At 47.4% G+C, this 135,742-nt stretch overlaps 2 protein-coding genes and 1 long non-coding RNA gene across 3 annotated transcripts in view; 1 reads left to right on the forward strand and 2 right to left on the reverse strand.

Moving 5' to 3' along the window:
* Window positions 1-37,734: 37,734 nt before the first annotated feature.
* Window positions 37,735-115,973, reverse strand: LOC137340475 (MICAL-like protein 2). The gene is made up of 15 exons (XM_068002932.1): window positions 115,461-115,973; window positions 102,900-102,948; window positions 89,189-89,330; window positions 81,840-81,967; window positions 79,374-79,516; window positions 75,397-76,349; window positions 67,622-67,721; window positions 54,227-54,705; window positions 50,928-51,025; window positions 49,622-49,748; window positions 47,850-47,940; window positions 46,565-46,638; window positions 45,756-45,870; window positions 41,521-41,567; window positions 37,735-40,971 (listed from the first exon to the last, which is right to left on the reverse strand). The coding sequence occupies exons 1-15, from the start codon at window positions 115,601-115,603 to the stop codon at window positions 40,871-40,873; spliced, it is 2,790 nt and encodes a 929-aa protein (XP_067859033.1). The 5' UTR covers window positions 115,604-115,973; the 3' UTR covers window positions 37,735-40,870.
* On the forward strand, window positions 86,226-108,708 carry LOC137340476 (uncharacterized). Its single transcript, XR_010966816.1, has 2 exons — window positions 86,226-87,363; window positions 108,550-108,708. It is a non-coding gene; the product is annotated as an uncharacterized lncRNA (long non-coding RNA).
* A 10,570-nt stretch (window positions 115,974-126,543) lies between the features above and the next one.
* The window catches only part of si:dkey-43p13.5 (paired mesoderm homeobox protein 1), a 17,053-nt gene continuing 7,854 nt past the window's right edge, over window positions 126,544-135,742 (reverse strand). Inside the window, exons 2-3 of the mRNA XM_068003737.1 lie at window positions 133,947-134,104; window positions 126,544-129,189 (exon numbers count right to left, since the gene is read on the reverse strand). Coding sequence (XP_067859838.1) covers window positions 128,773-129,189; window positions 133,947-134,104 — 575 coding nt within the window. The 3' untranslated portion in view covers window positions 126,544-128,772. The remainder of the gene's footprint in view (window positions 129,190-133,946; window positions 134,105-135,742) is intronic.

Here is a 135,742-nt window from a genome sequence, read left to right on the forward strand (position 1 = left end):
TACGGCTATCACCTTCCCCCGAACAATCACTGCCTTTACTTAAAGGAAAACTCCGTAAAATCCCACACAAGTTCCTTTTAAAGAAGCATTCTCTTTGAAACTATTCAACCAAAAAGAAAAGAGTGCAGTCTTAATTGTTTGAATTTCGATAACTTGCTTCCTACCATAGCTCAAAATCCTCGCTACTCGCATGTTCCGTGACGAAAAGAAAGAACCTGCATTTATATAGCACCTTTCACGGCATCCCAAAGTGCTTTACAGCCAATGAAGTACTTTCTGAAGTGCAGTCACTGTTGTAGCATATGGAAACACGACAGCCAATTTGCGCACAGCAAGATCCCACAAATGCTATTGCTAAGAAGAGCAGGGGACTCCTTGGTGTCCTGGGCCAATATTTATCCCTCAACCAACATCACTAAAATAGATTATCTGATCGTTATCACATTGCTGTTTGTGGGACCTTGCTGTGTGCAAATTGGCTGCCGTGTTTCCCTACATTACAACAGTGACTACACTTCAATAGTACTTCATTGGCTGTAAAGCGCTTTGGGACGCCCTGAGGTCGTGAAAGGCGCTATATAAATGCAAGTCATTCTTTCTTAAGGGACAAGTCAACTTGAACCTGACAGGATGTGAATCAAGCAAAGTGGGAACGAGCAAAACTGGTCAATTCACTCCACAACTAACAGCAAGCAAGTCGCCAATGTCCATAAATTAGCAATAGTAAAATGTATTTGGTAATAGATAAATTAATTAAAAATCTTTTAAAAAAATCCTCGGGAAGAACGTGCAATTATTAACACAGTCCCAGCTGCCTCAAAGCTCAATTAATCACATTCCATTCCGCGAAAGGCTCTGAAACTGTTCAACTGACACAGCCGGGGGCAACTGCAACAATGGCAGACTTCTCATGAACTTGACCCAGTCAGCTGATGGAGGACTGGTAGATCCAAAGATACTGTACTTGAGGTAACAGAGAGGTGCACCTTTAATATAGTAAAACATCCCAAGGTGCTTCACAGGAGCGATTATCAAACAAAATTTGACACCGAGCCACATAAGGAGATATTAGGACAGGCGACCAAAAGCTTGGTCAAAGAGATAGGTTTTATGGAGCATCTTAAAGGAGGAGAGACAGGTGGAGAGGTAGAGAGTTATAGGGAGGGAATTCCAGAGCTTAGGGCCTAGGCAGCTGAAGGCACGGCCGCCAATGTTAGAGCAAAGGAAATCGGGGATGCGCAAGAGGCCGGAATTGGAGGAGCGCAGAGATCTCATAGGGTTGTAGGGCTGGAGGAGGTTACAGAGATAGGGAGGGGCGAGGCCATGGAGGGATTTGAAAACAAGGATAACATTGTCTGCAAATGACAGTTAACTCTGATTTAGTCCGAAGAAATTAATTTTAAAATTGGGGGTATGGTGTGATGTTGGGCGGGGGGTGGGGGAGGTGGAATAATGCTGACTTGGTAAAGTAGGACTTTTATTTTTAAAGGGGGAAATGTGTCTCCAGGAAATTGTCTTATACATTCGGAAATGCAGTGCACACTGGGTTTGTTTGGGTTGGGAAAAGATGGGACCAGACTAGGCAGTGTCCTAGGCCCAACCATCTTCAGCTGCTTCATCAATGACCTTCCCTCCATCATAAGGTCAGAAATGGGAATGTTCGCTGATGATTGCACAGTGTTCAGTTCCATTCGCAACCCCTCAGATAATGAAGCAGTCCAAGCCCACATGCAGCAAGACTTGGACAACATCCAGGCTTGGGCTCATAAGTGGCAAGTAACATTTCCAACAAGAGAGAGTCTAACCACCTCCCCTTGACATTCAACAGCATTACCATCGCCGAATCCCCCACCATCAACATCCTGGGGGTTACCATTGACCAGAAACTTAACTGGATCAGCCATATAAATACTGTGGCAACATGAGCAGGTCAGAGGCTGGGTATTCTGTGGCGAGTGACTCACCTCCTGACTCCCCAAAGCCTTTCCACCATCTACAAGGCACAAGTCAGGAATGTGATGGAATACTCTCCACTTGCCTGAATGAGTGCAGCTCCAACAACACTCAAGAAACTCGACACCATCCAGGACAAAGCAGCCCGCTTGATTGGCACCCCATCCACCACCCTAAACATTCACTCCCTTCACCACCGGCGCACAGTGGCTGCAGTGTGTACCATCCACAGGATGCACTGCAGCAACTCGCCAAGGCTTCTTCAAAAGCACCTCCCAAACCCGCGACCTATACCTCCTAGAAGGACAAGGGCAGCAGGCACATGGGAACAACACCACCTGCACGTTCCCCTCCAAGTCACACACCATCCTGACTTGGAAATATATCGCCGTTCCTTCATCGTCACTGGGTCAAAATCCTGGAACTCCCTTCCTAACAGCACTGTGGGAGAACCTTCACCACACGGACTGCAGCGGTTCATGAAGGCGGCTCACCACCACCTTCTCAAGGGCAATTAGGGATGAGCAATAAATACCGGCCTCGCCAGCGACGCCCACATCCCATGAACGAATAAAAAAAAGCAGGAATATACAGAAAGATACAGAGAACCTATGGATGATGAGGGGAATGTCATGGTGTCACTCACAACCCCACAAGGGACAGAATTCTGGTGTCGGAGATGCTGTCTTTCGAATAAGACATTAAACCGACACCCCGTCTACCCTCTCAGGTGGACATAAAAGATCCCATGGCACTATTTAAAGAAGAGCAGGGGGAGTTCTCGCCAATGTCCTGGCCAATATTTATCCCTCAACCGACACCACTAATAAACAGATTATCTGATTCGTACTTGTGGGATCTTGCTGTGCGCAAAAATTGGCTGCAGCGTTTCCTACATTACAACAGTGAGTACACTTCAAAAGTACTTCATTGGCTGTAGAGCGCTGCGGGACATCCTACCCTGGCAGATGACAGCTGAACTGCGAGTGAAGCGGCAGAGATCTGGTTACACCCGTTCTCAGCCGTTTCCAGGAGTTTCCTTGACCAAACTCCCTAAAGCTGGGAGTTCCCACTCCTGCTTCGCAGCTGGGACTCTGCGCAGCAGAGGCAGCCGGCACACTGGGGGATCTTCCTGTGCGCAAATTGGCTGTCACGTTTTCTGCATTACAACAGTGACTGCACTTCAAAAATACTTCATTGGCTGTAAAGCGCTTTGGGACATCCTGAGTCGTGAAAGGCGCTATAGAAATGCAAATTTTTCTTTAACCAAGTGCCTGGCAAATGATAGCAATTATTCCAACATCTAGTAAGACAAGAAAACCACCTTCCGTTTATATAACATGCCACGCATTGAAGAAGGCCTCAAAGTGCTTTGAATGGGGGGGAGGAGGAGAAGAAGAACCCTGAGTAGGAGACAGGAAGGTTGGAAGTGGGGTGGGACTAAAAGTGCAGTTGAAGAGGCAGGTATCTAAGTGGTTTTCAAAGGATGGGAGAGAGGTAGCAAAAGAAGGTGGTTTTGGAGAGAGCTCCAAAGATCAGAGGCATAGAGGCCGAAAGATCCAGGCAGATCAAGCGAGGGATGAGCATTGATCCAGGGCCGAAGGAGTGGAGATTGTGGGCCAGAGAGAGGATATCTGATAGGGTGAGGGAAGGCATGGGAGAAATTGGGAAAAAGGATGCGGGCCTCGAAGTCAATGGGATGGGTGAGGAGGAGCCAGTGGAGCTAGGCAAAGGCGTGAATTACGGCTGTGTGGGTGTTAGGTGATGAATGTGGGAGACTCTGTACAAGAAAGACCTCAGGTCCTGGATTTCTGGATTTACTGGAGCTTGTAATATGGTGGAGGAGGGGATGCTGACAAGGAGTGGAATGAAGAACTCAATTCACAAGGTGATACACAGCAGTCGCCTGAATATCGTTTAAAGAAGAAGGCCCAAGCCTAGCTTTTGTGGGCAACTAGGGATTGGCAGTAAATGCGGCCTTGCCAGCGCTGTCCATATCCTGAAAACAACTTTTTTTCAAATGTTAGTTTGGGATGTGATTTGGATAGGAAGGAAGGAAGAAAGAAAGACAGACGGAAAGAAAGAAAAAAAGAAAGAAAGACAGACGGAAAGAAGGAAAGAAAGACTCACATTCATATGACGTCTTTCACAACCTCAGGACATCCCAAAGTGCTTTACAACCAATGAAGTACTTTTGAAGTGTCGTCACTGTTGTAGCATCTGAAGTTGATATCTATTGTCAGATTCTGAACATCTGGAATCCAGTTGTTACACTGAGCATTTATAACATTCTATCCTAGCATGTTATATGAAATTATCCATAGATCTTAACCCAGAATTTATCATTGAGTGTGGACTCCGGTTGCTATAACTCCTGGTTTCACCCACATGCAGTGCAATTGATTCTCGGAGAGTGATGTTTATACACTGCTGTGATTTTCCTCCCAAGGGCCGTGATATAATTCCTGCCAACGGATTCCCCTGACGGTGTCATCACCATTCGCTGCTCAAACAAAAACCAGCCCAAATCAAAATAATCAACAGAAAGGAGGGACGAGGATTGCCGAGAGTTGGGCACTGCCTTTTATTTTATCTCCAGAACATGCACCTCAGACTGGGATGAAAGTCTCCTGTGTCTGTTGGTTTTGAAGGTCTTAAGTGAAATGAGTTTAAGTGGATTCAATCCAATTCCTGGTGAGTGCGAACCTACGACGCAAAAAAAACCCCTCATAATTAGCACTAAAATACGGAGTCCACTAAAAAATAATTCGACAGTTACCATTGGTGGGGCCTCTTCGGTCCCATCGCCCCTGGAACTGATCAGAGTTTGCACAGTGTAGACTAAGACCAAAAATCTCATCTGGGTTCCTATTTATGTCATGGGACCCCTGTTTCCATATTAAAAGGGGCCTAACGCCTGAAATAAGCGGTTACCTTGGACACCCGGCGGTAGGCCACTTTCAAAATGGCGCCTGCCGCGTTACCGGTGGTAACAAAGGCGGTGAGGCTACCCACCCCATCTTGATGCCGTTATCAGCCCCATTAACCCCCAGCAGAAGGCAGTCAAAATCAACCCCAACAAGTCAACAAGGGCTTCAACGTGGCTGGTTTTGAACCAGACAGCAGGTTGTCTGAAACACAATGACGCCAGAGGTCTTGTTTTTAAATTAGGGACAGTTTGCTTTGAGATCGTATGATGTGGAGAGACTGGGCCTAAACCCTGGCAGCTGACAGCTGAACTGCGAGTGAAGTGGCAGAGATCTGGTTACGCCCGTTCTCAGCCGTTTCCAGGAGTTTCCTTGTCAGGGGGATCGCCGCTCGCCCCTTATAAGGCAATTAACAGGCGGTGGGGGGGTGGTTGAGCGAATTCCCTAAAGCTGGGAGTTCCCATTCCTGCTTCGCAGTTGGGACCCCGCGTTGTAGAGGCAGCCAGCACACTGGGGGATCTTGCTGTGCACAAATTGGCTGCTGCGTTTCTTACATTACAACAGTGACTACACTTCAAAAGTGCTTCATTGGCTGTAAAGCGCATTGGGACATCATGAGGTCACGAAAGACGCTATAGAAATGCAAATCTTTCTTTAAGGCTTTCAATTAATTCCCATTCACAACATAAAGTAAACATCAGAAGTCAGCCCTGATCCCACTGCCCTGCCCATATCCCACCGCCCCGTCCATATCCCACAGCCCCGCCCATAGCCCACCGCCCCATCCATAGCCCACCGGCCTGTCCATATCCCACCACCCTGACCATAACCCACTACCTTGCCCATATCCCACCACCCTGCCCATATCCCACTGCCCTGCCTGTATCCTACCATATCCCTCCACCTGGCCCATATCCGCCACCCTGCCCATATCACACTACCCATCTCATATCCCACTGACCTGTACTTATCCCACTGCCCTGCCCATATTTTGCCATTCACCCCATATCCCACCACCCTACCCATATCCCACCACCCAGCCCATATCCTGCCGCCCTGCCCACATCCCACCGCCCCTGCCCATAGACCACCGGCCCTGCCCATATCCCACCACCCTGCCCATATCCCACCACCCTACCCATATCCCACTGATGCCCATATCCCACCGTCCTGCCCATATCCTACCACCATGCCCATATCCCATCACCCAGCCCATAGACCACTGGCCCTGCCCATATCCCACCACCCTGCCCATATCCCACCACCCAGCCTATATCCCACTGATGTCCATATCCCACCACCCTGCTCATATCCTACCACCATGTCCATATCCCATCACCCAGCCCATATCCCACCGCCCTGCCCATATTCCACCACCCCGCCCATATCCCACTGCCCCGCCCATATCTCATTGTCCTGTCCAGTTCTGGAGGTGGGAAAAGAGAAGTCCAATATGTCCAACGCATCTTGTCCCAAAAAAAATCAGCATGAAACTGTTTCTGGAAAGTACTGAGATTCACCACGACTACATGAAGTATTATGGTCTATCCCCAATACAGCAGAGTGATTAATTCCGTTTATACACGCCAACTCGGAGAGTCTGGGAATATACTCCTGAACTAGCCCTTGCCTCCCCTCCCCCATCTATCTCCCTGTCATGTGACCTGTCACCTGATGAACGATATGACTCAGCCTGCAGCTGCCAGTCCCAAAAATAATGACAAAAACAATTAGCAATCCAAGCAGTAGCCTCTTCTTAATTATCTCCTTAGAGTTTAATTAACTAGCTAAATTATCAGCAGTAATGTAGGCATTAATTATGTCAAATTACAGTGTAAAAATCATGAAGTGTGGAAAATGTCAATTCAGCTGTGTTCACCTGCAGAGTGCAGGCGGTGACGTAACAAATAAAAATATTGGAACAAAAAAAATTGTTTCTTTTTTCCCCAGCAGGTAAATATTGTGGGGAGGGGAGGGTGGAATCATTGTTACCTGAGGTAAGAAGGTTTGCTGACTCGATGAATCGGGGAAGGCGAGGGGAAAAAAATGGGTGTCACAGCGCAGACCAGGCCCGATCTCACCTGGGACAAAAGCCCGTTCAGGAGGCTGAAATCCGTCAATCTGGAATATTGGCTCCTAAAAACAGGGGGGAAAGTGAAATGTATAAGTGCTCCCTCACCAGATGGACTCCGATGCTGAATTATTAAATTATGAATATTAATACAAATCAGACAAGAACGAGGTAATAATTTTGCTGCCCTACAGAAATAATTAACATAATTTTGATAAATTACATGATGGGAGCCTCTCAAAATTGAGGCAGATTTATCTTAATTAATATCTCGGACCTGTTCAAAAGGTAAATTGTTCCACTGGGGCTGGTGCTAGCTTCACGTGCTTCTGTCTGAGAATTTCAGACCTTTTTCCGTGTTTTGTCAGACAGCAGCACTCTGCGCAAAGAGCAGGAGATCTCCAGGTACACAATTAATTCCCCTCCAAGCAGCCAGCTTCATCCTACGGGGGTCAATTCGACTCCAAACAGGTAGGACCTCACCCAGGTTTATACCAAGCTTTTCGAAATCTTATCCGACCAACATTCCTCCCTCAAGTTTCACCACCAAAAAAAAAACACAGGTTAACTGGTCGTTCATCTTACTTGCTGTTCGTGGGATCTTCCTGTGCGCAAATTGGCCGTTGCGTTTGCCTAAAGGTGATTACATGCCGAAAGTAATTCATCGAACGTGAAGCAGTTTGAGCAGGTGATGATATTAATCCAATATCTTTCCATCGATCTATTTTGACCCTGTTTGAATTTCAGTAAAGGTGGTCTTGCTTACAATCCACCCTCGAGACTCAGCCCCTGCCCACAGTTTGTTGAGATTTCACACCACATTCGGTTGTGAATCGGCTGAATGGGGGTCACCCTCTACCCTGGCAATGCCTAATGCCAAGTGTTCCATATTCTCCCACCTCTAAATCTTGGTGCGAACGGAAATTCCACAATAAATGAGACCAATTGTGCACAGGGGTTTAACCAGCTAAAGCCACAGTGCTTACCAACAAAGAGCACTGTTAAGATTCCTGATACTTCTCCAGCCAGGACCACTCTACCCTTTGGAGCATTGGCTTGCAGGGTGATCTGGAGCCTAGTGAGAAGAATCCCAATTCCTCATAGCCGATCTACTCCTCCAGGTGCCACTAATGAGCCAAGTTGGCTTGTCCATCATCAGCAATACCCTGAAGTACCGACCTGGCTCAGGTATCAGATTCCCCAGTGTGCCAGAAAGGGTTGACTTGGTCTCAATCTTCCATCTCTGGGCATGTCACCCCGGGACTACCGTAACCCCAGAGAGACCCATTAACCTCTCCCCAAGGGAATATAATCACTAATTGGTCATTAGATAGCTACCAAGTGCAGGTTGAAGCCATCTCTATGAGGACAGTGGGCACCAGGAGCTCCTAATGAACTGCGTAGCAAGCAGCACAACTTACATTAAAATGGCACTGCCACCATCCTCCTGATCACAGCATTGAGGCGTACCATATCCCATTGAACAGTGGTACCATTAATTGGAGAGTTTCAGCAGCAGTTGCCTCTCTGCAACCCAGTCATGGTAGACACCAAGCCCTGGATATATCAGCATGTGTGCTCACATGTGCCCTCCAGATAATGCCTTCCAGCAGCTGTCTCATTCCTTGCATGCACCATCAAATTTTCTCTGATGAAAACAGCGGCCTGATCCCTCCACCAGTCCTCTCCTCCCCATTATCAACCCGGTCAAGGGCAACGGAGCTGGTATGAAAGGAGCTCCATCTTCCCTGCCCCAATCACCTTCCATCAGCCCAACCTTCTTGCAAAAGCACCAATCTGGCACTTCCATGTCCGTTCCGCATACCCACCAGTCTATGCCGCCTTTCTGAATGAAGCTGCTAGTTTTAGTGCCGCCTTTATGGGCAGTTTTATTTTTGGGGGGCACGGGTACCTACGCACTAACAACCGGGCTGTGCCAGCTGAAACTCACTTGGCCAAAGATCTTTACAGTCGGTCATCAGAAAGAGACAACCTTCATCTCCATCAATCTGAGTTCGATCAAACCCGGCTCCCGGGGGGGGTGATGGTGGAGGGGGTGGTGTGAAAGGCAGTTCGCTAACCAAATACACCACCCAGGCCCCAGTCAGTGCTCCTGCCTCTTACTCATCTTTGTGACAATTTAAGTGTTAATTAAAAATAATTCCTCCCTAATGCAAGGACAGCCGGACAACAGACAAGTGGGACAATGTTCTAAATTGGTAACATTGATAGAACGTTACAATTATTTCACTGGTACAGCACTCCAGGGAAATATACTTGGGCAGAAGATAGAAACTACTCACAGTTTCTTAACAACAGGCATTCAGTCAAGTAGAATTTTTAATAGTAGTGCAATTCTGCACTACCTGGGCTACAAATGACGTTTGTCCTCATGGGCTGGGTGATGATAATGATGGCACAGCTTAATTGTAAAGACGCACAGTTACAATTATCACCCACCGCCCCTCGCTCCGTCAACAGTGAAAGCGGGCAGATTGCAGGAACCCTATCACCCATATTAACAACTTATACTAAACAAAGCAGTAACCCAAATACGCAGCAAGATGATGGGATGCCAAAGCATGGAAAGCATGGGCTCTCGCTCAAATGAGCAACTCAATCCTCTTTCACTTTGTTTTTCACAAAGAAAACTTTTTTACAAAAGAGAAAACTTGCATTTATAAAGTGTCTTTCACCACCTCAGACATCCCAAAGCACTTTACAGCCAATGAAGTACTTTTGAAGTGTAGATGCTGTTTTAATGTAGGAAACACGGCAGCCAATTTGCGAACAGCAAGATCCCACAAACGGCAATGAGATAAATGACCAGATAATCTGTTTTAATGATGTTGGTTGAGGGATAAATATTGGCCAGGACACCAGGGAGAACTCCCTCGCTCTTTTTCAAAATAGTACCATGGGACCTTTTACATCCACCTGAGGGCAGACAGGGCCTTGGTTTAACATCTCATCCTAAAGATGGAAGAACTCCAACACTCCCTCAGTACTGTGCTTGGAGTGTCAGCCTAAATTTTGTGCTTAAGTCTTTGGAGTGGGACTTGAACCCACAACCTTCATGAGCTCAGGGATAAGAGTTTCACCCACTGAGCCACAGCTCATGCCAACATCCCTCTGCTCCCGATGGCATGTTTGGTGAAATCAGCCAGTGACTGAGATATGATGACCAGAAGGACCCAGAGCTGATCCCTGGTCTGTGCTGAGTTAGCCGTGTTGGTGATAGGGATGTTCCGAATTACTTCAGCACCTCTGAAAAAACAACACTATTCCCAAACCTGAGAGACTCCTGTCGGTAGGCACGTGTGTGTAGGTGTTACTTGAAAACAGAATTGGGCTCCATTGTGATGCGTCCACAGTTGAATAGCAATAGCACAGTCTCAGCTCACGTGTAAAGAAGGGCAACCAATGTCTGTGGAACCATACCCCAGAATGAGTCAGGAAGGGAGACGATCGGAGTTGGGGGAGGGGGTTAAAAAAGAGAATGGGTCTCCAATTAATCAACAATTAGCCTTAATTCCAACACCAGCTATATTTATTTAACCAACTTGCTACCATAAGCAGTAGTTGAGGTGAATAACATAGATGCATTTAAGGGGACGCTAGATAAACACATGAGGGAGAAAGGAATAGAAGGATATGCTAATAGGGTGAGATGAAGTAGGGAGGGAGGAAGCTTGTGTGGAACATAAACACCAGCATAGACCAGTTGGGCCGAATGGCCTGTTTCTGTGCTGTAAATTCTATGTAATTCTATACAATCAGCACTTTGCTAACATTGAAAGATTAAACATGAAGTCAAAGTGTTCCCAGGCAGCCCATCAGTTAAAAATTCAACAAAGGCAAAATACTGCGAATGCTGGAAATCTGAAATAAAAACAGAAATAGCTGGAAACACTCAGCAGGTCAGGCAGCGTCTGGGGAGAGAAAGAAACAAAGTTAATGTTTCAGGTCGATGACCTTTCATCAGAACTGGAAGACGTTTGAGATCTAACCGTTTTTAAGCAAGTACAGAGCCAGGGGAAGGTTGGGGGGAGAACAAAGTGGAAGGCCTATGATAGGGTGGAGGGGAGGAGTGATTAAATGACAAAAGGGACAATGGTGGAAAGCAAAAGGAGGGTGGTAATGGGGCAAACATAGAAACAAAAGATGGGTCTAGAGGAGGTGTACATGGTTACAGCAGAATAGCAAAGGGGGAGGGAATCCTGGAAAATCTGGCAAAGAGGAGAAGACCGACTGCCTAATCTTCCCAGTGCAATTCGGAGGTAATTCTGTCAGTGCCGATGGGGGTTGGAAATTGAAAAGCAACCCTGATCCGCCAGAATTAATCCCCATTCACAAAATGCCACAGCATTGTGATCGGAGGGGAGCGGGCAGGGGCACGTCCTCTGCCCCCACCCCACTTATGTTCTGTCAGCACTTTGGGGGCAGGTCTGGAGCATTGCGAGGCCCCACCAGGAATCCCGCCCCTGATAGGCCCAGCGACACCTATGCCTGCTGAGACCAGGCATAGGCGCCAATCTGCGCTGTAAGTGGGGCCCACCGCCAAAGCATCGATCGAACCGAAATCGTTTCCATCCAATTCAACAATAACTTGCATTTACATAGCACCTTTAATGTGGTAAAACGTCCCAAGGCGCTTCACAGGAGCGATTATCAAATAAATTTTGACACATAAGGAGATATTAGGACAGGTGACCAAAAGCTTGGTCAAAGAGGTAGGTTTTAAGGAGCATCTTAAAGGGGGAAGAGAGAGGTAGAGAGGTGGAGAGGTTTAGGGAGGGAATCCCAGAACTTAGGGCCTAGGCGGCTGAAGGCACGGCTGCCAATAATGGAGCGAAGGAAATCGCAAGAGGCAAGAATTGGAGGAGCACAGAGATCTTGGAGGGTTGTAGGGCTGGTGGAGGTTACCAGATAGGGAAGGGCGAGGCCATGGAGGGATTTGAAAACAAGGATGAGAATTTTAAAATCGTGGCATTCCCGGACTGGCAGCCAATGTAGGTCAGCGAGGACAGGGGTGATGGGAGAACGGAACTTGGTGCGAGTTAGGATACAGGCAGCAGAGTTTTGGATGAGCTCAAGTTTATGGAGGGTGGAAGATGGGAGGCTGGACCGGAGAGAATTGGAATAGTGTAGTCCAGAGGTAACAAAGGCATGGACAAGGGTTTCAGCAGCAGATGAGCTGAGGCAGGGCGGAGACGGGCAATGTTACGGAGGTGGAAGTAGGCGGTCATGGTGATGGAGCAGATATGGGGTCAGAAGCTCATTGCAAGGTCAGATAGGACGCCAAGGTTACGAATGGTCTGGTTCAGCCTCAGACAGTGGCCAGGGAGAGGGATGGAGTCGGTGGCTTGGGAACAGAGTTTGTGGTGGGGACCGAAGACAATGGCTTCGGTCTTCCCAATATTTAGTTGGAGGAAATTTTTGCTCATTCAGAGCCTTTCACCATTGGACATTCATCCAGACAGGTCCCATCAGCCTCCAGTCTTCGGCTGAATAGGCCTTACCGTTTCACCTTCAGAGCGATGGCGTTTCGCTCCAATATTCTGTGAGCAGCGCTGGCTGTCCCTGGGGCACCAATGCAGGCACAGGTGCCACCCCTTGTGTTTAAATAACCCCATCCCCAGAATTCGGGACGAGGTCACTGCCAGGTCAGAGCGGCAGATGGAACTTTCACCTTGCCCCACTTCCGATGACATAATGCCGCCATGGAATTGGTTCCCTTGAGTAGGGGTTGCCAACTTCGGCTGGATGTATTCCTGGAGATTTCATCACATGACTTCCTACCACTAACTGCCCCCACACGCTGGTCATTGGACACCCTAGAAGTCCATCCTCATGGCGCACCCCCTTCCCAAGCCCATTGTTACCCTATTGGGTGATTGTTGACTGTCAGTCAAACAAAATTATTTCCCTCTCCATCTCCAATATTTTTATAAATAATAAATGAAAATTATCAAACAAGATGAAAATAAACACAATACCCCTATGGTTTTACTCCCGGGTGTTTACTCGCAGGAGATTAATCTTCAATTCCTGGAGACTCCAGGGCAATCCTGGAGGGTTGGCAACCCTACCCTTGAGTCTTTACTAGTCTGGATGTTATAGCTGGTTGAACAGGGAGACTGGGGATATGGGCCTCATGCCAGGAACGCAGGGAGGTGAAAGCGGTTTGAACAGCTCTTCAGCACCATGGTTCCACTCCTCAGGAACCCTGGCAATGTATTCTGTGTGATACAACAGCTCAGGCACTGAATAGCGTAGATCGTGAGATGTAATCAATACCATAAAACTTTGCTCAATTAACTTAAGAGGACAGAAGGAAATGTGAGATCTTCCTGGAGCTCACCTTTCTCAGGTGATTAAGTTAGCTGGAATCTATGACAGTGCATACTGGTTATAGTCTGTTTAAAGGAGCAGGACAATGGATCAAATGGTCTTTTCATGTTTATAGTTCTTTTACATAGAATTACATAGAATGTACAGCACAGAAACAGGCCATTCGGCCCAATTGGTCTATGCCGGTGTTTATGCTCCACACGAGCCTCCTCCCATCCAACTTCATCTCACCCCTTCTATTCCTTTCTCCCTCACATGTTTATCGAGCTTCCCCTTAAATGCATCGATGCTATTCACCTCAACAACTCCATGTGGTAGCGAGTTCCACATTCTAACCACTCTCTGGGTAAAGAAGTTTCTCCTGAATTCCCTATTGGATTTATTGGTGACTATCTTATATTTATGGCCCCTAGTTTTGGACTCCCCCACAGGTGGGGGAACGTAAAATTGAGACATTGATAGATTAAGTGAGTGGGCAAAACAGTAGCAGGTGGATTTCAATGCAAGTATGTGTGAGGTCATCTATTTTGGACTAAAATAGAATAGATCCGAGTATTTTTTAAATGGTGAAAAGCTAGGAACAGTGGAGGTCAAAAGAGCTTTAAAGGTCCATGTACACAGATCACTAAAATGTAGCGGTCAGTTACAAAAAATAATCAAAAAGGCTAATGGAATGTTAGCCTTTATAACTAGCGGGCTAGAATATAAAGGGGAGGAAGTTTTGCTACAGCTATACAAAGCCCAGGTTAGACCACAACTGGAGTACTGTGCACAGTTCTAGGCACCACACCTTGGACAGGATATATTGGCCTTGGAAGGAGTGTTGCGCAGATTCACCAGAACATTCCCAGGGCTCCAATGGTTAGATTATGAGGAGAGATTACATAAACTGGGCTTGTGTTCCCTGGAATATAGAAGGTTAAGGGGTGATTTGATTGAGGTTTTTAGGATTTTGAAAGGAATTGATAAGGTAGAAAGAGAGAAACTTTTTCTGCTGATGGAGGAGTCTAGGGCAAGGGGACACAACCTTAAAATCAGAGCCAGGCCATTCATGCAAAGGGTGGTAGAAGTGTGGAACTCTCTCCCACAAAAAGCAGTAGATGCTAGCTCAATTAATCATTTTAAATCTGAGATTGATAGATTTTTGCTAGCCAAGGGTATTAAGGGATATGGAGCCACGGCAGTAAATGGAGTTAAGATACAGATCAGCCATGATCTCATTGAATGGCAGAATAGGCTGGAGGAGCTGAATGGCCTCCTCCTGTTCCTATAGTCTTATGTTCCTAAGTGGAAACATCTTCTCAACGTCTACCCTATCAAACATCTCTATCAGGTTGGGGAGGCGTGCATTTTGTAAGTGAGGGAGGGATTAAGAAAAAGACATCAACTCTGGCATCTACCCGACAAACTGGAAAATTACCCAGGTATGTCCTGTCCACAAAAAGCAGGACAAATCCAATCTGGCCAATTACCGCCCCATCAGTCTACTCTCAATCATCAGCAAAGTGATGGAAGGTGTCGTCGACAGTGCAATCAAGCGGCACTTTCTCACCAATAACCTGCTCACTAATGCTCAGTTTGGATTCCGTCAGGACCACTCGTCTCCAAACCTCATTACAATCATGGACAAAAAAGCTGAATTCCAGAGGTGAGGTGAGAGTGACTGCCCCTGTCGTTAAGACAGCATTTGACCGAGTGTGGCATCAAGGAGCCCTAGTAAAATTGAAGTCAATGGGAATCAGGGGGAAAACTCTCCAGTGGCTGGAGACATACCTAGCACAGAGGAAGATGGTAGTGGTTGTTGGAGGCCAATCATCTCAGCCCCAGGACACCACTGCAGGAGTTCCTCAGGGCAGTGTCCTAGGCCCAACCATCTTCAGCTGCTTCATCAATGACCTTCCCTCCATCATAAGGTCAGAAGTGGGGAATGTTGACTGATGTTTGCACAGTGTTCAGCTCCATTCGCAACCCCTCGGATAATGAAGCAGTCCGTGCCCTCTTGCAACAAGACCTGGACAACATCCAGGATTGGGCTGATAAGTGGCAAGTAACATTCACGCCAGGCAAATGCCAGGCAATGACCATCTCCAACAAGAGAGAGTCTAACCACCTCCCCTTGACATCCAACGGCATTACCATCACCAAATCTCCCACCATCAACATTCTGGGGTTCACCATTGATCAGAAACTTAACTGGACCAGCCACATAAATACTGTGGCTACAAGAGCAGGTCAGAGGCTGGGTATTCTGTGGTGAGTGACTCACCTCCTGACTCCCCAAAGCTTTTCCACCATCTACAAGGCACAAGTCAGGAGTGTGATGGAATACTCTCCACTTGCCTGGATAAGTGCAGCTCCAACAACACTCAAGAAGCTCGACACCATCCAGGACAAAGCAGCCCGCTTGATTGGCACCCCATCCAGCACCTTAAACATTCACTCCCTTCACCACCAGTGCCCCGTGGCTGCAGTGTGTACTATCTACAAGATGCACTGCAGCAACTCGCCAAGGTTTCTTCGACAGCACTTCCAAAACCCACGACCTCTACCATCTAGAAGGACAAGGACAGCAGACACATGGGAACACCATCACCTGCATGTTCCCCTCCAAGTCACACACCATCCTGACTTGGAAATATATCGCTGTTCCTTCATCGTCACTGGGTCAAAATCCTGGAACTCCCTACCTAACAGCACTGTGGGAGAACTTTCACCACACGGATTGCAATGGTTCAAGAAGGCGGCTCACCACCACCTTCTCAAAGACAATTAGGGATGGGCAATAAATGCTGGCCTCACCAGCGACGCCCACATCCCATGAATGAATAAAAAGTAACATTTATATCGTGCCTTATCACATCCAAATGTCTCAAAGCACTTCACATAATGGATTACTTTTAGACAGCAGCCAATCTGCCCCAGATATGTTTGACAGACAACAGTGAGATGAGTGACCCGCTGATGTGTCACTTTGTTGATATTGGTTGAGGGGGAAATGTTGGCCCACTCTCCTTCAAATAGTGCCGTGGGACCTTTAAAGCCCGCCTGAACAGTTCAACATCTCTTGGGTATATTACCGTGACAGAATAGAAAGCTGTTCTGTGCTCACCCAATAATGTAATGGGAAGAGTCACTGAATGGGGGTCGGACTGAGCCATACTGACCAGGAAAGACTCACTCTGTGTTGGGTTTGTGGATCTCAGTCTCAAAATAGCACACAAGAGGAATTTCTATCTTTTAATATAAACCAAAACAGGACCCGAGAGGTCCGTATTAGACAAAGCATCTGAGTAAATAAGTTTGATCAATCATTAGTGCCTCATCTACTCCATTACCCTGAGGTAGTTTATGAAGTTAAAAAATTGTTAACGAGGTTGACAAATTTTGGCCTAATTACCCCTGACACTGAAAGCAAATACTCAAATGGATAACTGTTAAATAATATATTATAACACTCCATGGTTCAATTCAGGAAGTCCTCAGAGGGAGAACCAAGTCTGTAATACAGGACCTTAGAGGAGAATGGGAGAGGAAATGCTTTAAATGTTAAATGTTAAATGTGCTCTTTTATACTGCTTTAAGAAAATACAAAGGGCTAATTTCTATTACACTTTACCTGTGTCTATGTATTTTGTATCTGCTTCACAAAAAATATTTGGTGTTCAATACCACAAATCAGCACAAAATACCCTGGTGGTTACATGTGTGCCTTTGCAGGATTTAAATGTTCAAATTATATTTTAATTAATCACATGGTGCCTGTCTGCATAAAATTGCCTATATTGACTTTCATATAACAATGGGATTACAACTCACGGTCTCTCTCCTCACCTCTCTTTTGTATCTTCTGTTCTTTCCTTTCTTGAGGTTGACCAGGTCAGACTGTTTACCAGAACTAAGTTAACCCCATGGACCTTCTGATGACCACAGAGATATCGAATCTTGGGATGTGAAGAGAGAAGATTGATCAGAATGGGCAATGGCAGGCCAGACCTCAGCCATTACATCGAAAGACCAGATTTAAGGAGGGACAGAATATCCCCCGGGAGTTAAAAGATAGGGTTGATGTGAAAGCAGATGAATGTTTCCATCTCAAGGTGAGCAAGGGAAGGTCAATAGAGGATGCGCAAAGAGTGGATCTGTACCGTGTAGAAAGGTGGTCAATTTGAGGACATGTTGGGAAAGGGTTACACTGGGATGTACCTGATATAGTAATGTACAGAAAGAGATGCTGTTTTGAAACGTATCTTGAGACAGTGTCGAAATTTACACTATACCAATGCATTAACACCCAAACCAGTAGTACAAAGAGAAACTTTATTGAGCCCAACTTGTATACAAGTGGAAGAGCACCTCAAAACAATGGTTGAAGGTACAACTTCCTCGAGTCAGTGAAACAGCTCATGTTTATACAATTCAGTGAAGAACGCCCATCTGTTACAGAATATGGGCGTACACATACATTCTTTATTGGCTCAGGTAGTTGGTCAATCAAGTAGTGAGCCTGCCCCCGAACATCCATAGCCATCTTATTACTTTTGCACGTGGTCCTGAGCATTCCCTTCCTCGGGTGGATACGGTAAGGATGTTCCCAAGGATGGGTGAAACTAGAACTAGGGGGCATAATCTTAGAATAAGGGGCTGCTCTTTCAAAACTGAGATGAGGAGAAACTTCTTCACTCAGAGGGTAGTAGGTCTGTGGAATTTGCTGCCCCAGGAAGTTGTGGAAGCTACATCATTAGATAAATTTAAAACAGAAATAGACAGTTTCCTAGAAGTAAAGGGAATTAGGGGTTACGGGGAGCGGGCAGGAAATTGGACATGAATTTAGATTTGAGGTTAGGATCAGATCAGCCATGATCTTATTGAATGGCGGAGCAGGCTCGAGGGGCCGATTGGCCTACTCCTGCTCCTATTTCTTATGTTCTTATGTTCCTCCCTACATTCCTGTCTCTTGTTATCAGTAGGGCTGAAGCTAGACTCAAGGCCACATGGCCATTCAAGAAACTGCATTATTATATTCTGTAGTCAGCTACACCCTTATCTTAAGAGAGGCCAGGCTGTACTAAGCACCTTTTCAACTAACTTAATTATCAACATACCAAGGCTTAAACGTAATTACACAATTGTGCTTCTATGTGTGCTGTAGCTAAACCTATTATGTGAGTTAAGTGAGTTAATAAAGAGTTAATATGGTCAAGTATCCCTTCATGCACTTCCACAACAGTCAATCTTGAGATACACAATAAAATCAACGTCAGGGAGCGGTTTGGTGTCAAGGATGAGAAGGAATGGCAATGGTCTTTGGATGGGCAGGTCAAAGACCAATAGACCAGAATTGGGGGACGGGTGCAGGGGTCGGATTATTATCAGAGTGGACAATAAGAAGAGGGCTTCAGGATGTGAGAAATGAGCCGGCATCTAAGGAGAAATGGCGATCCTGGGCCAAACCTAACTGGATGGGCAACAGAAGGCCTGATCTCCAAATGAACACTAAGAGGACCGACCTCACTAATTGGTGCTTTGTGCTGGTGACAGTTACAGCCAGTTAAACACCACCTGTTCTGGAAGGTGGGGTGGGAGAAGAAGAACTTGAGGTGGGGGTGGGTGATCGCGTGCTGGCTGTGGCCCTCAGGGGTGCTGTGGAGCTGTGAGGAGCCGGGCCCATGAGAAGGGACGTTAAAAAAACAAACGTACATTTAGGTGGCAGCTCCTTGTTAGTCCACAGCAATCCCACCTCAACTCGCCCACTCCACTCAGCACTGACCAATTCTGCTGAAGGGGCCTTTAAACCACAGCGGTTTAAGCACATAATCTAAGCTGACACTCCAGTGCAATACTGAGGGAGTGCTGCACTGTCGGAGGTGCCATTTTTTGGATGAGACATTAAACGGAGGCCTTGTCTGCCCTCCAAGGTCGACGTAAAAGATCCCATGGCACTATTTCAAAGAAGAGCAGGGGAATTCTGGCCAATATTCATCCCTCAACCAACATCACTAAAAACAGATTATCTGGTCATTATCACATTGCTGTTTGTGGGATCTTGCTGTGTGCAAATTGGCTGCCACATTTCCTACATTACAACAGTGACTACACTTCAAAAGTACTTCATTGGCTGTAAAATGCTTTGGGAGGTCCTGAGGTTGTGAAAGGCGCTATATAAATGCAAGTCTTTCTTTTAAACAGGTGTTAGGCCCCTCATTAGCATATGCAAGGCGCCTAATGCCTATTTAAGGCCACCTGGGATGCCTGAAAATCGTCCAAAGCCAATATAGCATCCAATGTATTCTGGGTGTCCTTGGGGTGCAGGGCCTGTGAAATTACTCATTTTTGACCCTGTTTTCCATCCCGATAACAAACACAATGAGGACCAATTTCCACCCTTTTGTGTTAAACCCTAATACATACCAATGCTGAGGCAGACAGGTCAGTCAGTGAACAGGGGTTGACTCTAATACCTTTCCTGTTCAAATCTACTCAATTTAATGGAATAATTAAGGCCTGTAAATTGGTTTTCAGTAATCCATAATGAAATATTATTATCTCAAATGTCATTCATTCAGAAGCGATCTACTTAACTCTTTTGATCTCAGAAGATTGGCAATGTCTTTAAATAATCGACAGTTACTTTTTAATGCGTCTAGTGTCGTCATCAAAGTGCTCACAAGTCAGGAATAGAAGTGGGGAGGGGGGGAAAGGGGATGATCCCAGTGCCAGAACAGGTAAGGATCGTTCCCTAATCCCAGTTTGCATACACTACTCAATTTCTACCACACTGTGCACATGAATGATAATTCTATATTCTGCCACTGTCTCCAGATGAGATATTTCAAGCTGCAAACCTACCTGGGTTACAAGAAAATGTATTGAAAGCAATGATCAAATACTCCATTGCACAATGATGATGCCTGAGCTACTGAGAGTAGAGATTGATCCTGCCATATGGTGGCAGGTTGACTTTTGTTTATTATGTAGAGCATTCAGAAGTGGGTAATTACATAAATATTTATGCGTAAATCTAGATTTTACCTAACAGGATGAATGGGATGGTTTGGGTTAATTGGGGTACCAAACCATGGGAGTAAGGTTAGCCCATAGGGATCTTATACACTGGGAGTGAACAGACAATGCTTTGATCAAGGGGTATTATGCCTCAGAGCCTTGTGTTCAATGCCTCTACAGGAGATGTTATACCTCAGTCGAGTGTGTTTGATGCCTGTATATGGGAGTTATACCTCAGTCGAGTGTGTTTGACGCCTGTATACGGGTGTTATACCTCAGTCGAGTGTGTTTGATGCCTGTATATGGGAGTTATACCTCAGTCGAGTGTGTTTGATGCCTGTATATGGGAGTTATACTTCAGTCGGGTGTGTTTGATGCCTGTATACGGGTGTTATACCTCAGTCGAGTGTGTTTGATGCCTGGATATGGGTGTTAGACCTCAGTCAGGTGTGTTTGAAGCCTGTATATGGGAGTTATACTTCAGTCAGGTGTGTTTGATGCCTGTATATGGGTATTATACCTCAGTCGAGTGTGTTTGATGCCTGTATACGGGTATTATAGCTCAGCCGAGTGTGTTTGATGCCTGTATACGGGTATTATACCTCAGCCGAGTGTGTTCGATGCCTGTATACGGGTGTTATACCTCAGTCGAGTGTGTTCGATGCCTGAATATGGGTATTATACCTCAGTCGATGTGTTTGACGCCTGTATATGGGTATTAGACCTCAGCCAAGTGTGTTTGATGCCTGTATACGGGTGTTATACCTCAGCCGAGTGTGTTTGATGCCTGTATATGGGTGTTATACCTCAGCCAAGTGTGTTTGATGCCTGTATACGGGTGTTATACCTCAGCCGAGTGTGTTTGATGCCTGTATACTGGTGTTATACTTCAGCCGAGTGTGTTTGATGCCTGTACATGGGAGTTATACCTCAGCCGAGTGTGTTTGATGCCTGTATACGGGTATTATACCTCAGTCGAGTGTGTTCGATGCCTGTATATGGGTGTTATACCTCAGTCAAGTGTGTTTGATGCCTGTATATGGGTATTATACCTCAGTCGATGTGTTTGACACCTGTATATGGGTATTATAGCTCAGCTGAGTGTGTTCGATGCCTGTATACGGGTGTTATACCTCAGTCGAGTGTGTTCGATGCCTGTATATGGGTGTTATACCTCAGTCAAGTGTGTTTGACGCCTGTATTTGGGTGTTATACCTCAGCCGAGTATGTTTGATGCCTGTATATGGGTGTTATACCTCAGTCGAGTGTGTTTGATGCCTGTATACAGGTGTTATACCTCAGTCGAGTGTGCTTGATGCCTGTATACGGGTGTTATACCTCAGTCGAGTGTGTTCGATGCCTGTATACGGGTGTTATACCTCAGTCGAGTGTGTTTGACGCCTGTATATGGGTGTTATACCTCAGCCGAGTGTGTTTGACGCCTGTATATGGGTGTTATACCTCAGTCGAGTGTGTTTGATGCCTGTATATGGGTGTTATACCTCAGTCGAGTGTGTTTGATGCCTGTATACAGGTGTTATACCTCAGTCGAGTGTGCTTGATGCCTGTATACGAGTGTTATACCTCAGTCGAGTGTGTTTGACGCCTGTATACGGGTGTTATACCTCAGCCGAGTGTGTTTGACGCCTGTATATGGGTGTTATACCTCAGTCGAGTGTGTTTGACGCCTGTATATGGGTGTTATACCTCAGTCGAGTGTGTTTGATGCCTGTATACGGGTGTTATTGCTCAGATCCATGTGTTCAACGTCCTCTACACCTCAGAGCTCTGCACCCATCCTTGACACCACATAGCCATTTGCTGTGCGCCGATTGCACCCCGAGTGCTGTGCATTAAATCCTTGCAGCACTCAGCAGTTCACTAGAGGGAGCTGCGCACCAGAGTCCCATGTGCTGGTCCTTTTATCAGGCATTTCAAAATTAGAATCTTTTATCTTCATTATTTATTTTTGCTGTGCCTCTCTTTATTGTTTTCTGTAGCTGGCAGACTCCTCTTGCACAACATGAAGCTGTGGATCGTTCAAGTACTGCATCTTATGCCTGGCTAGTCAATAATTAAAAACAGGCAGCTTGTTTACCAGACAGGTGTTAATGAGCGTACAGAATTACTACTGGGATCATAATTACAGTAAGTGACTGTCACAGTTGTTTGACGTTTGGACCAGAAACCGGGGTCACTCCCGTCCATTTGCCCCTCTGTTCACCACAGCCCTGGATAAAACCATTTCAATAAAAACTATTATTACAGAAGGGGAAATCAAAAAAAAAATAAAATACAGAGAAGTTGTTTCCGGCAGCTTTTCACAACCCGCGTTACAGATTCTGACAGCTTGTGGTGTAATGAGAGAAGCTGCCGCTTCATATTCAGCATAGACCTGTACTGCTGGTCTCCATCCTCTCTCCGAGTCCCATTCAACAGGAGAAGCTTTAAAATCCACAACCCCCTTCCACCCCCCCCACCCCGTCCCTCTCCCTCCCCTCTTACTTGATGTGCCTGCTTCCTGCTTTGATTTATATTTTTTTTATTAAGAAAAAAGACTTTCTATAAGACGATTTTCACCAATCCGCTCAATTTAAAACAAGCACTTGCCAAATGAGCCTTGTCTCCCAAACACAGCTCCGGAAAAGAGGTTTCTATTGGCCCTAAACTGCCCTGTGCAGTTTAAAGACATTGGCTCCCTCTAGTGCTGATATTTCAATGATTCCTCTCGAAGGAATCCTACTGAACCAGCACTGGGCTGACAGTTCGAAAAGGTACTGAAAGATAGAAAATGCTCAGGATTCGTAGTAAACCCCCCCAGCCAGTGTGTACACAACACCTTTTTTGTTTTAAGGGACACTTCGAAATAAAGTGCTTACAAACAGAGAAGATTATGAAGGGCTATGATCGAGTATGTAAGGATAAGCTCCCTGTCTCTGTAACCTCCTCCCGCCCTACAACCCTCCGAGATCTCTGCCATCCTCCAATTCTGGCCCCTGATTTTCATCGCTCCACCATTGTCCTCCAGCAGCCTAGACCCTCGCTGAACCTCTCCGCCTCTCTACCTCTCTCTCCTCCTTTAGGGCGCTTCTTAAAACCTACATCTTTTCGCCTGTCCTAATATCTCCTTATGCGGCTCGGTGTCAAATTTTGTCTGTTACGCTCCTGCAAAGAGCCTTTTACTACGTTAAAGGCCCTATGTAAAGGCGCAAGTTGTTGTTTCCACTGACGGGAGGGTGGGTGACCAAAGGACACAGATTTAAGATAATTGGCAAAAGAACCAGAGACGCAGATTCAATCGTAACTTTCAAAATCGAATCAGATATATACTTACTTGAAAAGGAAAAAAAATGGCAGGGCTGGAGGGAAAGAGCAGGGGGAGTGGGACAAATTGGATAGCGCTTTCAAAGAGCTGGCAGTGGCACAATGGGCCAAATGGCCTCCTTCTGTGCTGTAAAATTCTATAAGAAGGTTTGCCATTTTTAAACAAAATGATGACAAAGTTAGTGTACAGACACTGCCTTTACAGAATTGGAAACACTCAATCGGTCTCCATTTCTGAAAACAAACCTGCCCATGATTTTAAACTGTGTCTGCAATTCGAATATTTCTGCATTGTCCTCTTTGTTATTAATTTGCACAGAGAGAGTCAGGGATGTGTAGTGCTGGGCGGCAGATGGGGGAGGGCAATTAGTGACCGTGGGAGGGTTAACATTGCAAATTTAATTTCAGTGTTAATTAGCTGCTGCAGATAGTTAGCTTAAAGGGACGGGGGGAGTCTGCCTTCACTGCCTCCGGCTGGGTTAACTATTTAATTTTAACGAGCCACTGCCACGCCCCTTTAACTGGATGATAACCTGCCAGGGTTTACCCAGGCCTTTGCTCCGCGTGCTAATGGTAATTGAGGACCGAGGTAGGAAGGGGAGGGGAAGGGAAAAGGGTTTCCCATCGATTCTCAGTTCGACGTAAAGCTCCCGATGCTCAATAGGAACGACAAAAAAATAAAAGTGCTCGTTTCTGTGTTTCAGTGAGTTAATGTGTCGCCCTGTGAGGTATGGACTAGACCAGAAAGGTCTCAGGTTCTGGGCCGAGTTTCCTGATCGTAGCCAGAGCAGCAGTTCGGGCCGCTGCCCTGGGCCTCAGTGCCCTGCCCTGGGCCTCAGTGTCCCCCAGCCTGGGCCTCAGTGCCCCCCCGCCTTGGGCCTCGGTGCCCCCCCACCTTGGGCCTCGGTGCCCCCCCGCCTTGGGCCTCGGTGCCCCCCCGCCTTGGGCCTCGGTGCCCCCCCGCCTTGGGCCTCGGTGCCCCCGCCTTGGGCCTCGGTGCCCCCCACCCTGGACCTCAGTGCCCCACCTGGGTCCTCGGTGTCCCCCGCCGTGGGCCTCAGTGCCCCCCGCCCTGGGCCTCAGTGCCCCCCACCTTGGGCCTCGGTGCCCCCCCGCCTTGGGCCTCGGTGCCCCCCGCCTTGGGCCTCGGTGCCCCCCCACCTTGGGCCTCGGTGCCCCCCCGCCTTGGGCCTCGGTGCCCCCCGCCCTGGGACTCGGTGCCCCCCCGCCCTGGGCCTCAGTGCCCCCCGCCCTGGGACTCGGTACCCCCCCCGCCCTGGGCCTCAGTGCCCCCCGCCCTGGGCCTCAGTGCCCCCCGCCCTGGGCCTCAGTGCCCCCCGCCCTGGGCCTCAGTGCCCTCCGCCCTGGGCCTCAGTGCCCCACCTGGGTCCTCAGTGCCCCACCTGGGTCTCAGTGCCCTCCGCCCTGGGCCTCAGTGCCCTCCGCCCTGGGCCTCAGTGCCCTCCGCCCTGGGCCTCAGTGCCCTCCGCCCTGGGCCTCAGTGCCCTCCGCCCTGGGCCTCAGTGCCCCCCACCTGGGCCTCAGTGCCCCCCGCCCTGGGCCTCAGTGCCCCACCTGGGTCCTCAGTGCCCCCGCCCTGGGCCTCGGTGTCCCCCGCCCTGGGCCTCAGTGCCCCCCGCCCTGGGCCTCAGTGCCCCCCACCTGGGCCTCAGTGCCCCCGCGCTGGGCCTCAGTGCCCTCCGCCCTGGGCATCAGTGCCCTGCCCTGGGCCTCAGTGCCCCCCACCCTGGGACTCGGTGCCCCCCTGCCTTGGGCCTCAGTGCCCCTTGCCCTGGGCCTCAGTGCCCCACCTGGGTCCTCAGTGCCCCCGCCCTGGGCCTCAGTGCCCCCAGCCCTGGGCCTCAGTGCCCCACCTGGGTCCTCAGTCCCCCCCGCCCTGGGCCGCAGTGCCACCTGCCCTGGGCCTCAGTGCCCCCCACCTGGGCCTCAGTGCCCCCGCCCTGGGCCTCAGTGCCCTCCGCCCTGGGCCTCAGTGCCCCCCACCTGGGCCTCAGTGCCCCCGCCCTGGGCCTCAGTGCCCTCCGCCCTGGGCCTCAGTCCCCTGCCCTGGGCCTCAGTGCCCCCCGCCCTGGGACTCGGTGCCCCCCCCGCCTTGGGCCTCAGTGCCCCCAGCCTGGGCCTCGGTGTCCCCCGCCCTGGGCCTCAGTGCCCTCCGCCCTGGGCCTCAGTGCCCCACCTGGGTCCTCAGTGCCCCCGCCCTGGGCCTCAGTGCCCCCCGCCCTGGGCCTCAGTGCCCCCCGCCCTGGGCCTCAGTGCCCCCCGCCCTGGGCCTCAGTGCCCCCTGCCCTGGGCCTCAGTGCCCCCCGCCCTGGGCCTCAGTGCCCCCCGCCCTGGGCCGCAGTGCCACCTGCCCTGGGCCTCAGTGCCCCTTGCCCTGGGCCTCAGTGCCCCACCTGGGCCTCAGTGCCCCCCGCCCTGGGCCGCAGTGCCACCTGCCCTGTGCCTCAGTGCCCCCCCGCCCTGGGCCGCAGTGCCCCACCTGGGTCCTCAGTGCCCCCCGCCCTGGGCCGCAGTGCCACCTGCCCTGGGCCTCAGTGCCCCTTGCCCTGGGCCTCAGTGCCCCACCTGGGTCCTCAGTGCCCCCGCCCTGGGCCTCGGTGCCCCCGCCCTGGGCCTCGGTGTCCCCCAGCCTGGGCCTCGGTGTCCCCCCACCTTGGGCCTCGGTGCCCCCCCGCCTTGGGCCTCGGTGCCCCCGCCTTGGGCCTCGGTGCCCCCGCCTTGGGCCTCGGTGTCCCCCAGCCTGGGCCTCGGTGTCCCCCGCCCTGGGCCTCAGTGCCCCCCGCCCTGGGCCTCAGTGCCCCCCGCCCTGGGCCTCAGTGCCCCCCGCCCTGGGCCTCAGTGCCCCCCGCCCTGGGCCTCAGTGCCCCCCGCCCTGGGCCGCAGTGCCACCCGCCCTGGGCCTCAGTGCCCCTTGCCCTGGGCCTCAGTGCCCCACCTGGGCCTCAGTGCCCCCCGCCCTGGGCCGCAGTGCCACCTGCCCTGTGCCTCAGTGCCCCCCCGCCCTGGGCCGCAGTGCCCCACCTGGGTCCTCAGTGCCCCCCGCCCTGGGCCGCAGTGCCACCTGCCCTGGGCCTCAGTGCCCCTTGCCCTGGGCCTCAGTGCCCCACCTGGGTCCTCAGTGCCCCCGCCCTGGGCCTCAGTGCCCCCAGCCCTGGGCCTCAGTGCCCCACCTGGGCCTCAGTGCCCCCCGCCCTGGGCCGCAGTGCCACCTGCCCTGTGCCTCAGTGCCCCCCCGCCCTGGGCCGCAGTGCCCCACCTGGGTCCTCGGTGCCCCCCGCCCTGGGCCGCAGTGCCACCTGCCCTGGGCCTCAGTGCCCCTTGCCCTGGGCCTCAGTGCCCTACCTGGGTCCTCAGTGCCCCCGCCCTGGGCCTCAGTGCCCCCAGCCCTGGGCCTCAGTGCCCCACCTGGGTCCTCAGTGCCCCCGCCCTGGGCCTCAGTGCCCCCGCCCTGGGCCTCAGTGCCCCCCGCCCTGGGCCTCAGTGCCCCCCGCCCTGGGCCTCAGTGCCCCCTGCCCTGGGCCTCAGTGCCCCCTGCCCTGGGCCTCAGTGCCCTACCTGGGCCGCAGTGCCACCTGCCCTGTGCCTCAGTGCCCCCAGCCCTGGGCCTCAGTGCCCCACCTGGGTCCTCAGTGCCCCCGCCCTGGGCCTCAGTGCCCCCAGGCTCAAGGGAAACCATCCTATTCACTGGTTGAGAACTCTCTCCCCACAAAGGGTTGTGGATGCTGGAGGTCAATTAAAGCTTTTAAGACTGAGATCGATAGATTTTTGTTGGGTTAAGAATATCAAGAGGTACGGAGCAAAGGCAGGTAAATGGAGTTGAGGTGCAGATCAGCCATGATCTGATAGAATGGTGGAACAGACTCGAGGGGCTGAATGGCCTCCTGCTGAACCTTTTTTACTATGATCGGTAGAACAAAAATTAATTACTTTTCCAACGATGAACTATTTCATCAGTGTTTTTTCCAGGTGCCTGTTACAATGTAATTCTGTTACACTGCAAATAGGAATATTTTAATACATAGGAACTGGGCTTTTTCTTATTATTGGCATTTAATTTCTAACCTGTTACAAACCTCTTCGAGAACCGAGAAATTAATTAGTGCTTTAATTTAAAATGCAACAACAAGCTGTCCAGATCGCCAACTAAAATCTTTTTTTAATATAAATTGGGAGTTTAGACTTCGATTGGTCTGAAACGGGCACAGCGGGTGACACTGAGGGGCAGCCAGAACGGGCAATTAAAATGTTTTAAACACGACAATGGGAGTGAGTGAACGGCCAGCTTAACAATGTGAGGGGAAACTGAGTGTGCTGCTTATGGTGCTGATTACACAAGGGTCTAATGAGCTCACCGCAAACAACTCACCTCTGACAGGACCATCCCTGGAATCCTCCATTCAGAGGTCACGCACTCCACTGTTTATATATATATCTGTATGTGCGAATAAACACATTGCATTAATGAGCCAATGCAATCAGACTAACATTGCTTTGTTTCTCTTCCCTCCTCCCCTCTCAGTTCCCCCGTTTCCTTCCACCACCCCCCATCCCCCAACAAAATCCTCAAATCATCTCTGGACCATAGTTCCACGGGCATCTCATCCCGAGTAGCCAATCTTCACGGGCGATCCTTAGTGGCAAACAGCAGCAGGTCATACGACCGTGGGGGGCATCACAGCGCTGGTGCTGTTCTCATCTAATGAATGACAGGTGTACATTCCAATAGGAGGTGGTGGTAGTGGGGGGAGGTCACTGGAGAACGATCTGGGGGGGGATTCTCCCCATCCCCAATCCAGGAACGCTGAGGCCAATTGAGAGGGTCTCGATTAGCAGCATCTATCGCTGGCGTTTCACCTATGCATCCTGGTATGCTCCGAGTGAACAGATAATCTCCCTCTCGCCAATCCTGGTACAAGGGTCACCAGACTGTGCTGCTTCCAACTCAATTGTATCTTCGACACGTCAAAACTCCTTTTAACTCTAGTCCTGCTGAATAAACAGGAACTCCCAAACAGTTAACACCACAGATGTTGGGAGGACTTCTAAACCTTATCTTGCTAAACAAACAGGAACTAGGTACCATTAGACCTACAAATGATGTGACAAGTGATTATCCCTTACCCAGCTGAACAAACATAAATGTCCCTACAGTTAACCAGCAACATACACCAAGCACAAGAGCAGAACCGATGAAGGCAAGGCCCGATCCCTTTGGGAAGAGGCTGCTGAGTTTTCTGCTCATCAATTTCCACCTTTGGACACTTAATGGGAGCAGTGAGACGTCCCAGATGTGGTACAGTGCTGCTCAGATGCAAAGTAAATCTCCGCCAGATCTGCTCCATCGTTGTGTCTGACCATCACAGAAGAGCATCACAGTGTCAGCTGTGGGCTCAGTGGATCGCTCTCTCGCCTCTGAGTCAGAAGGTGGTGGATTCACAGTCCCACACCAGAGGCTTGAGCACAAAATACAGGCTGACACTCCCAGTGCAGTACTGAGGGAGTGCTGCACTGATGGTGGTTCTGTATCTCAGATGAGACGTTAAACCGAGGCCCTGTCTGCCCTCTCAGGTGGATGTAAAAGATCCCACGACCACTATTTGAAGAAGAGCAGAGGAGTTCTCCCTGGTGCCCTGGTCAAAATTTTTCCCTTAACCAACATCAAAAAAACCAGTTGATCTGGTCATTACCACATTGCTGTTTGTGGGGTCTTGCTGTGCGCAAATTGGCTGCCGCGTTTCCCACATTACAAAAGACCTACATTGGTTGTAAAGCACTTTGGGACGTCGTGAAAGGTGCTTTATAAAAATGCATGTTCTTTCTTTCTTACAACCCCAGTGTAACACTATTCTGGTTCCCACTCTAGGGACCTTTGTGCTCCCTCTGCCTGATGGAGATTTCCAAGAGCTGTGGCTGGACTTCTTCATGTCGGAAAAGACCCGAGCGGAGACTGCCCAAAACTGGTTGCATGTGGAATTCTCTTGGGGGAAGGGGCGTTTCCCGAGGGAGCCCCACCCAAAAACTGCACATATCAGAATATTTCCGACCGTTAAAATCAATGCGTGGCCACCTGGCTGATTAATTTTCGGGGGCCCCTCCCTCTCCCTTAGCCTGGGGGCATTGAGGACAAAGGTGGACGCTGCTGCTCTGCCTTCGATCAGGGAACTCGGCCCAGAACCCTGAGGACTTCCTGGTCTAAAAACAGAAAATGCTGGAGAAGCTCAGCAAGTCAGGCAGCATCAGTGGAGAAAGAAATAGAGCTAACGTTTCAGATCGATGACCTTTCGTCAGAACTGGGAGAAGTTGAAAATTAAAACAGTTTTTAAGCAAGTACAGAGCCAGGGAAAGAGGGGGAGGGAGGGAAGAACAAAAGGAAAAGTCTGTGATAGGGTGGAGGGCAGGAGTGATTAAATGACAAAAGGAATGATGGTGCAAGGCAACGAGGGTGGGAATGGGACAAGTAAAGAAACAAAAGATGGGTCTAGAGGAGCTGTAAATGGCAACATCAGAACCATTACCAGCACCTGCAGCCCCACAAAAAAAAATGGGAGCAGTGGTTCTGATCTGAAGTTATTGAAATCAATGTTGAGTCTGGAAGGTTGTAAAGTGTCTAATCGAAAGATGAGGTGCTGATCCTCGAGTTTCCGTTGAGCTTCACTGGAACAGTGTAAGAGGCCGAGGACAGAGAGGTCAGAGTGGGAGTGGGACGGGGAATTAAAATGGCAAGTAACTGGCAGGTCAGGATCATGGTTGCGGACTGAGTGAAGGTGTTCAGCAAAGCGATCACCCAATCTGCGTTTGGTCTCCCCATTGTAGAGGAGACTACATTGTGTGCAGTGAATACAGTTTAACTAAATCGAAAGAAGTACAAGTAAATGGCCGTTTCACATCGAAGGAGTGTTTGGGGCCTTGGACGGTGGGAAGGGAGGAGGTGAAGGGGCAGGTGTTGCATCTCCTGCGCTCGCACGAGAAGGTGCAGTGGGAAGGGGAGCGGGTGTTGGGGGTGATGGAAGGGTGGACCAGGTGTCACGGAAGGTATGGTCCCTGCGCAATGCTGAAAGGGGAGGGGAGGGGAAGATGTGTTTGGAGGTGGCGAAAATGGCGGACGATGATACGTTGAATGTGGAGGCTGGTGGGTGGAAGGTGAGGACAAGGGGGACCGTATCATGGTTCTGGGAGAGAGAGGAAGGGGTGAGGGCAGAAGTGCAGGAAATGGGACGGACACTATCAAGGGCCCTGTCAACTACAGTGGAGGGAAATCCTCGGTTGAGGAAAAAGGAAGACATATCGGAAGCACTGGTGTGGAAGGTGGCATCGTCAGAACAGATGAGACGGAGAAACTGAGAAAAGGGAATAGAATCCTTACAGGAAATGGGGCGGGAGGACATGTAATCAAGGTAGCTGTGGGAGTCGATGGGCTTATAGTAGATATTGGTTGACAGCCTATCCCCAGAAATGGAGATAGAGAAGTAGAGAAAGGGAAGGGAAGAGTAGAGTCGGAGATGGACCATGTGAAGGTGAGGGAAGGGTGGAAATTGGAAGCAAAGTTGATGAAATTTTCCAGTTCGGTGCAAGAACAGGAAGCAGCACCGATGCAGTTATCAGTGTATCCGTGAAAGAGGTGAGGGAGGGGACCTGAGTAGGATTGGAACAAGGAATGTTCCACGTATCCCACAAAAAGGCAGGCATAGCTGGGACCCATACGGGTTCCCATAGTGACACCTTTTATTTGGAGGAAGTGAGTGGAGTCAAAGGAGAAGTTGTTCAACATAAGAACAAGCTCAGCCAGGCGGAGGAGGGTGGTGGTGGTGGTGGTGGTGGATGGGGACTGGTTGGACCTCCATTCAAGGAAAAAGCGGAGGGCCCGCAGGCCATCCTGGTGGGGGATGGAGGTGTAGAAGGACTGGACATCCATGGTGAAAAGGAAACGGTTAGGGCCAGGGAACTGGAAACTGTTAAAGTGGCGGAGGGCGTCGGAAGAATCGCAGATGTAGGTCGGAAGAGGCTGGACAAGGGGAAAAAAAAGAGTCGAGATAATAAGAAATAAGTTCCATGGGGCAAGAACAGGCTGAAATGATGGGTCTCCCAGAGCAATTGTGTTTGTGGATCTTGGGAAGGAGGTAGGAGCTGGCTGTGTGGGGTTGGGGGACTATGAGGTTAGAGGCCGTGGTGGGGGGGGGTGGAGATCTCCAGAGGAGATGAGGTCAGTGGCAGTCTGGGAAACTATGATGTTCGACGGTGGGGTCACGGTCTAGGAAGAGGTAGGAGGAGGTGTCGGAGAGTTGCCGTTCAGCCTCCACAAGGTAGAGGTCTGTTCGTCACACAACAACAGCGCTGCTCTTGTCAGCAGGTTTAATGACAATGTCAGGGTTTGGCCTGAGAGAACGGAGTGCTGCGAGTTCAGAGGGAGGTAGATTAGAGTGAGTGAAGGCAGTAGAGAAATTGAGACGGCTGATGTCACACCGGCAGTTCGCAATGAAAAGATCGAGAGAGGGTAAGAGGCCAGAGGGAGGGGTCCAGGTGGAATGAGAATTCTGAAGGCAGGAGAAAGGGTCCGCTGTGCAGGGAGGAAGACTCCTGGCAAAGGAAGTTGGGGCGGAGGCAACAGAAGAAGAGCTCAGCATCGTGTCAAGCTCAAAATTCACTGAGGAGGGGACATAAGGGGATGAAGCTAAGTCCTTTGCTGAGAACTGATTGTTCAGGGTCAGAGAGGGGAAGGTCAGAGGGGATAGTGAAAACACGACAAAGGGTGAGATGGGAGGGAGGGATGGGGTCAGAGGAAAGTGAAGGGGAAGAATGATCAGGAGGGCTGTTGTTATCTAAGAGTTGTTGAAGCTTGCGGTCCCTGACACCTGAAAGGAAGAAGAAAAGTTTTTTGTTAAAGCGCTGGATGAGGTGAAGGATGAAATGGAACTGGACAACTCTGAAATAGAGTGAGTCGGTGCTGCTGGAGAGAGAGGTCGAGAGTGTGCGTGTGGCAGTGCGTGGTATTGAGCGTGGATCTCGGGAAGCAGCGAGAGCAGTGGTTCAAGGAACGCCGAATATCATGGAGATATCTGTAATCACGAGCGGATCCGAAACATGAAGGGTGGAATTTAAATTAGAATCCACGTGGAATAAGTCAGAGTCGGAGATCGTTGCTGAGGAAAGAGATGTGGCCGTGAAAGTGAGTTTTAGAAGAAACCTGATCAAACACGAGAAGGGAGACAGAAAGCAACGAAGGTGAACAAGGTAAAAGAGACAAACGGAAATCCCGTCAGAGAGAAGAGCAGAACTTCTTCAAGGTGGGGAATCCAGGGAGAGAATAGGCCGTGAATTAAACACTGAATCAAAAGCAAAATACTGCAGATGCTGGAAATCTGAAATAAAAACAGAAAATGCTGGAAATTCTCAGCAAGTCAATCAGCATCTGTAGACCTTCCTGGTCGAGTCCATACCACACAGAGCAGCGCATTAACTCACCGAGCCACAGAGGCAAACACTTTTTTTGTTGTTGTTACTCTTATTGATCATTGGGAGCTTTGTGCCAAACTGCAAATCGACATGAAACCATTTCCCTGCCCCCTACCTCGGCCGCAATTACGGTAATACTCAGTGAATTAGCCTGTTAGAGGCGAGAGTGAGAGAGGTGACACATTTCAGGGTACAGTTGTGGTAATGGAACTGAACTAGTGACCCAGAGGTCATGAGTTCAACTCCCACCATTCCATTCCAAAGATCTGATAAGTTGTGACTAACTAGTACCCCTCTGGTTCAATAATGTCCACCAGGAAGGGGCAGGAGATAGCTCTTTCAGAGAGCCAGCACAGGTGTGTGGGGCCAAATGGCCTCCTTCTGTGCTGTAGAATTCTATGCGTTTATTCTGACACTAGGAAAATGTGCATGTGTCTACATCAGGTAATGACAGGACCGCAGTGTCTTCTGTCCCCAACCCTCACCCCCCGCCCAGGTCAACTCGTCCTCCAGCACTCACTGCCTAGGTTCAAACATGAAGAATGGTTATTGGCCGAGACACAGGAGGGCAACTGCCTGTGGATCCCTTCCCGGAGATGAATCAGCACCTGCAGTGCAGAAAAGGGAAAAATAGTTTGTAGGCTCCTACCTGAATATAAAGCAATAGTGACTGCAAAGGCCTAGACTTAAGTCTCCACATCCTGTGGCTTCCTCCAACCCTCCCCCCACCAAAACAGATTAAATTGAACAGGGTTATAACACTGGGACTTGCTGTTGAAGAGGCTAAAGCCAGATTCAGCACCAAGTGGCTCATTAATTCCGTAAGGACAAAATGGGTTTATTCAAATTTATTTTTAAAATATTCAGTGTCACAAATTCACTAAGTCTGACTGCTCCAGTCCAAGTGCTGAAAACCCTCTTCATTTGCGGTAAAGTTCAAGGTGTTAATGCTAACTGGCTCCAACTGCTAACCACAAACCTTCTCTCCTACATTCTACAACTTACCACCTCTCCGTTAATGGCCAGCTCTCTGTGCTAGTTGGCTAATTCTTCTATTCATTGCTGATCGCTGTCATCCGTGAAGACGAATTAATTACTAGAACCTTCAAAAGACAGGATTAAAGTTTGGTAATTAAAGTTTGGTAACAAAAGTTATAGAACAGAGAAAGATAAAAAAATATATAGTGATGGAGATCAAACTGAGAGGATGAAACTTGCATCTCATCCTTGGCTATCCTTCGGTTTGAGTTTTTCTTCAGAATCTTCCTAGCGCATTGCACAATCCAGGGTGTTGTTCACACAAAGTGGGGGAAGCGTCCTGCAAGGTCACCTCATTCACCTTCCACACCAGCATCCATCAGTTTCCTAGCCACACACTCTAGGGACTGACCGGGGAGTAGGTGATGTACATCTCACCTCTGCGATACAACCTCAAAGTCTTCATTCAATTTTTGTCTGGCTAGCCCCATTTCGATTGGGTTGGCAGAGGTAGTCACTGTCTCCATCTGGTGGCGATACTTTGATTCAGCAGAGGCTAAGGTTCCCCAGAAATGAAAACAGATGTGTCCTATTGAAATGTTGCTTTCATTCCTTTCAGTTCCCTCGATCCCTGTGGACACCAGTCAGTCCCAATAGATCCTTCAGCTCGTTGACTAAGGAAGCCAATCCCTCCCTTGGCTGCTCACAGAGGCCTCTCTACCCCTTTCCAATTGTACAACCCCAGCTGTCACCAATATAACAGGTTGTTAATATTAGTTTTCCCTTTAGCCGCTCAATAGGGGTCCTCCTACCTTTCACTGTTGCCATACCACCAGTGTCACGGCAACCGCCAATGAAGATCTCTGTGCAATAAGGAGGTGGGAGCAAAGTGTACCATATTCTCAACAACAACAAAGAGAAGTTCTCTCTGTTTAATGAGCACAAGAAATGATTTCATTCATTACTGTGCACCAGTCTGGAAAATTCCAGTGCTGAACCTTGTGGTTGGAAAGTTTGACCATGAGTACAACTTGGGTTTACAACACCACGGGGGAGGTGCTGAGTGTTGGTTAGATGGAGGATGGGGGATTGGGGGGGGTCAATCGACAACAGTCGCCCAGCTCGATCTCGCACAACAAGGGTTGCCAACCCTCCAGGATTGCCCTGGAGTCTCCAGGAATTAATGATGAACCTCCAGGACACTTCTGTGAGCAAATCATAGGAGCATTAAAAAAAAGTGTTTTTTTGTTTTCTTTGAACGCTTTTGTTTATTAGTTATACAAAACAAATTGGAGCTGGGAGGTCATGTGGTTAAAAGCTCCAGGAATACATCCAACCAGAGTTGGCAACCTTACACACAGCATCCAAACAAAAAGTTAGAGGGAGATGGGAGCAGGCTGCCTCTCCCAGCTGACAAGGATTGTGCAGTGTGGGCACCTCCAGCGTATCTTATAGAAAGAGCAACAACTTTTAGATTTTGGAAGGATTAATATCATCACTCTTGTACAGTGTCAGCTGTGGCTCAGTTGGCAGCACCTGAGTCAAAATGGTTGTGGGTTCATAATCCCACTCCAGAGACTTGAGCACAAAATCTAAGCTGACACTCCAGTGCAGTACTGAGGGAGTGCTGCACTGTTGGAGGTGCCGTTTTTTGGATGAGATATTAAACCGAAGCCCCGTCTGCCCTCTCAGGCGGACATAAAAGATCCCACGGCCACTATTCGAACAAGAGTAGGGGAGTTCTCCCCAGTGTCCTGGCCAATATTTATCACTAAAACAGGTTATCTAGTCATTATCGCATTGCTGTTTGTGGGATCTTGCTGTGTGCAAATTGGCTGCTGCGTTTCCTACATTACAACAGTGACCACATTTCAAAAAGTTCTTTGTTGGTTATGAAGTGCTTTGGGAATGTCCTGAGGTTGTGAAAGGCTTTATATAAACACAAGACTTGCTTTCTTACACAATAAATTCTTGCTGATGACAACACAACTGAGCAGCTTGAGCCTTTAAACCAAAGGTTGCTGCTTACTCTGGAAGACTGGAACCTTGTTTACCATTTCTTATATAGTTTTTGTTTCTCCCAGAAATATGAGAAAGGGCCTGGGTTATTTCAGTACATGGATGTTACTGGTTCATAATCTCCTCCTGCAATAGTGAGCCAATAATTTCACCCAAGTCCCTCACTGTCCCTGAAACACAGCCCTCCGGATTTTGTTGTAAGACGGAAGACTGACTGGAGCCTGATTCCCGGACAGATTCATCTTGTTCAACTCCAAGTCTGGCCAAAAGGAAAATGAACAAAAGTTGCTGTTAGCTTTGGTTCGGAGAAATGCAGTTGGAATGATTGAGGGGGAAAAAATGATGCTGTATTTGAAATGATGTGGAGATGCCGGTGATGGACTGGGGTTGACAATTGTAAACAATTTTACAACACCAAATTATAGTCCAACAATTTTATTTTTAATCCCACAAGCTTTCGGAGGCTTCCTCCTTCCTCAGGCGGTGTGGAAATGACATTTTCGAATCCTTCGCATTTTAAAATCACAAAACAATGCCTGGTGATTACTGCCCGTTGCCAAGGCAATCACAGAGAGCAGACAGAAAGGTGTCACCTAAAAAGGCCACCGAATATACAAACCCCCCAAAAAAGAGAGATAAGGAAGACAGTCAATGACCCGTTATATTAAAAACAGATAGCATTTGTTCGCTGGTGGGGTTACGTGTAGTGTGACATGAACCCAAGATCCCGGTTGAGGCCGTCCTCATGGGTGCGGAACTTGGCTATCAATTTCTGCTCGACGATTTTGCGTTGTCGTGTGTCTCGAAGGCCGCCTTGGAGTATGCTTACCCGAAGGTCGGTGGCTGAATGTCCATGACTGCTGAAGTGTTCCCCGACAGGGAGAGTTCCCAAACAGGAGGGTTCCCTCCCAGTCGGGGAACACTTCAGCAGTCATGGACATTCGGCCACCGACTTTCGGGTAAGCATACTCCAAGGCGGCCTTCGAGACACACGACAACGCAAAATCGTCGAGCAGAAATTGATAGCCAAGTTCCGCACCCATGAGGACGGCCTCAACCGGGATCTTGGGTTCATGTCACACTACATGTAACCCCACCAGCGAACAAATGCTATCTGTTTTTAATATAACGGGTCATTGACTGTCTTCCTTATCTCTCTCTCTTTTTTGGGGGGGGTTTGTATATTCGGTGGCCTTTTTAGGTGACACCTTTCTGTCTGCTCTCTGTGATTGCCTTGGCAACGGGCAGTAATCACCAGGCATTGTTCTGTGATTTTAAAATGCGAAGGATTCGAAAATGTCATTTCCACACCACCTGAGGAAGGAGGAAGCCTCCGAAAGCTTGTGGGATTAAAAATAAAATTGTTGGACTATAACTTGGTGTTGTAAAATTGTTTACAGCTGTATTTGTAAACATTGGGCTGAGTTCCTTGCAAACATCGCATATTTGTGAGTATTAAAGACCCAGTCCGAATTTGGATTGGGTTCAAGGGTAAACATAACTGCAATATAAATAGCCCATGTGTTAGTAATAGCAAGAGCATTAAAGTTCTAAATTAAAGCAATTAATTTTAAATTATCATTTTAAATTTTCTGATGTGTTCGAAGTACCTATTTTTTAAAAAAAATCATGTCACAGATTCAAAAATACATTTATTTGCGGCAGAATACATTTGTGAAAGACAAGCTTTTTTACTTCAATAATCAAGTCCACCCTATTTAATATACCACAATATCGATCTCACTGCGGTGACTTTCTTTCCTCACAACCTGGGCGCTAAGCAGTGGCCATAACATAGGCCAGGGCTAGAAGGCTAATCAGTGCCAATGGGCTTGATCGACCCATATCTTCTAATACATTCATACTGTCCCAATAGAGTAACGTATGCCCCAGTGACAAGCCTCCCAATGCTCCCTGCATGTATCGGAGGTAGCTTGCCTCTGTCCAATTGAACTCTGCCTCCAACAACCTCATCCCCAACACCCCTGATTTATCTTACTCTTTTACTTCTGGGGAATCAGACGGTAGAATGTGGGCCTCGTTCCTCCCCATCGCTCTAACCTCCTCCAGCCCTTTGGGAACTCTGCGTTCCTCCATCTCAGGTCTCTTGTGCATCCCCCACTCCCTTTGCCCCACCATTGGTGGCAGTGCTTCCAGCCATCTAGGCCCCAAGCTCTGGAATTCCCTCCCTAAACCTCTCCACCTCTCGGCTCCTTCAAACCTATTTCTTTGACAAAGCGTTTGGCTCGGTGTCAATTTTTTGTCTGCTTACACTCCAGTGAAAGGCCTCGGGCTGTTTTACCACCTTAAAGGCGCTATATGAATGCAAGAGGGTGTTTTCTGTTTCAACCTTGCCATCATGGGCAGGCACTTCCCCTCAAAGAGGGATGCACCCTGCCCAGCTCTCGGGCGGGCCTGCTCTGACTGCTTGCCGCTATTTCCAAGCCCTAGTACGTGCCCCGGCTAACCTTGGAGTGAGATAACGCAGTGTGCACCGGTTCATCCGACCCGTAGGCCCCATAAGACATTGACTGTCTCATCAATGATGAAAATAGGATTGCTATTTAACATTTGCACGCATTTTTAGCTGACCAGGGCACTTTCTTTGTTTTAGTTGGGGGGAGGCAGCAGTTGTAGTTAGATCTGTTCTGGTGACATTCCAGGGTTTCCAACTCTGGTTTAACGTACTCCTGGTTTCATCACATGACCTCTAGCCTCCAACCACCCCACCCCCACTCAAACAGCTTTTCTCCCCCCATCTCCAATATTTTTATAACTAATAAACAAAAGTATTCAAAGACAATAGGGGAGGAAAAAAAAGCACAGTTTTTTTTTAAATGCCCCAATGATATTTCTCCTGAGTTGCTCGCAGCAGTGACCTGAGGCAGTGCTGCACGGTCAGAGGTGCCGCCTTTCGCATGAGACGTCAAACCGAGGCCCCGTCTGACCTCTCAGATAAAAGATTCCACGGCCACTATTTCGAAGAAGTTCTCCCCGTTGTCCTGGGCAATACTTATCCCTCATCCAACATGACCATCGTCATTTATCGCATTGCTGTTTGTGGGATCTTGCTGTGCACGTTTTGGCTACCGCATCTCCTACATTACAACAGCGACTACACTTCAAAAATACTTCATTGGCTGCAAAGCACTTTGAGACGTCCTGAGGTCGTGAGAGGCATAATATAAATGCCTATTTTTCTTTCTTAATAGAGCCTGCTTTACATTACAGCATAGAGAAATACAATATGAAGAAACGGTACAGGAAACGATACAAGAGGATTAGGATACAAAGAAACTTGGACAGAATTGATGTAACTCCACTATACAAAGGAGCCCATCCTAAACATGTCCTAAACAATTTATCATCAATTGGATCTAAAGTCCTCCCTTTACCTGCACAGGCACCTGAAGACAATAGACATCTTCAGGGCAGCTTATAAGAAACCTGGCAAAACTTGTACCAAACAGCAACACCACTGCTGCAAAGCTACCAGTATTAAAGTACGAGGAGATCACATCCCATTATCGTAAGGAGTGTTTGAACGCGATGTTTCCACACGGTATTGGCTGCAGTGCAACTAGAGCTTGCTCTTCGATAGAAGAACAAAACCAAAAGGATTGAAACACTTTTAAAAAGGGAGCCCCCATACCAGCCTCCAAATGGTTTTTTGCAGCCACAAATCTCCTTCACGCCACCATAGAGAGACACGAAGCAGAAGCTGGGCATGTCCAGAGAGGGAGAGATAGAGGAGGGGGGGGGGAAGGCGGGAGAAAATGAAAGGACAGCCACGCTTAAACTAGCTCTAGCTGACCATTATAGAGCATCATTGCTGGAAGTCTTGGAGTACATCTCAAGCCTGCCCTCTTGACGGGCAAGAGTACATACTCTAGATGATTTGGGGTGGAGCAAGAGGGAGGATAATATTGAATGTGTGGCTTCAACCAAGGAAACAGTGTCCACTCATTTATTTACATCACTAAGCACCTTATCCATTCATCTTCACAATCTCCGTGATTGGGGGTTCCATGCCGACTCTTTGGATTGGTGAGTCAGAACATTAACACGGAGCTCCAGCTTCAGCACCAACAACTCCCGACTGCTGTGCTCATTCCCGATTTTCATCGCTCCACCTTTGGCGGCCGTGCCTTCAGCTGCCTAGGCCCCAAGCTCTGGCATTCCCTCCCTAAACCTCTCCCTTCTCCTTTAAGACGCTCCTTAAAACCTACCTCTTTGACCAAGCTTTTGGTCGCCTATCCTAATATCTCCTTATGTGGCTCAGTGTCAAATTTTGCTTGATATTCACTCCTGCGAAGCACCTTGGGACGTTTTACATTAAAGTCGCTACATAAATGCAAGTTGTTGTTATTGTTCCAGTCATAATCTAACGACCTAAATACACCTCTCTAACTAGGTGAAGTCTATGCCCAAACTCAAATGACAGATAGACCGGTCGACCCTAGCTCGCACCTCATTATGTTACACAGTCGGCCAAAGTAAATCAGTGAAGTAATGGATTTTATTTCCATTGGTTCTTTGATGCCAGAGAGTTCCATAGCAACAGGAAAATATCCTGCAGTACAAGCCCAGCACAAAAAGCATCCTTTATTTAAAGAAGGTGGTTAATGCCACACGAGCATTTGAGTGAGTTGCTTTTGATTACAAATGCCTTGCGACAGTAGCAGCTTCAGTCAGCAGCAGCTCGGCCCAGAATAACTCGTCACAGGTACATGGTACGCTTCTGAAGACGCCACTTTCAGCGAGCGAGTTATTATTCTTTTCCCTTTGGTTTGCCACCGAGTCCTTTCAGGAACTTTAATGGGCTGAATTTGTTTTTCTTCTTCAAGTCCTGTTCTGTTTCCTTGCTGATGTCTGTCAAAGTGAAGAGAAAAAGGAGGGAGGGAGAAAGAGGGAAGGAGGGATGGAGGGAGAAAGAGGGAAGGAGGGATGGAGGGAGAAAGAGGGAAGGAGGGATGGAGGGAGAAAGAGGGAAGGAGGGATGGAGGGAGAAAGAGGGAAGGAGGGATGGAGGGAGAAAGAGGGAAGGAGGGATGGAGGGAGAAAGAGGGAAGGAGGGATGGAGGGAGAAAGAGGGAAGGAGGGATGGAGGGAGAAAGAGGGAAGGAGGGATGGAGGGAGAAAGAGGGAAGGAGGGATGGAGGGAGAAAGAGGGAAGGAGGGATGGAGGGAGAAAGAGGGAAGGAGGGATGGAGGGAGAAAGAGGGAAGGAGGGATGGAGGGAGAAAGAGGGAAGGAGGGATGGAGGGAGAAAGAGGGAAGGAGGGAGAAAGAAAAAGGGCAAGGAGGGAGAGGAAGAAGAGACATGAAAGGAGGGGAATAAGGTGCAAAGAGGGAGAGTGCTGAAACTTTATTTCTTTATATTTAAAAATTAATATTCTTTTAAAAATTTTTATTCCTTACCTATCCTGTTAATCATGGCTTCCATCATCAGATCTTCTTCCCTTTCTCTGTAAAGAGAGAATATATGTCAGCGAGTTACTGTTTCTAAAAAAAAAGTAGCATTTTACCCCCAATTCTACACATTGTCCTTGGCAAAGTTGGTGGATGTGCCCCAGCTGCCAGTGTGACCCTCTGTAAACACCTTCATAGATTCCTCAGGAATACCCCTCCCTTGGACTCTCCCTCCCAACCTGTGAGGAGGTATCTGGTCTCCACTCACAGCCACCCAAAAACTCAGTGTGCGTCACTCTCCTTTCTCTGCCTCACAGCACACACATACAGTCCGAAATCAGGAGCTGGACTAGCAGTCCACAGCGTGTATTTATTTCATTATAAGGTATTTCCCCAACACCCCATGTCCTAACCAAGAGAGGTTAACAGGCCTGTTCTTAGCCCCCGGCTATTTTGCTTTACAGCCAATCACTAGATGTGGCCTTGAATCCTTATCCCCTGGATAATCTAATAACCCTGGGTGTTACTTAAACTCCTGTCAAGTTTGTCTTTTCTGAATTTACAGTCTTAAATTTGTCCCAAACTTGATTTTGACCAATGCATGGCCTGGGGCCCACTTGCAGCCCAGCTCTTCATCACCCTTGACCCTCAGCAGACCGTCCACTCCACATGACTCTGTTCATGGCTGTGGACTGTTGCTGGAGTTGGGATTCAGTGCTATTCCTTCCTTCTTTTGCTGGCCAAGCACAGAAAGCAATGGAATGCTCTTAGGAGGCAGGACCATCCCAGCATCCATTGAGATAGTGAAGAGTCCTATTAGAGCTAGAGGACCTGTATTTTAAATGGAACTTTCAGTCCGGTGGGGGTTTCCCTTCTGGAAAGTGGCTGGTCTGCACCCACTTATTGCCCTTCAGTTTTTTGGGCTACTCTCTTATCTCCCTACAGCCTTGAGAGCATCTTCACCCTCGTTAAGTTTTGATAGTCGATCCAGGATAATAAGCAGAGAACCTTTTTTGTAATTCCTTTGGTTACTAGATTTATCCAATGCCTTCACATGATCCTTTTCATCTTTAAAAACTTTCTCTCTGTCTGTGTAATTGACACAATGTATATTCAGTGTACTGGGACGAGCTGTTCTCCGTGACTGGCCTGTTTGAACAACAACGACACCTTTTGATTGGTGTGATGCTGTCCCAGCCTAATATAAGATATGCGATTTGAGAACCTTCCACTCACTCACCTGACGAAGGGGATAATCTCCGAAAGCTTGTGATTTTAAAATAAAATTGTTGGACTATAACCTGGTGTTGTAAGATTCCTTACATCTTTAAAAATGGCAGACTAAAATTATCAAACCTCATTTTAGTCTTTAACTGCCAAAGGAATCTATTGACTTATGAACAAGCAAATAGGTAACAATAATTGAATATATATATATTTATATTGTTGTTGATGTTCGATACTAACTCCTCAAATAAGGAAAATAACAAATGGGTCACAACTTCTATACCAAACTAACATAAAAGTAATTTCCTTGTAGTGTGGTTTGTTTTAGATTCTAATCAACTGCATGATCCAAATCGGCCTGAATTAGTCTCTCGATAGTTCCAGACTGATGTGACTGGTCCAGATAATAAACACCCATAAAGATAATTACCGGGGTTTGTGGATTTGAATAACTGTCATCCCCATTCAAAAGGAGCTGCCACTTTGAAGCAATCGTTCAGTATTTGAATTGTGTGGCTTGGTGCTTCCCTCAAGTCAACAGCCCCGGAGACAACTAAATATTAAATCGCACAACATTTGTATCAACTTAGGTTGGGACATGGTTACTAAGTGCAGTTGGTTTTCAACTCCTCGGGTGTCAATACTGAACACCAAGCTAAAATGAGATCAAACATCTTCATTTTTGTCACAGTCACGTTTGAAAGCAAAAGTTCACCTTCTAGAAAATGATGCGCACAGACTGGCATCACATCCCTTCATGGTGCGACGCGCTGCAGTATTCCCGAGAGTGGCTCTCAACCAAGGTGCTGCTCGAGATTGCAGCCCCCGACAGTGATAAGCACTGTTTTAAACCGATTTTCCTCTCTTGCTCCCAGATATCTTCCAAAGACACCAGGTGTACTGGCACCACTCAGAGGTGATTGACCAGCCGATTTTTCCATCTTGAAAGGAAGTGCCCTTCAATCCCATTGGGAATTCCCCCAATGACCTGGCAGCAATCCAGAGCTTACCATTTGGGCTAATGCCGTTGTTACCTCCAGACTCGACTATTCCAAAGCTCTCCTAGCCAGCTTCCCACCCTCTATAAACTTGAGCTCATCTAAAACTCTGCTAGCCGTATCCTAACTCTCACCAAGTCCCGTTCACCCATCACCCCTGTGCTCGCTGACCTATATTGGCTCCCGGTCCAACAATACCTCAATTTTAAAATTCTTATCCTTGTTTTCAAATCCCTTTATGGCCTCACCCCTCCCTATCTCTGTAACCTCATCCGGTCCTACAGCCACCCCCCCTACCCAACCAGGAGATCTCTGCGCTCCTCCAATTCTGGCCGCTTGTGTATCCCCGATTTTCATCGCTCCATCATTGGCGGCCGTGCCTTCAGCTGCCTAGGCCTTAAGCTCTGGAATTCCCTCCCTAAACCTCTCCGCCTCTCTCTCCTCCTTTAAGACGCTCCTTAAAACCCTACCTCTTTGACCAAGCTTTTGGTCACCTGTCCTAATATCTCCTTACGTGGCTTAGTGTCAAATTCTGTTTGATAATCGCTCCTGTGAAGTGCCTGGGGATGTTTCACTATGTTAAAGGTGCTATATAAAAATTGCAAGTTGCTGTTAGGGAAGCAGGGTCTTACCATTTCCTGATGCCAACCCATTGCATCTTCCAGACAATCCGAAGTCTTAAATGTCGCTCCATAGTTATGATAGTAAGAAACCGGTGAGAGCAGGAGCCAGAGACAGAAAGACGGGCAGCATGGGTAATACAATGCAGCAGTCACCTAATATAAAGTGGGTACTTGCTGAGAATTTATTTCACAAGGGAGTTGGCCTTTAAAATCAGCTGTGCACTTCCAGGCAGCAGTGAATGGCAGTACGGTGGATGCCAGGATGGCAGATGCCCATATGGCAGAGGCAGAGTGGCAGATGGTACACATTTAACTACTTCTCTGTTCACTGTCATTGGACGGCAGAGTTCAGTGTCAAATGCTGTACCATGAACAGTTTACTTAACATTTATACAGTTCCACTAAACCAAATCTTCTGTTAAAATTTGACCCCAGGTGGTTCAGTGGGAGCTAAATCCTCTCACCTCCAAGATTGCATCCAACCCAGACTCAGGCGATGAAAATCTCCTCTCGCGATTTCTCTGATGGAACTAAGGACCCTAAATAAAGTGAGTTGGGCATAGGTCTTGCGGCCATGAGTTCAAAAGGCAAAAGTGCCCACGCTTGGCACTAAATGGTCAAGTCTCATTGTGAGGAGGCACAAGGAGGTAGAAGGAGTTTTACCCTGTAATCAAGGTCACCCCATACCTGACCTTGGTATTATTACCCTGTTGAGGATACACAGGCAATCGAGAAGATTCCAGAATCATTAAACTAAGAAGTTGAACTTGTTCTCCTTGGGGCTGGGGGGTGGGTGGGGATAAAAGACTTTGTGGTGACCTGGAATCATTGACATTACAGCATAGGCGGAGGTCATTCAGCCCATCGCACCTATGCTTGTTCTTCAGCTGGACCTATCAGCTCTAATCTTCCCCCTGTCCCTGTAGAAGTTTTCATGCTAATGAAGGGGTTTGAAAAAGTTGGATCCAGGCAAATTGTTCATGGTGGTGAAGGGTTGAAATACAGGTTAAAATAAAAATCAGGAGGTTGGAAATTTTTCAACCATTAAGGCAAAAAGGGCTGTGGGATAAGTGAGCAGGGAAGGTGGTTGAAGCAAGCAGTCTAAGTAGGATCAATATACCATTGGATGCAGTTCTGGAGGGAGAAGGGATTGAGGAGTGTGGTGAGAAGGTGAGGTAGGTGGAGTTGAGATCAATCACAAAGGGACAGACTCACTACACCTACTCGCCTTATTCCTGTTCCGAATATTTCTCCTGTTCTTGAGTCTGGCACTATTAACGGAAAAGTCACACATTCCCCGGCAACCTACCCTTGATAAATGCGGTCTCCACCCAAAAGATAAGCAAACACCTCTACCCTACTTTGGGTTATGCAACTTTTAGTGGTTATCCCATACCTCACTCTGTCCTCATCCAGTCGGTCGATGATGTTATCCCTGTCCGTCACTGTTTTCAGTAGCTCTTCCATTAGCTCCTCTTCACGAGCCCGGTCTCCGTCAGTCTTTTCGTCCTCTGCAATGGCAACACAAGGGAACATAGGAAGCTTTTGGTCACCTGTCCTAATATCTCCTCACATGGCTCGGTGTCAAATGTTGTTTGATAATCACTCCTGTGAAGCGCCTCAGGACGTTTTACAATGTTATAGGCACTATATAAATGCAAGTTGTTGTTGATTATTGTTTGGTTTCTATTTTGCTCCCTGGGAACAGTTGCTGTGTTTGCTACGACTGTGTTTACGATCCTTCCCCTGCATCATGACCACTGGTGGATCTGAATCCACAGCAATATTTCTTAAATAGTGCAAGGTACTGGAGATGGATAAGCGGGAGGTCCGTTCGAAAAAAGGGACAATTCCCTCAGGCCCCGATTTCCTTCGAAGGTTTCCTCTGAACCAACACATTGCTTCTCTCTGGGTCGGCTAAATCCCTTTGATTTGGTCAGGCAGGACGACTAGATCTCGCAGCTGGAGCGGCTGAAGGAGATCCCAGACACTCAGCTGTGACCTTCTGTTGGGCAGATTAATCGGGATGGAGCTGTTCACACCAAGGACAGTATCCACGGTACATGGTCCGTGAACATCCAGCTCTGGGGCAGGGGGCAAGGCATTGGGAGAGTCTTTCACCCGATAAATATCTATAAAGTAAAGTATTGTCTTATCAGAATACTTTTACAGAACATTCTTCGTAACTAAGTTTTCGATACTAACCTGATTTTCCCATCAACACTCGCAACTCCTGGTCGATCCGAGATTGACGATCCACCAGAATCTGTTGCTTCGACCTGTCAAAAAAAAGGTGGATGGTTTGTGCCAACAGATATCTGATCTCAGGGATGGAAGTTATGTGGAAAGATCAGTGGCTTTGGACTTCCCATTGGAAATGAGCCTTGGAGGAGATGGGCAAGGTCAATAAGATCCAACCATACTATTCACACTGATGAAGCAGTTCGGAACACAGGGGAATATGACGCTTTTAAGGGGAAGCTAGATAAACACACGAGGGAGAAAGGAATAGAAGGGTATCCTGATAGGGTTAGATGAAGTAGGGCTGGAGGAGGCTCGTGTGAAGCATAAACATTATGCTGTAATATCTATGTAATATAACAAACATTTATGAATAAGTAAGGAATCTAGGGGTTGCTATTTCACACAAAAGGTAATACGAATGGAATGAAGGCCACTGAACTGGGCAATATAAACGGGGTCAAGAGGCAACGGGGTCAAGAGGCAACTGGGTAGTCTCCCAGAACGAGATGAGAGGAGGGATTGAGGAATGCATATGGGAAGACTGCGAGTTAGCATTGAGAATTACATAGAAATTACAACATGGAAATAGGCCATTCAGCCCAACCAGTCCGTGCTAGTCTTTATCCTCCACATGAGCAGTAGTCCTAATCCCATTTGCCCTCTCAGTTCCCATGTCTCTTTATCCCCCTTTCCTTCAACCACATATCTAACCTATTCTTAAATGAAGAAACGGTCTCTGTTTCAATCACTAACTCTGGTAGCGCATTCCACAGCCTCACAAAACACTGTGCAAAAAGATTTCTCCTGCTCTCTGTCCGAAATCTCATACATTTAATCTTATGTCTATGTGCCCTAGTTCTGGGCCCCTCAACCACTGCAAGCAGTCTGCTTCTACCCATCCTGTCACAATTTTAAACACATCAGTCTTGTAATCCCTTCTGTTCTAATGACAACGGCTCCAATTTTTTAAGAATCGAGCGGGCTGCGAGGCGAGGGGCGGTGGGCCGCGAGGCGAGGGGCGGCGGGCCGCGAGGCGAGGGGCGGCGGGCCGCGAGGCGAGGGGCGGCGGGCCGCGAGGCGAGGGGCGGCGGGCCGCGAGGCGAGGGGCGGCGGGCCGCGAGGCGAGGGGTGGGGTTAAGAAGCCAGGGAGTGAGGGCTGAGAAGGGAGCATGCCAGTGGGTAAAGGGTAGCGTTCAAATTATCTGCCTTCCTATCTCCCGCCCGCCCCCGCCCACTTTCTACTCACATGTAAACGAGCTCCGATTCCCGTCTTATCAGCAGCTGTTTCTCATGGATCAGCTTGAACCACTCCACCATCAACTCGTCTTCCCTGTCATCTGTTTTTTTTTAAAAAAGAAAAAAAATCCAGAATTTCCAAAAACAGGAGAGTTGACAAACAGTAGCACCCATCAAGCCCAGAGTGGTCAGCCCACATGGAATTGTGCTTATCCACTGCTCCATAAACCTTGCCACGTTGGGCTGAGTCTCCACATCCTCAGACGTGGTCCTCGAACATGCAAAATTGATGGGCAGGAAAAGTCCAGCTGGTCCATCAAGCCTGCCCCACACACCATGATGGCCTGGAGCCAACAGGACCCATTACTTGGCTAGCTGGCCAGAGCAGGAATTCGGGCAGGAGGACCCATGGGAACGGCCCCCAGCAGTCAGGTAAGTGGTGGTGGGTGGGTTTGGGAGGGGCGGTGGGGAGGGTGCGCTTGCGATCGGGGGAGGGGGAGGGGGAGGGGGATGCCCAAGGTTGCCTGGTTAGGCCACATCTGGAGCATCGTGCACAGTTCTGGGCACCACACCTTAGACAGGATATATTGGCCTTGGAAGGAGTACAGTACAGATTCACCAGAATATTACCAGGGCTCCAAGGGTTAGATTATAAAGAGAGATTACATAAACTGGGCTTGTATTCTCTGGAATATAGAAGGTTTAAGGGCTGACTCAATTGTGGTTTTTAGGATTTTGAAAGGAATTGATAGGGTAGATAGAGAGAAACCTTTTGCGATGATGGGGGAGTCTAGGACAAGGGAACACAATCTTAAAATCAGAACCAGGCCATTCAGGAGTGAAGTTAGGAAACACTTCTTCACGCAAAGGGTAGTAGAAGTGTGGAACTCTCTCCCACAAAAAGCAGTAGATGCTAGCTCAATGAATCATTTTAAATCTGAGATCGATAGATTTTTGCTGGCCAAGAGTATTAAGGGATATGGAGCCACGGCGGGTGGAGAGAGTTAGGATACAGATCAGCTATGATCTCATTGAATGGCAGAACAGGCTCGGGCTGAATGGCCTACTCCTGTCTTAGGTTCCTTGCGAGACCTGGAGGAGTGCTCCAAAAAATGTAAAACATACCTGCCTGGGTCTCTTTTGGCCCACGATCCCCCTCCAGGCAGGTCTGGCCTGGCCTGGCCTGGCAGGGGGAAGCAGTGATGGGCTTTCCCCCCCTCAACTGCTCAGGCCTCCAGTTAAAATTACAGTCCAATCTGCATAGTTAAAGGACCCCGGCTGCCTTCCTGCAGGTGTCCCGCCCGCCTGCTCAAAAGAGCAGCTCAATATCGGGAAGGCAGTGGCATAAGAGGGAGTAAGTCATTGCCCTTATGTTGACTGCCCCCATCCAGTTCCCGCCAGGCCGGGGTAGTTAAAATCGGGGCCAAACACTCTGGTTTTCCACAGTTCGTCGGTGTCTTTTGACGCGGTGACCTTCGTCTTTGGTACAATTAATTTTCAGATTTCCACCCATCAGAAGACAGACCTCAATGCCACAGCCCCATTCACCTTGCTCCTCCCATGCCCCACGTCTACTTTTGATAGGAACATAGGATGAGGGCCATTCAGCCCCTCGAGCCTGTTCCACCATTCAATTAAATCATGGCTGATCTGTATCTTAGCTCCATTTACCCGCCTTGGTTGCGTAACCCTTGCCCAACGGTTTTGATCTTGGGCAAAGGTGGCAGCTCGGAGTGTTCCCCCCAGGCCCTGCTCCCCCCCCTTCACGATAACTCCACCCACCTCCCTCACAGCTCCGGAGCTGAGGCTCCAGCTCCACCCCCTTCTGCTCCAGTGCGTCCAGCTCCTTCCCGATGTCCCGCAATTCCCTCTGAATTTCCTCCTCTGTGATCCGGTGACTGGATGGAGTCTGCAACGTGAAATGTGGAGTTTTAAAGAAACAGCAAGAAATCCAACAACAGAACTGATTTTTATTTTGCTCCCGCGGATAGCTCCCCTTTTAAATTGGAAAATCGATCCCACTGAAACTGGTCTGGTCCCGTTCCTGCTGCTCAGACAGCAGCCAGTCACCAGCCAATCCAACCAGGTTTCTTGATCTTTTCTAACACGCGCACTGACCCACACTGGCGATTTCTCTCCCCGCTGCAGTTGAGACCAAGGAGAGTGAAGGGGAGCCCTGCGGCAGATAATCTCTCACCAGGAACACTGGTTCTCATCACATTCCCACCCAACTCAGGTTCAGATACATTTAAAAAAGTGAAAGACCTCAGTCTCCCCATTGCTGCCCCCAAGGTGGGATTGATTAGTGTCTGCGCAATATCTCCCCAAAGGTGGCTATGGTCAGCACCCAACCGCGAGCGGCCTGCGGTCAGTGGTAAGCATCGAACCGTGAGCGGCCAACGGTCAGCACCCAACCGTGAGCGGCCAACGGTCAGCACCCAACCAGTGAATTCACATAGCTTGCACCAACTGTGCTTAGATTTGACCACATGGACAAGGCTGGTTGTGGGAGTGGGAGTGGGAGCAGGGGTTGCCAACCCTCCAGGAATTGAAGATTAATCTCCTGGACACTGCTGGCAGCAAAACATCTGGGAGCAAAATCATTGGGGGATTAAAAAAGTGTTTTTCTTTTCATTTTCTTTGGACAATTTAGTTTCTTAGTTATAAAAATATCGGACATGGAGGGAAAAAGGGCTGTTTCACCAGGCGGGGGGGGGGGGGGGGGGGGTGGAGGTGAGAGGTGAGAGGTCATGTGATGAAACCTCCAGAAAAACATCCAGAATTGGCAAACCCCATGTGGGAGGAAACGTTGAAATAGAGTGACCCCCCCCCCCCCCACACCCCACCCCACCCCCACACACCCCACCCCACCCCCACACACCCCACCCCACCCCACCCCACACCCCCACCCACACCTCTCTGATCGACCAGTATTCTTCCATATAAATGTACAGCTGACGGCTGCTCCTCTGATGATCTACTCCAATTCAGCAGATTTGCCTGATTTCTCAGCCACTGCTGAGATTGCCTTTTACTTTTCTTCTGCATCATTCACATTCAGCTTTCCCCTCCTCCTCCTCGCTCTCACCTTTGCTTGGGGAGTCGTAGAGTCAGTGAGACCTTGGGTCTTCTTGGGATCCCCAGGAATGTAAACATCTTCAAAGAACTTCTCTCTCGCCGTCTTCACTGCACAAAACAAAGTGAACACACTTTAGAACTTGTAGCAGTCAGAAAACAAATAGTCAAATAACTCTCCAAACACATCACGGGGGCTGGAAATCAAAGGGGTGGAAGTGATGTTCCAATTATATAAAGCTCTGGTCAGACCCTGTCTGGAGCACTGCGTTCTGTTCTGGGCACTGCACCTCAGGAAGGATTTATTGTCCTTGGAGAGGGTGCAGTGCAGATTCACCAAAATGTTACCGGGGCTAAAAGGGTTAAATTATGAGGACTGGTTGCATGGACTAAGCTTGTATTCCCTCGAATATGAAAGATTAAGGGGTGATCTAATTGGGGTGTTTAAGATGATTAAAGAAGTCAATAGCGTAGATAGAGGGAAACTATTTCCTGTGGTGGGGAGTCCAGAACAAGGGGGCATAACCTTAAAATTAGAGCTAGGCCGTTCAGGGGTGATGTCAGGAAGCACCTCTTCACACAAAGGGGAGTGGAAATCTGGAACTGTCTTCCCCCAAAAAGCTGTTGAGGCTGGGGGGGGGGGGGGGGTCAATCAAAAATTTCAGTACTGAGATGGATAGATTTCTGCTAGACAAGGGAATTAAGGGTTATGAAACCAAGGCGGGTAAATGGAGTTAAGATAGAGATCAGCCATGATCTAACTGAATGACAGAACAGGCTTGAGAGGCTGAATGGCCTACTCCTGGTCCCATGTCTCTATAAATCCCGTTAGTGACATGAGTAAGGATCAGTATGGGTCAACAATCACTGTCCCCTTATTTCAATCTGTGGAGCTCCTCACCTCTCTCAATGTTCCTTCCCTCCTACAATCTACAAGCATTCAAAGCCCAAGTTTGGTGGATTGAACTTTTGTTGTTGAATGACACTAAGTGAAAGGTCAAGGTAAAGGGTCACCAAAAGGTTGAAAAAAGTAAAAGTGAAGATGAGGTAATTCAGGAAGTAGTAATTAATTAGTGACCAATAAACATCACCACAGACAGTAGTAACTTATCCCAGAGACTATTTTTTTTGAGTCTTCTCAGCACTAAACTTTCTTACAGACATCACTGCAGTACTGAGGGAGTGCTGCACTGACAGAGGTGTGGTCTTTCAGATGAGACTTCTAAACCAAAGCCCCGCCTGCCCTCTCAGGTAGTCGTAAAAGATCCCACGGCCACAATTCGAAGAGGAGCTGGGGAGTTCTCCCCGGCGTCCTGGACAATATTTATCCCTCAACCAACAACACTAGAAAAACAGATTATCTGGCCATTTATCACATTGCTGTTTGTGGGATCTTGCTGTGCATAAATTAGCTGCCGCATTTCCTACATTACAACGGTGACTACACTTCAAAAGTATTTCATTGGCTGTAAAGCGCTTTGGGATGTCCTGAAGTTGTGAAAGGGGCTATATAAATGCAAGTTCTTTCTTTCACTCTGAATTTATCACTGAGCACTTACTAGTGTCCATTTTATCCAATCATTTCACTATTTAGAAGTACCTGTGGCTCTTAATATTTTCAGCTGTAAATGTGATTCTGATATCATTCCTTTAAATTAACGGCACCACGTTACCCTAGCAGGGCTGCCATTTTGATTTTGGGTGTACCGCAGGAACGACACATTCCTACGTACCTGCATTTCCCAGGTGGCCTGTGATACAATGAGCAAATACTGTATCTGATACTGATCTCGATCAAGATAGAAGGGGTACAGAGGCCTCTTTGTGCATCCCCGATTTTAATCGCCCCACCACTGGCGGCCGGGCCTTCAGTTGCCTAGGCCTGAAGCTCTAGATTTCCCTCCCTAAACCTCTCTGCCTCTCTCTCCTCCTTTAAGACGCTCCTTAAAACCTCTCTCTTTGACTAAGATTTTGGTCGCCTGTCCTAATATCTCCTAATGTGGCTCGATGTCAAATTTTGTTTGGTAACGCTCCTGTGGGATGTTTAACTACATTAAAGGCGCTAAATAAATGCAAGTTGTTGCTATTGTTGTTGCCTGGGCATTTTACTGATGCCGAGGTATCCTGGGTAACCAGATATTCAACTTGATCCTCATTTTCGAATAGCAATCTGAGCTTCCTCGTTTTAACAGGACACGCCTACCAAAGGTTTAAAAATACTGAGGGGGGGGAAGTTTCCATGGCGATTTTGAGGGGTTAAATTTGACGACAAGTTAACATCAAAAACCTTCCCTGAAAACTAGACAGAAATCATCAACCAGCGCATTGTCCATTTCAACCCTAATGTTGGAGTTTGAATCATCCCCATGTTGTGGGTAAATTCCAATTATTCTCCAGGGTTCCTGCACGTACCACAGCTGCTAATATGTCTGCACCTAGGTTAGAGGATTGGCAAACCAGGACTCCAGGAATTGAAGATTAATCTCCTGGACACCCGGGAGAAAAATCATTGGGGTGTTAAAACATTTACATTTCTTTTCATATTTTTTGAATACTTCTGTTTATTAATTATAGAAATATTGGAAATGAGAAAAAAAAGGCTGTTTGACTGGGCGGGGTGGTTGGAGGTGGGGAAGTCATGTGATGAGACCTCCAGGAAAATGTCCAACCAGAGTTGGCAACCCAATCCTGGAATCTCCAGGAATTGAAGGTTAATCTCCTGGACACTGCAGCAAGCAAAATACCTGGGAGAAAAATCATAGGGGCATCTTAAAAAAAGATGTGTGTTGCACCCATCTCCCCACTGTCGGTAGAATCATGCAGGTATGCATGGACGAGTATCACATCTGCATGTTCAAACTTCAAACACAGCACAAAAGCAATCAGGCCTTACTAAGGTCAGGTACTCTTTGCTTTAATTCTGTAACAGAACATGGCTTTGAGTTAAACATGTAGCCTAATTATCATTGCTTAATTACAAAATATACACTAGGCATACCCTATAAAATTTGAACTGTATGCATTAGATTCATTGAAAGGGAGATCTAAGTGTGAAAATTAGATTTGTCAACAAATAGATTCCACAATGATTCTCTTATTGAAGATCAAAAGGTGCAGACTTTTTTGCTTTATGAAAAGTTACCAATTACCCCCAATTTTCATGAGCCGATTAGCTCCATTATCAAGTTGACTTTCTATTATAACTTGCACTCATTGCATAATGGAAGGTATTTCTTATTACTGTGAGAATGCAGAACAGTATTAACTGAAGTGGGGTTACTGGCAGTAGAGTTTTTGCAGGGTCACACTGACCTGTCACGGTGCTTGGTTTGCCTAGGACCCAGCTCTGCCTCCCTGGCAGCTCCTCCTCCACCATGCTTAAGGCAGGATTACGGCTGCTCCACTTGTCCTTCTCCGAGGGGTCTTTGTCAGTTCCGTTTGGAGATTGGAAGCCGTTCTTAACTCCCGCCAGGAGGTCCACGCCTGGTTTGAGTATTTTCTTCTGGTTCGAGTGGGAGGTCTTGGCCTCTGTCCCGGACACTTCCTTGCTGGGGGTAGCAGGAGATGTGGAAATAGTTGCGTTACCTGGATTATGGAGAGAGAAGGTAACCTCTACATGTTTCCCACTTCCAGTGCTTGTGTTCCATTGGGTTGTACTTGGAGTCCAATTGCTGCCACCAGCTGTCTTGGATGTAGAGGGAGTGACTGCTGTTTTGCCATATGCCTCTGGCTTTTTTATGTCCACGTTAATGGATGAACTGTGTACTTTCCTGAAATCCGAAGGCCCAAGGCTAAAAACAGAAAATAGTCCATTTTCAATTTTACTTGGATGTATTCATTCCCTTTATAAAAGTCTTGCATCTAGCGCACGGGTCACACTGCAGATGTCACACTTCAAGGTGCTGCCCTTAGTTATTGGAACATAGGAACAGGAGGAGGCCATTCAGCCCCTCAAGCCATCCAATTAGATCATGGTTGATCTGTATCTTAACTCCATTTTACCCACCTTTGGTTCCTCATCCCTTAATACCCTTAACTAACAAAAAATTTATCCATCTCAGTTTTGAAATTTGTCAATTGACTGCCAGCCTCAACAGTTTTTTTGGGAGGAAGAGAGTTCCACATTTACACTAGCTAGATTCTAATCAATCTTAACAAAAAAAGGAGAAAGGAAGTCAGTCATTTAATGCTGGGTTCTTCTGGCCTGGAGCCAGCAATTTACAAGTAGCTACAATTAACCTCTAAGTGACCTCAGGGATTTAGAAGGTGCCTGGAATTGCTGATTTAGACCACTGAGCAATGACCTTAACATAACAGACCAGGTTAACGTGTTCCAGGCCCCAGAATGCATGTGAACGCCTTGGGGGATAGGGGTTGCCAACTCTGGTTAGGTGTATTCCTGGAGGCTTCAACACGTGACCTTCCACCTCGAACCCGTCCCCACAATCCTGCCACTGGTCTGTCCTCCAGGTGCATTGCCTTCCCACGGCCAATTGGAAAGGGAACAGACTATTAGCTAATTGGATTAATCTTGACTGTTAGTGAAACAGCCTTTCTCCCCCCAGCTCCAATAATTTTTACAACCAATGACTGAAAGTGTTCAAGGAAAAGGAAAAAATAACAATTTTGTTTAATGCCACTATGATCTTTTTCCTGCCGGGTTTTATGCTCTCAGTAGTGTCCCGGAGATTAATCGTCAATTCCTGGAGACTCCAGGACAATCCTGGAGGGTTGGCAACCCTGCTGGGAGATCTTGCTTGTCAAAAACTCATTTCGATTAAATCTGTGTGTTTTCCATTCGTTTGTACCGAGAAGTAGTGTTTTCGATGTAACTGAACCAATAGCTTGAGCCGAGGTTTGGATTGGGGACTCACACGGTGGATCAGTGAACACCCTAGGCATTGCTCAAACTGAAGCCAACCATACAGTGCAAAGAACTACTGTATTTCAATAAAGACCACGAAGGGAATGTTCCAAACTAAAGTTAAAAGAATCGTTGGAAGTTAAACTCCAATTTAACATTTCCTACTCAACTGCCTCTTCAGATTTAGTGATCATGCAGTTGTAAAGATCACTTGGGAACCTGTCCAAAGTGATACTAGCATCAGGTGTCAGCTGTGGCTCAGTGGGGCACTCTTGCCTGAGCCAGAAGGTTGTGGGTTCGAGTCCCAGTCCAGAGAACTTGAGCACAAAATCTGGCTGACACTCCAGCTGTCAGGAGGTGCCGTCTTTCGGATGAGACGTTAAACCGAGGCCCCGTCTGCCCTCTCGGGTGGATGTAAAAGATCCCATGGCACCTTTATGAAGAAAAGCAGGGGAGTTTTCCCAGTATCCTGGCCAACATTTATTCCATCACCACCAAAAACAGATTAACTGGCCATTCATCACATTGTTGTTTGTGGAACCTCACTGTGTGCAAATTGGCTGCCACGTTTGCCTACAAAACAACAGTCACTGCCCTTCAAAGGTAATTCATTGGTTTGTGAAGTGCTCCAGGATGTCCTGAGTATATGAAAGGTGCTATATAAATGCAAGTTCTTTCTTCCCTCCCAAATTGCTAGTCTCATTCCAAGAGGTCATTAGACCAGTGTGAAAATTGGAAAGGCCGGCACGAGTGAGGCAACCTTTTTCAAGAAGTCTCATCCGCCAAGGAAGTTAAATGTAGTCCTAAAGTATCTCTGCTCCTAGAATAGCTGATTCCACACAATTGTTTTGACCTGCATTCAGGGGGGAAAGCAAAGCCTGAAGATCAGGATACCTACAGGTCACTGTAGCACTGAGTAATATATATTTTATATTAATGTCAGCTTAGAAAGGGCTCCTGCTGCAGGAAGACTGAACTCAGAACAACCCTCCCACCTCAATGTTGATTTCAATAACTTCAGACCATAATCACTGCTCCCAGTTTTTCCAACAGCAAGTGCTGGTAATGGTTCTGCTGTTGCCATTCACAGCTACTCTAGACCGATCTTTTGTTACTTAACCTGTCCCCTTATCAGCCTCCTTGCCTTGCACCATCATCCCTTTTGTCATTTAAACACTCCTATCTTCTACCCTATCACAGAACTTCCCTTTTGTTCTTTCCTCCCTTCCCTCCCTCCCCCCTTTCCCTGGCTCTGAACTTGCTTAAAAACTTTTAACTTTAACATCTTCCAGTTCTAATGAAAGGTCTTTGACCTGAAATGTTAACTCTCTTTCTTTCCCCACAGATGCTGCCTGACTTGCTGAGCTTCTCCAGCATTTTGTGTTTTTATTTCAGAACAACCATGGTGGTTCCATCGTGTCACCATGCACACGGTGGGTATTTCATTAAAGTCTTTCTCTGTAACTTGTGATTACGTGTCCGTCCCATGGACTGTGGGTGGCAGAGAGAAGAGTCTCTGCAATGTTCGAGTGCTGAGGTGCTCCTTCATTCTGTGGTGCATGGAGGGTCACTGCTTGAAACAGAGTTAGAGCAATATGGGATGTCCAGCTCCTCAAGTCATTTACGTTGTTTTCATAGTGCGGTGATGGCCATATGGCCAATCCTGGGGCAGGTTTGATGGACCAGCTGGTCTTTTCCTGGTCGTCAATTTGGTATGTTCGAATGTTCATTGTTTTTTACGCAGCGAGCTGTTATGGTGTAGAATGTACTGCCTGAAAGGGTGGTGGAAGCAGATTCAATAATAACTTTCAAAAGGGAATCGGATATATACTTGAAGGGAAAGAAATTTGCAGGGCTATGGGGAAAGAGCAGGGGAGTGGGACTAATTGGAAATTGGATAGCTCTTTCAAAGAGCTAGCACAGGCACGATGGGCCAAATGGCCGCCTTCTGCGCTGTATGATTCTATGTTTGTATATCTGGGATTAAAATAATTTCAGGTACATTCCAGATCTAAAGCCAGAAACTGTAACTGAGCAGCAGCCTCCTACAATCGCAGGCTTAATCGGATTGCTGTCACGAGAACAACAAGGCATCAGCCTTTTATAAGGACCAAACTCAATGGCTTAGTATTAAAGCAAAGCGAAGATTAATGAGCTTCATAAGAGCTAAATACTACAAATACCAGGGATAAAACAGGTACATGGTTGTCTGATGTACTTTGCCAGTATTATAAAAGAAAACTAATCCATCTACAGATTGAGATGATAGCCTTATAACTCATTCCCTTAAGGTTGGATTCAAATTACATTCTTTGGGAACTCAATCCAGTATGCCTTTTTCTAAACAATCGATAAGGATTACACTGGGCTGCTCCAGCGTCCTCAACAGAAAACCCAATTTACACGGGCGCCCCCGCCCCCCCCACCTTTTATTTTAAAAGGAAGCACAACCATTAAAATCTTTCTCTGTAACTTGCGATTATGTGTCTGTCCCATGGACTGTGAGTGGCAGAGAGAAGAGTCTCTGCAATGTTCAAGTGCTGAGGTCTCCTTCATTCTGTGGTTCATGGTGGGGGGAATCCCTGCTTGAAATGCAGAGTTACAGCAATGTGGGATGTCCAGCTTCTCAAGTCATTTTCATATAAGTCACTCAAATATAAGTCACACTTTCAACAAAAGGAAAGTTATAAAACTAAATCATAATATTACTACTTATATCTATAGGACACTCCACTCCTTCCGGATGGCGGAAGGCCTTAAGCGTATCTGCAGACACCGCATGCTCCGTCTCCAGGGCCACCCAGGTACGAACGAGAGGTAGGTAGCCAGAGTGACACCACCATGCCACAGTGGGCCACGTCCAAAAGCCTTCTGCACCTGCTATTCCCAGGCGGTCTCCCATCCAAGCATTTACCAAGCCTGCGCGTGGAAGTCAGCCCAGGCCAGTATGAGGTGGCTGCCTAAAAGAGGCTCCCACACCCCAGGGCTCGATAGTCTTCCACATTCACTGCCACTTTCGCCTCAACGTCAACCCAAAGCCACTTTGCAGCAACGCAAACGAGGCAGCCAAGAATCCCTCAAAACGTGGAGGCTTCAAAAAGGAAATTGCTGAACACAGGCCTTTCAGGATGTCAAGGCCGTGGAGAGAGTACCGAGGAGATTTACTAGAATGGTACCAGGGATGAGGGGTTTCAGTTATGTGGAGAGACTGGAGAAACTGGGATTGTTCTTCTTAGAGCAGAAAAGGTTAAGAGGAGATTTGATAGAGGTGTTCAAAATTATGAAGGGTTTTGACAGAGTAAAGAAGGAGAAACTGTTTCCACTGGCAGGAGAGTCAGTAACCAGAGGGGACATATTTAAGATAATTGGCAGAAAAGCACCGGGTGGGGGAATGAGGAGAAACGTTTTTACGCAGCGAGTTGTTATGATCTGCCTGAAAGGGCGGTGGAAGCAGATTCAATAGTAACTTTCTAAAGGGAATTGGATAAATACTTGAAAAGGAAATATTTGCAGGGCTATGGGGAAAGCACAGAGGGAGTGGGATTAATTGGATAGTTCTTTCAAAGAGCCGGCACAGGCACAATGGGCCGAATGACCTCCTTCTGTGCTGTATGATCCTATAAGTTGTATCCCACACGACTTCCAGCAATGCTAGTCTTCAATCACAGAGTGCGAGGTGAACAAGGGACCCCTGTGATAGGTATTTTAAAACATTTTTTTTTACATTACTTGGTACATGTTTGTGCTATTCGAGGCCAAGGGTCTTGGTGTTGTAGAACGGAACCCATTTTCCATGGTTTTCACTCAATGTGGATATCAATCATTCCCAGGTCAGCAGAGATGGCAAGGTGGAGAATCCCACCCTTCAGTATACCATCGATCTCCAGTGCCCAACCCAGCCATTCTCCTAGCCTGACAGAGAGTCTCCAATTATGGGCACTCGTGTGCTATGGACCCGGGCCCAGTAGCAACTGCCCAGGCCCATTTCATTCTGGAGCGCAACAAGAGAGCAGAGAGGATAGACTGCCAGAATAATCAGGCTGTACTGGATATGAACCAGAACGGATTTGGACGCAGTCCCAGAGGTGAAAGGGCAGAGTGCAACCCTTTGCTCCACCCAATTTTAGGAGGCAAGGGAAGGAACAGAGGAGTGGTACCCTCTTCCGAAATTGGGGGTATGTGGTATTGTTGGAGCACAGTAATGGGATCTTTGCTCTGCATCTGGACCATTCCGTACCTTGAAAACGGGATTACCAGCTATTTGGACCACAGATGTTCTCAACATCTGGAGGGAGGACTGTTAGAACAGGCTGCACCAGGCCAATTGTAATGAGCTTAAGCCCACATTTCCAACAAGCCTGTAATCGCATCAACATCACACGCTAAGCCAGCGGGGTGGATCCTGACTTTGTGCGACAGCATAGAACGGGCAGTAGTGAGCCTGTTTTACACCTCTCCCCATTGTTATTGCTCTTGACGTCAACGGGCTGCCGATTCGCTGTCACCCATTATACACTTTTGCACAAAGTCAAGATCTACCCCAGTGTGCGTGAGGAATTCAGAAAGATGCACATCAAAGTTCGTTCAGGAAGAACCAATTCAGATTTTGCCAACAACCCAACATGCAACACATGGGCTATTCTCAACCTGGACAGACCGTAGCTACGACCTTTCTGACCATCTGCTGCAGCAGTCAATTCCACAGGCATAACCACAACTTGCATTTATATAGCACCCTGAACGCAGTCCCAAGACGCTTCACTAGAGCTTTATCAATCAAAATTTGAGCCACATAAGGAAATTTTAGGACAGGTGACCAAAAGCTTGGTCAAAGAGGTAGGTTTTAAGGAGCGTCTTAAAAGGAGGAGAGAGGTGGAGGGGTTATGGGGGGAATTCCACAGCTTAGGGCCTAGGCAGCTGAAGGCCCGGCCGCCAATGGTGGAGCGATTAAAATCAGGGATGCGCAAGTGGCCAGAATTGGAGGAGCGCAGAGATCTCGGAGGGTTGTAGGGCTGGAGGAGGTTACAGAAATAGGGAGGGGCGAGGCCATGGAGAGATTTGGAAACAAGGGTGAGAATTTTAAAATTGAGGTGTTGCCGGTCCAAACAGTCTCTGCATCATAAACGTTGTTCCATTTAAGGCCAGAGGGAGGCAGCAAGACCTTTGCTGGAGCAATTATAAAGTGACTGGAGAAAATGTGCACGTTTACAGCGCATTTTTTTTTGCTTTCTTTTTCTTCCCTCCGTAACAGGGCCGACTCACGCTGGTTTACCAAGGGTACTGGCAACCCTCTCACTCAAGCGAGCACTCCTTATGCGCAAGCCTCGATGGGAGAACCTTCACCACATGGACTGCAGCGGTTCAAGAAGGCGGCTCACCACCACCTTCTCCAGGGCAATTAGGGATGGGCAATAAATGCCGGCCTCGCCAGCAACGCCCACATCCCATGAACGAATAAAATAAAAGTCAGCAGACAATTCGACTGCAGAGGCATCACAGCCAAGCCCCATCCTGTCCTCACCCAATAAGAACAAACTTGTATTCATATAGCGCCTTTCACCACCTCAGGACATCCCAAAGCACTTTACAGCCAATTAAGTGCTTTTGAAGTTGCAGTAGGGACGCTACAATTGGCCCGAGTGATCCAACAGTGAGCGGAGGGACAATATCGGCCTGAAGCTCTGTTGCTTTCCAGTGATCCCGATGGGAATGTTTATATGGGCATTGGGTGTCAGCTGTGGCTCAGTGGTAGCACTTTTGCCTCTGAGTCAGTGGTTGTGGGTTCAAGTCCCATTCCAGAGACTGTTGTAGTGTTCCAGTGACTGGTCCAGTGCTTGCTTGAGTGACAGTCTGTAATCACCAAGCATTGTTCTGTGATTTATAAATGCGATTTCATTTCGAGGATTTCATTGCCACAAAATTCACCTGAGGAAGGAGGAAGCCTCCGAAAGCTTGTGAAATTAAAATAAAATTGCTGGACGATGACTTGGTGTTGTGAAATTGTTTACTGTTGTAATAAAGGGAAGCGCAGCAGCTAATTTGTGCACAGCAAGATCTCACGAACAGCAATGAGATAAATAACCAGATAATCTGTTTTTTTAGTGATGTTGGTTGAGGGATAAATATTAGCCAGGACACAGAGGAGAACTCCCCCACTCTTCTTCGAAATAGTGCCGTGGGAGCCTTTATGTCCACCTGAGAGGGCAGACGGTTTGACAACTCATCTGAAAGATGGCACCTCCGACAGGACAGCTCCCCCAAGTACTGGCACTGGGAGTGCCGGCCTAGATTTTGGGCTCAAGTCTCAGGAATGGGACTTGAACCCACAACCACTGACTCAGAGGCAAAAGTGCTACCACTGAGCCACAGCTGACACCCAATGCCCATATAAACATTCCCATAGGGATCACTGCATAGCAACAGAGCTCCAGGCCGATTTTGTCCCTCCTCTCCCTGTTGTTGGATCACTCAGGCCAATTGTAGCGTCCCTACTGCATCTCCAGCTGAGATCAGCACAGAACAGGAATCGTACGACCAAACAGAAAATAAAACTCAAGTGAAAATTTTTTTTTTTTTTTTTTAAATCGATCCTATTACTGTATGAGGATATGAAACCATTTAGTCCCAGTGTTAAAGCACACGTTTGCAAGGAAATGGAGGGAGGGAGAGAAGAAACAAAATAATGACGACCAAACCAGATAAGGCTCGAGCACCAAATTACTGAGGCTTAATTATTAACTCCCTTTCCACCCTTTCATAATTGATGGGGAGGAAAGGGAGAAGAGGAGTTGGTTTCATTTTTTTTTGTCATTCCGCTGATCTGGACCCAGCTGATCTTGGTCTTTCAATCTACAGTTCCACAATGTGCCGAGGACAATGTCGCCCGTTCCTGTACGGAGCATTTCGCAAGACAAACCCATTGGATTCCCTCGGCAGCATAACCTGCCGGCTGCCAGCTTTACTTCCAGCAGCCTGGGCCAGGTCCAAAAAGGCTCTTCCCCTTCATGTGAGTTCATGAATTAACATATGAAGGATATTTCTGTTCCCTTGCGATCTGCTCGATGACACCACCCACCAGGTGCACGGTTCATACTCCTGTGACTCGGCCAACGTTGTCTACCTCATACGTTGCAGGAAAGGATGCTCCAGAGCATGGTACATTGGCGAGACCATGCAGACGCTGCGACAACGGATGAACGGACACCGCGCAACAATCGCCAGACAGGAGGGTTCCCTCCCAGTCGGGGAACACTTCAGCAGTCATGGACATTCAGCCACCGACCTTCGGGTAAGCATACTCCAAGGCGGCCTTCGAGACACACGACAACGCAAAATCGTCGAGCAGAAATTGATAGCCAAGTTCCGCACCCATGAGGACAGCCTCAACCGGGATCTTGGGTTCATGTCACACTACACGTAACCCCACCAGCGAACAAATGTTATCTGTTTTTAATATAACGGGTCATTGACTGTCTTTCTTCCTTCCCTCTCTCTCTCTCTCTCTCTCTCTCCCCTTTTTTTGGGGGTTTGTATATTCGGTGGCCTTTTAGGTGACACCTTTCTGTCTGTTCACTGTGATTGCCTTGGCAACGGGCAGTAATCACCAGGCATTGTTCTGTGATTTTCAAATGCGAAGGATTCGAAAATTTCATTTCCACACCGTTCACCTGAGGAAGGAGGAAGCCTCCGAAAGCTTGTGGAATTTAAAATAAATTTGTTGGACTATAACTTGGTGTTGTAAAATTGTTTACAATTGTCAACCCCAGTCCATCACCGGCATCTCCACATCATGGCTACCATCGACACCACAAACTGCCGGCTCACAGTGGAAAGGATATCCAAGAAGATCGCGCATTTAGACACAGACATCAAGTTTTTACAGAGCTGCAAGAAAGCAGACAAGATCCCGAAAGGACCACAGATCACGAACCCACTCAGGTCCACATACAACTCGGATTACGCTGAGAGACTCTGCCGCCGTACCTCTCGCACACTCCGCAACCATCTCATACACCAACTCTACAGCAGACGCCGCAACCTCGAAACTAAGATAGAGTCCATACTCTCAACCTGTACTCAGGACACAGCAGACCAGCTACGAGACACCGCCAAACAGACGAGGCAACGGAACTACGCTGCCTACATGAAAACCAAGAGCAGGAAGCTTGAGAAACTCGGCATCACCATCAGCATCGACCAAGCTTCCCCTGGTACCACGGTTGCAACCACAGGGAAGTCTATCGTCAATTTGTCCGACCACACCCTTCAACCAGACGAAATCGAAGTTCTCAGCCGAGGGCTCAATTTCTGCCCCACTACCAAAATGGACCCCACTAGTCTCGCGGCGGACACAGAGGAATTCATCAGGAGAATGAGGCTCCGGGAATTCTACCACAAACCAAGATTTCAGCAGCGAACCCAATGAGACAATCAACGATCCGGAACAGCAGACAGAGGGATCCGCGGTACAGCAACCGAAGAGGAAAGAGTCTCACTGGACTCCTCCAGAGGGTCGCTGCCCTCAGCTTGACATGTATGCTCAAGCTGTCAGGAAATGCGTCTATGCCAGATTCAACAGCCGCACTCGGAAGACAGTCCAGAATGTCACCCGAGCACAACGCAACGCCATCAAAGCTCTCAAGACCAACCGCAACATAGTCATCAAACCAGCGGACAAAGGAGGAGCCATCGTCATACAGAACAGAACGGACTATTGCAAAGAAGCATACCGACAACTGGACAACCAGGAACACTACAGACGGTTACCCACAGACCCGACCAAAGAACACACCCATCAGCTCAACAAACTGATCAAGACCTTCGATCCAGACCTTCAAAACATCCTACGCACTCTCATCCCACGTACTCCCCGCGTGGGAGACTTCTACTGCCTCCCAAAGATACACAAAGCCAACACACCCGGACGTCCTATCGTACCAGGCAACGGAGCCCTGTGTGAGAACCTCTCTGGATACATCGAGGGCATCCTGAAACCCATCGTGCAGGGAACCCCCAGCTTCTGTCGCGACACTACAGACTTTCTACAAAAACGCAGTACCCACGGACCTGTTGAACTAGGAACACTTCTCACCACGATGGACATCTCGGCACTCTACACCAGTATCCCCCACGATGACGGCATCGCTGCGACAGCATCAATACTCAACACCAACAATAGCCAATCTCCAGACGCCATCCTACAACTCATCCGCTTCATCCTGGATCACAATGTCTTCACCTTCAATAACCAGTTCTTTACCCAAACACACGGAACAGCCATGGGGACCAAATTCGCACCCCAATACGCCAACATTTTCATGCACAAGTTCGAGCAGGACTTCTTCACTGCACAGGACCTCCAACCAACACTATACACCAGATACATCGACGACATTTTCTTTCTATGGACCCACGGTGAGGAATCACTAAAGAGACTACACGATAACATCAACAAGTTCCATCCCACCATCAAGCTCACCATGGACTACTCCTCAGAATCAGTTTCTTTCTTGGACACACGAATCTCCATCAAAGACGGGCACCTCAGCACCTCACTCTCCCGCAAGCCCACGGACAACCTCACGATGCTCCACTTTTCCAGCTTCCACCCTAACCACGTCAAAGAGGCCATCCCCTATGGACAGGCCCTGCGAATACACAGGGTCTGCTCAGACGAGGAGGAACGCAATGGACACCTACAGACGCTGAAAGACGCCCTAGTAATAACAGGATATGATGCTCGACTCATCGATCGACAGTTCCGACGGGCCACAGCAAAAAATCGCGTAGACCTCCTCAGAAGACTAACACGGGACGCAACCAACAGAGTACCCTTCGTCGTCCAGTACTTCCCCGGAGCGGAGAAACTACGCCATGTTCTCCGCAGCCTTCAACATGTCATCAATGACGACGAACACCTCGCTATGGCCATCCCCACACCTCCACTACTCGCCTTTAAACAGCCACCTAACCTCAAACAGACGATCGTTCGCAGCAAACTACCCAGCTTTCAGGAGAACAGCGTCCACGACACCACACAACCCTGCCACGGTAACCTCTGCAAGACATGCCAGATCATCGACACAGATATCACCATCACACGAGAGGACACCACCCACCAGGTGCACGGTTCATACTCCTGTGACTCGGCCAACGTTGTCTACCTCCATACGTTGCAGGAAAGGATGCTCCAGAGCATGGTACATTGGCGAGACCATGCAGACGCTGCGACAACGGATGAACGGACACCGCGCAACAATCGCCAAACAGGAGGGTTCCCTCCCAGTCGGGGAACACTTCAGCAGTCATGGACATTCATCTACCGACCTTCGGGTAAGCATACTCCAAGGCGGCCTTCGAGACACACGACAACGCAAAATCGTCGAGCAGAAATTGATAGCCAAGTTCCGCACCCATGAGGACAGCCTCAACCGGGATCTTGGGTTCATGTCACACTACACGTAACCCCACCAGCGAACAAATGTTATCTGTTTTTAATATAACGGGTCATTGACTGTCTTCCTTCTCACACTCTCTCTCTTTTTTTTGGGGGGGGGGTTTGTATATTCGGTGGCCTTTTAGGTGACACCTTTCTGTCTGTTCACTGTGATTGCCTTGGCAACGGGCAGTAATCACCAGGCATTGTTCTGTGATTTTCAAATGCAAAGGATTCGAAAATTTCATTTCCACACCGTTCACCTGAGGAAGGAGGAAGCCTCCGAAAGCTTGTGGAATTTAAAATAAATTTGTTGGACTATAACTTGGTGTTGTAAAATTGTTTACAATTGTCAACCCCAGTCCATCACCGGCATCTCCACATCATACATAAAATGTACAGCACAGAAATAGGCCCAACTGGTCTATGCCGGTGTTTATGCCCCATATGAGCCTCCTCCCACCCTATCAGGATAACCTTCCATTTCTTTCTCTCTTGTGTTTATCTAACTTCCCTTAAATGCATCTATGCTATTCGCCTCAACTACTCCATGTGGTAGCAAGTTCCACATTCTCACCACTCTCTGGGTAAAGAAGTTTCTCCTGAATTCCTTGTTGGATTTATTAGTGACTATCATATATTTATGGCCCTTACTTTTGGTCTCCCCCAAAAGGTGGAAACATCTTCTCTATGTCTACCCTATCGAACCCTTTCATAATCTTAAAGGCCTCTATCAGGTCACCCCCTCAGCCTTCTCTTTTCTAAAGAGAGCCCCTACAACAACTTGCCTTTATACAGCACCTTTAACATAGAAAAACATCCAAAGGCATTTCAGAGGTATTTGAGAGTTTGGGAAGATCTTCTCCAGTCTCCACATAGGGGTATGTAAAAAAAATGAAAACTTACCTTTCCAGTGGCAGCCTCCAGGGGTCCCTTTAAGGACCGATTGGCTTGGTTTGGCTGCCAAGCTCCTGGAATACTGACCGCGGCATGTACGGCACAAGCCACAGTCACGGCCAATCCAATTTTGCAAAGTGGGCCTCAAACAGGTGTGATGCCCCCTATTTGCATTTGCAAAGCGCCCAACGCCTGTTTCAGGCATACGCCCTGGACACCAATGGAGGATTCTTTATCAATATGGCGGGCGGCGCACTTCCGGCACGGAATGAGCACGTTGATGCCGCCCACCATATTGGACCCTCAGGTGCCTGTAAAATGGGCACCGCACAATCCAATTTCTTACTGCGAGCCAAGGCACAGGAGATTAATCACTGCAGTCGTTTGAAAGGGTTCTCCATGGAGCTGTGTCCAGGGCAGGGATCCTGGACCAAACCTAGGACACCTCACCGTACACTAGCGACGACCACTAGGTTCCAGTTGCCACTCTCTGCTTGCGATGGACACTTACCTGTGATGCTTTTGGACAGGCTTCAGTTTGGACCTCCAGTCAGACGGAGACTCGTTTGCCTCTGCCCCGGTGATGATCTGTGGACTATAGGAAAAATTCCCTGAAGGAGAAACAAGAAATGGCGTAGTGTTAACCGACATTCCAGAAAGGCGGCCATTTTGCATTATCCATCCACCCACTTTGCTTTGCAGTCACAGGACCCAAAGGTGCGGCAGTCGGAGATGTTTTACCAAGCTCCGCCCCATCATCACTGACTTCCCAAAACATTTTCCAAAGCTCTACAGAACCAGCCAAATTTGTTCCCCTCCTCAATTTGCTTTGGTTCATATTTTCTGAGCTTGTTTCCCGTACTTTCCCTTCACAAAGGTGAGCAGATTTGGCAGGTCGATACTCCCATCTGGCTGATCGTTCTATTGGAACCCATCACTTGCCATCTCCAGTTTTCGCCTCCACTTCAGAGACCACTCCAGCCATTAATCACTCTCTCTGAAGAATTGTTTCCTGACATCAGTCCTGAATTTTCCTTTTACTGGTTTGTACCTATTTTTTAAAATTTATTCTCGGGATGTAGGCGTCGCTGGCAGGGCCGGCATTTGTTGCCCATCCCTAATTGCCCTTGAGAAAGTGGTGGTGAGCCGCCTTCTTGAACCACTGCAGTCCGTGTGGTGAAGGTTCTCCCACAGTGCTGTTCCAGGATTTTGACCCAGCGATAATGAAGGATCGGCCAATACATCTCCAAGTCGGGATGGTGTGTGACTTGGAGGTAATGGTGTTCCCATACTTTTATCACCTTGTGCTACAGTTGTGTTATAACTTGAAGTCGTGCTAGATTAACCTTTTCTATTCCACTTAGTATCCTATATAACTCTGTAAATGTCCCCACTCATTCATCTCCTTTCAAGACAGAAAAGTCCAATCTTTCCTCATATCTTCAGCCTTCCTACACATGCGGCCAGCCTCAGTGCTCTTCGCTGTGATCAAAGCACCTTTGCACTCTGCAGCCTGAGCATACTTTAAGAATGTACTTTCTACCCACTGTCGCGATTCTGGGGTTCTTGGAACACAACCCAAAATCAGGCATCAGATCAAAGTCTTCCGGTCACTCATTCCCAAACTAGTCTGCACCAGTGACCCTCTGCCTGCTCATACACGCCTCAGCCATTCACTGCCACAATCTCACTCCATCTGGATTTCTGTTATTCTTCAGTCTGATCTTTAACATATAGCTCTACGATATTTATTGCCATGACATCATCTGGCAGTGTCTTATGAAACTTAAAGTGTTGAAATAAAGCACCCTCATGTACAATGACCTTGTGATCATCCATAGGCACCAACCTCAACCAGAATTTGAACGTGCCCAACATTTGTACATGGAGGTATTTGTACAAATGACTCTTTCCTCCTTGCTTTCTTTCTAACAGTCCATTCAAAATTCCTCCCTTCCCGCCTTCTCCTGGGTTCCAGGGTGCAAGGATCCAGCTCCAGTGGGGAGAGGAGGTAGCAGAGCAGCACCCTTCTGCCCTCCCTAAGTGGCCATTCATCATGTGCAAAGCTGGACGGTGAGGTCCGGCCGGTCAGTTGATGACTGGAGTGACCACAGCTGCTGCCCATCCTGTCTTTGCCCAGCATCTGCACATCGCGGTCCCAGCAAACATCACTAGATAGAGATCGGGAGTGGGGACCTTGGCTGATTCTTCCCTCCATAGCCTAAAAGGCAACAAGACAAACTGTTGTCCACCTACCCACCACGCCCTCCACCCCCCAACTGTATAAGATCAAGTAACTTGGCAGAGACCATGGCCTGAAGCTAGGACCTTCCTGGTCTACACGGCCCAATGGCTCCAACTGCATCTCTAAGTTACACGCCTCTCACTCTTACTGTCAGCCGTGGTTCAGTGGGTAGCACTCCCACCTGAATATCAGGAAGTCATAGGTTCAAGCCCCACTCCAGAGACTTAAGCACATAATCCAGGCTGACACTGCAATACTGAGGGAGTGCTGCACTGTCAGCGGCATCATCTTTTGGATGAGATGTTAAACCGAGGCCCCATCTGCCCTCTCAGGTGGATGTCAAAGATCCCATGGCCACTATTTTGAAGAGCCAGGAGTTCTCCCCGGTGTCCCGGCCAATATTTATCCCTCAACCAACATCATTAAAAAAAAATAATTGCTGTTTGTGGGATCTTGCTGTGCATAAATTGGCTGCCACGTTTCCTAAATTACAACAATGACTACACTTCAAAACTACTTCATTGGATGTAAAGCGTTTTGGGATGTCCTGATGTACCACGTAAATGCATCTTTCTTTCTCTCTTTAATCCCCCATTTTGCAGCTATTTTTAAAGTCTATCGATTTATCTAGATTGCCTGCATTCTGTGTACCTGCTCAAAGACACACATTTCACAGTAGGAATGAGGTCGACCGTGCAGGGAATCCTTTTAGATCGGAATCATTTTGGTCAGACACAGAGAAGATATCGTAGAATTAGAAACATGACTGTACCACAAAGAATTTTTCAAGAGACCAAGACGATTATGGGAATCATTTAAAGAGCAGCCAAATGCCATAAAGCACAGAGACAAAGAACAGACATTCTGTGGAATTATAAACTAAAACAGAGCCAATTCTCAGAACATTTAGCACGTTAATTATTTTACTCTCTGCAAAGCAAGGTTATGCTCTTTTAAAGAAAGACTTGCATTTCTATAGCACCTTTCACGACCTCAGGACATCCCAAAGCACTTTACAGCCAATTTACACCCAGTAAGATCCCACAAACAGCCATATGATAATGACCAGTTAATCCGTTTTTAGGTATTGATCGAGCGATTGGCCAGGAAACTAGGAGAACTTCCCTGCTCTTCTTCGAAATAGTGCCATTGGATCCTTTACATGCACCCGAGAAGTTTAACGTCTCATCCGAGAGACAGCATCTTCGACAGTGCAGCACTCCCTCAGTACTGCACTGGGAGTGTCAGCCTGGATTTTGTGCTCAAGCCTCTGGTGTGGGACTTAAACCCACAACCTTCTGACTCAAAGGCATGAGTACTGCCCACAGCCACAGCTGACACCTTAATCTCTCAATATTGAAAGAACCCAATGGTAGAAAAGGCTCTTTAACCTCAAGCAGGTTTTTTTTCAGTGTCGTGTTCAAATACATTGCTTGAGCTGTCACAAGACAGGCCTTCCATTTCAGGATTGGTACTGCTCATTATTAGAAAAGAACACTTAAATCATTGTTTGTTATCAAAAGGTAACAAGAGCCTTCCGACACAATCTGATTACATTATTTACTAAAGAAAGCAGGGAGAACAGTTTTTATTCCAATTTTTTTTTTTTAATTGCTCCTAGATGTCGAGCAGTTCCCAACAGGCCTGTTTCTGGAAAGGGCCCAAAGGACAACAGGAAGTGGCTTTTGACAAGTTTGGGCGAAAATCCCAAAGCGAATTTGGCTGTTTAGGTGGTGGATTGCTGCTTGCAGACCTGGCAAAAGGGTACACAGTCCGTTCAAAGTTGGTCTATCAGTTTATAGAAAGTACCTAAACTAGGGGTTGCCAACTCTGGAGGTATCATCACATGACCTCCAGCCTCCAACAGCCCTGCCCCCACGCTCCCACCATTGGACACCCAACATGCCCATCCTCGGGGCACCCCGCCTTCCCACGGCCAATCGGCAAGCGAATAGTCTCCTTGTTACCCGATTGGATGATTTTTGACAGTCAGTCCAATAGCCTTTCTTTCCCCCCATCTCAGATATTTTTATAAATTAATACACTAAGTGGTCAATGACATTTTTTTTTTTTAAAAACACAATTTCTTTAAAGAAATTGAGAAAGTACCTGTACACAGCCTTCCCAAATTTTATGACTGTACCTCTGGATTCCTAGCCGGGGTGGGGGAAAAGAGTTTAGCTCGGCTGGTCTCAGTCGTAGTTGACCATCTCGATGGTTGTTTTTTTCTTCATTATTCGTTCATGGGATGTGGGCGTCGCTGGCGAGGCCGCCATTTATTGCCCATCCCTAATTGCCCTTGAGAAGGTGGTGGTGAGCCGCCTTCTTGAACCGCTGCAGTCCGTGTGGTGACGGTTCTCCCACAGTGCTGTTAGGAAGGGAGTTCCAGGATTTTGACCCAGCGACGATGAAGGAATGGCGATATATTTCCAAGTCGGGATGGTGTGTGACTTGGAGGGGAACATGCAGGTGGTGTTGTTCCCATGTGCCTGCTGCTCTTATCCTTCTAGGTGGTAGAGGTCGCGGGTTTGGGAGGTGCTGTCAAAGAAGCCTTGGCGAGTTGCTGCAGTGCACCCTGTGGATGGTACACACTGCAGCCACAGTGCACCGGCGGTGAAGGGAGTGAATGTTTAGGGTGGTGGATGGGGTGCCAATCAAGCGGGCTGCTGTGTCCTGGATGGTGTCGAGCTTCTTGAGTGTTGTTGGAGCTGCACTCATCCAGGCAAGTGGAGAGTATTCCATTACACTCCTGGCTTGTGCCTTGTAGATGGTGGAAAGGCTTTGAGGAGTCAGGAGGTGAGTCACTCGCCGCAGAATACCCAGCCTCTGACCTGCTCTTGTAGCCACAGTATTTATATGGCTGGTCCAGTTAAGTTTCTGGTCAATGGTGACCCCCAGGATGTTGATGGTGGGGGATTCGGCAATGGTAATGCCATTGAATGTCAAGGGGAGGTGGTTAGACTCTCTCTTGTTGATGGTCATTGCCTGGCACAATGTTACTTGCCACTTATCAGCCCAAGCCTGGATGTTGTCCAGGTCTTGCTGCATGCGGGCTCGGACTGCTTCATTATTTGAGGGGTTGCGAATGGAACTGAACACTGCAATCAGCGAACGTTCCCATTTCTGACCTTATGATGGAGGGAAGGTCATTGATGAAGCAGCTGAAGATGGTTGGGCCTAGGACAATGCCCTGATAAACTCCTGCAGCAATGTCCTGGGACTGAGATGATTGGCCTCCAACAACCACTACCATCTTCCTTTGTGCTAGGTATGACTCCAGCCACTGGAGAGTTTTCCCTCTGATTCCCATTGACTTCAATTTTACTAGGGCTCCTTGTTGCCACACTCGGTCAAATGCTGCCTTGATGTCAAGGGCAGTCACTCTCACCTCACCTCTGGAATTCAGCTCTTTTGTCCATGTTTGGACCAAGGCTGTAATGAGGTCTGGAGCTGAGTGGTCCTGGCGGAACCCAAACTGAGCATCAGTGAGCAGGTTATTGGTGAGTAAGTGCCGCTTGATAGCACTGTCGACGATACCTTCCATCACTTTGCTGATGATTGAGAGTCGACTGATGGGGCAGTAATTGGCCGGATTGGATTTGTCCTGCTTTTTGTGGACCGGACATACCTGGGCAATTTTCCACATTATCGGGTAGATGCCAGTGTTGTCTGGAATACAATTCTGCTGCTGCTAGTGGCCAGTTTTGAGCTGCTAGATCTGTTCTGAATCTATCCCATTTAGCACGGTGGTAGTGCCACACAACATGTTGGATGGTGTCCTCAGTGCAAAGACGGGACTTTGTCTCCACGAGGACTGTGCGGTGGTCACTCCTATCAATACTGTCATTTGCGACAGGTAGATTGGTGAGGAGGTCAAGTAGGTTATTCCCTCATGTTGGTTCGCTCACCACCTGCCGCAGGCCCAGTCTGGCAGCTATGTCCTTCAGGACTCGGCCAGTAGTGGTGCTACCGAGCCACTCTTGGTGATGGACATTGAAGTCCCCCACCCTGAGTACATTCTGTGCCCTTGCTACCCTCAGTGTCCATGTGGATCCTAACACCCCCACCCTCCTCATTTTTCAAAAGGCTAGGCAGCCTTACCAAAAGATAAATATTCAATCCTGATCCCCCTATAACTTAAGCAAGAACAGAATTTCATCAACTTCCTTTTGAAAAGGAGTCAAATCATTATGTTTGACCACAGACACCTGTTACATCAAGTCTACAGCACAGAAACAGGCCATTTGGCCCAACTGGTCTATGCTGGCATTTAAGCTCCACACAAGCTTTATGCCACAGGGTGAGACAGCTCAGAAACCGTAAAATAAGGAAAAGAAATCAGTGTAGATTGTGAGGCGAAACATTTCATAAATATAAAAGAGAGTCACTAATAAATCCAATAGGGAATTCAGGAGAAACTACTTTACCCAGAGAGTGGTTAGAATGTGGAACTCGCTACTACAAGGAGTAGTTGAGGTGAATAGCACAGATAAACAAATAAGGGGGGAAGGAATAGGAGGTTATGCTGATAGGGTTAGATGAAGAGGGGTGGGAGGAGGCTTTTGAGGAACACAAACACCGGCAAGGAGCGGTTTGGCCGAATGACCCATTTCTGTGCTGTAGGCTCGATGTAACAAGTGTCTGTTTACAAACTTACTGCCCTGTAGGGAGAGGGGGGTTGGGGAGAAACACATAAGAGGCATGTGCCTGTGAATGGTTAACTAGTGAAAGTGGAGTGTCTAAGACGACCTGCGTCAGCCTTTCGGGGAAATTATATCGTTGGGCTCCTGGCCAAAGGCAGCTGCAGAGAGAGTGAAACCAACAGAGCGGCCATTACACAATCAGCCTGAGCAGGCTCCAACCTGCGTCGGAGAGCGGGAAGGGAGGAAGAATGTCACTTTCACCCGGTGTCTCACCTAGACCAGCTCAGCTCAACCCAGTGTGTGGAAACTGGGTACAAAGTGTCTTACCATTTGGTGGGGTATCAGTAACATCCAACAGCATGTTACACCTGCCAATGGCCCTCTCCAATAGCTTAGGCAACGACACATTGCGAGAAAAGAAATTAATCACACAACTGTGTTGTTCATTAGAGTTACAAATGGTTGAGAAGCTTGGAGAACAAAAAAAAACAAGCAAACTTGTATCTATATAGAATCATACAGCACAGACAGAGGCCATTTGGCCCATCGTGCCGGCCCTTTGAAAGAGCTATCCAATTAGTCCCATTCGTCCGCTCTTTCCCTGCAATTTTTTCCCCTTGAAATATTGATCGGATTCCCTTTTGAAAGTTATTATTGAATCTGCTTCCATCACCCTTTCAGGCAGTGTGTTCCAGATCATAACAACTCGCTGCATAAAAAAATTCTCATCTCCCCTCTGGTGCTTTGGCCAATTATCTTAAATCTGTGTCCTCTGGTCTCCTGCCAGTGGAAACAGTTTCTCCTTATTTACTCTATCAAAACCCCTCATAATTTTGAACACCTCTGTTAAATCTCCCTTTAACCTTCTCTGCTTTAAGGAGAACAATCCCAGCTTCTCCAGTCTCCCCACATAACTGAAGAATATAGCACCTTATTAAAGTCCCCAGGACACCCCAAACTGCTTCAGGTCCAATTAAATACTTTTGAATGCAGTCACCGTTAGGCAGGAAAATATGGCAACCAATGGAGCACAACAAGGTCCCACAAACAGCAATGAGAGAAATGACCAGCGAATGTGCTTTCGGTGGTGTTGGTTGAGAGATAAATATTGTCCAGGACACCGGGGAGAACTCCCCTGCTCTTCTTTGAATAGTGGCCGTGGGATCTTTTACGCCCACTTGAGGGGGCAGGCGGGGCCTCGGTTTAACGTCTCATCCAAGAGACCTCCGACAGTGCAGCACTTCCCCCAGTAACTTGCCCAACTGCAAGCCTAGATAATGTGCTCAAGTCAAGGACCACAAAGCCCCTTCAGAAGGGTCTGCTTGGCAGTGGGTGGTGAAATAGGAGCTGCCGCTGAGAGATTGCATGCCAGCTTAGCCAACCAGAAGGAGAACTAACCTTTACTGTTTGCCTGATCAGGAGACAGTCCGTGGCCTGTTGCTTCCTTCATGCTGGAAGCCCGGTTCAACCGAGCACATGGGGCTCTTTCTGTTGATGGCGTGAGCACCAGCTCAGCATTTGCAACGCCTCTCGTGACCACTGGACGTGGCGATGCTTCAGAAGCAGAGTTAGGTCTCCATTTGGAGTCCTTGGCCTGCGCATTGGCAGGTTTGGCCCTTTGTTCCGGAGTTGCTGACTGGCTGGCTCTCGGTTGATCACTTCTCTGGGTGACTACGTCCAGCGTTATGGTCTTGGCGCTCTGGTGGCTGGTGGACTGTGGAGGCTGGTCAGTAATAAACTGGGAAGGTGAGGCGACGCCTTGGCTGCGATTGTTATTGCTGTCAAAGGGCAAGTTCTTCAGGAGCACCAAGCGAGCCTTATCTTTATCTGTATCCGAGCTCGTGGTGGGAGTCGAGGGGCTCTTCAACGGTACGTTACCACGCTCCTGGTTTCCAGGCGACCGATACCCCGGTGTCGTGGTTTCCATCGGACTCTGCCACCCTCGCACGGGATCCGGGGACTGGAGTGAGATCGTTGGAGATCCCGAGTGAGGTGAAGCCCCTTTCCCCAGGGGTGCCCCCGAGCTCATGAACTTCTGCTTCGCTGCCTGCGTTTTCTCCGCAGAACTGCCCCCTGCCTTGAAAGCTGCCGGCGAGGCCTCGGCCTGTCTGGGGGCGCGCGTCACGGCAGCGGAACTGGTTCCGTGGCCCACCACCGGCCCGTGGACTGTCGGGGCCGGTTCGCTGGGTTTGGGGCCGTGCCCTTGTGACGAGGGGCTGATCAAGCTGCTGCTGCTATTGTTGTTGTCATTCTCACCGGCCTTGTTTTGGTGGTTGATGCAGATGAAAGTCCCAGGCACAGATCCGGTCTTGTAGGCACCAACCACGAGGGTATTCAAGCACTGTTTGCACCTATGGCAAAGGAAAAGGATGAAGAGAAAAGGGAAAAGTCAGCGTGAACAAGAAAGCGGAACTAGTGAGATTGTTTTAAAGTTTGACCTACACATTAAGAGCTGTAATTTAATCAGGTCTATAGTCACCAACTTAAAGGGAATGTTTGAGAGAAGGCACTCGGGCTGGTTTCCTTCCCCATCTCATAGGAATTGCTCGACGCAAAAAGACAGAGTTCCATCTAGTTCGCCTTCTACCATCCTGGTAGTTGCATGATACAACGATAATGGAATTATTGACTAATCATAGCGATCAATCTCAGACCCAGACTGGAGGAAAACCCCCAGTGGTGGAGAGCTTTGGGAACCATAGGTCTAAAGTTATCTGTTCCTCCCGAGCATTGCTTCACTCACCACACCTCAGGGGCACAAGTCTAGAGATTAGGAGCGGGGACCCTGATCAATTTTCCCTCTCTAACGCAGTGGCACTGAGGCCAATCTTAACACCCCTTCCATCTCCCCGGTTAAGATGAGCTAAATTAGCTCAGCCAATGAAGTAATGTTGTAACATAGGGAATGCGATGGCCAAATTGCACATAGCAGTGATGTTGATTGAGGGAGAAATATTGACCAGGACTCTGGGGTGAACGCCTCTGCTCTTCTTCGAAACAGTGGCTGTGGGATCTTTTACATCCGCCAGAGGGGGCAGACAGGGCCTCGGTTTTACATCTCATCCAAAAGGCGGCACCTCTGACAGTGCAGCACTCCCTCAGAATCAAGATCCTCCCTAGTCTATATGGCTCAGCAACTCCACCTCGATCAGCTGAACCATCGGAGACACCTACTGTTGGCCAGCTTTCAAAGTAGGTAGGCCTTCCTGTTCAACTGTAGCCTGACGCAGTTGCCAAGGCAACAGGCGAGCAACTCTTCCACCCAAGCTTATATTTTTGTTTATAAACATGAAGTTTCCTTCTGAGACACCAGAGGGAAGAATGTTGATTTACAAGAGAAAGAATGTGCTCCAAAAGGATTCCTTTGTAAGAATTCCTTCCACCCTAGCCTGACATTTCACCTGGATCAGCTCCAAACTCACTGGAATGACCCCGCCATGCTTCACATGCTCCAGCCCCGTAGAGAGTCCAAGACTGCCCACGATTGCTGAGCTCTGGACAATTACAGCCTTTGACTCAAGTCACTAGGTGACGATTAGCATCCAGGAGATAGATCGGACTATTAAAGGGACACTGTCTTCAACAAGATGCTTCACTTTGGTTGCAAGTTTTCTGCATGGAATGTGTGTCCATTTTGGGCACCCACTGTCTGTATCAAGTATTCCCAGCCATCACATTTCTCGTTGCATAGACTAGGTTCGTATTCCCTTGAGTATAGATGATTAAGGGGTAATCTAATCGAGGTGCTTAAGATGATTGAAGGATTTGATAGGGTAGAGAGAGAAACTATTTCCTCTGGTGGGGGAGTCCAGAACAAGGGGGCATAACCTTAAAATTAGAGTTGAACCTTTCAGGGGTCATGTCAGGAAGCACTTCTTCACACAAAGGGTAGTGGAAATCTGGAACTCTCTCCCCCAAAAAGCTGTTGAAACTGGGGGTGAATTGAACATTTCAAAACTGAGTGATAGATTTTTGTTAGGTAAGGGTAATAAGGATATGGAATCAAGGTGGATAAATGGAGTTGAGGTACTGATCAGCCATGATCTAATTGAATGGCGGAACAGGCTCGAGGGGCTGAATGGCTTACTCCTTTTCCTATGTTCCCAAAGAGATGCACAGTCAATCTCTCACTAACTCTACCTCAACAATGCCTCAGCCCCAAACTCAATCAACTAGCCACTGCTATTCCAACGTGGCATTTTTCCATTATAACCAGCAAAGGAGGCTTTTGTTCCCTCAGACTGGGCTGATTGAACTCTGGCCTCAAAGATAACCCACCGCACCAATTCCACGTGAAAAAAAGTGCCACACCTCAGCTTAGTGGTAGCACTCTTGCCTCAGAGTTAGAAGGTCATGGGTTCAAGCCCCACTGCAGAGACTTGGGCACATAATGTAGGCTAACGATTCAGTGAAAGAGTGCTGCGCTGTCAGAAGTGCCATATTGCACGTGAGACATTAAAGCTAAGGCACCGCCTGGCCTCTCAGGTGGACATAAAAGATCCCACGGCACTATTTGATGAGCAGGAAGTTCTCCCGGTGCCCTGACCAAGATCTATCCCTCAACCAACACGACTAAAAAGACAGATTGACTGGGCATTCATCTCATTTGCTATTTGTGGGAGCTTACTGTGCACAAATTAGCTGCCATAATTGCCTAGAAAATAACAGTGACTACACTTCAAAAGTAATCCATTGGCTGCAAAGGGCTTTGGGATGTCCTGAGGATGTGAAAGGCGCTATATAAATGCAAGTTCTTTCTTTCTAATGATATATTAAAAATCTTAGATCTGAACAGAATTCCTGTCAATCTCTCTCCATTATAAATTCCTTTGTCCTCATTCATAATGGAAACTGTCTCTGTAAAACTTGTCACGCTGTAATTACACCCTCCCACCAGTGGAGACACTGCAGCACCAACAGGAAGGTGTAATTACAGAGTGAACACGTTTTATAGAGACAGTTTCTATTCTAAAAGTGGACAAATAGAAATACAAAATTAACAAAATGTATGACTTTAAAATGGATAGTCCTTACGAAGGCTCACCAAGGTCCAATTATCCCCACTCTCTAAAACCTGCTTTGCCTGAAGTCTACACTTGGTCTCAACTCCCCGAGTGCCACAACAACTTGCATTTATATAGCGCCTTTAACGTTGTAAGACGTCCCAAGGCCCTTCACAGGAGCGATTATCAAACAAAAATTTGACACCAAGCCACACAAGGAAATATTAGGATAGGTCTTGGTCAAAGAAGTAGGTTTTACAGAGGGTCTGAAAAGGAAGAGGTGGAGAGGCAGGGAGGTTTAGGGAGGGAATTCCAGAGCTTGGGACCTAGGCAGCTGAAGGCAAAAGCAAAAGGTTCAGGCCTACTTCTCACCTGAAACAGTTTCTGTGGTAAAGTTTCCCATCCACCAAGTACCGCTGAACCAACAGAACCTTTTCTTTGCAGATGGCGCAGTTATTGGTCAAAGTCCCCGATTTATTCGACCTCTCACCTGCGCCATGACCCGGAACTTTGTTCTGGAGGGAGGGAGAAAAAATTACAATTATTTTGGACTAATTTCTCCATTTAACCAAGAGAGTGGGACACAAGACTCTTCCAGTGATTGGAGCACCAACACAGTTTCACTTCCAACACAGCCGAGGCCCAATTGTCACTCTTACTTCCTCAGGAGGCACACAGCAGGGGTTGACCTCCAATAGAGCTGCCCACAGTGTGACCTCAGCTCCCCCACAAGCACAGTCATTGCATCAGCAGTTCAGAGAGGTTAAACTGCCAAGTAACTCAACACTTGACAGTTATGGGAGATCTTAGGAAGCTCCTCTTCACACAAACAATGATCAATGCATGGAACGGACTTCCAGATACAACAGCGAAGATGAAATAAAGACAGAAAATGCTGGAAACACTCAGCAGGTCAGGCAGCATCTGCGGAGAGAGAAACAGAGTTAACGTTTCAGGTCGATGACCTGTCAGGACTGGTGAGAAGAGCAGAACTTTAAGGTGAGCATTCCTGGAAGGGAAATGATGAAAACCTTGGTAATCATTTAAGAAACAACGGGAAGCGGTGATGGCAAGGGTTCAATATGGAAGGATGGGCTAAGATGGGCATCGCTCATCTCCATCTATCTTGTGACTTCACAAAAGCTTTTGGCATAGTCAGTATCCAGTTGAATCTTCCAACTGTCTCTCGTTCTCCACCAACAACCTGTCCTACCAAGTACACAGGTCATTGACTTCATTAGCACAAGGGACTTGAGCCAGGGTGACTTACGGGGACAATTTGAGAGGAATGTGGGAAGTTTGAACCCGTGCTAATTTTTTTTTTTTAAACCAGGAAACACGGACACTCGGTCCAGGAAGCTGACTGCCCAGGTAAAAGGCGGATGGTCATCGTGTACGAGAGTGAGCGCCAGTGGGCTAGTCAACCATGGAGTGCAGCACGACCAGGCCCGATCCCATCCGCGGCCCACACATAGGCCTCTAAATTCAGGCCTGCCCATTCGCATGGGGTGCAGGGACCAAACAATGCGCCTGAATGGTGAGGCCCGAGTGGCACCCAATTTTGGGCCATGGGCCTCATTGCCATCGGGCCAGCGAGCTGCGGACGGTAACAGGCAGCTCACCGGAGAAGTGAGACTGAAGATCCGGTCGCAGCAGCCTTCAGGTAATTGATGAAGGAGAGCGATTGGGTCAGGAGGTAGCGGCAGCTTTAAGGACCACCTGTTAGGAAAACCGGGTCTACATGCGGCCTGAATGTAGTCGCGTTAGCGGCCTCAGGGCAAACCAACCTTGCAGTGGGGGCCTCAAACCAGTGTTAGGCCCCTTATTTGCACATGCAATGGGCCTAATACCTGTTTCACACCAAGTCTTTTGCCTTTACCAACGCGGTGGGTGGCACACTTCTGGCTGGTAATGAGTTTGCGCTTCCTACCCGCCATATTGGATGCTTAGGGGGCAATTTAGCGCCTGACAAACGGGCACTGCACGGCCTAATTTCTAGGCGATATACTTTCCAGCAAACCCTGGGTGATTTTTCTTGCTAGCCCAGGCACTGAAGCCATCTGTAGAGGCCTCATCCCCAACCGGACTGAGATCAGCAAACTCAGCACAGCCCATGGCCCATACCTGGGATTTCCATGATCTGTGTGGCTCAGACCCATGCTGCAAGTGTAAAAAGATAAAGTCTTGTCCAAATAGCCAATAGATTTCACCTCATGGAGCTGCAGTTCTTCAGTACTCGACTGCACACTGTTTACACGGGGCTAAAAGGGTTAAATTACGAGGACAGCCTGCATAGACCAGGCTTGTATTCCCTTGAGTATAGAAGATTAAGGGGTGATCTAATTGAGGTGTTTAAGATGATTAAAGGATTTGATAGCGTAGATAGAGGGAAACTATTTCCTCTGGTGGGAGAGTCCAGAACAAGGGGGGATAACCTTAAAATTAGAGCTAGGCCGTTCAGGGGTGATGTCAGGAAGCACCTCTTCACACAAAGGGGAGTGGAAATCTGGAACACTCTCCCTCAAAAAAGCTGTTGAGGCTGGGGGGTCAATTGAAAATGTCAAAACTGAGATTGATAGATTTTTGTTAGCTAAGGTTAATAAGGGCTGTGGAACCAAGACAAGTAAATGGAGTTAAGATACAGATCAGCCATGATCTAACTGAATGGCGGAACAGGCTCGAGGGGCTGAATGGCCTCCTCCTGTTCCTGTGCACACCACAATACATCGAGGAGGCAAGAGGTGAACAAACGTTCCAAAACAACACACACGTTTACCAAGTTGCATGAATTGGCGTCCAGCTAAAAGTTTAACCGTGAGACAAAAACCGGCCACTCACCACTGGTGCGACCCTGGGGGTCGGCGTATTCTTGGGGAGTTTTGGTTTGGCCTCTGGAGTCGACCTCTTCTGCACTGGTTCCTCATTCGACTCTGAGGCCGGTCTCTTGATGTGAGCCAAACCACCGACTGCAAAAACAGAAATATTGGTGTTAAAGACACAACTTAAAACAGAAGTCCAGCGTTCTCCTTCACAAAAAGAATCAAACTTAACACCACATGAAGTTTAGCTGGCTCATTGCATGCTTCCTGTGGTCTACAGAGTTTAGGGATATTTGGCGTTTTCGATTAGCAGAGGCCCAACCATGTAATCCTTCCCTCCCACCAACAGGGGGTGATACAGTCATCCCCCTTGGATCCCAAAGCATCTCACTCCATTAACACATGGCACACCAGGGTACTGGAGAAATTAGAAGACACCAAAGGCAGGCGGCTTGGAAATGTTACCATTAGTTAACCAATGGTTAGGTAGATTGTTATTGGTGGGTTATGGTAGTGTAGTGCTTATGGTACTGAACTAGCAAGCACAGAGTTGGGAAGTTCAAATCCCACCATGTGCAAGTTGTGTAATTTAATTCAATAAATCATCAATGACTAGCAACAGAAAATATGATGTAAAAACCCTGACTAATGTCCTTCAGTTGAGTTGTAACACTCTGGCCTCTGAGTCAGAAGGTCGTGGGTTCAAGCCCCACTCCAGAGACAGGAGCACAAAATCTAGGCTGACACTCCCAGTGCAGTACTGAGGGAGTGCTGCACTGTCGGAGGTGCCGTCTTTCAGATGAGATGTTAAACTGAGGCCCCATCTATCCTCTCAGGTGGACCTAAAAGATCCCATGGCACTATTTGAAGAAGAGCAGGGGAGTTCTCCCCGGTGTCCTGGCCAATATTTATCCCTCAACCAACATCGCTAAAAAAAGATTACATGGTCATTGCTGTTTGTGGGATCTTGCTGTGCGCAAATTGGCTGCCATGTTTCCTACATTAAACAGTGACTACACTTCAAAACTACTTCATTGGCTGTAAAGCACTTTGGGACCTCTTGAGGTTGTGAAAGGTGCTATATAAATGCAAGAATTTCTTCTAGTCCCTCACTATGTGCTGGACTCTTAATGTGGCCTATCAAGCCACTCAATTGTGAAGACAATTGCTTAGAGCAATCAGAGACGGCAATAAATGCGGCCTCACCAACCTCGCCCGCATCCCATGAACAAATTAAAAAAATCTCTCATGTTCCTTTTACAAAAATGATAGGGTGAGATGAAGTAGGGTGGGAGGAGGCTCGTGTGAAGCAGAAACGCTGGCATGGACCAGTTGGGCCGAATGGCCGTTTCTGTGCTGCAAATTAAGAACATAAGAAATAGGAGCAGGAGTAGGCCAATCGGCCCCTCGAGCCTGCTCCGCCATTCAATAAGATCATGGCTGATCTGATCCTAACCTCAAATCGAAATTCATGTCCAATTTCCTGCCCGCTCCCCGTAACCCCTAATTCCCTTTACTTCTAGGAAACTGTCTATTTCTGTTTTAAATTCTATATAATTCTATGTAAAAAAGTGGGGTTTTTTTGGCAAAGGGTCAACAGGAGCAACAAAAAAAAAAGGACCTTACAGTTGGACAGCAGTCCACTCAGTTGATTCTAACCGTGGCACCATCTCATTACTCAATTCCAATTCTGACTCACACTAATCTGGCCGACATGAAACGGGTTTCCCCATCCCACACAGCTCAGGTGCCAGGGAAACATGTCCCTACAGGTTGGGGAATTGGCACAGTGTACAGTTCGACATGCTCACTGTAATTCTGGCTGTGGCTATGACTGGGCCTGGATATCGCCCGATATCTTTTTCTGTTGCGTTCAGAATGAGAGATTTTTTTTTAAAATTTCACCAGAAGTTGTCTCTGGTCCACTTTGCTTTAATCCCTTCACATCTCCAAAGGTAAGAGTGGGAGTGGGGGGGGGAAAAAAGACATATCGTGTCTCAGATCCCAATAAGGTCACTCGTTGCCATAGCTACACAGCAAGGAGAACACCCCTTCCGCCCCAAACAGGCCGTCGCTACGTTTAACTTAGTCTGAACACAGAAAATAAAATCGGAAGCCATTCGCCCTGTCGACATCAGACAGAATCGTGTCTCACAATGTCACAAGAGAAAAGGCTCTTGGTTTTACAGATGCGTTTGAAATAGAATTGTGTTATTAAAAAAGGTGAACGAACAGATGGCCCAGCACATTGGTGTATTCAATGATTGAGGAAGTGTACTTGGTCTATCCCAGCTCACCCAAGCAGACAAAGCCTTCAGTCTCCCCCATTACAGCATCCAATTGTTCTTTTCCAATGGTTCCAGGGACAATTTTGAAAATTTCAAAACGGAGATTGGTAGATTTTTGTTGTGTAAGGGTATTAAGGGTCATGAACCAAGGCGGGTAAATGGAATTAAGATACAGATCAGCCGTGATCTAATTGAATGGTGGAACAGCTTGAGGGGCTGAATGGCCTACTCCTGTTCCTATGATGTGCTTCACTCCAAAGAGAGAGCGTCTCACTCTTTGTGCAAAGAAGCGCCTACATTTACCTTTCTCCAATTTGAACTGCACATAAGAGTGAGCCAGGACCAGTTACCCTCCCTGGAGGAGGGATCAGAATCTCCTAGTGAGGACACAAGAGCGTGATTGGGCTCGGGAGCTCAGGTACCTGGAGCAGCACAGCCACCGGCCGCTCTGTTATCCAACATCATCTCAAGCCTTTAACCAGCACAATCACACAAAGGTAAGCCAGGGAGAGGAACCTTCAGCTCTCTACGTTTAAAACAGGGGAGATGAAGAGAAATTTGTTGACATTTGTTATGATCTGGAATGCACTGCCTGAAAGGGTGATGGAAGCAGATTCAATAGTAACTTTCAAAAGGATATTGGATAAATACTTGAAAAGGAAAAAAATTGCAGGGCTGCAGGGTAAGAGGGACTAATTGGATAGCTATTTCAAAGAGCCAGCATTGGCATGATGGGCTGAATGGTCTCCTCAGGTGCTGTATGATGCTATGAAAACAAAATTAATGGTCATTTTGTTTTAGGTAACAGGCAGGATTGCAATCCCCAGACTGCTCAGGAGGTTCCTTACTCAACACCCACCCTCCATGCTTAGGTGTAAAGGTACCAGCGCGATACTGAACCACAACGGAGCGGGAAAGTCCCGGATTCAATCCTCAGTACGTGCCGGGTTAGCCAATCTCAGCCAGGCCACAGCAGAGGCACCAAAATTGGCCTCCGCACCCATGAGCTGGTGGAGGACAGAAAAAGAAAAAAAAAAATCAGGCTACTTTCACCCTAGCTGCTTTCCATGGACCCCTGATGGAAACGTAACGTGACCCCTCCACAAACTCGGCTGTGGTGCCCTTCACGGTTGCATTGCCTGCTGACACTCGCCACCCAAGATCATACCAGACCGTTAACTAGTCATCAATGCCATTTCCTTCAACATCGCTGGGTCAAAATCCCTGAAACCCCCTACCTCACAGCATTGTGAGAGAACTTTCACCACACGGACTGCAGCAGTTCAAGGCAGCGGCTCACCACCACCTTCTCCAGGGCAATTAGAGTTGGGCAATAAATGCCGGCCTTGCCAGCGAGAATGAATTAAGCAAACAAGAATAATGGCCACTCCGGCGAGGAGGGAACTACCAGCCCTTGGCCCTTCTAATTGAGGGACCTTTTTCCAAGTCAGGTGGCTACCATTCACTTCAGTTGCCTGTCCAAGCCTAGACATTCTTAACTCTGCTACCTTCCTACCATAGGGCACAGACAGGAAAACTATTAGGGTTGCCAACTTTGGTTGGGTGTCTTCCTGGAGGTTTCATCACATGACCTCCCGCTTTGACCCACCCCACCATTGGTCCATCCTCTCGACGCACAGCTTTCTCACGACCAATTGGAAAGCGAACAGACTCCGTTACCCGATTGGGTGATTCTTGACTGTCAGTCAAACAGCCTTTCCCTCCCCCCACCATCTCCAATACTTTTATAACTAATAAATGAAAGCATTCAAAACATTTTTTAAAAATTTTTTTTCAATGCCTCCAAGATTTTTCTCCCAGGTTTGTTCCCAACAGTGTCCAGGAGATTCCAGGCCAATCCTGGAGGGTTGGCAACCCTAAAAATGACATAGTTCTAACCTCTCGCAGCTATGCAAGCACTGGCTGCGTCACTCACAGGCACCCCATCACAAACACTCGGCAAAACATAGTTCCTTTTGATATTGAAATTGATGAGAAGTTGAGCCAGACAGGTCCCAGCATGCAATACTCACTTCCCAATGAGGTCACCCGTTGCCATGGCTACACAGCAAGGAGAACCCTCCCAGGCAAAAGGCCATAAGTTTGTGTCGGAATTAGAAAGTCTTTACGTTTAATTTAGTCTGAACGCAGAAATGAAATTGGAAGCTATTCGCCCCAACATCAGACAGAATCGTATCTCACGATGTCAGGGAAGTAAAAGCTCTCAATTTTACGGATGCATTTGAAATAGAATTGTGTTATCAAAATGACAGTGCAAGAATGAACAGATGGCCCAAGATCACTCCCAGACACACACCCTTTTGATGTGATGGGAGGCAGAGATCCTGGGCGTAAAAAAAACCACGTCAATGTTCGAACAACAGCAGAGGAGTTCTCCCCGGTGTCCTGGACAATATTTATCCCTCAACCAACATCACCAAAAAAAAAAATTATCTGTCATTATCACATTGCTGTTTGTGGGAGCTTGCTGTGCGCAAATTGGCTGCCGTGTTTCCTACATTACAACAGTGACTACACTTCAAAAAAGTACTTCATTGGCTGTAAAGCACTTTGGGACGGCCTGAGGTCGTGAAAGGAGTGATATAAATGCAAGTTCTTTTCGTTTTGGGGGGTTAAGAATATCTTTATGAAGTGCCACTGGCTTCATGAGAAAACAAATTCGACTTGAGTACAGAAGGAGGAGAGAGGGAACTTTGGCAAGGTACTTAAGGAGTTTGCACAGCCTTGTTTGTGATTCCACCCCATCCCACCTTGTGAAGGACCATTCAAGAGTGAGGTGCCGAGGGCAGAGGAGGGGCTGTGGGCCACGTAGGCCAGCAGCTTCCGAAAAGGAAGGCAGAAGACTGGGGATGAGGGCGGGAGGATTGGAAACGACAGCCAGGGTAGACGGTGTGGCAGAGAGAGGGTACACGGTGCCAGCCGTCCATTGAAATAATTCACATTAGAAGAGCTGGAGTGAAACAAAACCACGGAGGCAGATTGGCTTAAAACCCATACACGCAAGGTCCAATTTTAACGCCCCGCGGGAACAGGTGGTGATCCCAGGCTGGAAAGTCGGTCGGAGGCCCGGCAGATTTTAACAACCAGGTCTCATTTAAATGTCGCCAGTCAGTGGCTTGCAGAAAGCGGCGGCTGGCTGGCTCCGGCATGGCGGGGGAGAAAATGGGGCAAAGACGAAGATTGGGGTGCCCAAAGGTCGCCCACCGGCACCAAGAGAAGACTACCAGCAGCCGGGTAAGTTTTTTTTTATTCGTTCATGGGATGTGGGCGTCGCTGGCGAGGCCGGCATTTATTGCCCATCCCTAATTGCCCTTGAGAAGGTGGTGGTGAGCCGACTTCTTGAACCGCTGCAGTCCGTGTGGTGAAGGTTCTCCCACAGTGCTGTTAGGAAGGGAGTTCCAGGATTTTGACCCAGCGATGATGAAGGAACGGCGATATATTTCCAAGTCGGGATGGTGTGAGACTTGGAGGGGAACGTGCAGGTGGTGTTGTTTCCATGTACCTGCTGCTCTTGTCCTTCTAGGTGGTAGAGGTCGCGGGTTTGGGAGGTGCTGTCGAAGAAGCCTTGGCGAGTTGCTGCAGTGCATCCTGTGGATGGCACACACTGTAGCCACAGTGCGCCGGTGGTGAAGGGAGTGAATGTTTAGGGTGGTGGATGGGGTGCCAATCAAGCGGGCTGCTTTGTCCTGGATGGTGTTGAGCTTGTTGAGTGTTGTTGGAGCTGCACTCATCCAGGCAAGTGGAGAGGCTTTGGGGAGTCAGGAGGTGAGTCACTCGCCGCAGAATACCCAGCCTCTGACCTGCTCATGTTGCCACAGTATTTATATGGCTGGTCCAGTTAAGTTTCTGGTCAATGGTGACCCCCCAGGATGTTGATGGTGGGGGATTCAGCAACGGTAATGCCGTTGAATGTCAAGGGGAGGTGGTTAGACTCTCTCTTGTTGGAGATGGTCGTTGCCTGGCACTTGTCTGGCGTGACTGTTACTTGCCACTTATGAGCCCAAGCCTGGATGTTGTCCAAGTCTTGCTGCATGTGGGCACAGACTGCATTATCTGAGGGATGCGAATGGAACTGAACACTGTGCAATCATCAGCGAACATCCCCATTTCTGACCTTATGATGGAGGGAAGGTCATTGATGAAGCAGTAGGAGGAGGGAGGAGGGTGGGGAAGCTTTCGGTAGCAGAGGCCCAGGCTTTGGTGTGGGGCCCGAGCAACATTCCTGACCCCACCAAGGAAAGTTTTTTTTAAAACTTCAGAGAGCCTTGCCGGCTTCCCGATGGGCCCCTCACTCAGGAGTGGGTCAAGACTCCACAAGCCAATTTACATTGATTAGTGAGGTTGCCAGGGGAACCTCATACATTGTCAAAACCAAGGACGTTAAAATGGGGAACAATAACAACAACTTGTATTTATATAGCACCTTTAACGTAGTAAACATCCCAAGGTGCTTCACAGGAGCGTTATCAAACAAAATTTGACACTGAGCCACATAAGGAGATATTAGGACAGGTGACCAAAAGCTTGGTTTTAAGGAGCATCTTAAAAGGAGGAGAGAGAGGTGGAGAGGCGGAGAGGTTTAGGGAGGGAATTCCAGAGCTTAGGGCCTAGGCAGCTGAAGGCACGGCCACCAATGGTGAGGCGATTAAAATTGGGGATGCACAAGAGGCCAGAATTGGAGGAGCGCAGAGATCTCGGAGGGTTGGAGGTGGTTACAGAGATAGGGAGGGGCGAGGCCATGGAGGGATTTGAAAACAAGGATGATAATTTTAAAAATCGAGGCGTTGCCGGCCTGGGAGCCAATATAGGTCAGGGAGCGGGAAATGGAGCCGCTCCATTTAAACCACTTCCCCTATCCTTTCCTGCCGGTCGGGGAAGGAGTTAAAATCCACCCCCACCCAGGAAGTCAGCTGACTTCCTACGGACAAAATGGAGGTCAGAGGTCGGCCTCAACCTGACTCGCTGCCTCTCCCCCTTGCGTATTTATACTGACAGGGGCGTAAAGCAGCTTTTAAAAGAGCACGCCTGACTACACCGTGACACGGGCAAGGATACTCACTGGGGGATCGGCCGGTGAAGTAGTTGTGATACTGCGAGAGGTAAGTCAGGATGCTCAGTCTGTCCGGGACCTTCAGCGCCACCATATCCTCCGCATCCAGCAGCGCCGGGATTCCCAGCTCCTCCTCCGCCACCCGAAAAGCCTGAAACCAGAGAGCCAGAGTTCAGTCGAACGTTTTGCAAAGCTCGATCCCGAATCCATCAAGAGCTGGAGAAATCAGGTTGTCCCAAAAAAACTATTCTTTTTTTAAAAAAAACTCAGCACTAACTAAACCACAGAACACAGCTGCAAAAAAAAACATTCCCCACCAGACACACTTGTATTTAAATCCACCATAAATTGAAGTGAAACGAGAGGGAGGGGGCACGAGGAGAAAGAAATTTTCTCCGATCGTTAATTCCAGCAAAAATCACGAGAGAGTTCTCTTACACAGTCTTTAGGTGTCAGCCGTGGCCCTGTCGGTAGCTTGCTCGCCTCGGAGTCAGAAGGTCATGGATTTAAGTCCCGCTCCAGAGACTTGAGCACATAATCCAGGCCAACACTCCCAGTGCAGTACCGAGGGAGTGCTGCACTGTCGGAGGTGCCGTTTTTCGGATGAGACGTCAAACTCATCTACCCCGTCTACCCTCTCAGGGATGTAAAAGATCCCACGGCCACTATTGGAAGAAAAGCAGGGGAGTTCTCCCCGGTGTCCTGGCCAATATTTATCTCTCAACCAACATCACTAAAAACAGATTATCTGGTCATCATCACATTGCTGTTTGTGGGACCTTGCTGTGTGCAAATTGGCTGCCGCGTTTCCTACATTACAACAGTGACTACACTTCAAAAGTACTTCATTGGTCTTATAGAGCTTTGAGACAGCCTGTGGCTGTGAAAGGCGCTATATAAATGCACGTCTTTCTTCCTTCCTTCAGAGTCAGTAGAGGTTTGTTCTGCAAAGGGAAGGAAACACAGGGAATAAAAAAAAGAAACATTCTTCGGTTGCAAAAAATAAAATGACGTCTGCCGTCCCCTAAAGAGATAAACCGTGTACAAACTTTGAGCCTAATTTCCTGGCCCATGGAGACTGGAAGCTGAAGGATTCCATTAGTAATGACGATTTAATACACATTATTGCAACTGATCTCCAATTACTAATACAGCTGCTCAAGTCAGTTATGGCAAATAAAAGCTGGAAACGCACAGCAGGTCAGTCAACAGGCGAAAGGGAAAGTGAAGGGTTCAGGTTCAGACTCATCAGGACTGGGTATGACCTTCTTCAATCAACTTTTGAGGGAAATTCGTCTTCCTTGTACCATGCAAAACTCTTCCCTATAATAATTTTGCGTCAGTATTTACAGTAGAGGAAGAGGACAGCATGCTGGATACCCCAAGGAAACTAACTTTGAATCAGGGACAGGGAACGCACCATAATTAACGTAAGCAAATTAACAGCAATGAAGAAAATAATGGCACTAAAGATTGACAAATCTGCCAGACCAGATAGTTTCCATCCCAGGGTTTTAAAGGAAGTAGGTGAGAACATTGCAGAAGCCCTAATTATAATCTTCCAAAGTTCTCCCGATTCGGGAACCGTTCCTTTAGATTGGAAAATTGCACATCTCTCTCCACTATTTAAGAAAGGTGAGAGAGGGAAACCAAGGAATTATAGACCAGTTAGCCTAACATCTGTTGGCGGGAAATTACTAGAGTCTATAATTAGAGAGAGAGTGACTGAGCACCTTGAAAATTTTCAGCTGATCAGAGAGAGCCAGCTTGGATTTGTAAAGGGTAGGTTATGCCTTATGAACCTGATTGAATTTTTTGAAGAGGTGACTAAAGTAGTGGACAGGGGAATGTCTACGGATGTTGTTTATATGGACTTCCAGAAGGTATTCAATAAAGTCCCTCATAAGTGACTGTTAGCTGAAGTTGAAGCTCATGGAATTGAGGCAAATTATTGACCTGGTTAGGAAATTGGCGGAGCGGCAGGAGACAGAATGTAGCGATAATGGGCAGGTACTCAAATTGGCAGGATGTGACTAGTGGTGTCCCAGAGATCGGTGTTGGGGCCTCAGCTATTCACTGTATTTATTAACGACTTAGATGACAGGATAGAGAGCCACATATCCAGGTTTGCCGATGACACAAAGATAGGCAACATTGTAAGCAGTGTAGATGGAAGCATAAAATTACAGAGAGATATCAATAGATTAAATGAATGCACCAAACTGTGGCCAATGGATTTCAACATAGGCAAGTGTGAGGTCATCCACTTTGGGCCTAAAAATGACAGATCAGAGTACTTTCTAAATGGTGAAAAGCTCGGAACAGTGGAGGTCCAAAGAGACTTAGGGGTCCATGTACATAGATCATTAAAATGGCAAGGATGGTACAGAAAATAATCAAAAAGGCTAATGGAATGCTGGCCTTCATATCTAGAGGACTAGAGTACAAGGGGGTAGAAGTTATGCAAAGTCCTGGTTAGACCACACCTGGAGCACTGTGTTCAGTTCTGGGCACCGCACCTTAGGAAGGATATATTAGCCTTGAAAAGAGTGTAGCGTAGATTTACTAGAATGATACCTGGACTTCAAGGGTTAAATTACACAAACTAGGGTTGTATTTCCTGGAATTTAGAAAGGTGATGAGATCAAAGTTTTCAAGTTCATAAGCGGAACTGATAGGGCGGATAGAGAGAAACTATTTCTGCTGGTTGGGGAGTCTAGGACTATGGGACATAGCCTGAAAATTAGAGCCAGGACTTTCAGGAGTTAAGTTAGGAAACACTTCTACACACAAAGGGTGGTAGAAGTTTGGAACTCTGTTGCAAATGACAGTTGATGATAGCTCAATTGTTAATTTTAAATCAGAGACTGATAGATTTGTGTTAACAAAGGTATTAAGGGATAAGGGGCTAAGGCAGGTATTTCACAGCCAATTGAAGTACTTTTTGAATTGATGTAATATAGGAAATAGCATTTAAGGGGAAACTAGAAAAGTACATTTGGGAGAAAGGAATTGAAGGATATGCTGATAGGGTTAGATGAAGAGGGGAGGGCGGAGTTAGTGCATAGTGGCTGCAGTGTGCACCATCCACAGGATGCACTGCAGCAACTCGCCAAGGCTTCTTCAACAGCACCTCCCAAACCCGCAATCTCTACCACCTAGAAGGACAAGGGCAGCAGGCACATGGGAACAACACCACCCGCACGTTCCCCTCCAAGTCACACACCATCCTGACTTGGAAATATATCGCCGTTCCTTCATTGTCGCTGGGTCAAAATCCTGGAACTCCCTTCCTAACAGCACTGTGGGAGAACCTTCACCACACGGACTGCAGCGGTTCAAGAAGGCGGCTCACCACCACCTTCTCAAGGGCAATTAGGGATGGGCAATAAATGTTGGCCTCGCCAGCGACGCCCACATCCCATGAACAAATACAAAAAAGTTTACAGATCAGCCATCTCACTGAATGGAGGAACAGGCTTGAGAGGCTAAATGGCCTACTCCTGTCTCTATGTTCTTATGGGATGGCTGGGCTGAAGGGTGAAATCAGCTGAGGCTCAGAGGTGAGAGGACAGAGGGAGGATGTCGAAACTAGGGGATCCCATACCGCCCGAGGCAAGGAAGACACACCACCGATTGACCAGGGCACCAGATATAAACACACTGTTTCCAATGATTGAGGGGTCCAGAACAAGCGAGCTTAGAAAATTAAAATGGTAAGACATTTAGGACAGAGGCTTTTTTTTTTTTTAAACGCAGTGTTTTGTGAGGCTGTGAAATGAACAGTTAGTGATTGAAGCAGAGACCATGTCAACATTTAAGAATGGGTTAAAGGAAAGGAGAATAAGAGAACACGAGAACTGAGTGGGCACATGGGATCAGGATTACTGCTTGTGTGAAGGATAAAGACCAACATGGACTGGTTGGGCCGAATGGCCTGTTTCGTGTTGCAATCTATGTAATTCTACACACACGCACAGGCACAGGGCTAGAGTCACTGAATACTAATAAGCAGGATTCCTGATTGATTGCCCCCCTCAGGAGTGCAAGACCACTCCCCAGTGATGATCTCCCCTAACTCACACTAGACCAGGGCTACGGCCTGGCTCCCCCCAGTTTGTAGCTCCCCAGCACACTCACCAACTGAGTCACCGAAGCATTGCAGTCAGAGATTTATTGACCAAAAATAATTGATATTTACACAGAGCGATTTGCACTCCCCATTATATTTTAACTAACGACTCTGGGGCAAAGAGGCCACTAATAATTACAGTTCTGAAATTGCATTTCTAAATCCACGTGCATTATTTAAATATAGAAAAAAAAAGTTAATTGATTTATGAAGCTCATTTCAAAACTCTGCCAGAAGTGCAGGTGTTCCCTTCCTGCCAACAGAGTGAACAGAGAACGGTCTCCAGACTCCACACTGATGAACTCTCAGTAATTGTCACCTCTTGTACAGTAAAAAATTAATAACAAAATTGTAGTTACTTTAATACGGAGTTTAATTAATATTGTGGTTATCCAGGGCACTTTTATAAAGATGTTAGAATTCTTCATTTAACAATCTAATGTTTACTGCTTAGCTTATTGGGACATGTTTACAAAAGTATAAATATTTATTATTTACCAATCAAACTTGATTCCCTGCCAGGGTTCAGTCTAATCTAATAAATGTTAACTTACCGAAACTTTTTTTTAAAAATTCTTTTTCAACAAACGATCAACTCCAAAAATGCTGCAATTTTGTAACATATCATGCGCTCTGGTTTTGTGATATGAAATACTGTATTTTATAATGCATGAGGTTCCTGGTTTTGGTTTGTAATGTATGAAGTACCTGTATTTGGTTTTGCTCATCTGCTGGTGAAACCCTCATCCGTGCCTTTGTTGCCTCTAGGTTTGATTATTCCAATGTTCTCCTGGCCGGCCTCCCATCTTCCACCCTCCATAAACTTGAGCTCATCCAAAACTCTGCTGCCCGTATCCTAATTCACACCAAGTCCCGTTCACCCATCATCCCTATGCTTGCTGACCTACATTGGCTCCCAATCCAGGAAAACCTCGATTTTAAAATTCTCATCCTTGTTTTCAAAGCCCTCCATGGCCTCACCCCTCCCTATCTCTATAGCCTCCTCCAGCCCTACAACCTTCCAAGATCTCTGCGCTCCTCCAATTCTGGCCTCTTGCACATCCCCGATTTTAATCGCTCCACCATTGACAGCCATGCCTTCTGCTGCCTAGGCCCTAAGATCTGGAATTCCCTCCCTAAACCTCTCCGCCTCTCTCGCCTCCTTTAAGACGCTCCTTAAAACCTACCTCTTTGACCAAGCTTTTGATCACCTGTCCTAATATCTCCTAATGTGGCTCGGTGTCAAATTTTATTTGATAATCGCTCCTGTGAAGTGCCTGGGACGTTTTACCATGTTAAAGGTGCTATATAAATGCAAGTTGTTGTTATGATATACGAAGTGCCTGTATTTGGTTTTGTAATGTATGAAGTTCCTGGCGAAGGGTCTTAAAGCAGATCGAATAAATGGGCTCAAGAAGAAACTAAGTGCGTTTCCAGAGCGAGATGGGGTCGAGGGGCGTGGTAAGCAGGTGGGGATGAGATCCATCAAACACTGGACAGGCTTGTTGGAGTTTTCTAAAATTCTTGCATCATGCTCTTTCAAGAAAGTGAATGCAATATTTTGTGAGTGGAGTGGGGAGGAGATTAGCTTTTAACAAGATTTACTAGAGTGTTTCCAGGGATGAGGGACTTCAGTTACGTGGATAGATTGCAGAAGTTGGGGTTGTTCTCCTTAGAGCAGAGACGGTTGCGAGGAGATTTGATAGAGGTATTCAAAATCATGAAGGGTCTAGACAGAGTAGATGGAGAGAAACTGTTCCCATTGGCATAGGGTCAAGGACCAGAGGACATAGATTTATGGTGATTGGCAAAAGAACCAAAGGTGACATGAGGACAAACTTTTTTTTTGTACACAGCGAGTGGTTAGGATCTGGAATGCACTGCCTGAGGGGGTGGTGGGGGAAGATTCAATCATGGCCTTCGAAAGGGAACTGGATAAGTACTTGAAAGGTAAAAGTTTGCAGGGCTACGGGGAAGGGCAGGGGGGGTGGGGACTAGCCGTATTGCTCTTGCATAGAGCCGGCACGGACTTGATGAGCTGAATGGTCTCCTTCCGTGCTGTAACCTTTCTATGATTCTAAGTGCTCCCAACATTCTGAAACGTTAATCCTCAGCATGCAGTCTCTGTTTAGCCTAATACAGATTAGGGTTGCCAACTCTGGCTGGATATTTTCCTGGAAGTTTCATCACATGACCTCCTCCCTCTAACTGCCCAGCCCCCCATGCTTCCCCCATTGGTCACCCAACAGGTCCATCCTCACAGGGCACCGCCTTCCCATAACCAATGGGAAAGCGAACAGACTCTTCATTACCCAACTGACGGTCAGTCAAACAGCCTTTTCTTTTCCAACTCCAACATTTTTATAACTTCTTTCAACACTTTTGTTTATTAAACAAATTTGTTTAATGCCCCTATGCTTTATCTCCAAGGTGTTGCTCCCAGCAGTGTCCTGGAAATTAATTTCCAATTCCTGGAGACTCCAGAACAACCCTGGAGGGTTGGCAACCTTAATACAGATCAGCGAGTGACACCTCTTCAGGGTTTGCACAACACAGAGGCAGGCTGAACGGTAGGAATATCAATGCCCTGTTTGGAGGAGTGAGAATGGGCAGCTCAGCTCCAGGAAATGTTGAGCTGATGTCTGCAAGTGAGCGATTGTGTTTCAGACACATCTGTCTCTGTGTAGTTTGTGTTTGGGGCCAAACCTGTGCACTTCACAAAACAAAAAACCTCTTAATAGCAACTATCACAACTGGCAAAAAAAAAAACAGGATTCTTAAAGACACCTGTATTCACCTTGACCCTTGGACCTGACCTCTGAATTCCACCCACACCCAGCTCATCGTCTTACACAGAAGCACGTGACCTTTTGGACCAACCTGCACTCTCAGTGAGAGCAGTCACTTACTCATAATTCCTTTACGACATAATGAAACGGTAACAATGGCAGTGCCCTGTGTGCAACTGAGCTGTACAGATAAAAGTAGAGAGAGACCTGCATTTATATAGCGCCTTTCATGACCTCAGGACATGCCAAAGCGCTTTACAGCCAACTGAAGTATTTTTTGAACTGATGTAATATAGAAAATAGCATAGATACATTTAAGAGGAAGCTAGATAAACACATGAGGGAGAAAGGACTAGAAGGATATGCTGATAGGGTGAGATGAAGAGGGGTGGGAGGAGGCTTGTCTGGAGTGTAAACAACGGCATCGACCAGTTGAGCCGAATGGTCTGTTTCGGAGCTGTAAATTCAATGTAATTCTATGCAACCAAAGTCACAAATGGCATTCTCTGTAACTGTGACCATGGTGCATTATCCCTCCTCATCCTCACTGTACAGAATTGCCAACTCTGGTTGGAGGCATTCATGGAGATTTGATCACGTGACATTCTGACCATGTGGTGCCTGATCACGTGACGTCTGATCACGTGACATTTACAAATCTTACTGCCTTTGCCTTCTAAAGGTTGGGTCCCTGTAGTTGACAATTTTTGCTCGTGGTTTCATGCCAGCAGCTGTTGTGCAACAAGTTCTAAGAATCAGGGGGAAACCATGAGGAGGGGAAAAGTGGAAACCGGGGCAGAGGAGTGGGGGAAAGGGGAAACTGGGGTGGGGTGGACAAGAGGGGGAAAAGGGGAAACCAGGGAGGGGGGCCGGAGGAGAGCGGGAAAAGGGGAAAACCGGAAACCGGGGAGGGGGTGGGAGGAGAGGAGAAAAGAGGAAACTTGGGGGGGTAGAGGAGAGGGGAAACCAGGGGCAGGGGAGGAGGGGGGAAACACACCCAATTTCAGAGACCCCTGATAGCCTAATCTCCAGCCCCCTTCCGACTGCCGTCCCCGATGTCGCAGCTCTGCCAGTGACGTCATGAAGCAGGGGATTGGGGGGCACACTGCGGCGGGACATTTAAATAGTTAATCTCCCAGGTAGCTGGAGGCATCGCTTGCAGAAGGGACCCCCGATTCCAGGAAAGTCCTGGTCATCCGGGAGGGTTGGGAACCCTATCGCTGCAGCCTATGACAAGGTCGAGCACACCATCCTCTGCCAACCATTGCCCCTTGTGCTGTTTTGGGTTCAGAGTGGGAGAGAGAATGTGGGACTTTGGGCTCACAGCCTGAGCTTGCACAATTCTCAGTGAGTTGTGCAACCCTCACTGTTATATCTCAGAATCTCATAACATCAAAAATTCGTTCGTTGCTCAAAGTCCATTGAGAGCTTTCCTTTCAGTTGCAAGACAGCCCTGGACTACTCCTCTACAGGCTCGGAACTGGACAGACTTTGACTATTTCAATCAATAGTTACAATCAGCTGAATGTCACTGCTCATTCATTTGCTCAAGGTGATGCCCAACTTACAGGAATTCAAAAAGAGTAGAATTCACTTGGAATTTGGAGTTTCCCTGATGAGCATTGGAAATATCCAACAGGTTTCATAACTTGTGCTCATTAACGCAAGGGTTATTCATGGTGCGAATGCAGAACTTTCTATTTTAGGTGCTCAGAGTCAGCAAACACTCCCAGGTTAGTACTGGTTGGGAGGGGTTACACAGTGGAAGGCAAGTGGATTAACATGATTAGAGAGAGTGTCGTTAACACACTGCTCGTTTCAACTGACTTCCTTAGTTCGGTTTTCTCACTTTAATTTTCACAGTAATTAAACCTTTCGCTGTAGCGGCTGACAACAGCAAAAAAAAATGCATGTCCACTGTTGATCAATATTCTACCTCACGTTCAAAAGGTATCTGGAGGGGGGGGGGGGGGGGACTGCCCCTTTAATCGGAGGCGTCAGGGCTGGAGAAACATTAGGAGTGAGATTTGAGTGGAGACATTTTATGGACCCACATAGAGCTGTGCAAGAGTGAAGGGGTTTGATAGTGTAGACATAGAGAAGATGTTTCCACTTGTGGGGGAGACCAGAACTAGGGGCTATAAATATAAAATAGTAACTAATAAATCCGATAGGGAATTCAGGGGAAACTTCTTTACCCAGAGAGTGATTAGAATGTGGAACTTGCTACCACATGGAGTAGTTGAGGCGAATAGCATCGATGCATTAAAGGGGAAGCTAGATAAACACACGAGGGAGAAAGGAATAGAAGGATATGCTGATAGGGTGAGATCAAGTAGAGTGGGAATGGGCTCGTGTGGAGCATAAACACTGGCATAGACCAGTTGGACCAAATGGCCCGTTTCTGTGCTGTACATTCTATGCAATTCCACGTAATAACCCATTGCTGTTTGTGGGATCTTGCTGTGCACAAATTGGCTGCCGCATTTCCTACATTACAACAGTGAGTACACGTCAAAAAGTACATCATTGGCTCTGAAGTGCTTTGGGATGTCCTAAGATCACGAAAGACGCTATATAAATAAGAGTCCTTTCTTTCTTTTCATATGCCGGGGAGTGTTCGATGCAACATCACCACCAAAGCCCACCATGTTAACCACCGCAGAGCATCCACGAACCCCAGCTAAGGCTGGTAGTGGCCAGAAGATCCAGTGGGGCAAAAAAAAGGGTCTTAAAAATAAACACCAACAGGTATAAACTGCCATTGGCTACAAGAAACCCAAATTAAAGCTAGGCCATTCAGGGGTGATGTCAGGAAGCTCTTCTTCACACAAAGGGTGGTGGAAATCTGGAACACTCTCCCCCAAAAATTGTTGAGGCTGGGGGTCAATTGAAAGTTTCAAAACTGAGATTAATAGATGTTTGTTAGGTAAGGATATTAAGGGTTGTGGAACTAAGGCAGTTAGATGGAGTGAAGATACAGATCAGCCACGATCTAATTGAATGGTGGAACAGGCCCGAGGGGCTGAATGGCCTACTCCTGTTCCTATGTTTCACACTGCAGGAGTCAGCAGCTGAATATGAAAGCAGATCGAGTTTATTTTGTTCTCTCGTACACTTTTACTGACTGTCTACTGTTATGAAATAAATGACTAGATCATTTGTTTTAGTGACGTTGGTTGAGGGAAAAATATTGGCCAGGACACCAGGGACAACTCCCCCTGCTCTTCAGGACACAAAACTTTAAAGTGTAGTAAACAGTGAGGAGGATAGTAATAGACTTCAAGACAGACAGACAGGTTGGTGGAATGGGCGGACACGTGGCAGGTGAAATTTAACGCAGAGAAGTGCGAAGTGATACATTTTGGCAGGAAGAACGAGGAGAGGCAACATAAACTAAATGGTACAATTCTAAAGGGGGTGCAGGAACAGAGAGACCTGGGGGTATATGTGCACAAATCTTTGAAGCATACGGGATCCTGGGCTTTATAAATAGAGGCATAGAGTACGAAAGCAAGGAAGTTATGTTGAACCTATATAAAACGCTGGTTCGGCCACAACGAGAGCAGTGTGTCCAATTCTGGGCACCGCACTTTAAGAGGGATGTGAAGGCCTTAGAGTGGGCACGGAAAAGATTTACTAGAACGGTTCCAGGGACGAGGGACTTCAGTTATGTGGAGAGACTGGAGAAGCTGGGATTGTTATCCTTAGAGCAGAGAAGGTTGAGAGGAGATTTGATAGAAGTGGTCAAAGTCATGACAGGTTTAGATAAAGCAAATAAAGAGACACTGTTCCCATTGGCGGAAGGGTCGAGAACCAGAGGACACAGATTTAAGGTGATTGGCAAAAGAACCAAAGGCAACATGAGGAAAAACATTTTTACGCACCGAGTAGTTATGATCTGGAATGCACTGCCTGAAAGGGTGGTGGAAGCAGATTCAGTCGTGGCTTTGAAAAAGGAATTGGATAAATACTTGAAGGGAAAAAAATTTGCAGGGCTAAGGGAAAAGAGCAGGTGAATGCAACTAACTGGATTGCTCTTACGAAGAGCCAGCACAGGCTTAATGGGCTGAATGGCCTCCTTCTGTCCTGTAACGATTCTATAATTCTTTGTAATAGTGCCTTGGTATATTTTATGTCCACCTGAGGGGGCCTCAGATTAATGTCTCATCCAAACCTCTGACAATGTAGCACTCCCTCAGTACTATACTGGAAGTGTCAGCCTAGATTATGTGCTCAAGTCTCTGGAGTGGGATTTGAACCACAATCTTCTGACTTAGAGGCAAGAGTGCTACCCACTGAGCCACTGCATTAGATCACTAATGAGACAACACCAAGGGCCCAAAGTGTCATGAACTGGGGCAGACCTGAGCCTAAACATACTAGTAAGAACACAGTATGAGAAATGCAAGAGGAGGGAAAGGGTACTCTGCCCAACAGGTTCATTTGTTCTTTTTTAATAAGTCTCAAACCCATCTACCCATCACATACCTCAATCCCGCCTCTTTGCATAAATGCAACTAAAGTTTGCAGGGCTGTGGGGAAAGTGTAGGGGAGTTGGACTAATTGGATAGCTCTTACAAAAGAGTCGGCACAAGCGCGATGGGCCGAATGGCCTCCTGTGCTGTAAATTCTATGGTTCTAAAGGCTTCTTGAGACCATTAGTCCGTTTCCAAGGTCTTCCCTGATGACTTCTTCCACAAGGTCATTTGAGGTCCCTGACTCCTCCTATATACTCTCCACTTGTAACCTGTCACCCCTGTCATTTGAACCCTTTAGCAGAGTGAAAAATTTGCCTGGATCCATTTTTTCTCCCCAGTTCATTTCACAATGCGGAATTAGAGCAGCTCAAAGGGTCCTGTTTTTCCCCTGTAGCTTTAAATTCCCGATGCCTGGAATCATCTTCACTGCTGGAGCCAAGGGCAGTGACATCCTTCCTGCGGTTAGGTGTCTCGAACTGTGCACCAGTAATCCAGACAGGATCGAAGAGAGCAACAGAACAGCCTCTTTGCACTTGTTTGCTGAATAACTCAGATCAATAAAACTGTAAAAGGGATTGAGAGCAAAGTTCAACCACAATTACACACAAGGGACAGTGTTTGGCAAACAGGTTGTCATGCGTTTACACATGTACACAAAGATATAAATCCTGTTTGAACACAGCATTACCATCACTGGCACGCAATGAAAATCCTCCCAAAAATTTCCAAAGTGCCTTTTCCACAAAAGCAGACCCCCTTTAAAGAACCTCAGCTTGACCTTTGAACCCACTGCATAAGCATCACCATAAACTCACACAGCTGTTGGTAGTGAAGGCCCCAGCACCACCTAGCAACGTAGGAACAGGAGGAGGCAATTCAACCCCTCGGGCCTGCTCTGCCATTCAGTTAGATCGTAGCTGATATGTATCTTAACTTCATCTACCCGCCTTGGTTCCACCTGGATAAGTCTTGTGTGATTACTGGGAGACGATCAGGATTTCCAGATTAGAGGGGGGGACAAAAAAAGTACAATAAAGAGCAGCCCGATAGAGAAGGGGCTATCTGGAGAAATACTGCACCAGTGTCGACCCTTGTTTAATTAACAATTTATTCATTCTACACCATTACTGTAATGTGTGAGATTCACAGAAACAGAAGGGAGGTAGAGAGAGAAAACAAGACCTCCTTCTTTTATCAGATGCATTTAAATAATAGCAGAGAATGAATTGTCACTAGTGTCTAGGGTTGCCAACCCTCCAGGATTGTCTTGGCGTCTCCAGGGATTAAAGATTAATCTCCTGGACACGGTTGCAAGCAAAAACATGAGAGAAAAATCAAAAGGGCAATAAAAAAAGTGTCTTATTCACTTTCTTTGAACAGTTTTGTTTATTTGTTGTAAAAATACTGGAAATGGGAAAAGAATGCTGTTTGACTTTGGGGGGTGGGGGGGGGGGCAGTCATGTGATAAAACCTCCAGGAATGCCAATACAGAGTTGGCAACCCTACTGGTGTCAGCAACACTGGGACTGCGATTATTACAACAATTAGTCCTGGATGTGTCCCATGCAAAAGAACTGAACTTCAATATTCTAATCATCACAATCCACCCCCCTCCCGCTCCCAATCTCCTCCCCTTTACTTTCCTGAAGACATCGACTTATGCTGGGTTCCAGTTTCCCAGATTTTTAACCCGAGACCTGAGGTTCTTGAGGGAAGGAAACCAGCCGTCCTTACCTGGTCTGGGCCTATATGTGACTCCAGTCCCCACACCAACATGGTTGACTCTTAACTGCCCTTTGAAGCGTCCTAGGAAGCCACTCAGATTTATCACCACCTTCTCCGGGGCAACTAGGGATGGGCAATAAATGGCGGGCTTGCCATCGACACCCACTGAGAATTTTGTTTTTTTAAAGTTGTCCACAGCAAGATTCCACAAGCAGCAAATGGGATTAATGCCCAGTAAATCTGTTTTTGGTGATATTTGTTGAGGAATAGATATTGGCCAGGACACCGGGAGAACTCCCCTGCTCTTCTTCCAATAGTGGCCGTGGGATCTTTTACATCCACTGGAACCAGCAGGTGGAGCCTCGGTTTAACATCGTACCAGAAAGATAGCACCTCCAACGTAACAATATCGCACCAAAGAGTCAGCCTAGATTATGTGGACCCACGACCTTCTGACTCCTGGGTAGGCATTCTGTGGAAAAACATTCTATTTCCCGAGTGTAAATATTCCCACCCAACAACCAATGCAGAACTGTACCCTTGAAAGAAACTTTAGCAAGAAGGGTCTCTCCCTCTCAGAGTGTGCTACTTACCAAGTTATTATTCTCATAGATGTCTTCTTTCTTAAGAGAATCGAAATCTCTGCAATTGAAACAGAATAGGAGTAAACAACAACTTGCATTTATATAGCGCCTTTAACATAGTAAAACATCCCAAGGCTGTTCACAGGAGCTACATAAGGAGATATTAGGTCAGGTGACCAAAAGCTTGGTCAAAGGGGTAAGTTTTAAGGAGCACCTTAAAAGAGGGGTAGAGAGATGGAGAGGTTTGAGGGAATTCTAGAGCTTAGGGCCTAGGCAGCTGAAGGCATGGCCGCCAATGGTGGAGCGATTAAAATCGGGGATGCACGAGAGGCCAGAATTGGAGAAGCGCAGAGATGTCGGAGGATTGTATGGCTGGAGGAGGTTACAGAGAAAGGGAGGGGCGAGGCCATGGAGGGATTCGAACACAGGATGAGAATTTTAAATTCGAGGCGTTGCTGGACCAGGAGCCAATGTATGTCAGCGAGCACAGGTGTGACGGGTGAACGGGACTTAGTGGAGTTAGGATACGGGCAGCAGAGTTCGGATACGGGCAGCAGAGTTCTGAAAACAGAAGGTAATACCCAGCCTGACCGAGTAACAGTCCCTATTGTTCTAACAGTACAAGCGGAAGATTTGAATTGCCCCATAAGCAAATTATACACTTCGGCCTGTAATCGTACACGAGGCAATGGTGACATGAAGTGAAGCTGAATAGCCTATTAAAGGACGTATAGGTTCCCAGTAACTTCTGCTGGGACACTCAGTGTACCAGAGACACAACAGCTTCATGAAGTACTCAACCACTAAACAGCTCCTTATTCTTCCACCTCCACTACACTCAGCCTACAGGTACCCAGCAGGTATACTGTCAGCTGGCATGGAGTATTGGGGCTTCAATCATTTGTGCCACCATTCCATCCCCACAGACTCCAGCAGTTGTGCGTGTGCGTGTGCATAGGGGACAAACAGGGAGCCACTTTCCCTCAAAAAGGCAGTGCTGTCAGTAGGAGATTGGTGTTGGCCATGGCTGTGGGTAACACTCTCGCCTCCGAGTCAGAAGGTCATGGGTTCGCGTCCCCACTCCAGAGACTTGAGCCCATAATCCAGGTTGACACTCCAGTGAAGTACTGAAGGACTGCAGTACTGTCAAAGATGCCATCTTTTGGATGAGATAGTAAACAGAGACCCTGTCTACCCTCTCAGGTGGACATAAAAGCCACCATTGGCCATTATTTCAAAGAAGAGCAGGGGAGTTCTCCCCAGTGTCCTGGCCAATATGTATCCCTCAACCAACATCACTAAAACAGATCAGATCAGGTTATTTATTTCATTGCTGTATGTGGGATCTTGCTGTGCACAAATTGGCTGCCCCATTTCCCTACATTACAACAGTGACTACACTTCAAAAGGTAGTTAACTGGTTGTAAAGCATCTTGGTACATCCCATGATAGATTCTATATAAATGCAAGTTCTTTCTTTAGGGAAAAAAAACACACTTCAACTAGTTCATATGGTGAGATACCCTTAATTCATTGCCTGAATATGTCCCCATCACTATGAGTGCATCGTTCTTAGCAATGCTGCCTCCTGGCACCAACCATACTTGGAAGGTCAGAATGTGTAATTCTGACGCTGGGTGTTTTCCACACTCAAGTGGGTCCCCATTAAATGAAAATTTCACCCACCCACCATTAACGCTTTACTGAAATTCTTGGGAAGGAAGCGAGGCAGGGGAAGGGGGAAGGTGGGAGACAGTTCAATCCACACCAGCCCCATGTACCACCTTGTTCAACGCAATGGCACTGACCAGGTCAGAGGTCAGCTGCCCACCTCAAGCTGAATCGTGGCAGGAGAGTGAGAGCTGGAAACCACATTTACTGGGCAATGCATGTGGTTAATGACAGCTTGGCCTAATAGAGCGACACAGAACTATTAATGTACAACTAACTGGTGAATGTACCATTGACAGCATTCAATGGCAGGAAATGTCACCTCGATCCATGACGCATCGCAGGCGGCCATTTATAGTAAGTTCATTGTTTTTAGCTACAATAAAGCCAAAGATCACAGCAGGATTGACAACTCCAGATGCACAAACACTGTTGGAGTTTCCCCTTTCGATTTAATGGGAGGCCCACAATGGGGCCATTGACTGGAACCTTTCTCTCAACCATGTTTTAGTCCACTTGCTAAGGAAAATGTGTAGTTATTATGCCTAGTGAGAAGTGGGCTTTGTCTTTCACTCACGTGCCTTCTGCGATACAAAGGGCCTAGACAACAAGGTGATTCTAGAACCAAGCCTGGCCCTATTCACACCCAGTGTCCACAGACACACCTTCCAGCAATGGCCACTGGACAGAGACCAGTGTTATAAAATTGGATAGCCCGGTGGTGAAGGATCGAATATTAGAGCCTGGTCTTCAGTTGCTTCCAAGCCTTTATTCACAGATCAACATCACACACCATGCAACCCCTAGATCAGCTCCCTCCTATAAATGGATAGGACAGAGTCCCCGATTGATACACACCACCTGAATACCATTAACAATAATTGTATCCACATGATTTATATCAAACAACCACCAGAAACAGGAGGGCCCTAGCCGATTTCTCCACCTTCCCCCCCCCCAATTTGATAGCAGTCAGTACCTGGCGGGGAACCAGAGGACTTCTGTGCATTAACTTGACTCATTGATTTGGCCTCAAGTCAGAAGGTCGTGAGTTCAAAACCCACTCCAAGACGTGAAGGCATCATCCAGACTGAAACTGATGGTGCAGTACTGAGGGAACGCTCCAATCTCAGGAGACGTCAACCAAGGGTTGCCAACCCTCCAGGAATTAAAGATTAATCTCCAGGACCCTGCTGTGAGTAAACCTGGGAGAAAAGCTATAGGGGCATTGTGTTTATTATCATTTTTTTTGATCACTTTCATTTATTATTTATAAAAATATTGGAGATGGGGGGGGGGGGGGGGGGGAAGTCTGTTTGACAGTGAACAACCATCCAATGGTGTAACGAAGAGCCTGTTCGCTTTCCAATAGGCCTAGGAAGGAGGTGGACCGTGAAGATGGACATGACAGACGACCAATGGCAGGAGTGAGGGGGCGGGGCAGTTAGATGCGGGAAGTCATGTGATGAAATCTCCAGGAATACGTCCAACCAGAGTTGGCAACCCCTAGGTCAACCTCTGCCTATTCAAAGCGCAGGGAGTTCTCCAGACCAGTATTGGTCTCTTGGCCAACATTCCTCCTTCAACCAACACCAACTAAACACAGATCAGCTGGTCAGTCATCGCATTGTTATTTGTGAGATCTTACTGTGCGCCACACGACAGCCGTGTTTGGCTGAACAAGTCACTGCATTTCAGAATAATTCACTCTGATGTTCAAATCTCTTCGCCCCGTCACTTTTAGTTTGTTCCCGGCACATGTGAGATCGAAAAGAAAGTACTTGAGAGAAAAAAGGGTGAGAAATGCTACCATTCTAAATTAGTACACTGAACCAGTTAGTTTACTGATTCCATTAATCGTTAACCAATAGTGGCAGGAGCCAGTGCAAATATTAGACGGCAAAGTTCTTTTGACCCGCCCTGGTTTAAAAAAGGATATATTAACATTAAATATCAGTGGCTGTATGGTGTTGCTGAATTTTAATCTCAAATGAATTCCACAGAAAGCAAATGTGGAGAGGGCATTCAGTATAAAATTACTGCAGCACTCAATGTATAAAAACAAAAGCCTATTCAGGCAGTGCATTGTGGCTGCACAACAGAACAGTCAGACAACTCTGGCCAGACCATACTGTAGGCATGGTAACCATAGCAACCCAAGATTGAACTGGACCATACATAAACCGCATATTAACTCCATTTCTTGGTGTTCCTTTGTAATTCGATGCTGCCTTTCAAAGAGGAGTAGAGGAGTTCTCCCCGGTGTGCTGGCCAATATTTATCCCTCAACCAACATCACTAAAACAGATTATCTGGTGATTATCACATTGCTGTTTGTGGGATCTTGCTGTGCACAAATTGGCTGGCGCGTTTCCTACATTACAACAGTGACTACACTTCAAAAAGTACTTCATTGGCTGTAAAGCGCTTTGGGACGTCCTGAGGTCGTGAAAGGCACTATATGAATGCAAGTCTTTCTTTCTAAATCGCCTGCATTTTACAGGCAAAATTTCAGGCAGCAATTACAGAATATAATAGGACCCCTTATAAACACCAGTCCTGGGAAGTTCCTCTTCCTTTAAAAGGGCATTTCCTCACAGGACAGAACGATGCAAGTTCAGGGAATGTGGGCAATGAGGAATTTAATTGCAGCCCACAGGTTACACACAGGATGAATAGCAGCTCAGTGAGATTCACCTCCAGCTGTTTGTTTAAAAACTGGGGGATAAAATCAAATGGACATAACGTACATTTTAACGAGCTTCTGGCCTCTCAAAGTCATGCTACAGCTTTCGGAGATGGCTTTTAATGGTCACACTAGAAAGGAAATCTGAGGAATCATCGAGCTATCTTTCATAGTTTGGCAGCCTGCAGCTGAAATGGAAACGTAGGAGGCCATTCAGCCCCTCAAGCCTGTTCCGCCATTCAATTAGATCATGGTTGATCTGTATCTAACAGATTTACAATTGACCACCAGCCTCAACAGCTTTTTGGGGTTGGGGGGGGGGGGGGGGGGGGAAGTTCCACACTTTCACTCCCCCCTTTGTAGAAAGCAGGGGGGTGGAGAGGGGGAAGGTCCAGTTTCCATTTTGGGGCTGAGTTAGCCACTCTCCACTGATGTGGATTTCAAGATGCTACAATGGGCCCTGGTACCACTGGGCTAAGGAGGTGGGGGGGGGGGAACTGAAGGGGAAGAGATATACTATTCAGCGATCCCCTGCTGAAAGCTGCACACAAGTGGATGTTAGCGGAGGGCAGGACTGGGGTTGGGCGTGATGCCCTCCTTAGTAGAATATTCTGCCACATCTGGAGTGCAGGGTTTCACTGCTGAAACGTCTCAGCAGAGCAGTGGGCCATTTGCTTGGGCAAGTCTAAAAAAGGATATCTTTACCTAAGAAAGGATATACTTGCTATAGAGGGAGTGCAGCGAAGATTCACCAGACTGATTCCTGGGGAATGGCAGGACTTTCATATGAGGAGAGATTGGGTCAACTCGGCCTGTATTCACTCGAGTTTAGAAGAATGAGAGGGGATCTCATTGAAACATATAAAATTCTGACAGGGCTAGACAGACTGGATGCAGGGAGGAGGTTTCCCCTGGCTGGAGGGTCCAGAATGAGGGGTCACAGTCTCAGGATACGGGGTAGGACATTTAGGACTGAGATGAAGAGAAATTTCTTCACTCAGAGGGTGGTGAACCTGTGGAATTCTCTATCACAGAAGGCTGTGGAGGCCAAGTCACTGAATATATTTAAGAAGGAGCTAGATAGATTTCTAGACACAAAAGGCATCAAGGAGTATGGGGAGAGAACGGGAATATGGTATTGAGATAGAGGATCAGCCATGATCACATTGAATGGCGGAGCAGGCTCGAAGGGCCGAATGGCCTACTCCTGCTCCTATTTTCCATGTGCTGGATCTATCTATAAGCACTGTCTATCGATGCCCATTTTGATGAATGCTCCTCTTGCTCTCCTCTCCCTCCTAGAACCATCCACGTGAACGGACAGGCCCTCAACATCTTCCAGCGAGCACAATGTGACTCAGGAGACTGCCGGGCGTCTTTATGTCAGCGACAAGCAAATCCCTTCCTTCCTAAACGCAGCTGCTCTCAGCTGTTTTAAAAAATAAATGAGAATCATATTCATGCGGATTGCCACATCATCTTAATGACAAAAGGGAAATGTTTACATTTAACGGCATTTTCAGCCTTCCCCTTTTGTTCTGCTGTTTTATGGTTTGAAAATTGCCAGTCTGTAACAGCCTGGAAACTGGCAGCTTTGTACAGAAATTGGCCTGCGATGAGATCGGGGGGGGGTATCGGGAGTTAGGGCAGTGCCAAAGGGGCACACTTTGCCCACACATGATATAATCGGAGCACGAGGGGGTGGGGAGCTGAGGTAAGGGAGGGAAATCCTCCACCGAGTGTCTGTTCCCAGCAGGGTTGCCAACTCCTCCAGGGTCGTCCTGGAGTCTCCAGGAATTGAAGATTAATCTCCTGGTCACTGCTGTGAGCAAAACCCAGAAGAAAAATCATAGGGGCATTAAAAAAAAAATCTTGTGTGCTTTTCGTAATTTTCTTTTAACCCTTTTGTTTATTAGTTATAAATATATTGGAGATGGGGGTGTGGGAGGGGCGAAAGCCTCTTTGACTGGGTGGAGCGGTTGGAGGTGGGAGGTCATGTGATGAACCCTCCAGGAATACGTCCAACCAGAGTTGGCAACCCTAGTTCCCAGTCTGTTTCAGACCAGCGGTTCTAAACTACTGGACCGAAGGGGACAACCAAGATGCCAGGAAGTGTTCCGAGACCTCCCTTTATAACTATTAGGATTATATGGCAGCTCAGATAATATCCGCTGCTACAATAAGGCAGCCCTGGTAGCCATTGCTGCAGATTAAAATGCAGCTTATAACAGGCACCGAAATCAGCCACAAGGACTGGTTCTAATGAGCTGTGCAACTCATCACTGAGTGGAAAAAACAATTCTCACTTGACTTGAGATCACTTGCGTGGGGGGGGGGTGGGTGGGTGGGGGGGGGGGTGGGTGGGGGGGGGGGGGCAGGTGGGGGGGGGGGGCAGTGGGAACGAGGTGAATCCCAAAACAATGAGACCATTAACTTCCAAAGTGTAAGAGACCAATGTGAAATTACGGAGTCATCATCAGTGCAGCAATGGTGTCCTGCTCCTAGATTTTAGTCAGCTTGGCAAACGTGGTATTTAGTGGGTGGGGTGATTATAAGTAATAGTGGGTCAGCCTTTACCTTTATCACACTGACTGCCTGCTCAGTTTGGAAACAGTTGGTTCGTTGAAGGTACCAGGTTTGATGTAAAGAGAGGGGGGGGGGAGGGGGGAGGGAGGGGGGGGGGGGGGGGAGACAGGCAGAGCGAGAGTGGGGGGGGCACGGGGGAAGAGAGAGAGAGAGAGAGAGAGAGAGACAGGCAGAGCGAGAGTGGCGGGGGGGGGAAAAGAGGGACAGGCAGAGCGAGAGTGGGGGGGGGCGGGGGGAGACAGGCAGGGCGAGAGTGGGGGGGGGCGGGGGGAGGAGAGAGACAGGCAGCAGGCAGGGCGAGAGTGGAGGGGCGAGGGGGGGAAAGAGACACAGGCAGGGCGAGAGTGGGGGGGGGGTGCGGGGGGAGACAGGCAGGGCGAGAGTGGGGGGGGGGTGCGGGGGGAGACAGGCAGGGCGAGAGTGGGGGGGGCGGGGGGAGACAGGCAGGGCGAGAGTGGGGGGGGCGGGGGGAGACAGGCAGGGCGAGAGTGGGGGGGGCGGGGGGAGACAGGCAGGGCGAGAGTGGGGGGGGGGCGGGGGAGGAGAGAGACAGGCAGGGCGAGAGTTGGGGGGGGGGCGGGGGAGGAGAGAGACAGGCAGGGCGAGAGTTGGGGGGGGGGCGGGGGAGGAGAGAGACAGGCAGGGCGAGAGTTGGGGGGGGGGGCGGGGGAGGAGAGAGAGAGACAGGCAGAGCGAGAGTGGGGGGGGGGGGGGGGGAGGAGAGAGACAGGCAGGGCGAGAGTTGGGGGGGGGGCGGGGGTGAGGAGAGACAGGCAGGGCGAGAGTGGGGGGGGGGGAAAGAGGGACAGGCAGAGCGAGAGTGGGGGGGGGGGGGAAAGAGGGACAGGCAGAGCGAGAGTGGGGGGGGGGGGGAAAGAGGGACAGGCAGAGCGAGAGTGGGGGGGAGGGGCGGGGGTGAGGAGAGAGACAGGCAGGGCGAGAGTTGGGGGGGGGGGCGGGGGTGAGGAGAGACAGGCAGGGCGAGAGTGGGGGGGGGGCGGGGAGGAGAGAGACAGGCAGGGCGAGAGTGGGGGGGGCGGGGAAGAGAGACAGGCAGGGCGAGAGGGGCAAGGGGAGACGAAGGGAGAGGGAGTATAGTTTTGGTGTCTCTGGCAATGAGTCATTCAGGTGCTTTTACGTTACTAAGAGTCATCTGACAGCACAGGCATTGCCAGACCGGCAGCCAGTATAGGTCAGTGAGCATAGGGATGATGGGTAAACAGGACTTGGTGCGAGATATGAGACAGGCAGCAAAGTTCAGGTTGAGATTAGCACTGCAGCAATCTTATCCCTTAAATGTTTCTTGTACTGTGGTACAAGTCTGTTTAAAGCGTGGGATACAGTCTTAATCAGGGAGGTGCTACATCACAATTACACAGTAACACGTCCTTGGCACTGTCCTCGGTGCTGCACGTTCTAACTGGCTGTTCTAACCCACTTCTTTTGTTCTTTTCCTCTCACTAGTCCGGACTTGGGTGTGTTTCCCGCCCAAGGCCAGTAATTGGCCTTCTGTTCTTCTCCCGGGCCCGTTAAACCTGTTCCCTCCTTGCAGGCTCAATTACACTCTCATTTCACCTGGGGACCTAGAATCGGCACCTCCTCAATGTGCAAAAGACCACTGGCCTGTTCTAGGCTGTGGTTCAACAGCCAAGATCCAATTGAATGGTGGAACAGGCTCGAGGGGCTGAATGGCCTGCTTCTGTTCCTATGCCCCATAGGCAGCTCTCGATGTTCAATTCCATGACCTTCAATAGGCTACTTGACAATGGAGGTTTGGGGGGGGGGGGGGGGAAATGGGTGCGGAGGGTGTTTGAGGGGGGCGAACGTGGTCAATCCCAGCCCTGCCTTCACTGGACACACCCTTAGCAGCATAATTGACCAGGAGATCAAATCCTGGAGTTTCACCAGCTTCTATCTCAGCCCAGCACCTACTGATGCAGCACAAACTTTCAAAAAGACATTTTTTTTTAAGTTTTCCCCCCACCCCATTCAACCTCCCCATTTTTGGTCAGTACAGTGAGGCTCAGTCACGATGCCCAGAAACATTGACTTCAGTCATAACCCTAGGGAGACACGGCAGACATTTCATCATCCGTGCTGAATCAGAGTGAGCCGATTGCTTTCAGCACACTGTGCCACTGACAAGTAATAAAAACAGGGTCCCAGAAAACAAAGCAGCAACACAACCTCAAGAGAAAAAGGAGAAGTGGAGCAGGAGTGATCATCTAAGAAAGAAAAAACAGGAACACACGAGTGCCCTGAATTTACAATAGGCAAATATTAGTGCATGATTGCTATTTCATTTGGAGGAATTAACTCATTTAAAGTAAACAGATTAACAACTCCATTAAAATATAGGACAAATTAAACAGATAAAGCTTTCGTCTAATAAGATTTGCATTGCATAATTTCAAGATCAAGGTCCTTAAGCCAATTACAAGTTCTTGCAGACCTTTTGAACCACTCACCCATCTCCACTGCCCACACCCTGTCCTAGACAAAGTCCTGCTTGCCCATCTTGAGTTATCTCTCTCTCCACTGCCCACTCCCTGTTCCTGTGTAAGTCTGGCGTGCCCATCACACACCCATCCTCACTGGCTTCCTGCTCTTTGTGGGATCCTGTGCTGTGAAAAAACAGCTGCCACATCTGCCTACATAATAACAGTCACTGTACTAAGTAACTAATTTCTTGCGTAGCGCTTCCAGATATTTGAGGGGGGCACTGGAGAAAGACAGGACTTCATTTTTGATAAAGGAATGCAGCATTGTTAAACGCTGATTTTACAGACATTTCTGAAATTACCCAATCTCAGAAACTCCCACACCAAATCCTCTGGGGGAATTCTTTCCTGCTCCAATACAGCTGTTCACCATTAGCAACACTACTGGTGCAAACATCATCCTTTAAAAGGAAACTCTTTATTCTATCAGAAACATCTGGAGACTGTGAAACCGGCACTGGAAATCACTAATCAAATTCGGGAACAGTAGCAAAAAAAAGTGTTTTGTTTTATAAAGTAGTCACCCAAATCAGATCGGATCAGTGTCAGAAACACCTTGTTTCCCCCCGCCCCCCCATTTGCTTTTAGGATAGATCTTTTGCCCCCCCACCACCTTTTTAATATAAATTATATACACTTGCCTCCACTTCCAAATTACCGATATCTGGGGAATTTAACCCCGAACAGCAGTGATTAAATCAATTGAAGAGGAACATTTAATCAAAATGCATTTCCACTTTTGCAACACACAGAAGACCCGGATTAAGCAACCAGCCAGTTCAAAGAGGGGTTATCATAGAATCATGGAATGCTTACAGCACAGAAGGCGGCCATTCGACCCATCGAGCCCGTGCCAGCTCTTTGTAAGAGCAATCCAGTTAGTCCCATTTCCCCACTCTTTCCCCATAGCCCTGCAAATTTTTTCCCTTCAAGTATTTATCCAATTCCTTTTCGAAAGTCACGATTGAATCTGCTTCCACCGCCCTTTCAGGCAGCACATTCCAGATCATAACTGCACGCTGTGTAAAAATGTTTTTCCTCATATCGCCTTTGGTTCTTTTGCCAATCACCTTAAATCTGTGTCCTCTGGTTCTCAACCCTTCTGCCAATGGGAACAATTTCTCTTTATTTACTTTACCTAAACCCCTCATGATTTTGAACACTTCTATCAAATCTCCTCTCAACCTTCTCTGCTCTAAGGAGAACAACCCCAGCTTCTCCAGTCTATCCACGTAACTGAAGTCCCTCATCCCTGGAACCGTTCTAGTAAATCTTTTCTGCACCCTCTCTAAGGCCTTCACATCCTCCCTAAAGTGCAGTGCCCAGAATTGGACACAATACTCCAGCCGAACCAGTATTTTATAAAGGTTCAACATAACTTCCTTGCTTTTGTACTCCATGCCTCCTTTTATAAAGCCCAGGATCCCGTATGCTTTTTTAACCGCTTTCTCAACCTGTCCTGCCACCTTCAGCGATTTGTGCACATATACTCCCAGGTGTCTCTGTTCCTGCACCCCCTTTAGAATTGTACCATTTAGTTTATATTGCCTCTCCTCATTCTTCCTGACAAAATGTATTACTTTGCACTTCTCTGCATTAAACTTCATCTGCCATGTGTCTGCCCTTTCCACCAGCCTGTCTATGTCCTCTTGAAGTCTATCACTATCCTCCTCACTATTTACTACACTTCCAAGTTTTGTGTCATCTGCAAATTTTGCCCTAAACACCCAAGTCATTAATATTACAAAAAAGTAGTGGTCCCAGCACCAACCCCTGGGGAACACCACTGTACACCTTTCTCCAGTCCAAAAAACAACCGTTCACCACTACTCTCTTTCCTGTCATTTAGCCAATTTCATATCTATGCTGCCACTGCCCCTTTTATTCCATGGACTTCAATTTTGCTGACAAGTCAATTATGTGGCACTTTATCAAACATCCTTTGAAAGTCCATATACACATCAACCCTCTCTGTTACCTCATCAAAAAACTCAATCAAACTAGTTAAATACAATGCCTTTAACAAATCTGTGCTGGCTTTCCTTTGTTAATCCACACTTATGCAAGTGATTATTAATTTTGTCCCAGATTATCATTTCCAAAAGTTTCCCCACCACTGAGGTTAAACTGACTGGCCTATAATTGCTGGGTTTATCTTACTCCCTTTTTTGAACAAGGGTGTAACATTTGCAATTCTCCAGTCCTCTGGCACCATCCTTGTGTCTAAGGAGGATTGGAAGATTATGGCCAGCACCTCTGCAATTTCCACCCTTACTTCCCTCAGCAACCTAGGATGCATCCCATCTGGACTGGGTGACTTATCTACTTTAAGTACAGCCAGCCTTTCTAGTACCTCCTTTATCAATTTTTAGTCCATCCAGTATCTCAACTACCTCCTCTTTTACTGAGACTCTGCAGCATCTTCTTCCTTGGTAAAGACAGATGCAAAATACTCATTTAGTACCTCAGCCATACCCTCAACCTCCATGAGTAGATCTCCTTTTTGGTCCCTAATCGGCCCAACCCCTCCTCTTACTACCCATTTACTGTTTACATGCCTATAGAAGACTTTTGAATTCCTTTTTATGTTTGCCACCAGTCTATTCTCAAAATTTCTCTTTGCCCATCTTGTTTTTTTTAAAAATTGCCCACATCCCATGAACCATCGCTGGCAAGGCCAGCATTTATTACCCAGCCCTGTTCCTTTATTTGCTTTTTCACTCTTCTGAACTTTCTATATTCAGCCTGGTTCTTTCTTGCATTATCAACCTGGCCTCTCTTACCTCCTTTCTTTCTCCCTATCTCTTTCATCATCCAGGGAGCTCTGGCTTTAGTTGCCCTACCTTTCCCCCTGGTGGGAATGAACCTAGACTGTACCCGAACTATCTCCTCTTTAAAGGCCGCCCTTGAGTCCAGTTCTGTTCCGGGCTGCACCAGTCAAATCTGCATTTTTTTTCTTGCAACAAGCTGGGGCTGTTAACTCTCTCCTCCCTCCAACACACAAACACACGCGGACGTGGAGATAGGCACACAGATACAAACACAAACACACGTACGTACAGAGTAAGAAACAACATTCGTCCCTTCTCCATCTGCAAAAAAAATTGCTGTTCATTTCTGGCTTACATGAGATCGGGTCTGAAGTGGTGCAGGACCGCACAGAAAGCGAGCCCGTCCCGCCACGAGGTCGTCATGTTGGTGACCTCCACATTTGGATATCCCTCGCATTGCCTCTTGCACCACTGTTGCAAGGCTTTGATCGCGGCCATAGTGATTCCAGAGAGTCGCGGAGAACGGATAGAAAAAGAGACCCGAGGAAATCCGGGAGAGAGTGAGAGAGAGAGAAAGGAGAACGGGAAAAAGAGGGGGGGAAAGAGAAAGAAGAGGGGAAGGAATAAACAACAGATAAAGAATGTAAAACAAAAAAAATTTACAGATACATTTTAAAAGAGCTGGAGACCAGGCATATCGTAGACGGGGAGGGGAAACACAGCGACACAAACACTTGGAGAAGTTAGTGGAGAGTTTGAAAACAAGGGGAGAAAAGGAGTGAAAGAGCGAGTCCGCCCGGTTCCCCAGAGAGAAATTAGCAAGGAAACTGACGCGGAGTTGCTCCGAAACACACACTGACTGACTGACTGACTGACTGCAAGCGGCGGGGGGAGTGCCTGAGATAAGACACACACACACACACACACACACACTTCAACACAACAGCAACCGGAGACTGGGATTAACTGGAGAAAAATGGGGATTTCCAGCCTCGTGAATGAGGAGACTCCACAACATGCAAATCAGCACTTTGCCCACTCACCTGAGGTAACGGGAGCCCCTCCCACCCCGCAGGTGATACAAGCAAGTCTTGGTCAAACCCCCGAACCCCCTCCTTCTTATTAAAGGGGGGGGGGGCCTAAAAACACAAGAAAGAAAAAAAACTGGCCACACTTCCATCCCCAAAATAAATTTTAAAAGTTTTGGTCAAAGGTTGAAAAGTTGCTGGGAATAAGATTGATTGACATTCTCCCTTCTGCAATCTACCTGCCCAAGGGCCACAGGTACAAACACACGCCTGAAGCATATGCGCGCTGTGTTTACCTGTGAACCACAAGGTCCCCAGCAACTGGACCCAGGGGTTTCCTTTGAGTATGTAGATAAGTGATCTGAATGAAGCAGATGGTAATCGGAAAGGGTCAGAGACTAAATAAATAGTTGGAGGGTTTAATGAGACTAATTCGTAAACTTTGATCCCCTGCAGCCAGCGAGGAAAGAGGCACCGTTCACCTTTTGTAATTATATTATTCCTTGTTTATAGTTTTTTTTTGAGAGGGACCAACAAGCTCAGGGGTGTTGGTGCTGAGGCATTGCAGGTATTTCCTCAACTTATCCTTCGTGCCACATCAAGGTCATGTATGGCAATGAGTTAGATGCAGAGTAAAGCTCCCTCTACTGTCCTGCCCCCGACGGTGCGCCACAGCCCCAAGCTCCTCTTCCATAAGAAGATATATCCTCGTGTGGGACAGCACAGGAGGAGGCCATTCGGCCCATCGTGCCTGTGCCGGCTCTTTGAAAGAGCTATCCAATTGGTCCCACTCCCCTGCTCTTTCCCCATAGCCCTGTAATCATAGTATGGTACAGCACATCTCACCAATGCTAAATCTGTAGTGTAAAGTTGGCAATTTTTTTAAAATGGTGTCTTTTCAATAACCCTAAGTAGTTCCCCGGTACCTCGACCACATGGGCCTTCTTTGTAGTGATGTTCGTCAGCAATTCCACCTTGAGAGGCAATCCTCACAGCAGGTGAAACGGTACAATTAGCCCCAATGGCCCCGAACTAGAGCAAGGTAAATCAGCTTCCAACACCTCGTCATTGTCCTGTGGTCACCAGGAAAGTGTGTGTGTGTGTGGAAATTGGGTGAAGACGGGATTAGGCTCGGCTGTGATTCCCTCCATGGTAAAATAGCATGTGAGATGGTGCACTGGATGTCATGCTGTATGTAAGAAGGTTGCCTGTACCAGTTACCTGTCCTAACTATAACCTAACACACTGGGATGCAGAAACACTGAGTGCCTGCATTGCTTCTCTTGCACACTCGTACACCATCAGATGTTACCAGGATTTCCATTTGCACATGCTCACCTTTATTTTGCACTCTATCACACAGTTCTATTTTTGAGTGGGATATACCAAAATTTCAAAAACATATAAACCAAAAGTACAACTTGTAAAATATAAGTTCACTTCTATTAGCTCCCATTGTGTTTTACGATGTAGAGGCATTAGATCTTGAAGCTGTTAAGGCTCTTTAATATTCAGCAAAACAAACATTACAACTTAAGGCAGAGTTCCACACTTTCCCCTTCCACTCTCCTCCTACTGTTGGGTTGTAGATTTAGCAAAAGATGGTGACTCAATCGGGGAGGGGACAATCGGTGGGCGAGAAGGAACAAGATGCAAATACCTCAGGCCCTTTGTGAGGACCAGGGTCATTCATGTACTGCCACGTTCTGGACAAGAATCTCAGCCACGACCACCAGACAAATGACCAATGTTCCCTCTTCTCACTGCTGTTTGTGGGACGTTGAAAGAAAGACTTGCATTTATATAGCGCCTTTCACATCATCAAGACATCCCAAAATGCTTTACAGCCAATGAAGTGTGGTCACTGTTGTAAAGTAGGAAATGTGGCAGCCAATTTGCACACAGCAAGATCCCACAAACAGCAATGCGATAATGACCAGATCAACTATTTTAGTGATGTTGGTTGAGGGATAAATATTGGCCAGGACATCAAGGAGAACTCTGCTGCTCTTCTTCAAAATAGTGACTGTGGGATCTTTTACGTCCACCTGGGAGGGCAGACGGGGCCTCGGTTTAAAATCTCATCCAAAAGACAGTGCAGCACTCCCTGCCTAGATTTTGTGCTCAAGTCTCTGGAGTGAGATTTGAACCCACAACTTTCTGCCTCAGAGGCAAGAGTGCTGCCCACTGAGCCATGGCTGATTTAATAACTGCTCCATTTGCCTACATAACAACAGTCACTGTGTTCCAAGAGCAATTCATTCTGTGCAGCACTTCTAGATGTCTCAACATGATGCGGTGATTTATAAATATAAGTCTTATTATTATATATCAAAATCAGTGCTGACATATGACCTACCTTGAATTACGCAAATACCAATTCAGGATCAGATCAGCAATTGGAGGTTGGATTATAATTTTTTTAATTATGAGGACAGGTTGCATAAACATGGTTTGTATTCCCTTGAATTTAGAAGTTTGAGGATTGATCTAATTGAGATGTTCAATATGACAAAAGGATTTGATAGGGTAGATACAGAGAAACTATTTCCTCTGATGGGGGAATCCAGAACAATAGTGATCATAATATAATAAGGTTTAACATAAAGATTGAGAAGGACACAAGAAAGACAAAGACCAATGTAATAAATTGGAAAAAAATTGATTTTGAGGGGATGAGAATGGAACTAGGAAAAATAAACTGGAAAAATTTACTGACAAAGAAATAGAACAGCAGTGGGAAACATTTCAAACGGTGAACAGCAGAGTCCAGGAGAAATATATTCCACTGAAAAGCATGAACAAACTAGCCAGTAATGACACACCATGGATGAACAAAGAAATAAGGGCAAAATTGAAACTAGAAGCACGCACTAAATACATAGACAATAAAGGAGAGGATGACAAAAGGGAATATGAAAAGGTTAGGGAAAAGGTAAAAAAAACAGGAAGGCAAAAAGAAACCACAAAATTAAATTATCAAGGAATATCAAAAAAAATAGACACAGAAATAACAAAAGAAAATCAGGATAGGAATAGGGCCATTAGGGATACACACGATAAACTCGTAAGCAATGACAGCGAAATGGCAGAAATATTAAATATTACTTTGCTTCAGTATTCACCAGAGAGACTAACATGGTGGGCATGACATTAGAAGAAGAGATCAAAAAAGATGTAAAGACATTTAAGATAGAGGGAGATAATTGATAAACTAATCAAACTTAAAGAGGATAAGACCCCTGATCCAGATGGATTGCGCATATTAAAAGAAGTTAGGGAAGAGATAACAGAGGCACTATTACATATATCTAAAAATTCATTTGAAAAGGGAATAGTGCCAGAGGACTGGTGGACAGCTGATACCTATATTTAAAAAGGGAGATAGAACCAGTCCAGGGAACCATAGACCAATTGGCTTAACGTCGGTGGTAGGAAAGATAATGGAATCGTTACTCAAAGATGTAATAGAAAAACATCTAGAAACTGAAAATATAATAAAGAACAGTCAGCACAGATTTCAAAAGGGAAAGTCATGCTTGACCAACCTTATTGAATTCTTTGAAGAAGTAACAGAGAGGGTAGACAAAGGCAATGCAGTAGATGTAATATATTTGGATTTTCAAAAGGCCTTTGATAAGATACCACATGGTAGACTCATGACTAAGATCAGAGCATGTGGAGTCAGGGGACAAGTAGCAGAATGGATAGCAAGCAGACTACAAAACAGAAACCAGAGAGTAGGGGTTATAAAGGTAGTTACTCAAACTGGCAAAAGGGGGATATGATGTGCTGGGTCCACTGTTGTTTACCACATACATAAATGATTTGGACTCAGGAATTGGAAGTAAAATTTCAAAATTTACAGACGACACCAAATTGGAGGGTTTAGTTAATACTGACGAGGACTGCAACAAAATATAGGAAGACATCAATAAACTTGCAAAATGGGCATGTAATTGGCAAATGAATTTCAATATAGAAAAGTGTGAGGTGGTACATTTTGGTAGGAAGAATAAAGAAGCCACATACTCCTTGGAAAATAAAGGTCTAAACAGGGTAGAGGAGCAGAAGGATTATGTGGGTACAGGTACACAAATCACTAAAGGTAGCACCGCAGGTTAATAAGACCATAAATAAAGCAAACTAAGCACTGGGTTCATTTCTAGAGGGTTGGAATTGAAAATCAGAGAAGTTATGTTAAACTCATACAGAACCTTGGTTAGACCACACTTGGATTAATGTGCACAGTTCTATTCTCCATATTATAAAAAGGATATAGAGGCATTGGAGAAGGTGCAAAAAAGATTTACTAGGATGATACCAGAAATGAGAGGTTATACCTATCAGGAAAGACTGAACAGGCTGGGGCTCTTTTTTCTAAAAAAGAGAAGACTGAGGGGTAACCTAATGGAGGTCTTTAAGATTATGAAAGGGTTTGATAGGGTAGACGTAGAGAAGACGTTTCCACTTGTGGGGGAGACCAGAACTAGGGGCCCTAAATATAAGATAGTCACTAACACATCCAATAGGGAATTCAGGAGAAATTTCTTTGCCCAGAGAGTGGTTAGAATGTGGAACTTGCTACCACAAGGAGTAGTTGGGGCAAATAGCATAGATGCATTTAAGGGGAAGCTGGATAAACACATGAGGAAGAAAGGAATAGAAGGATATATTGATAAGGTTAGATGAAGAAGGGTGGGAGAGGCTCGTGTGGAGCATAAACACCGGGATGGACCTATTGGGCCGAATGGCCTGTTTCTGTGTTGTACATTCTTTGTAATTCTTTGTAACAAGGGGCACAATCTTAAAATTTAGGAGTAAAATCAGGAAGCACTTTTTCACACAATGGGCAGTGGAAATCTGGAACTTTCTTCCCCAAATGGCTGTGGATGCTAGGGTTCATTTGAAAATTTCCATGACTGACATAGATAGATTTTTGTTGGGTAAGGGTATCAAGGAATATGTATCAAAGGCGGGAAAATGGAGTTGAGGTACAGATCAGCCATGATCTGACTGATTGAGTGGTGGAACAGGCTCGAGGGGCTGAATGGCCTACTCCTCTTTCTAATTTAAACTATGATGTGGAGATGCCGGTGATGGACTGGGGTTAACAATTGTAAACAATTTTACAACACCAAGTTATAGTCCAACGATTTTATTTTTAATCCCCGGAGCGGAGAAACTACGCCATGTTCTCCGCAGCCTTCAACATGTCATCAATGATGACGAACACCTCGCTATGGCCATCCCCACACCTCCACTACTCGCCTTTAAACAGCCACCCAACCTCAAACAAACCATCGTTCGCAGCAAATTACCCAGCCTTCAGGAGAACAGCGTCCACGACACCACACAACCCTGCCACGGTAACCTCTGCAAGACATGCCAGATCATCGACACAGATACCACCATCACACGAGAGGACACCACCCACCAGGTGCACGGTTCATACTCCTGTGACTCGGCCAACGTTGTCTACCTCATACGTTGCAGGAAAGGATGCCCCAGAGCATGGTACATTGGCGAGACCATGCAGACGCTGCGACAACAGATGAACGGACACCGCGCAACAATCGCCAAACAGGAGGGTTCTCTCCCTGTCGGGGAACACTTCAGCAGTCATGGACATTCAGCCACCGACCTTCGGGTAAGCGTTCTCCAAGGCGGCCTTCGAGACACACGACAACGCAAAATCGTCGAGCAGAAATTAATAGCCAAGTTCCGCACCCATGAGGACGGCCTCAACCGGGATCTTGGGTTCATGTCACACTACACGTAACCCCACCAGCGAACAAATGTTATCTGTTTTTAATATAACGGGTCATTGACTGTCTTCCTTATCTCTCTCTCTTTTTTTGGGGGGGTTTGTATATTCGGTGGCCTTTTAGATGACACCTTTCTGTCTGCTCACTGTGATTGCCTTGGCAACGGGCAGTAATCACCAGGCTTTGTTCTGTGATCTTAAAATGCAAAGGATTCGAAATTGTCTTTTCCACACTGCCTGAGGAAGGCGAAAGCCCCCGAAAGCTTGTGGGATTAAAAATAAAATCGTTGGACTATAACTTGGTGTTGTAAAATTGTTTACAATAATTTAAACTACATTGAAAGAAATGGGGGCAGAAATCGCTCAACAGCGTTCTCTGTTGTTAGTGGCGAAATGGAGGAACAAATCTGGAACTTGTTCCTAGTGGTTCGCCAGAGATAAGACAGCTTCGAATTAAAGGAACATCGCATGCTGCAATCAGGAAAATCATTGAACCAGCGCCAACTTGCTCATCTGCACAGCTGGGAAGTAAGTAACATCGCCACCAAACAGGTACGCTTAAAACTATCAGGTCTAAACTAAGTTTTAACAGCACAGTAAGTCTTAATGACTGCCAAACAACTAAAAATTAACTTTTAAAAATGTGGAGTCTCGTTGCACCCTATTTTAATAATTTTTGGTCATTAAAGAAATTTTTTTTTTATAAATTAAAAGAATTATTTTTTTTTACTTTTCCCTTCTATCTCTTTTATTCAATTATTTCTTACCCCCTTTTTTCACTGTCTATAACTGTTTTCACATTGATTTTAATGTTGTACCTTTCACTTCCTGGATTTAACGTTCCAAGTCTGCAGAGACAGTTAATGCAGCTTGTCAAAAATGCTGCGATCTGATTGCTCGAGGGGTGAGATCGATCCTCTCGCTTCTCCCCAGGGTCCTAGCTTCACCTGAACTGGTGCTGGGCTCTTCTCCGCTTCCTATTCGAGGAAATGCACCCAGTAAAAACTGCGTTAAGTTAGTGGGTTAGTGTGAATCTATGGAGCGGCGAGGGCTGTTGGTTCGTTGCTCCGAGCAATTTCTGCCCCATGGTGTTGGTGAAAAGACCTCGGAACCAAATAAATGGGGTCCACTAGGTGGTGCTGTTCCCTCAGATTGAATTAGACTAATGGAAGGCACCAAGACGATGTTGGAGCATAAATCTCCTCATTCACCATACAGCCTTTAACACGACTCGGCAGTCTCCCTTTGTGCTAATGTAATACAATTCTACACCTACATACATTCAGTGTTGAATGATTAAATCCTCTCCACAAATTAATATTAATCATATCGCAAAGATAGTCCCATAGCTGTTACATATAGTCACTGTCTAAACAGTCTGCCAGAACCTCTACAAGGCTGGTATCAGGAAAAGTGACCATGAAGCTTGTCAGATTGTCATAAAAACCCAACTGGTTCACTAATGTCCTTTTAGGGAAGGAAACCTGCCGTCCTTACCCAGTCTGGGCCTATATGTGACTCCAGTCCCACACCAATGTGGTTGACTGCCCTCTAAAGTGGCCTAGCAAACTACTCAGTTGTATTAAACCGCTACCAGACGTTGAAGAAGAAGGCCCACCACCACATTCTCAGGGCAACTAGAGATGGGCAATAAGGGCTGGCCTCGCCAGCAACGCCCACATCCCCAGAATGGATTTTTTAAAAGCTCTAATGTTGTGTGATATAAGAACGCCCAAATGGAGGGTTGTGCCTGAATTCTGTAAATTGTTAGTGTTTATATTTACACTGAAACTATCACTTACCTTGTGACCTCAACCTACTTGGAGGGAAGGCGGGCAGAGCTGGGTCAGTATTGCCACCCTCTCTTGTGGCTTCTTTTTGTTTGGGAGCTCTTAATGTCAGTTGACATTGGTCTTATTCTCTCTTGCGTGTGGAAATCTTTCTGATTCGTGGTGTTGCATTGACATCCTGGGTTTGACTGAAACTTGGCGCCCTGCTGATGACACCTTGCCCTTCATCTGCCCGCCTGGCTATACTTTCCACCACCTGCCCTACCCATATCGCCAGTGTGGTGGTGGGACCTTTATCACCAAGTCTTATCTTGGTCTCTTCCCTCTAATCTTCTGGTATCACCCCTCCTTTGTCACCTCCAGACTCAACTATTCCAATGCTCTCATCTTCGTGTTTAAATCACTTCATGACCTCCCCCCACACATCTCTATAACCTCCTCCAGCCCTAAAACCACTACCTCTGGCCTTTTGTGGTCCACCTCCTTTGCCCTACAATTGGGAGCCATGACTTCAGCCGCCTAGGCCCCATTACCTAGAATTCCCTCCCTAAACCTCTCCATCTCACCACCTATCTCTCCTCTTTGAAGACCCTCCTTAGACCCACATCTTTAACTGAACATTTAGTCACCCCTCCAAATATCTCCTTTGGCTTGGCGTCAGTTTTTTTGGATTACACCTCTATGAAGCACCTTGGGAATTTTTTCTACGTTAAAGGCATTATATAAACGCAATTTGTTGTTGTTTAAAATTCTGCTGCCCGTATCCTAACTCGCATCAAGTCTCGTTCACCCATCACCCCTGTGCTCGCTGACCTACATTGGCTCCTGGTCTGGCAAAGCCTCGATTTTAAAATTCTCATCCTTGTTTTCAAATCCCTCCATGGCCTCACCCCTCCCTATCTCTGTAACCTCCTCCATCCCTACAATCCTCTGAGATCTCTGCGCTCCTCCAATTCTGGCCTCTTGCACATCCCCGATTTTCATCACTCCACCATTGGCGGCCGTGCCTTCAGCTGCCTAGGCCCTAAGCTCTGGAATTCACTCCCTAAACCTCTCCGCCTCTCTACCTCTCTCTCCTTTAAGACACTTCTTAAAACCTACCTCTTTGACCAAGCTTTTGGTCGCCTGTCCTAATATCTCCTTATGTGGCTCGGTGTCAAATTTTATTTGATAATCGCTCCTGTGAAGCACCTTGGGACGTTTTACTATGTTAAAGGCGCTATATAAATGCAAGTTGTTGTTGTTGCTTAGTATTGCTCTCCAGAGTATTAGAATATTATCATTAACCCTAATCGCTTTTTTTGGTTATCCCAGGGAACAATCCTCTCCTCTGGGCCCTCAGTCCATACTGTCCCCAAATCAGAGTTGACTCAGTCTTGTTTGTGTTTGTGTGTGTGTGTGTGTGTGTGTTGTCATTTAATGTTATTTTTTTTTATTCGTTCATGGGATGTGGGCATCGCTGGCAAGGCCAGCATTTATTGCCCATCCCTAATTGCCCTTGAGAAGGTGGTGGTGAGCCGCCTTCTTGAACCGCTGCAATCCGTGTGGTGAAGGTTCTCCCACAGTGCTGCTAGGTAGGGAGTTCCAGGATTTTGACCCAACGACGATGAAGGAACAGCGATATATTTCCAAGTCGGGATGGTGTGTGACTTGGAGGGGAACATGCAGGTGGTGTTGTTCCCATGTGCCTGCTGCCCTTGTCCTTCGAGATGGTAGAGGTCGTGGGTTTAGGAGGTGTTGTCGAAGAAGCCATGGCGAGTTGCTGCAGTGCCGGTGGTGAAGGGAGTGAATGTTTAGGGTGGTGGATGGGGTGCCAATCAAGCGGGCTGCTTTGTCCTGGATGGTGTCGACCTTCTTGAATGTTGTTGGAGCTGCACTCATCCAGGCAAGTGGAGAGTATTCCATCACACTCCTGACTTGTGCCTTGTAGATGGTGGAAAGGCTTTGGGGAGTCAGGAGGTGAGTCACTCGTTGCAGAATACCCAGCCTCTGACCTGCTCTTGTAGCCACAGTATTTATATGGCTGGTCCAGTTAAGTTTCTGGTCAATGGTGACCCCCAGGATGTTGATGATGGGGGATTCGGTGATGGTAATGCCGTTGAATGTCAAGGGGAGGTGGTTAGACTCTCTCTTGTTGGAGTACGTTATAAAAATGCACAAAGCTTTTCACTGAGCAGTGGGACTAGAACATATAGAAGCTCTGACATTGCCCTGTGTCGGTCAGTGAAATAAATCCCCTGAATACCGCTATCAAAACAATGTTGTATTGTAGGAGCCCCATCTGCCCATCACTGTCTGTCTACCCCCCTCCCCGCAACCTCCAATCTCAAACCCCCCAATCCCCAGAGTTGCCAACTCTCGTTGGGAGTATTCCTGGAGGTTTCATCACATGACGTCCTGCCTCGCACTGCCCCGCACCCACACTCCCGCCATTGGTCGCCCCATATGTCCATCCTCACGGTGCCCCGCCTTCCCATGGCCAATTGGAAAGGGAACAGACTCTTCGTTACCTGATTGGATAATTCTCGACTGTCAGTCAAACAGCCTTTTTCTCCCCCAACTCCTGTATTTTTATAATTGAACCAGAAGCGTTCAAAGAGAATGAAAAAAACCACAATTTTTTTAATGTTCCTATGATTTTTCTCCTGGGTTTGTTCCCAGCAGTGTCCTGGAGATTAATCTTCAATTCCTGGAGACTCAAAGCCAATCCTGGAGGGATTGGCATTCCCCGGAACATAAAAACAAAAACACTAAACAGAAAATGCAACATTACAATTTATTTTATATTGTACAGAATAATACGGCCTGGAATTCACTGTGAGAAGTGACACATCTCCCTCACCCCTCCCCTCTACCTCCTCCCCTCCCCTCTCTCCCGATCCTTCCTCGAGTGGAGTTCTGCAGGGACTGGCAGCCCTCCAGCACCTCACTCAAGTGGCCATGCTTCGCGTATGAACTCCAGACCGTTAGCATCGGCCAGCTATTCGGCCACCAGAGGCATCATGGCCAAGCCTGGCCTTATCAGCCATTGACAGGCACGCACCTTCCAGCAGGGGAGGGGAGAGGGGCAATGGATAAGGTGCGGCCTGTTGCTTGTCCTGTTGAGGTCAGCTAACTCAAAAGAAAAGAAAGACTTTGCATTTATATAGCACCTTTCATGCTCTCAGGGCGTCCCAAAATGCTTTACAGCCAATGAAGTATTGTCACTGTTGTAATGTAGGAAATGCAGCCCCCAATTTTGGCACAGCAAGATCCCACAAACAGCAATGTGATAATGACCAGATAACTTTTCGAGAAGTTGGTTGAGGGATAAATATTGGCCTGAACTCCCTTACTCTTCTTTGAAAAGTGGCCATGGGATCTTTTATGTCCACTCTGAGAGGATAGACAGGGCCTTCAGTTTAGTATCTCATGCTGAAAGACAGCACCACCCTCCCTCACTGGGAGCATCAGCCTGGATTTTGTGCTCAAGTCTCTAGAGTGGGGACTTGAACCCACAACCTCCTGCTTCAGGAGCAAGAGTGCTACCCACTGAGCCACAGCCAATACACTGCACAAATCATGGATCAAACCCCACCTCTGGATGGCTGAGAATCACCCCGTGTGGTACATTGACCGACTAAAGCCAACGGGGAGTTCTGGGAGGACATTAGTAAGTCACTAGACCCTCACTCATGTGGTACATGGACTCCTTTGGTGTGCCATTACCGTGCAGATTGTGGGTTATTCCACATCCAATTCCATTTATTTTGTGGACCCTTGAACCATAAACACTGGGGGTTTTCCCCGAGCAGCTCCCCAGGCCATGGGGCATCAGACAGCGACCGAGGGCAGAGGGCACCACCTCAGCCCCAGGCTGTGAACTGCACCACAGCTTTCTAACATTTTGCTCCTTTCCCCCAAAAAAGTGAACATTTCTTTCTTGTTTATTTTTTGAATTCTCGCTGTAAGCATCTTTACTTTCCAAACCCTACGACCTGCTAAGAATCATAAACCCCTTTTGATTGGCCCTATAATCGTGCTGTGGGCCGGTGTGGCCCATGGATCTAAAATTCCTCCTTTCAGTTAAATTATTTATACTGTTACAGATCTTTCCAGTGAATATAGAAACAGTTTAGTAGCTGTTACACAGTCTGTCTGTATCGCTCACCACGTGTTACAGTCTCTGTGTGTTATACAGTCTCCCAGTATTATACAGTCTCCCTGTGTGTTACACAGTCTTCCTGTGTGTTATACAGTCTCTGAATGTGTTATACAGCCTCTCCGTGTGTTATACAGTCTCTGTATTGTACAGTGTCTCTGTGTGTTACAGTCTCTCTGTGTGTTACAGCCTCTCCGTGTGTTATACAGTCTCTGTATGGTACAGTGTCTCTGTGTGTTACAGTCTCTGTGTGTGTTACAGCCTCTCCGTGTGTTATACAGTCTCTGTATGGTACAGTGTCTCTGTGTGTTACAGTCTCTCTGTGTGTTACAGCCTCTCTGTGTGTTACAGCCTCTCCGTGTGTTATACAGTCTCTGCATTGTACAGTGTCTCTGTGAATTACAGTCTCTCTGTGTGTTACAGTCTCTCCGTGTGTTATACAGCCTCTGTGTGTTACACAGTCTCTCCGTGCGTTATACAGTCTCTCCGTGCGTTATACAGTCTCTCCGTGCGTTATACAGTCTCTCCGTGCGTTATACAGTCTCTCCGTGCGTTATACAGTCTCTCCATGCGTTATACAGTCTCTCCGTGCGTTATACAGTCTCTCCGTGCGTTATACAATCTCTCCGTGTGTTATACAGTCTCTGTATTATACAGTCTCTCCATATGTTGTATACTCTCTCTGCATTAAACACTTTATGTGTTGTATACTCTGTATTAAACACTCTGCATTTAACACTCTCCCTCTGAGTTATACAATCTCTGTATTAAACACTCTGTGTGCTTCTGTGTCAATCAGTCTCTCAGTTACACAATCTCTCTCTGTTACAAGTTCTTTCTGACGGTTGTACATCGTTCAGTGTGTCACCTTTCTCTGTATGATACAGGCGTTCAGTATTTTACAGCATGACCACTCTGTGTGCCCTTTGTTACAGATTGTATTATATGGCCTCGTCATTGGCTCCCAGCTGATCTGGAGAAGAGGATTGGGAAACAGGGAGTAGTTTAGCAGCCCCACTGTGTATCTCAGCTTCATGTTCCCGGGCTTTCGCTCGCAGTCTGGCAATGCTGCAGCTACGAATCTCCTCTGGACTAGGACTGGGGCTGGAATTGTCTCTAATTCCCTGAACCACTGTCCGGAAAGGGGGGGCGACCAGGACCTCCTCTCCCTCGGCTTGGGATCCGGGCCAGGGGTAGCTGGCCCTCTCTGTCTTGTGGTTGACGGGCTGGCCCTCCAGAGGGTGGCATTTCTCCTCCTCGGGACAGACGTTGGGCTCTTGGTCTCTGCTCTTCTCCGCAGTTCTACCCTGGAGCTTTAGCTGGCGCCTCATCTTAGCTCTGCGATTCTGGAACCAAACCTGTGGAAAAAATCCCTCAGTCAATTGCCTTATCATTCAGCCGGGCAGGGAGGTAAAGCTCCCTTTTTTATATTGTACTCCCAGCGCAGTACCGAGGGAGTGCTGCACTGTCGGAGGAGACGTTAAACCGAGGCCCTGTCTGCCCTCTCAGGTGGACATAAAAGATCCCACGGCCACTATTTCAAAGAAGAGCAGGGGAGTTCTTGTCCTGGGAAATATTTATCCCTCAACCAACATCACTAAAACAGATTATCTGGTCATTATCTCATTGCTGTTTCTGGGATCTTGCTGTGCTCAAAATGGCTGCCACATTTTCCAATAGTGACTACACTTCAAAAAGTGCTTAATTGGCTGTGAAGCACTTTGGGACATCCTGAGTTCTTGAAAGGCGCTATATAAATGCAAGCCCTTTCCTTTCCTTTAATTGGCTTTTGGCCCTTTTCCCTTTTTCCTACTTCCTCTCTGAAAGAACTGACTCCTGCCTTAGCTCTGGTTCCAGAGACCTCTGTCATTGTCCATTGGCTTCTCCAAGTGTGTATTATTCACATGTCAGCCTAGACAGTGAGTGTGTGCAGGGACTGGGGATGGGGGATGGAGCGGGGTCATTACAGCATTACAACAGATCCTCACCCGATGTCCATACTTTGCGTCAGGAGGTAACGATCAGGAGCAGGAAACCGAGCTGACCACTTCCTTCCCAGACCACTGAGGCCTCAACATAGAAAAATCTCAAGAGCAGTAAAGAATACAGGGATATCTAGTCTGTCTTCTGGCATCCTACAAGTTGGAAGCAATGTTGTGTTTCTCTTCAAGATACTTGTCCAACTTGACCTTGAGGAGAAGATCGAAGCTATTTGGATCTCTTCAAGGCCAAGTATAGAATCATAGAATCATAGAAGTTACAACATGGAAACAGGCCCTTCGGCCCAACATGTCCATGTCGCCCAGTTTATACCACTAAGCTAGTCCCAATTGCCTGCACTTGGCCCATATCCCTCTATACCCATCTTACCCATGTAACTGTCCAAATGCTTTTTAAAAGACAAAATTGTACCCGCCTCTACTACTGCCTCTGGCAGCTCGTTCCAGACACTCACCACCCTTTGAGTGAAAAAATTGCCCCTCTGGACCCTTTTGTATCTCTCCCCTCTCACCTTAAATCTATGCCCCCTCGTTATAGACTCCTTGGAGCAAAGGCAGGTAAATGGAGTTGAGGTGCAGCTCAGCGATGATCTAACTGAATGGCAGAATAGACTTGAGGGGCTGAATGGCCTCCTCCTCTTCCTAATGTTCCTATTTTCCTACTTGTCCCTATTAACCCCTCCCCCCACCTGGTGAGGTATTCCAAAGACCGACCACTATCTCTGTGGAGTTATGGTTTTCTTGCATCCTTCCTGAATCTTCAACTTACTCTCAAGTCTCTTGTTTTAATTTCCTGTCCCACATGAAGTATCCCCGATGGGCCCTCTACATCCCTGGGCTGTATTAGTTTGCAAACCTCAGTCATACCCGCCTCGGTCTTCTCCTCTCCAACAAGAAGAGTCCGACCTCTGTGAGCCCACCCTCATTACGTTTTATTCTCTAATCCCCTTAATCATTCTGGTAGCTCTTTACCTTTTCAAACTCAGAGAGTACCAGCCTGAACTAGCTTGCAAGCAAACAGGAGTGTCAGAATGTATTGGGGGGGTGGGGGAGAGTGTCAGAATGTATTGGGGGGGTGGGGGAGAGTGTCAGAATGTATTGGGGGGGTGGGGGAGAGTGTCAGAATGTATTGGGGGGGTGGGGGAGAGTGTCAGAATGTATTGGGGGGGTGGGGGAGAGTGTCAGAATGTATTGGGGGGGTGGGGGAGAGTGTCAGGATGTATTGGGGGGGGTGGGGGAGAGTGTCAGAATGTATTGGGGGGGGTGGGGGAGAGTGTCAGAATGTATTGGGGGGGTGGGGGAGAGTGTCAGAATGTATTGGGGGGGTGGGGGAGAGTGTCAGGATGTATTGGGGGGGTGGGGGAGAGTGTCAGGATGTATTGGGGGGTGGGGGAGAGTGTCAGGATATATTGGGGGGTGGGGGAGAGTGTCAGGATGAATTGGGTGGGTGGGGGAGAGTGTCAGGGTATATTGGGGGGTGGGGGAGAGTGTCAGGATGTATTGGGTGGGTGGGGGAGAGTGTCAGGATGTATGGGGGGGTGGGGGAGAGTGTCAGGATGAATTGGGTGGGTGGGGGGAGAGTGTCAGGAAGTATTGGGGGGGTGGGGGGAGTGTGTCAGGTTGTATTGGGGGGGGTGGGAATGGTGGGGGGGTGGGGGAGAGTGTCAGGATGTATTGGGGGTGGGGGAGAGTGTCAGGATGAATTGGGTGGGTGGGGGGAGAGTGTCAGGAAGTATTGGGGGGGTGGGGGGAGTGTGTCAAGTTGTATTGGGGGGGTGGGAATGGTGGGGGGGTGGGGGAGTGTGTCAGGTTGAATTGGGGGGGACTCTAATCACAGTCTCATTTTACTAATAGTCTGGACGGTTCAGAAAAATCCCAAAGTAAAATGACAAACAGAAATAAATGTTTTTAAAAATTGTCATAACATTGAATCAAACTGTAATTTAAGGAGCTTTCGAACAAGGAGCATGATCCTGCAGGTCCTCACTGTAACCTGATCGCTGCACTTTTTAATTAACTTCATAACCTACTAAAATATTGAAACATTTAACAATAGAAACAGATTGTATAAAACATTGATACATTGGCACCAAAAGTTCCTCTTTCCCCCTGTTCTCCCTCAAACATATTCTTTCGTTCACCTTCAACACTTCATATCGTCTCTCGAATACACTCCCTCACACTCACACTCCCTCTCACACACACACTCCCTCACACTCACACTCCCTCACACACACACTCCCTCACACACACACTCCCTCACACACACACTCCCTCACACTCACACTCCCTCACACTCACACTCCCTCACACTCACACTCCCTCACACTCACACTCCCTCACACTCCCTCACACTCCCTCACACTCCCTCTCACACACACTCCCTCACACTCACACTCCCTCACACTCACACTCCCTCACACTCACACTCCCTCACACTCACACTCCCTCACACTCACACTCCCTCACACTCACACTCCCTCACACTCACACTCCCTCACACTCCCTCACACACACACACTCCCTCACACTCACACACTCCCTCTCACACACACACTCCCTCTCACACACACACTCACTCTCACTCACACTCACTCACACTCACACTCACACTCCCTCTCACACACTCACTCACACTCACTCACACTCACTCACACTCACACTCACTCACTCACACTCACACTCACACAAACACTCCCTCACTCACACTCACACAAACACTCCCTCACTCACACTCACACACACTCCCTCCCACACTCACACTCCCTCCCACACTCACACTCCCTCCCACACTCACACTCCCTCCCACACTCACACTCCCTCCCACACTCACACTCCCTCCCACACTCCCTCACACACTCACTCACACACTCACTCACACACTCCCTCACACTCACACTCCCTCACACGAACACTCCCTCACACGAACACTCCCTCACACGCACACTCCCTCACACGCACACTCCCTCACACGCACACTCCCTCACACGCACACTCCCTCACACGCACACTCCCTCACACGCACACTCCCTCACACGCACACTCCCTCACACGCACACTCCCTCCCACACACTCACCCTCTGGCACACACTCACCCTCTGGCACACACTCCCTCACACGCACTTTCCCTCACATGTACACTCCCTCACACGCACTTTCCCTCACACGTACACTCCCTCACACGTACACTCCCTCACACGCGCTCACCCACTGACACACACTCCCTCACACATACACTCCCTCACGCGGACACCCCCTCACTCACACTCCCTCACATGCACTGACCCTCTGACACACTCTCCCTCACATGCTACCTCCCACTCTCCCTCCCACTCACTCTCCCTCCCGTACACTCTCCCTCCCGTACACTCTCCCTCACACATACACTCACTCACACATACACTCACTCTCTGACACACTCTCCCTCATACACAATCTCCCACTCTTCCTCACTCACACTCCCTCACACTCACTCTCCATCACATGCACACTCCCTCCCACGAACTCTCCCGCACTCTCACTCCCTCACACGCACCAACCCTCTCACACACTCTCCCTCACATGCTATCTCCCACTCTCCCTCCCACCCACTCTCCCTCTGACACACTCTCCCTCACACACAATCTCCCACTCTCCCTCACTCACACTCCCTCACAAGCACTCTTCCTCACATGCACTCTCCCGCATACACATTCTCCCTCTCACAGACACTCCCTCTCACAGACACTCCCTCTCACAGACACTCCCTCTCACAGACACTCCCTCTCACAGACACTCCCTCTCACAGACACTCCCTCTCACAGACACTCCCTCTCACAGACACTCCCTCTCACAGACACTCCCTCTCACAGACACTCCCTCTCACAGACACTCCCTCTCACAGACACTCCCTCACACAGACACTCCCTCACACTCACTCTCCCTCACACTCACTCTCCCTCACACTCACTCTCACTCTCCCACTCTCTCATACATTTACTCTTTATTCTCTTCAGCTACACCCTCTCTGTCCTTCCACACAAAATGTAATCACTCACTCCCATTTATGCCCTCTCTTCTACACACACACACACACACTTCCTAATTATACTGTTGAATGTTTTTGTTAGCGGTACCTGTACTCTGGCCTCGATGAGGTCCAATCTGAGTGCCAGGGCCTCTCTCATGAAGATGTCTGGATACTGAGTTGTCTCAAATGCTTTCTCCAGCTCCTCCAGCTGCCAGCTGCTGTAGTTAGCACGCGCTCGTCGCTGCTTCACCGGCTTTGACTCATCTGAACCGCAAAAATCACAAAAGAAAATAAAGATTTCAGTAGCAACTCATCACATCCTCGGGCTGTCCCAAAGCACCTTTACAACCAATGAATAATCTTTGATGTGCGGTCACTGTTATGCAGTCAACCATGGCAGACAGTTTGAATGCAGCAAGATGTCATAAAGAGCAAAGTTCATCTGCTTTCGGTGCTGTTGGTTTAGGGAAGAATGTTGGCCCGGACACCAGGATTTCTTCAAATAATGTCACAGGACCTTTTACATCCCCGTGGACTGGCAGAGGGTTTAACATCTCATTCTAAAGACACCACTTCTGACAAAACAACACTCCTCCATTACTACACTGGAGTGTCAGCCGAGTATGGTGTAAAATGCAGCCATAACTAAAAGAACAAGACATATAGAACAATGAACATTTATTTAATAGAAAACAAGTAAAACTGACAGAGCAAGAAACAAAATATATACCAGATTAAAAAGAAACAGCAGGAAATAAAACATAAAACAGACAAAGCACACAGTGTGAGAAATAAAATATAAAACAGATAAAGCACACAGTGTGAGAAATAAAACATAAAACAGACAAAGCACACAGAGTGAGAAATAAAACATAAAACAGACAAAGCACACAGAGTGAGAAATAAAATATAAAACAGACAAAGCACACAGAGTGAGAAATAAAACATAAAACAGACAAAGCACACAGAGTGAGAAATAAAATATAAAACAGACAAAGCACACAGAGTGAGAAATAAAATATAAAACAGACAAAGCACACAGTGGGAGAAATAAAATATAAAACAGATAAAGCACACAGAGTGAGAAATAAAACATAAAACAGACAAAGCACACAGAGTGAGAAATAAAATATAAAACAGACAAAGCACACAGAGTGAGAAATAAAATATAAAACAGACAAAGCACACAGTGTGAGAAATAAAATATAAAACAGACAAAGCACACAGAGTGAGAAATAAAATATAAAACAGACAAAGTACACTGGGGGCTAAATTGAGCTGCGTAGCGGCATTGTGTAGGCTATACGCGGTCTCTTAAGGACCCAAAATTGCATCCGAGGTATGCGCGCACACTTCCGGCGTGAGGTGCACATCGCGCCATGTCAGTAAAGGCTTTTGCGCACACGCACTTAACGAACACCAGCAGCATGTAAAGTAGGGAGATTTTGCGGTAGATCAGTGTGCAACACTGATTTAAAGGGACCACTGCAATTTTGGAACTCCACGCTCCAGCCTCGCACAGCTGAACAGGTTTTAAACGGCATGGAGGAACCAGCCCCCCCTCCCTGCCCCCACCACTATTTAAAGGGATCATGTTGGAGTTACAGGTTCGTTGCTGGATTATTGCTTTTGGCTGCTGATGTATGTGTACCTGTTTTTGGAGGTCTCCTATACTTGAATACTAGGACGAGGGAACATGGCCTAAAAATTAGAGCCAGGACTTTCAGGAGTGAAGTTAGGAAACACTTCTACACACAAAGGGTGGTAGAAGTTTCGAACTCTCTTCTGCAAACGGCAGGTGATGCTGGCTCAATTAATTTTAAAACTGAGATTGATAGATTTTTGTTAACCAAAGGTATTAAGGGATATGGGACTAAGACGGATATATGGAGTTAGGTCACA

This window comes from Heptranchias perlo, chromosome 22, assembly GCF_035084215.1.
Source record: "Heptranchias perlo isolate sHepPer1 chromosome 22, sHepPer1.hap1, whole genome shotgun sequence".
Taxonomy (NCBI): domain Eukaryota; kingdom Metazoa; phylum Chordata; class Chondrichthyes; order Hexanchiformes; family Hexanchidae; genus Heptranchias; species Heptranchias perlo.

Coding starts and splice junctions, on each gene's coding strand:
- LOC137340475 (XM_068002932.1), bottom strand. CDS start 115,603: ATGGCCGCGATCAAAGCCTTGCAACAGTGGTGCAAGAGGCAATGCGAG. Junction 67,722..75,396: donor TGATCAGGCAAACAGTAAAG/GTTAGTTCTCCT, acceptor TTTCTCCTTCAG/GGAATTTTTCCTATAGTCCA. Junction 47,941..49,621: donor GCTCCGGAGCTGTGAGGGAG/GTGGGTGGAGTT, acceptor AAAAAAAAACAG/ATGACAGGGAAGACGAGTTG.